General features: G+C 41.5%; 5 protein-coding genes across 6 annotated transcripts; all 5 read right to left on the reverse strand.

Moving 5' to 3' along the window:
• Positions 1-4,370: 4,370 nt before the first annotated feature.
• masp2 (MBL associated serine protease 2) lies at positions 4,371-10,633 on the reverse strand. Its single transcript, XM_015967627.3, has 6 exons — positions 10,502-10,633; positions 10,209-10,431; positions 9,957-10,134; positions 6,591-6,722; positions 5,310-5,506; positions 4,371-5,127 (listed from the first exon to the last, which is right to left on the reverse strand). The coding sequence occupies exons 1-6, from the start codon at positions 10,507-10,509 to the stop codon at positions 4,960-4,962; spliced, it is 906 nt and encodes a 301-aa protein (XP_015823113.3). The 5' UTR covers positions 10,510-10,633; the 3' UTR covers positions 4,371-4,959.
• A 26,766-nt stretch (positions 10,634-37,399) lies between these two features.
• Positions 37,400-38,204, reverse strand: sst7 (somatostatin family member 7). The gene is made up of 2 exons (XM_015967626.3): positions 37,957-38,204; positions 37,400-37,767 (listed from the first exon to the last, which is right to left on the reverse strand). The coding sequence occupies exons 1-2, from the start codon at positions 38,059-38,061 to the stop codon at positions 37,540-37,542; spliced, it is 333 nt and encodes a 110-aa protein (XP_015823112.1). The 5' UTR covers positions 38,062-38,204; the 3' UTR covers positions 37,400-37,539.
• Positions 38,205-42,137: 3,933 nt separating this feature from the next.
• On the reverse strand, positions 42,138-44,295 carry srm (spermidine synthase). The gene is made up of 8 exons (XM_015967625.3): positions 44,084-44,295; positions 43,739-43,859; positions 43,566-43,658; positions 43,147-43,300; positions 42,957-43,040; positions 42,664-42,809; positions 42,433-42,555; positions 42,138-42,325 (listed from the first exon to the last, which is right to left on the reverse strand). Exons 1-8 carry the CDS (start codon positions 44,212-44,214, stop codon positions 42,308-42,310), a joined length of 870 nt encoding a protein of 289 aa, XP_015823111.1. The 5' UTR covers positions 44,215-44,295; the 3' UTR covers positions 42,138-42,307.
• Positions 44,296-45,159: 864 nt separating this feature from the next.
• On the reverse strand, positions 45,160-56,117 carry exosc10 (exosome component 10). The gene is made up of 25 exons (XM_015967624.3): positions 55,912-56,117; positions 55,050-55,186; positions 54,738-54,861; positions 54,548-54,652; positions 54,263-54,422; positions 54,066-54,174; positions 53,908-53,983; positions 53,722-53,832; positions 53,464-53,607; positions 52,907-53,097; positions 52,638-52,794; positions 51,778-51,926; positions 51,592-51,642; positions 51,391-51,502; positions 51,264-51,311; positions 51,102-51,177; positions 50,431-50,522; positions 50,254-50,346; positions 50,104-50,172; positions 49,916-50,021; positions 49,775-49,848; positions 45,828-46,008; positions 45,681-45,745; positions 45,508-45,584; positions 45,160-45,412 (listed from the first exon to the last, which is right to left on the reverse strand). The coding sequence occupies exons 1-25, from the start codon at positions 56,035-56,037 to the stop codon at positions 45,382-45,384; spliced, it is 2,664 nt and encodes an 887-aa protein (XP_015823110.3). The 5' UTR covers positions 56,038-56,117; the 3' UTR covers positions 45,160-45,381.
• Positions 56,118-57,729: 1,612 nt separating this feature from the next.
• cntn3a.2 (contactin 3a, tandem duplicate 2) lies at positions 57,730-118,757 on the reverse strand. Of its 2 annotated transcripts, none has more exons than XM_015967622.3 (23): positions 118,283-118,757; positions 115,861-115,993; positions 115,128-115,263; positions 104,870-105,045; positions 102,633-102,728; positions 102,349-102,552; positions 101,427-101,529; positions 100,935-101,119; positions 98,508-98,644; positions 90,977-91,106; positions 90,328-90,478; positions 89,054-89,181; positions 87,754-87,923; positions 85,235-85,355; positions 78,813-78,971; positions 76,769-76,918; positions 76,632-76,702; positions 75,875-76,109; positions 75,261-75,370; positions 73,919-74,105; positions 71,913-72,025; positions 71,625-71,793; positions 57,730-63,570 (listed from the first exon to the last, which is right to left on the reverse strand). In XM_015967622.3, exons 2-23 carry the CDS (start codon positions 115,913-115,915, stop codon positions 63,473-63,475), a joined length of 3,084 nt encoding a protein of 1,027 aa, XP_015823108.3. In that variant the 5' UTR covers positions 115,916-115,993; positions 118,283-118,757; the 3' UTR covers positions 57,730-63,472. The 2 variants fall into 2 exon arrangements, with proteins under 2 accessions (XP_015823108.3, XP_015823109.3); XM_015967623.3 differs by having other exon boundaries at positions 85,235-85,352; positions 118,283-118,756.
• Positions 118,758-131,451: the final 12,694 nt, after the last annotated feature.

Here is a 131,451-nt window from a genome sequence, read left to right on the forward strand (position 1 = left end):
TTTTAAGTATACATTCAAGAAGAAAAGTATACTCAATTGTATGAAAAGTAAACTTATATTGTTACTTTAAGTATACTTTCAAGGACAAAAGTATACTTAATTATATCAGAAGTACACTCCAAGTACACTTGTGATGTTACTTTAAGTATACTTTCAAAGAGAAAAGTGTGCTCAATTATATCAGAAGTACACTACAAATAAACTTAAATTATTACTTTGAAGTATACTTCAAGTATACTTTTAGTGGCCCAATTTAGACCCAAGGAGTATAATTCTAAGTAAACTTTAAGAACAAGTATGCAAATAAACTTATGTACACTTAAGTATACTTGAAATTAGATACTTAAAGTATACTTCTTTTTCGTAAGGGTTTCAGAAACTAAAGTTTTTGCAATGTTATACTAATGTTACTGCAAAGTAATATTAACCTTAAGATAACGTTTCAGAAACATTAATCTTCTGTTCCATTATTGTTTTGCTAACCTTAAGATAACGTTCCAGAATCATTATGCTGATGTTCAAGCGTTGTTTTGCTAACCTTAAGATAACGTTCCAGATACATTATACTTGTCATGTTCTGTGTCCCTTTGTTCCCCAGCCCCTCCAATTCCCACTCCAGGTTCTCCTTTTGTGTTTCATATCGCCCTCATATGTCCTTTGCATCTCATTTATGTGTCTCCTGTGTTCCTTTAGTCTTCTCCAGTCATCCCTCTGCAGTGTTTATAGTTTCAGCTTTTCATTTTTATTAGTCTCTTTAATATGTTTTGTCCCACCGGTTTTTGTAGTTCTCCTTCCCTTTAGAATTTTAGTTATATGGTTGCTTTTGTGTTTTTAGGTTCACTCTTAGGTCATGTTAGTTTCTTCCCTGATTAGTCATTGCTTTCACCTGGTCCTCCCCCCACACTCCACACACCTGCAGCTCATCTGCCTCCCATTATGCCCCAGTGTATTTAAGCCCTGTCTTGTCTCTGTGTCTTGTCGGTCCATTGTTGTTTGTTGTAATTCTGTCAAGTTCTTCTCGTGCCTCTAGTGCTTGGATCTAGTCTTCTCGTGCCTCTTGTATTTTTGGATCTCCAGATCTCTATCTGGATTTTTGGACTGTTGGCTCCCAGCCTTTTGGATTACTTTTGTTTTTTGGTTACTCCTAAAATAAAGGATTTCACTTTACATCTTCCCCAGCCTCGTGTCATCCTGGGTTTCAGCATATTTGGGTCCTAAACATCCCCAGATCGTGACAATACTGATGTTCCAGCGTTGTTTTGCTAACCTTAAGATAATGTTCCAGATACATTATGCCGATGTTCCAGCAATGTTTTGCTAACCTTAAGATAACGTTCCAGATACATTATGCCGATGTTCCAGCAATGTTTTGCTAACCTTAAGATAACGTTCCAGAAACATTATGCTGATGTTCCAGCAATGTTTTGCTAACCTTAAGATAACGTTCCAGATACATTATGCTGATGTTCCAGCAATGTTTTGCTAACCCTAACCCTAACATTCCAGAAACATTATGCCAATGTTCCAGCAATGTTATGCTAACCTTAAGATAACGTTCCAGAAACATTATGCTGATATTCCAGCAATGTTTTGCTAACCTTAAGATAACGTTGCAGAAACATTTTTCTAGCCTTTAGATAACGTTCTGGTAATGTCAGGCTAACGTTTTAGCAATGTTTTGCTAATGCTGCAACAATGTTTTTCCAAACATTAACAAAATGTTCCGGTAACATTGTAGCAGTATTGCAGCCATGTTATGAAAATATTCCGGGAACGTTATGCTAATAATCAAATAACGTTTCAGTAACCGTTCCAGTAATGTTATGCTAATGTTCTGTTAACATCACGCTAACCGTAAAATAACATTCTAACAACTTTAAGCAAACATTCCAGCAATGTTTTTGTATCGTTAACACACCATTCCAGTAACGTTAAAAAAACTGGACATTTCTATGTTTTTACAACATTCAAAGTAAACATTCCCATAACGTTCTGTTAACATCATGCTAACCGTAAAATAACATCCAAACAACTTTAAGCAAACATTCCAGCAATGTTTTTGTAACGTTAACACACCATTCCAGTAACATTAAAAAAACTGGACATTTCTACGTTTTTACAACATTCAAAGTAAACATTCCCATAACGTTCTGTTAACATCATGCTAACCGTAAAATAACGTTCAAACAACTTTAAGCAAACATTCCAGCAATGTTTTTGTAACGTTAACACACCATTCCAGTAACGTTAAAAAAACTGGACATTTCTACGTTTTTAAAACATTCAAAGTAAACATTCCCATAACGTTCTGTTAACGTCATGCTAACCGTAAAATAACATTCAAACAACTTTAAGCAAACATTCCAGCAATGTTTTTGTAACGTTAACACACCTTCCAGTAACGTTAAAAAAACTGGACATTTCTACGTTTTTAAAACATTCAAAGTAAACATTCCCATAACGTTCTGTTAACGTCATGCTAACCGTAAAATAACATTCAAACAACTTTAAGCAAACATTCCAGCAATGTTTTTGTAACGTTAACACACCATTCCAGTAACGTTAAAAAAACTGGACATTTCTACGTTTTTACAACATTCAAAGTAAACGTTCTGTTAATGTCATGCTAACCGTAAAATAACATTCAAACAACTTTAAGCAAACATTCCAGCAATGTTTTTGTAACGTTAACACACCATTCCAGTAACGTTAAAAAAACTGGACATTTCTACGTTTTTACAACATTTAAAGTAAACATTCCCATAACGTTCTGTTAATGTCATGCTAACCGTAAAATAACATTCAAACAACTTTAAGCAAACATTCCAGCAATGTTTTTGTAACGTTAACACACCGTTCCAGTAACATTAAAAAAACTGGACATTTCTACGTTTTTACAACATTCAAAATAAACATTCCCATAACGTTCTGTTAACGTCATGCTAACCGTAAAATAACATTCAAACAACTTTAAGCAAACATTCCAGCAATGTTTTTGTAACGTTAACACACCATTCCAGTAACGTTAAAAAAACTGGACATTTCTACGTTTTTACAACATTTAAAGTAAACATTCCCATAACGTTCTGTTAATGTCATGCTAACCGTAAAATAACATTCAAACAACTTTAAGCAAACATTCCAGCAATGTTTTTGTAACGTTAACACAACCGTTCCAGTAACATTAAAAAAACTGGACATTTCTACGTTTTTACAACATTCAAAATAAACATTCCCATAACGTTCTTACAACAAATTTTTGTTAGCTGGGTTGCCCCAAAACCGCAGATACGTCACTCCATGCGTTATCTTTCTTGACATTGTCTTTATAAAAACTGTGACTGGGATCAAACAGGATTGGGTACTTCTGCACTTCAGTAATCAACCTTTTGTCGTCCATTATGGACAAACAAAGGAGGCCACTAGCTAGGTGATAACTTTTTTTTAAAGTAAAGCAACCGGAAGGCAGTACGTTTCTTTATTCTGAAAATCTCGGGAAGCTTCGCTCTGTTTCCGTGTCCGATTTCCTTTGTTTCCTTCCCCCAAAATGTCGAACTTGACCCATTTCAGAGGCGTAGCGCGTAGAAAATAGAACCGTCGCGTAAGGGCCGCGACATGCTGCTCCTGAGACGCGGCCGACTCGCGCTGCTGACGGCTCTGGTGGAAAAGGTTCTGTTAGCCACAGCGGTTCCTATCAGCAGCTATGACGTGCTTCTGCAGTAATGTGCTGCTGACGGCTCCAGTGGAAAGGAGGGGTTAGTACCCCATCTGGGCAGGTGACTTAATCCACTTTATTGTTCTGTTCTGCTCAGCGGCAAACTCCATATGGGTCAGGACTTGCTTTTTTTGTGAATTTTAGACAACAGAAAAGCATTCTACGTTTTAAAAAGTCAGATTTACAGAGAAAATTGGCTGAAAACAGCAAAAAAATTATAAGGGAAAGTGCCGACTCAGCTGCATTTTAAAGTGACGACGTGTATTTTCCATGGTGATGGGGGCAGTGCATACCTATATCATTGCAAGCAAGTGGTATTTTTGTGTTTGAGCAAGACCTCACAGACTATTTAGGTCAAAAATCCCTGGAAGTGCAATTTTCGAACAAGTACTTCATCAGATCGTGCAACTTCCAGGAAAATTACAAGCATATCAGACTCTCTTTCATCACTGGCAACAAGTGAAGACGTAAATGTGTAAAACAATTTTTATGAATGGTGAAAGTTTAGTGACGTTTGTCAGTAAATGCGTTTTGTCCTCACAGGCTCCCGTGGAAGGAAACATGGCATATGATATGGCGTCGCTCAGAGACTTAGACCCGCTCCCATGTATTTTAGATCTGATATGTTTGGTTATGTGTTACAAAGCCACCAATAATCATTGGGCATCATTTAATTCTTATTTTCAACAACATTTTGATGGACTTTTACAGAGATTAATGGTAAAAACTACACACTGTCACTTTAAACAGATAAAAAATGTCCAGTGAGATTATTTTAAAGAAATATTCATACTTTTCTTCCCCATTTCCTAACAGGACATAGAAAGAATGCTCAACCACAGATTTGAAAAAAAGAAAAGTAAATTTAATTTCTGCAGCCTGGAAAGTGACAAAAAGGTCATAACATGAAGGTTAAATCCCTTTTGTGTGATAAACCAGGCTGACTGACTTTCAAAATAATCTACTTTGGCTTATAAATTAGCCTTCAGCAAAAATACAGCAGAACAACTGGTCGGATTCAGTTTTTTGAACATTTTAAGACAAACAATATTTTTCATAATAGATGTGTTTTAATTGTACTTTAGTGTCACGGAAGACAAATAATTTTTTATTCATTTAATTGTGATGTTATTTAAAACGGTATTTGCTAGGGACAAATAAAATGTAAAATGCAAATTAAAGCAATTTTAACAAGTAGTTCATGTCAGAGTTTCAACACAGAAATCTGACACACCTGAGTAGTCTTAAGATAAAGAAAGGGACTTTGTGCTTGTGTACTTGATCTTCCATCCTTTGTTTTTCCCACTCCAGTCCGATCTGAACGAGACGTGCACCTGGTAACTTCCTGTATCGATGCGACTTGGCGGCGTTGCACCGCAGAAGGGTCCGTACTCTTGTCCAGCTGTGGAAATCTTGCGAAATATACAAAAGAAGTGGATTTATTACCAGTCTGACATGTGTTAAACCTAAATATGCAGGAAACAGAGCATTAAATCACAGTGGGAGTGGAAGCCAGAGACAGATTATCTGCACAGGCATGAGGACGAATACATTGTTTATTCATGTTGTGTGAGTTTAGACTCTCAGGACTGACCTTCAACATATCATACGGACAGGGGACACCTGGGTGTCCCTCAATGTCAAACGGAACCAGGAAGTCCAGAACTATTCTGGATCCTTCTGGCAGGGTGATGGTGTGGTCACACATGCTCATGGGTGGGTATGGGTTTGGATAGCCTGGACTGGTCAGAACTCCAGATGCAGACCTAAACTCCTGGTTTTGGCACGGCACTGAAAGGAAAACACCAAATAAATACCCAACTGTGGTCGTGTTGGGACATGGATGGATGACATTTGTAGGGACGAGGAATAATGGAGTGGATAAATAATGAGCTGGAAGATATAAACTGAATGTAAATTATTCGTATAGCTTTATTCCTGAAGGGTTAGGTTGAACCTCTGATGGGTTAAATGTTTAGTCCAGTCTTAAAGTCTTAAAGGTACTGATGCATCTGCATCACTTGAAGCTGATGGGTTATAAAGTGGTTGGTTTTTCTAATGAAAGAAAAGGTACCTCATTTGAACCGTAATCCTTCCCGGCATCGTAAAAGAGTGGAATCATTTAGACTTGCATTATTGCTCTTTCTGGCAAGTGTGCAGATGTTGTTATGAGCAAAAACAAACGAGCTTTGCAAAGAGGCAGAGATGCTGTAATTCATATAATTAGTACAATCTGTGGGCAGATAATCATTTTGGTCTATTCATTGCATGATTTGTTGTGCCACCCTCTTTCCTCTGGCAAAGTATTATAATTTAAGATGCATCTGCTGTTAATTGTGATTAATTGCCTTGTGCCATTGCACTATTAGCGCTGTACACAGGTATCAATTTTATAGCCATTTTGAAGTTGCTTGTCCCTCAGGAGTCCGCAGTGATTAACCTCCCCTCACACCAGCTGGCAGAGATCAACAACTTCATGCATCAGTTTTCCTTTTCAGACTGAAAGTTAGAACAAACCTGTTAAGATGGAAAAATGACCAGGAGCTAACATCAACAGGATGGCTTTTGTGAAATTATGCGAAATTAGCTTTGATGACTTCTGCAAAGGAAAAACTTGCAGTTTTTAAGTTTGTCTTTGGATTAAATTGTCTAAAAAGATCATAAACAAACAATCCCCTTTTTTATATTTCACCTGTTGTATTTAAACATACAATACTCTAACTTGGAAGTTAATTTAGCTCAAGAGACCTCACACACCTGTTTACAGAGATCCGTGAGATAAAGCAGCATGTTAAGCTCACAGTGCAGCTTTTCACTTCCTCTGACTGCACCCTGGGCAACATGCCTCTTGAGCTTTGGCTCATTTCCCTCTTACCCGTGCAGGATCTTTTGTTGTCATGGAGAATGTATCCTTGCTTGCATGTGCAGTAATAACCCCCGATGTAGTTGTGGCAAAAATGATCGCACACTTTCTCCCCGTCTGCCGTGGACAAACACTCGTTGATGTCTGTGAGGGAAACGCAGGAGAGAGGAAAAGTCTACACAAGATATAAAACCTAAATATAAATATTAATATAATATAAATATAAAACCATTTTCATCCACATGCATGAGACCTGAAGGGCTCTATATATTAGTTTTAGTTTCTTGTTGCATTAATTGTAATTAAATGTCTGCATCAAATACAATTTTTTAGTCTAGTTCTTAGAAGAGAAGTTATTTAATTATCGTATGATTTATCTGACTGGAAAGCAGCTGGTAGAATGGCAATTGCTACAATTCATTTATGAAAACAGAAAATGTTTACCCTCAATACATCCAAACTTGAATCACAAAACAGGACATTAATTAGGAATCTAATAGAAATTTGTCTTTGAAAATGTTCAAATGAATCTAAATTTTTAATCTTTGTATGTATTTTCTCCAAAGTTTCCTCCAAAAACCACATTCCTGCTGGGATTAATTGCTGTTATCTTGCACATTATTTATTTCTCATATTAAATGCATCTGGCCCGATGTGCAGAATAAATTGCGGTGGGATTATGTGTTGATAATTAGAATTCCTGAACTGTCCATCTCTCCTCAAGCTAAAAGCAAGGATCGGATTTCCAACTATCCTTAAAGCAAGTCCCCCCCCCCCCCCCCCCCCCCAACATTATCATGACATGCTTGCTTCATCAGATCATAATGATGCAAGCTCTGATGCTGGAATGAGCGTAGTTATGGCTGCTTGGGAAAAATGACTCAAGAGTTGACAAACAAACTCCAGAAAAATCATTTTGAGACCATATTTACAGCATCAGACAACAAGGATATGCTTTCATGAGCAACGGAACAGCTCATTGATTGGTAGTGGGTTTTGGAAGTCAAGGAAAGCTCAGCCTGCCAAAACTTTCAAAAAGCAATTTAAAAAATATTAACGGACACATGCTGGAGTTTTGCAGCTTTCAAGAGAAAGTGATGTGAAAAAAACTCATCACTTCTAACTTAATATACTGTATATATAATTTTAAGTGAACCTACACTTGTTTCAACAAAGCTGCTGCGGCCTTTAGTGTGAACAAATGCCTTTTGAGTCTTTTTGTGGAAAAAAAGCTCTGGTGCACCTGCATCAGAAAGTAGAAGTCAGTCAGAGGTGTGGGGGGTGGAAAACGGCAGGATATTCATCATATGTGAACATCTCGCCTCTAATTGGCAAACCATGTGACTCTTCCGCTGCCTCCATTCGTTCTTTTTGTGTAAAAAATGCAACATTGATGTGTTATCTCCACAAATCACAGAAGCTTGAACATGTTCTTCCTTGCTGTGGAGTGGATGGCTTCAAGTTAAAGTCCCATTAGTTGTCTCCACATTTGACACATCCCCTCGGGGAGTGAGCTGCAGATGCAGCCGCGCTCGGGAACCATTTGGTGGTTTAATCAAATGGTGGTGTCAAGCGGGGAGGCACTGGGTCCCATTTTAAAGTCTTTGACCTGACCGTGGAATTGAACCCACGATCTCCCAGTCTCAGGATGGAAACTCATACCACTAGTCCACTGAGCTGAGCTTCTATAGCTGAGATAAGCCTTGCACTTAAAATTCTTACATCCTTTGGTGGTCGCAAGTGTAGCATCCACAAATGGTCAGTTTTTCATCTATATATTGGCCTTTTCAGTGACAGGCCATCTTCAGACACTAATGTGCATCTTCTAATCTTCCGAGCTGCAAGAAAGATTCTACAGTGCTGTTGACACTTAGACTGTCAACATCATGTTACTTCCTCAAGGACTCTCTGCCGAGCTTCACAGAACAAAAGATGAACTTTTAGAACTAAATCATATAATGAAATGAAATCAGATGATACGTGTCAAATGAAATGTTTGGATTAATCTGTGCTTAGATTAATAAGGATGAAATGAATGTGTTCTTGCAATGAACCATATATTTAATCAGTGTACGTGACTGGACGAGCACACACACACACCATATCTCCATGACGCAAAGTTAAAGTAATTGCATGCACACAGATTTTCTTATCCACAAAATCAGAGCGTCTTTTATCTGAGGAAGGTGTGGTTTCTGAGGTTTGTTGGCAAAACCTCCTTAACATGTCAAATTCTGATTTGTCAGTAAATCATAACAGAGGATTTAATAAAACTTGAATCACTTCCCGAGTTGATTCAGTTTGAGCAGAACTTCGGACTGGCCAACACGGAGTAAAACTCGCTGAACCACCGCATCTTTTGACAAGGTGTCAAAACCTGTTGCACGCTGCAGCTGACACAGCAAACGGCTCCTTCAGAGCATAGCTGACACCGCTTCGACTCTTTAAGAGTCTTTCCTTAAAAGTAAACAACTACCTGTTGTGACCTGGAGACAACTCAAGACCGCTCTAGTGGTGCTGCGGTTTCTCCAACGGACTTCTGTGCCTTGGGGTCCACGGACTTCCTGACATTCCGGATCTACAACGGGGGTCTCCGATAAAGGGTACGTAGGCGCGACAGATTGCGTCTAATGCCATTTTATAAACCATCACTTCTAGTTTATAGCAGACCAAATTCAATCACACTCAGAACTCAGTTTCTTCCAGATACGAGGGTTCTGATAAACATCACATTCTATTATCACACAGCACCCTACAACACACACTCCAACACACACCATTCTCTCATGGTTGTCATGTTTTATAATTTGTTTAGAAAATAAATTTCTTACTTTTTATAAACTTGACTTTGTCTGAATTACTACGAAGTGTACTTACGGTCCTTGAATAAACAAAGAATCTTAACTCTTCTAGTTAAATATTCATGGATCAATCAGGTTGATATTCTATAGTTATATGGAATCATCAAATCTTATTGATCATAATTAAAACCCCAAAATACATACGCAGGCTAACCCTACACAAGCCAAGAGGCCACGAATGCTAATTTTATAGGGTGACATGGAGCTGCGTGGCTTTTCTGACCCGGGTATTTCCCATTCATCTTCTTTTGGCATTCAATGCTGGAAATTAAAGCTAAAGATTACTTTTATGCTCTGCATAACTCAGTGACTGACCAGATTTCAGAAAGTATTACACGGTACCTTAGGGAACCTCACCTTTAATCCAATACTTGATTCTAAACGTTAAAACTTCAAAACATTTGATGGCATAACCCCGTTTTCATTATCCTTACCAGACCCGCCCTGAACTCAGGTTATTTATAGCTTCCAAAATGACATCTGCCTTCTGGTTAAAAATGTTCCTACTCTGCATCACCTTCTGAGGTGTAAAACGCTTGGAAGCCGGTGAATCGGCCCTCGTTAGAGTAGTCACTCCTAAAGACCACTGACATGAAGTTCCCAGCTGACATGATGATGGTGTTCCTGGGGCTGCTTTCATAGTCTTTCTCTTCCTCTCCACAGAACCGCAAGGTGTCATTCCCTTCAGCCAAAACCTGCTCGGACAAGGTCAGAGGCCTTTCAGTGACGCAGACAATCAGAGTTTTTTTCTTTGTTTGCTCGCATGTACCTGAATATAGTCATATTCACACTGGTTAGAGGGCTCCACGCTGAAGTGGGTGAAGTAGAGTTTAATCCGATGGCCGTGTGGGACGCTTACGTTCCACTCAACGTGCTGGCTGTCTGGGTATGGCTGGGGGAATCCAGGGGAGGTGAAACTGCCGTATGGCCCTGTCATTTCCACACTCCGCGACGCACGAAGGAGGGAAAGCAGGACACACACACAGAAACCACTGGGTAGAATTAGACAAGATCAAAGCAGGTTTCAGGATTATTCTGGACAAATGAATATCTAAAGCTCACCTGGTCATGCTTCTTCCACAGTTTTCTGATTAGTTTGGAGCAGTTCAGTCAGACTAGAGGAAGGGTAAATGAACTCAGCTGTTTCAGGCTGACATTTAGGTAAACAGAGTGAGACAAGCACACGATCAGTGTGTCGCTGTCCCTCCACCTCCTTCAGGCACAGGAATCTATCAGACAGATGTGCGTCAGAACTATTCATGTTCATTTTTGGCTTGTATCTGTCATCACATCCATGTCTAGAGTCAAAATATCAATTCAGGTGATAAATACGTTTCTTAAAAACATGAAACAATCAACACATTTCTGTCATTTTGCTAACTATTTAAGTCTAGTGGATTGATATTGTGTCAAAGTTTTCAAGTCATATTTAATTATTTAACTAAAATGGAAACCATCAATCATCGTTATTATACTTTGGTAAACTGGGAATTCAGACAGTGATGTTGATGAAACCGGACTTGTGGCCAATAACTAATTACGGTCGAGCATGCTTCTGTGATTGCAGAGCTAGGAAGCTGCAAAGTAACAGCCTCACAAAAATAAATACCACAACAATTTCCAGCTTTTTGTTTGCACCTAATTACTATTTATAGAATAGAATTGTCAGCAGTGCATAAACAACCATTTCTAAATAAGTCAACCCTTTTTCTTCTTATGTATCTGCATTTGCTCTTTGCAAAATGCTGTAGGGTCAGACCTTAGTGCAAAAGCTATTATATTAAGGGGATTGCAGAGTGTTTGTGCTGTCTGTTTTAATGGAATACGGATATTGTTGTTAGTTAGAAGCAACTGGAGCCTTTCAGCCTGCAACAGTTGTGTGATAAGTAGCTCGCAATAACCAAACCCCCGTTTTCCCTAACACAGACGCTCTAATGGCTGGTATTTGACGTGAATTACAATAATTATCCGCATGAATATCAATGTTAATTTCCATTATCAAAGGACCTTTTTGATGATGCTCCTTCTCAGGCATAACCTTTTATTTGCTCTTATTGTGAGCTAGAGGGATGTTAAGATGGTGCGGAGCAAACATATGGCAGGTGTTTACCCGTGTGGACGTCATCCAGCGTTTTTGGGCTTTTCTGATCCAGCATGATGCATCGACGCAAATGATAAGTTCATTAATAACAAATTAGACCTTCCTTAATAACTTGGTAACAAATATATTACTTCATTAATAGAACGTGATTATTGTACCATTAAAGAGCAAGTCACCCCCTACCAGATTCTTACTCAACTCCCACTTCCTGTTTGAAAAATGCAACAAATGCTGTTGTCTAGCAGACCGAGAGGGTGGAGCCGCTAACAAATACACACACAGACAGGCTCACAATGATATTGTGACATCATATGGTACCAGCTGATGTTCTAGGGTACCTCTTAGCCAATAGTGATGGCAGGTTTTTAATTCAAATGCAGTGCAGAGTTTTTACCTGACAACGGCAGAACACTGACAGTTTTAGGCATAAAATTAAAATTTTAACTAAAATCCACCAAAGTGCTAAACTATTGACTAAACGTGCCTGCAGCAAGATTAGACACTTATTTATATAGTTTATCAGAAAAAAAGTTGATTTGGGGGTGACTTGCTCTTTAATGTAAATGTATGTGTTCAAGAAAATAAAGGGAACACCAAGTCAATCACACTTCTGTGAAATCCAACTGTCCACTTAGGAAGCAACGGATTGACCATCAGTTTCACCTGCTATTGTGCAAATAGAATAAACAAAAGGTGGAAATTATAGGCAGTTAGCAAGACATCTACAATGAAGGAGTGGTGCTGCAGGTGGTGACCACAGACTATTGGTCCTATGCTTTCTGGCTGGTGTTTTGGTCTCTTTTGAATGCCGGCGGTGCTTTCATTCTAGTGGTAGCACGAGACAGCTTATAAAACCCACACAAGTGGCTCAGGTAGTGCAACTCATCCGGGATGGCACATCAATGCGAGCTGTAGCAAGAAGGTTTGCTGTGTCTGTCAGCGTAGTGTCCAGAGCGTGGAGGAGCTACCAGGAGACAGGACAGTACATCTGAAGATGTGGAGGAAGCCATAGGTGGGCAACGACCCAGCAGTAGGGCCGCTGCCTCTACCTTTGTGCAAGTGGAACAGGAGGAGTACTGCCAGAGCCCTGCAAAATGACCTCCAGCTGGCCACAAATGTGCATGAGTCTGCTTAAACACACAAAGCCATGAGATCTTTTGTAGATAGATTCAAAACAAAGCTTTATGGAGATAACCTAACAGTTACAATACCACAAACACACTTCCCATTATTACTTCACCTATTGTTTCCAGTTTTGCCTTTGCTGAGTCTCGGACCAGGTTATAAATGCCATTTGTGTTTGTGTCTGAAATGTCAAATTAGAAGTAGGAAGGCAGTCAATCATTCTTAATGAACTGCTTGTTTGTTTTATTGACAGACCTTTTGATTGAACCAAACCTATTGTCTGCAGTTTTCATAGATTTGTACTAAAAAGTAACCTCATCCTTCTAAAAACGTCTATGGGCGGTGACAGCAGCAGCTTCCTCCTGTGCAGTCTCCGTGTGTGGTCACACACACAGACCACACATCGCTTTGAAAACCTTTCTGTAGTCTGCAAACATGCAGATGAAATGAAAGAATTGCTGAATTATATTTGAAAGCATTTCATTCAATAGCAACCAATGTATGGGGTAATTCACCTGCAGAAAAGGCATAAAGAGACTAATATGCAGAGGTGTCAAGGGAGGTTTCACCACTAGCCTGCACCTCCACTGGCAAAGCTAAGAGATGGTTCAAAATCATACAGTCCAGATATTTTGGATCAGCTGAAAATCTTCAGTTTTCAGGTCAAATGAATTAAATGAACTATTTGCATCGCTCAGAGAGTGGTGACTTGACATCAACTGCAGCCCTGAGATCTGGAAGGAAGGAAGGAGCTCTGTGTCAAACGTTTTCAAATGAAGAAATCAGCTCATGTCTAAATGTTTTATCTCTAAAGTTTGCTTTGTGTATGTTCCTGTTGTTCTTTCCTACTGGCCTTAAAATGAAATAGTGGTTTAACTAAAAAACAAGACAAATATGCTAAATTGAATTCCCCTGACACCTTCAGTCAAAAAATTCTGAATTATTTCCTCAAACTCTAAACAAGTTGAAAGTAAATTTGGTTTATTTTTCCCAATATTAAACCTGGATGTTCCAAGTCCAAATGACACTAAAATGTAATGCACATAAATCCTGACTATAGCTCTGTGTGCCACCAGGATTAAATTTGTGCTTAAATTACTTTTGTGCGTCATGAAAAATGCTCATTTGCACCAATCACACTCTGTGCTGGTTTTGTGCGAAACACGTGGATAATATACCAAAAGACACGGAGATGAATACGCACTACACACACACACACACACACACACACACACACACACACACACACACACACACACACACACACACACACACACACACACACACACACACACACACACACACACACAAACACTGTGCTCAGGTTGTTAAGATTTCAGGATGATCAAACCCAAAATCTTCATATGCGTAACACAGACACTGTGCTAGCAGCGCCTGTTTGCTGCACTGTGCAGTAATGAAGTGCTTCCTTATAGAAAGCCAGTCATTAAACACAGAACAGTCTGGCTGAGATCAGTAGAGTGTAACAAAAGCAATGTGGCTAGCACGGGAGAGTCAACAGAAGGTGGAGACGGTGATGTAGGAATGGGAAAGTTTCTTGTTCTTGTTTCACTCCAATTTTGTGTCATTTGCACATTTCTGCTGGTCCCTCAGCGACCTTGATGAGCTGTTTCCTCAGTTTGAATGAGGTTCCCTCGGGGCATCTTGTGCTATTGCCACAAGGTAGCACACTTGAGAGTATATACCTTCATTTTAACATCCCTCTGCAATCTTTGTCCTTTTTTCCTTTCCAATGGATGCAAGCTGTGCATTAGCAACTTCCCTGTGCCTGTAAATTGTAATCAAGGACCTGAATAAGTGGGAATGTGACAGTTGAACTGAACCTCAATGAACAATGCTGACTTAATCCACTGTAATTTGTTCATCTGCTACTGTTATGCAGCTTTCAGGCATCTACAACATACCTGCTGCAAAAAGAAAGAAAATATCTTCTAGCGTTTGTTTTTAATTTGTCTTAGCTTGATTTAGCAAAATTGTACCAGTTTTTCATGGTATAGTTTCATGGTTTTTCTTCCGGCTCTTGGAGAGTACAGACGCTTTTTTCCTCCTCTCCTCCCTATCTTATCCCAAGGCTCTTTGTCTGTCTTTGGGTGTACGGTGCTGCTGCATTTTTTCTGGAAACTGGAAATGATTAAAAATGGATCTGGTCAGTTGGTCTCTCAACGCGACTGACAAAATTTTTTCAACAATGAGAACGGGAGAAGGGGCTCCCGGTTGCCGCTCTGGGACAGAGCCAGTTGGGTATATCATGGACTCCTAGAAACAGTGGAACTTGGTCTGCCTCTCCCAACTGTCTGTAGAGGATTCTGAAGACGTCTGGATATTCGTGGTGTTGGTGTCAGGTTTACTGCTTTTTGGCCTGGGCGGTTACCTGGCTTACCGGAAAATTAATGAGCTTTCGAGGAATATTGGCTCTATCCCGGAGCTCAGGGATGGATTACACCACGCCGTGAATGCACAGACTCATAATTGTCGAGATGAGTCGTAAGCTTGGAACTTTGGCTGAGATTCAGACTCTGGCACAGAAGGTGGATTCGATCAAAGAGAAAGTTGACGGATCAGCATGGATTGGGATTGATTAAGTACACCATTATTGGATTGAGAGGGGTTGAGGACCAATGGAACTTTAAGACAGAGAGGAAATTATCTCTGTCTGGCCCCAAAACCAGTTCTTTTCTGAATCTGGTGCCCTTGAGCCTGTGAGGCTGAAGTGATAACTCCTCCCTCAGAAAAAATGTGGAATGCTGCTGTCGCCATGGCAACTCTATCCCAGCCAGGGCGGGACTGCGACCGGTGAAGGCCGCTGAATCGTTCCAGGAGTCACTGTGCTCTCTAACCCAAATACCTCCTTCCCTTGTCCAAACGAAGGTGACGAGCGCTGCTTATCGCGGCTGCATGCACCAAGGGCGTCAGTTTGTTTTCAGAATTGCTGGGGACAATAACCATACACTTGAGTGGGGTTTAAAAATTGCTGGGGACAATAAAGTAGGCTAGCACAGGGGTCGGCAGTCCGCGGCTCTGGAGCCGCATGCGGCTCTTCCATCCATCTGATGCGGCTCTCTGTGCTTATAAAATAATGAATGGATATTTAAATAAAATGCTTTATATTTTACTGCATTAATTTTACATCTGTATGCCAATTCTAAATGTAAAGATTGTCTGCGTAAACCTGAACAGGTCCAACCCGGTCTGCGGTGGTTGACCGGTCACGCTTGTACGTAATCATATCAGCACTTTATGAGCTGAAGAGGATGTGAGATTCTGGGACTCTCCTCAGACGGCTCCTGGATGTGTCGCCACATTGGAGACAGGAACAAGCGCTATTCAGCCAAAGTTGTATAATCAGGGAACATTTTCTAAGTGACAAGTCTCTCTGAGAGACAGGGTTTGGAAAACACTCGCTTCAGTGGGAGGAATCTTCCCGCATGCGCTCTAGTTCTCTGGGTGGCTCTGGGGTTAATCAAGTTTAATTGTTTCTCTTTGCAACAATCTTCACAGGAAGGCAAAACAGTTAAACGGCAGGTTACATATATTTCCATTTGACTGTTTATTTTGACAGATGAACTCAAGGATGTTGCTTGGTTTGAAAGAATTACCCCCACGCATACTGACGCACATGGATGAGCTGACATTTTAATCGTTAACGCACACGCGGAGGTAAAATATTCCCATCAGAACATCAGAGCTTTATACTGGACACTGTGTTCAGCGTGGCTCGGAGCGCCCACAGTGGACAGTGAGCTGAAGATCTGGGGTTCCAGCGCAGTGCAGAACCACGCGCATGCGATAAGATTTCCTCCCACTGAAACAGTCTGGAAACCCAGTCTCTCTGAGGGATGTGTCACTTGGAAAAATGTTCTTTTTATGAAATTATGAAACTTTGGCTGAACAGTGCTTGTTCCCGTCTCTAATATGGAGACGCGTGACGCGTAGAGACATTTGATCACGCACAAAGTTTATGTGGAGCAGAAGCGGTCGGGCCACGGCAGGTGAAACGTTCCTAGCCTACATGAAGTGAAACTGTTTAATTGTAGCATTAATGTGTTACTGGACACGCTGGTCTGGTTGGTTAGACCAGTGTTTGAAGCGGAAAACACACACACACACACACACACACACACACGCACGCACGCACGCACACACACACACACCAATTAAAATAATGCTGATAGCGTGGACTAGAAGACAGGTGATGGTTTACGTATTTAAATGATGATCAGGCTGCTGTAAAATGTAATCTCCATCCACATCCAGACACAATGATCCTCTATTATTTCTCTAGTTGCTCTGCTCTTGTCTGGGCTGACGTAGCTGATGGTGCGCGCGGCGCGCCTAACTAGCGGCTGATGCACATTTTACGCATTTGGAGAGGTGGACTGGATGCTTTGCGTTTACTGGAAGATAGTCCACTTAACGCACGGGTGTAGACTAAATATTAATGACAAATGAATGAAAATTAAATTGTGAGTTTTTACTTCATATTTTAGAAATAAAAAGGATGGGGGAACACATTTATGACGTCTTTTTAAACGAAATTTTCTAGCGCGACCTGCCTACTTCACTTAAGTCACTGCTTATTAAGGTCCGTCCAAAATTACCGTGGGAAACGGGTAATAATGGCTCTTTGACGGGAACAGGTTGCCGACCCCTGGAGCTGGTAAAACAAAAATCTTCATCAGCAGGCGTTTTTGAAAGTGGAGGGGACACAGCTGCCAATCACAAATTTTGCCGGGGACATGTCCCCGGCGTCCCCGGTTAAAATGACGCCTATGGCATGCACTGATGTGTGGAGAGTCCCCAACCCTACCTCCCCACCTAGTGGACACTTACGTTGTGTAATGTCTGAAGTCTGTTGCATTTCTGTCTGAGGTGTTTTTTGCATAGCAAAGCTGCCCTCCCTGTGGAGGGTAAATCTGAAGTGCCTTTTTTCCTCCACCTGACCCAATCCTCATGTAACCCCTCTGATCTCTATTAAGGTAGCACGACTCGGGTTGCAAATGACCACAGTCACCAATTCTTGTCATGTGTCTATGTATGTATGTATGTCTGATCTCAGAATTGTGTGTACTGAAACTCTAATTTCCCTCTGGGATTAATAAAGTATCTTTGAATTTGAATTATATTGACTTAAGATGTAAAATAATGCATGAATTAACATTTGAGTGTCATTGATTGTCGCTGCAAGAGTCTTGTTCTATTTACACAAACCAAACTACCACTACGACTTGAGCCTGGAGGCCAAATGTTCAGCAGCTAAGGAAATAGAGTTTTATTGAATGTCATCTGTATGTATTTACATTTTCCTTTGTTCTGAGGAAACCAGCAGCTCGTTTTAATGTTTCCATAATTGCTGCCATTCTTCTTGCTTATTGTGTGTGAGAGCACAAAGAATGCAGCAAATGTAAAGAGAAAGGACACCTGGAAAAACCTCGCAGGCATTTCACACAAAAAAGCTTTCAGAATGTTTTTCATCACCAACCGCTTTATTAGGAGCTCTGTTTCAAAAAGGCACACAATAAAAAGGGAGTTGGTTATGGAGGAGTTTAAAAACCTGAGTTTGTCAAAGCTTTGATAAATAAAACATATGTGGTTTGTCCACACTTAACTAGTGGAGTATTTTCTTAAAGAACTAATTAAAATCTCTTCGGTAGCTTAGAGAGGACATTTTTTACTCTTTGTGTAATTTTCACCCCCTTTGTTGTTCCATGAACTATACCAAAGTAAAGTGCCCTTGATGTGATTGTTGACGATGGCTCAAGTTTGTTAAAGCTGCTTTATTGTTTGTTTGAAATAAAGTCTGCTTTTCTGTAAGCACGTTTCCTTTTAGACTGATGTTTTTTCTCTTTTTCATTTAGTCAAAACAATAAAAAGCAAGTGTGTAACACTGCGTGGCAAACATGGAAACAGAAAGTTTGGCAAAAGCCAGAGCTAGAAACACACACACACACACACACACACACACACACACACACACACACACACACACACACACACACACACACACACACAACACGCACTAGTCAACATATATATTTGTCTTGTACCACATAATTTTTAATCTGAAGCTATATATTAAGCATATTCAGGGCAGAGTATTGTTCCTGTTAGTGTTTAGTGTGAGATGATAGTAAATATTCCCTTTCTTTCTCCAACCACTTTACCTGATAGGAAGCTAACTTTAGGCAAACCAGCAGCACAACAAATATTTTCAAATAAGACTCACAAACCTGAGTCAACACCAATCTCATCAAAGCTGGGGTTCTGTCGTGGTACTTTTTGTCTAAAAGACGTCCTTATGTCCATCTTCACATGTGTTACAGGCAGAGACTGTAGAAGAAGCCAACTGCTGAAGGGCTTCTTCTTCAGTGGTGGAGGCTCAGGCAGGCTGTATACAAACTACTGCCAGCTGCTCCCTCTCTGTTGGACTTTGGTACTGCATGTTACTTCCACGTTTTAGATCTGGGGCTTTTCATAAAACATTTGGAGCTTGAGCCCAAGTAGCCGGGCCTAACCCCGCCTCTGGTAAATGGTCTGTATTTGATCTAGCACCTTCTAGAGTCCTGGAACCCCCCAAGGCGCTTGAGAAGACAATCAGTCATTAACCCATTGACACACATTCACACTCTGGTGGTAATGAATAGGCCCTTTCCGACTGTAGAAACCTTTTGTAGTTCCCAGAACCTTTTCGGGAACCAGCCCCCTTTTGCACGCATTAGGACAGATAGGAATTAGGAACCTTTTCCCGTAGTTCCTAGAACCTTTTTAGCTCCTACTCTCAGGCTGGGACATTCTGTGGTTCCTATGGAACTAACGTGACGTTGGCGCTTGGTGAGCTACGCCCCTGTTCCGAATCGTGTTTCTTTATTTATAAACAGACTGAACTGCATCCCGGATACTCCTGCTACTGCCAGCACACCTCGCCAAAGCCAAACAGGTAAAGAAAACAGTCTTAATGCATTTATAAATGTTTCGTCTTGTCTCTTGATATAACAAAAGGAAATTATCCATGGGATTAAATCTCGGAGCGAAAGTCGCCGATAGCGAGCATATGCTTGTACCAAATTAATATATAGTAATTTGGCTTTCTTTTCAGTAAATTTCTACCTTTTTATTGATGTCCACACACGTGAACCACGTGCGTGAACACAAACAATGCAAACACACACGCAGTTAAATATATTGTAGCCACAGCTGCCCTGGGGCACACTGACAGAGACGAGTCTGCTGTACACAGGTACCACTGGTCCCTCCAACCACCACCAGCAGGCAAGGTGGGTTAAGTGTCTTGCCCAAGGGCACAGCGACAGCGACAGACTGAGCGGGGCTTAAATTTGCAACCTTCCAATTATGGGGCAAGCACTTAACTCCTGTGTCACCATCGTCGTTTAAATTAATGGAGCCTTGCTGTTGAAACACGGACGACATCACCAAAATGTAACATTCACAACGGAAACAGTATTGGACCAAGACAGCTTCCCTGAGTGACTCCATGTCAGATGACAAGTAGAAAGAACCTAAACAAAATAATACAGAACACACTGATGTTCAAATCTTAAACTCAAAAATGAAAATTCTTTGCAACTGTAAAAAGACTAAAGTAGAAACTCTGGCAATAAAACTCCAGCATTGTGCCATGAGGGTTGTCCCTTTTCCACATCTGTTACTAAACATCCCAAATACCTAAGACACATGCTGCTTGTGGGATTTGTTTATCACCTTGGTTCCCAGCATCCCCAGATGCTAATCTGTACCAACATCTCTTGATAAATTGATGTTGAGCTTTTTGTGCCAGAATTCACTTCTGCCATCAGGCCCATTACTCTTTCAATTTGGCTCAGCGTGGCTCTTTTTCCACAGATAACAAATATGGTCATTTCCTTGCTAATTCAAACTGGCTCCTCTTTTAGTAATTCAGTGGACTGCCATAAGGCAGTAAAACAGTCGGTGACACTGGTGAGAGAAAACAATGATGAGAAATGGCACGCAGGTGCATCTTTGGCTTTTCCCTCATTATGTGACCTCACTGCTGCTGTGTTTTCACCATCGTTTTGTCTCAAACACGTCTTCTTCTTCCCTTTTACAAACAAACCCATTAAATTAAAGTTTCACAGCAAGATGAGACTTTTAACTTTAATGAAAAAGCCCTTTCTTCCCCAATTTTACTGTTCCGAAAAGATTGATTAAAGAATGAGAAAAAAAGAACAATGACTGAAGTGTCTTGTAATTTAACAAGTGATGAGCAGTGAGTTTTAACCTAATTTATAGAAACACTGTGGACATTTAATCATCTCTGTCAGATTATAGTGCCAGCAGACTATATTGCAAGAATGTAACTAATGATATTAATGGGGTTGTTTCTTGTATAATTGATTAAACATTTTCGGGTCTGTTAAGCTTGAAAAAAAGTGACAGCCAGCGGGAGCATCACACATGGATTTCCAATTGGAGTAATGGTGTGACTGTCATAAGCAGCACCCAGGATATCACATGCCATTAATAACCTAAACCCATCACTGTCACCCCTAAAGCTGCAGTGGCATTTAACTCCTCAGAGGCTCACATTCTTGGCTTTATCCTCTTTGAGTCAGAATTAGCAATGGACATAAAGGGATTTTTGGTTGATGGAGCAACACAGTCAGGTATGTTGCTGCCCCACAAGGGCCCAATTGTCCTGAAAATAGGCAAAAGCTACATTGCGGGACAAAATAACATGACATGAGTGGCTCTTTATGCTCTAGCAACAAATGTCTTCCAGCTGCAAAGCCAAACAAGGACAATTGAAACTAATCACTGAAATTTTACCTTTGCTGTTAGAAACATGCAGAATTATGCACACACTTTAATGTTTACAGATGGTTCTCAGGCTGTTGTTATATTACTGTAAAGATATTATCAGCAAGACTTTCTTGGTTGAGTTCTAAGTCTCCTGCAACACCCAACGCCAGCCACCCCCAAATGATGTCAAAGTAGCGCAATAAAATCACCTAATTTAGAAACAGAAGTTTTTACAAACAAATTAGTTTTAAAGTCAGTTTGAAAAATATCCATTTAGGTGACTTGTGCTATGCACCAAAGGTTTCTCGTTGCTCCAAGCAATGCCTGCCTGCAATACAGAGTAGCTCAGAGCAGACTGAAAACTACCTATATAGCTCCACAGTGGAAAATACCGGTGAACGTGATGAAGCTTTCTTGTCATCCAAAAATTGAGAAAATGTAGAGTGAGAGACAAGGGTTCTAATAATTTTTTTGCATTAGTCTGAAGGGACCCTTGGACTAAAGCCCTGCAATGGGATTGGGATTGTGCGGATTTTGCGGGAACCAGTGCAAATTTTGCGGGAGTGGGTGGTTTTGAGGATGTTTGTGATAGTGGGTGGCTAGGGAATGAAATAGCTAGAAGATGGAGAGTGCAAGTGAGTAAAGTGCCTTGGAAAAGTAAATTAATTGAGTTTCTGTGATGGTCTAACACAAGGCAGGACATTGTTGGTAACACTGTTTTAACATTTTATGGAAATAAAAATCTGAAGTGTGACAAACATTTGTATTCAGCCCCCCTGTACCCTGGTACTACTAAAAACTCCAGCGCAATCAATTGGCTTGTGAAGTCACCTAATTAGATAATAGAGTTCACATGTGTCTGATGTTCTGCTAAGGCCTTTGTAGTTGGTTAGAGAACATTAAAGAAAATACAGTGTCCCAAAGACCAAGAAACTAACCAGGCAGGGCAGGAATAAAGTTGTAGACAGGTTTATAGTAGGGTTAGGGTATAAAAAATATATACCATTAATCAATCAAAAATTTATTTGTATATAGCCCCTTCCACGACCTTATTCGGGCACCCAGGGTGCTAGAACAATCTGGAACACATACAATCTTAAAAAGAGAAGTTAACACACCAGACATAATACATAGGGCTAAAAGTGAGAGCTAAAACAGTAAGTCAAAAAAAAAAAAAAAACAGATAAACATAACCTAACCCTAACCCGCTTCAAGTATGTTCTGGAAATGCTAAGCAGAAAAAAAATTAGTTTTCTATCAACTCTCGAAAACAGAGGTAGACTGGTTCCACAGCTGGGACGTAATTTTGGGGGGGGGGCGGGTGGGACATGTCCCCCCCACTTTTTCAAAAGGCAGTTTTGGTCCCCTGCACTTTTTTCCGTCCAAAAACAATGTTACGCTCCATTAAATGGATTTGGTTGAGCACTAGGACCGAAACGGAAACCGGTTTACTATTAGACCCGCCCAAAAGCTAATCTATTGGCTCTGCTGATACTTGCTAACGTATTATTGGCTGTTGCTGCTGTCACTCAAGTTGTAAACAGTCAGAACGTGCTCACGTTGTTTTGCTAGTTTGGAGCCGCTAGGGAACACCGGTACTGAGTCACATCGTCAACTAGACGCTGTGTAATATCAGAGCTCAGCTCAGCTTCCATTACATAACATTTGAATAAGTGTTCATTTGTGAGTCTTTGGTAGTTAGGCACAGCCAGGAGGCAGCATATCAAGAAAACGAAAAGTGGATATAAGAGACTTCTTTCAAAGTCAAAACGTAAGTTGGACATGTGACACCCCTGCATTAAGCTCAGACTCACCTCCTCCTTCACACACAAACTCAAAACTAACTTTTACAAACTCATCTCCTCCACATAACTGACTCCTCAGACACAATTTGTTCGTATTATTATAATAATTATTTTTTTATTATTACTATTATCATCATAATTATTATTACTAGTAGTAGTAGAAGTGTAACTTCAAAACTTTTATCATTTAACTTTATTGTAAACTTATCTATTGCAATGTATATTTTCACATTAAAAAGCTCTGAAAAATGAACAGTATCATCATCGTCAACAGATTTTTTTAAGCTTAATGTCAAATATGTACACTTTTCATTAGATTTATCTTATTTTTTCCATTTATTTTTTGTGTGTTGAAATGCAACAACTGCTTAAACACTTTTAAGGGAAAAAACATATTTAATATGTTTTTATACACTCAAATGTTAGGGTGATGATCATGTGTAAAACATTAGTTCAGCATGTCATCTAACACAGCAAATGAACAAACGGCCAGATCTCAGGAGGGACCGTTTATGTATAAATAATTTTTATACTTTTGACTAGGCCTGGGAATGTAACAAATTTTGCTGGACGATATTTTGTCCAACAAATTGTTGATGATAAACGATATTGTCAACATTATCTAGACCAAAATAACCACTAATATAATGTTAATATATCATAATAATGCAAGTACACCCTTTAAAATGCAACAAATAAACCTTAATTTAACATTGAAATGTCCAGAACCAGAACTTCTAAATGAATAAAAATAACAAACAAAAATTGAATAAAAAAGGAATCTCACTCCCTGTTAGAAAATGTTGCACCAAAAACAATAAAAAAGACCCAAAACAATAAATACAATGGCCTATCCATTGTCAACAGCCAAAACTGCACTTCAATAATGATAATAAATAAAAATAATAATAGAGTTGTACATTTTTTAACTTTGATATATATATATATATATATATATATATATATAGAGAGAGAGAGAGAGAGAGAGAGGATGGAAAAATTATTGAGATGGGCACGTGACGTGTCAAGGGGTCTTTACATAACACCCCCCACCCCAAATCCGCACAAGCCTGCTGTGTCCCCCCCACTTCTGAAATCAAAATTTCGTCCCTGTTCCACAGTGATGGAGCAAGAACCAAGAAAGCTCAATCCACACGCATTCAATACTTAGACCAGACCGAGGGGCATAAAGGAGGCTCTGATCTAGAGCCCTGCACGGGCCTAAAATCTGAGCCCGTGTCCGGCCCGGCACGAGGGGGTGGAATCCCAGCCCGACCCGGTCCGAAAAGGTTTTCCGGATTCTCTGGCCCGACCCGAGCCCGACTTTTTTTTCAACCTTTCATAATGTTTTAGCGTGATAGAATGCTCAGCATTCTAATTATCTGTGAGAAGCGTTCTGCAGTAAAAAAAAAAAAAAAAAAAAGAAAGAAAAGAAAGAAAAACAGCATTTAATGCAGCTTTTTTTTCTAAAAGAGCATATTTTTCGAGCGGCAGATGAAATTTACGAACACTATATTAATTGGATGCCTTTGTAAATTTAATCTGCTCTGAAAATGCTCTCTTGTGCAATTAGAAAAAAAAGCAGCATTGTAATTTTCTAACTGCAGAGCGCATTTTCAGAGCGGCAGATTAAAGAAACGCCCCCAATTAATATAGCGTTTGAAAATTTAATCTGCCGCTCTGAAAATGCGCTCTCCAGTTAAAAAAAAAACCCAGGAATGAATGCTGTATTTTTTTTAACTGCAGAGCGAATTTATTCACAGAAAAATAGAATGCTGCCGTTTTCATGAGAATAAACGAATGGTTTCTGACATCAAAGTGGACATAAAATGGCATATTAGAATAGGGGCACATGTTTCAATCAGCAGTTTGAGAATTTGTTTATATAGGCGCATTTATAAACCACACAGACCTTAACTGAGCTAACGGTGCGTGAGAAGCAGGCAGGTGCTGCTGCGTTTAAGTGTTTCAGTTTTTTTTATGAATTTGATTAAAAATAAAGGCGCCCGGCCCGTGTCTGAGGTAATTACACAGTCGTTGGCCCGAAGCCCGGCTCTCGGGCCGACCTGCGGGCCTAGGGCTTCAGTGCAGGGTCTACTCTGATCAAAAGAGTGCAGAGGGCGAATATATCTTTAGGAGCGCCGCTAGATAAGGGGGGGGCATATCCCTGAAAGAAGTTAAAAAAATCCCCCAAAAAACAATAATTTAAAACACGTCCGATAAAAAATAGGAAGCCAGTGAAGGGAGGGCAGCACAGGAGTGATATGATCCCACTTACGGACCCCTGTTAGAAACCTGGCAGAGCAGTTCTGAGCAAACTGAAGACGACACAATGATGACTGACCAAGGCCAGCATAGAGAGAGTTGATGTAATCTAATTTAGAGACTTGAAATGCATGGAGTACCTGCTCAGGGTGGGATCTCAACAACATAGTCTTGATTTTTGATTGATACGGTTGAAGCGAACATTTTGACGCTAACAGGGAATACGAGAGACGCATCTGAGAGAAGTTCAAAATGTTTTCCACAGCCTACGTTGGACTGTGAACACGAGGCTTGTTCTGGACCAATTATTTTATTGAAATAGTGTTACTGGATTCCTAGATGTAAAAAAAAACCCTGCTTGTTGAAGATGTTCTGTCAATGATGTGAGGCTTTGAATGGTAGATGTTATTTTCCAAGTGATTTACAAAAGCGTTTACTAGGGCTGCAACAACGAATCGATAAATTCGATGAAAATCGATTACTAAAAGCGTTGGCAACGAATTGCGTCATCGATTCGTTGTGTTGCACAACTCTTCCAAAAGCCTCCTCCCCTCCTGCCCGCCGTTGCACGCAGACCGGTGGAGAGCCGGCAGGTGTTTGTAAGAGGAACATGGCAGAAGCAGCGAGACCCCAAAAAAGTAAAAACTTCTAAAGTTTGGGAGCATTTTCAGTTAAATCAGGCGAAGACATGCAACGTTTGTAGGTCAGACTTAGCATGGCACGGGGATACTACGGTGATGATGCAGCGTCTTAAACGCAAGCATGTCAGAATCATCAGCGAGGAAGGAGAGAGCTCGGTGTCCAGGTAAGTTAAAATCTTTTCAAAAGTGATTCACCCAAGCCCCGGATTATTACACAGGCTAGACATGCCCTAAGCTCGTTAAAAAAAGTCTATAAAATTGTAAGCGCGACGCTATTAGATAGGCGGGGGGGGGGGGGGGGGGGGGGGGGGGGGTACTCGCGCCGCTGCGAACCGATTCCGCCGTCACATTCCCGCAGAAACTGGTTGATCACACCGGGGCCAGACTAACATGTGGCTTTACAACCACAATGTCCTCAGAAGCGAAAACGCTTTTAAAAGGGAGGGAGGAGTCCTAACTGTTGCTGCAGGCGTGTTGTGAGAGTGCAGTTATATACTGGTTAATATATTTTTGGGTTCAGTTGCTTTCATGTGGCCTAATGTGAGTCTATTTGGGATCATTGGGATGATCAGCAGCATTTCTTGATGTGACTTTATGGCAGTTGCCCAGGGCATCATCGCAAGGAGGATGGCATTCATTTACTTTTGTTTTATTTGGTATTTTTCAGTCATTTTTGGAAATAGTGATTAATTTTGATTAATTCACAGCCTATGTTTAATTACATTTAAAAATTAGTTGTTTGACATGCCCAATTATAATAAATGTCTACAGATGAGATCAAACAAAACAGATGAGAATTGCCCTTAAAGAGCAAGTCACCCCCAAATAAACTTTTTTTGCTGATAAACTAAATAAACGAGTGTCTAATCATGCTGCAGACACGTGTCGTCAATAATTTGGTACTTCAGTGCATCTTAGTTAAAATTTAAATATTCTGCCTAAAACTGGCAGTGTTGTGCCGTTGTCAGGTAAAAACTCTGCACTGTATTTTAATTTAAATCTGCCACCACTATTGGCTAAGAAGTATGCTATGATGTAAACTGGTACATTATGATGTCACAATGCTGTCGTGAGCCTGAGTGTGTGTGTATTTGTTAGCGGCTCCGCCCTCTCGGTCTGCCAGGCAACAGCATGTGTTGCATTTTTCAAACATGAAGCGGGAGTGGAGGTAGACTCTGGTAGGGGTTGACTTGCTCTTTAAGCTGTTTAACTTGGACCAAGCATTTTAGGTCACAGATAGGTGTAGCTTAGGGTCTCTGTCTATACACCTTATAAGACAATTTAGGTGATGGCATGTTGTTTTTCTGCTATTGAACTGTTTTCTAATAATGTTGTGTTTAATAAAGTGAAGGAAGGAGAAAAATAATGTTTCCCTAGCAGTTTTAAGAAATGTCCCTATGTAATCCGATTAATCGTGTCGAGACCCCATCCGATTAATCGATTATCCAAATAATCGTTTGTTGCAGCCCTAGCGTTTACTCTGTTTACGGTTGAATCCTTCATTACAACATATCATTGGAATCACAAGAAACAGCATTCACATAACATCTAATGTGCATATGTACACTGAACAATTGTTGTAAAAAAATTAATCAACCAGATTTGAAAATGAAGTTTGCAGTGTCCCATCTGCAAGACTACCTGCCCCTTCCTACGGATTGGTGGACTTCAGCCTGGCGAGGTCATCAGCTGGAGGAGTCAATGTGCTCTTCGCTACTCCCAAGATCTCCCTCCCACCTGTGACTGTACAGTAGATGAGCACCTTAGATGGCTGCTCTCGCTGGGGGAAACAGGATCCCAGCCCCCCCTGCCTTCTTATTGGAGTCTCATGTTGTGAACTGTTGATGTTCGTGCACATATGTTTGAGGTGTTTTTTTGCATAGCAAAGCTACGCCCTGTCGGGAGTAACTCTGGAATGTCTTTTTTTTTTCCTCCCTCAAATTTATCCTCATGTAATCCCCTTACTGTCTAAATGAAATGAGCGCCATTCATGGCTGCTCTCGTGGTCTGTATCTGTTTTGTCTACATGTGTGTGTGTGTGTGTGTGTGTGTGTGTGTGTGTGTGTGTGTGTGTGTGTGTGTGTGTGTGTGTGTGTGTGTGTGTGTGTGTGTGTGTGTGTGTGTGTGTGTGTGTAACCTTGGTCAGGCTGTGCTGCGGAGTCAAATTCCTATGCTTCGGGATGCTGGAGCACTGGCAATAAAGCTTTTCTGATTCTGATTCTAAAAAGAATTGGCTACTGGCTGAATATTTAGTTTAATCGCCCAACCTTAGTATGAAGTCTTTTACAAGGTACTGTAACAAAATTGAAGCTAGAAAATGTGAAACTAAAGGAAAGAATAAAAAAATTAGAGCTATGGAAACAAAAAAAGGTTTGCCATGTTCAGTCAGACTTGAGCAGTGTGTATAAACATTATTGTAGTTGGCAGGAGTGAATGGTAATGGTTATAAATTCAAAGAGCTGGATTTAACAAAGTTGTCCCTTGCTGGGCCATACCTGACCCATCAAGTCCAAAGAACACATCAAATATGGTATCTGATGAAAAACTCAGGTTGGGTTGGCCTCTACAGGTTTGTTCATTTGAGTTTGATTAATTTGTGTTAACAATAAAATAGGGTCATGGGAATTTTCAGATTTGTAGAGGCCTTAAAAAAATTTCCATCCATCCATGAATACGTCTACTCTTGTTTGCTGCTTCTCACACCGAGTCCAACCGCTCTCCAGAAGATCGGTTCCAGAACCCATGTAGTGGGTTGAAGTGAGCCTAACCACAGAACTCACTGCACAAACTTAAACTCCTTCTCAAAAGTAACATTTGATTTTCCAAAAGCAAGCTTGTCACAACCTTATTTTACGACAATCCCAAAGTGTCCTCATGGCTTCATCTGCAGGTTGTCTGGTGTTGCTCGTGTGAGCACTGCCCAACTGAGGGCGAAGATCCATAGACAAGTCAGGTTGTTGCCCATATACCTTGTCTGGGTGAGGTATCTTGTGCACCACCAGACCAGTTTTCTAAACTGGTGGTGTCCCAAACAAACCCGAGCACTACAATACCCAGCATGCTGCATCGCTTCATCCAGCTTGTGACAGCTCATTTTCAGAGCCATGGCTTTAGCACCAAAAGAGCAGAGGGCTCTGTAATGATCAGCTTTTAGCGTTGGCACTCAGTGGCTGAATAAGCCATCAGGCATCATTAGGCCCTGCTGGGGAAAACAATCTCTTCGTTTTCCATTGGCGCTTCCAACCGGGAAACACTAGGAGAGAGCTAGATCAGAGACACTTGAGGGTGTGTGTTGTGTGTGTGTCAGAACATTTTGCTCAGTCACTTTCAGAACAAGCCCCATTTTTCTGATCATACTTGGTTTTGGAACTAGCTTTAGTAGATAGATTTGGTTGCCACTTTATCTGAACATCTCAAATATTGATTTGAAATTTGAGAAATTGAGAGCGATGTCTAATCAATAGCAGAAATGTAAAATTATGGAAATTTCCTTTGAAAAGCCTTCTCAAAGCATCACTAATGAGCTCTTGAAGGCATGATTCAAACCTACAGCAAACACTAAGACTGCAGTATTATTTTCAGGAGGCATGACTTGTCCATACTTTGAAAATGGTAATATATATATATATATATATATCCTCTGATGCATGAATTATGAAATCTTCAACCATGATTTTTTAAACAACTTTTTTCATTCATCTTTAGGTGTGAATGAAACAAATTTCAACAAATATTTTTGTACCATTTTGTTAATTTACAAATACTTTATTACATGTCCATCTCAGTGGACAACGTGCATTCTGAACATGAAATATGGTGGCTTGACTTACTGAAGTCCAAATGGAGGGGCTCACATGCAATAAAGTCTTCAACAGCTGTGTTTAATAGCAAAAATAAAGAAATAACAATTTTGAGTACCTGTCCACTGTAGTGACCATTATGCATCAAAGGGTTAAATATATATATATATATATATATATATATATATATATATATATATATATATATATATATATATCCCTCTGATGCATGAATTATGAAATCTTCAACCATGATTTTTTAAACAACTTTTTTCATTCATCTTTAGGTGTGAATGAAACAAATTTCAACAAATATTTTTGTACCATTTTGTTAATTTACAAATACTTTATTACATGTCCATCTCAGTGGACAACGTGCATTCTGAACATGAAATATGGTGGCTTGACTTACTGAAGTCCAAATGGAGGGGCTCACATGCAATAAAGTCTTCAACAGCTGTGTTTAATAGCAAAAATAAAGAAATAACAATTTTGAGTACCTGTCCACTGTAGTGACCATTATGCATCAAAGGGTTAAATATATATATATATATATATATATATATATATATATATATATATATATATATATATATATATATATATATATATATATATATATATATATATATATATATATATAAATGCTGCACCCAACCTAAACCTAAACCGTCACATCTAATCAAAGTGAGCCTGGCTGACTCAAAGATGAATGAGCTGCTGCAGGCATGACATCCACAGACAATGGGTTAACGAAGTCTGCTTAAATGCATATGTACTATCAATAACTTTCATTTAGTTTGATGACAAAGCATTTACAATTCCATAGATTGTGGTACTTAATCTGGTTGTGCTGTTTTCATTATACTAATTCCTCTTAAACACACTAAATTAGTCAAAGGTTTCAACACATAAAGCATCATCATTATCATCATCTTTATTTATATAAGCACCTCACAGACATATGTTATGCCACCAAGGTGCTGAAAAGGGACTAAAATAAGAAAATAAAAACAAGAAATACATATAAAACCAAAATAAAAGTCACAAAATACAAGAAGATTAAAATAACAGCAACTAACACAGAGAGTTAAAAGCCAGATTATCAAAAATGGGTCTTCAGCGCATTCTTAAAAACCTCTACTGACGTGGAGAGCCACACTGATAATGGAAGATCATTCCATAATTTTAGGCCCTATCTCCTCTAGTTTTAAACCTAGTCGCTAGTCAATGCTTTTAATAACTCATAAAAGAATTCTAAAAGCGACCGGTAACCAATGCAGAGCTTCCAGAATTGGTGTCACATGATCATATTTCCTCTTTCCTTCTAGGAATCTTGCTGCAGCATTTTGCACAAGCAGTAACCAAGCTACTGTACTCTGTCTCACCCCAATCAAAACAGAGTTACAGTAGTCCAACCCCTAGGAAATAAATGCATGCACAATGGTCTTGAGGTCTTTTCTAGTTAAAAATGACTTCACTTTGGCCAAACGCCTCAAGTGATAAAAAGAGGATGATACAACCTTGAAGGCGTTATCTGATGTCACACCTAAGTTGACCGCTGAACAATGTAAGTAGGCATTCATGTCCTTGCAATCCACTTTGGATAGTTCTAAATGACTATTAGACCCAAATGACACTGCCTCAGTCTTGCTTTCATTCAGACATGAAAAATTGTCCATCAGCCAGGACTTGACTTCGGCCAGACTGTGCATTAAGTTCATAAAAAGACCGTCTCTGCTATAATCCAAGGGTAAATAAAGTTGACAATAATCAGCGTACATATGAATTTGAATTCCATACTTCCTCATGATGTCCCCCAGTGACAAAATGTGAATAAAAAACAACAGCGGTCCTAACATTGAACCCTGTGGGACGCCCCACCACTGGTGTGTCCTGAAGAGAACCCACCCATCTTCACACTTACTGTCCTATCCACCAAATACAATCTGAACCAGCCTAAGGCCAGACCAGAGATTCCCACGTAATGTAAGCGATGGAGTAAGACTTTGTGGTCCACAGTGTCGAACACCGACGTAAGATCCAATAAAGCAAGTAGCACCGGATTTCCCCTGTCAGTTTCCAACCAGTCTACAGAGCTCCGGACCCCACGTGACACTCAGTTAGTGGACGCCATTTTGGCATGCAAAAAAGGTAAACAAACACGGATGTAACCATGAACATGAACGGGATCCGCTTGGATTTTACTTCGTCGGAGTTTACTTCACACTTTAAAACAGAAGAAATAGTTTTATATAGTCAGAAATTAAATAGACTAAACATCTCCGACCCTTACCGTGCCCCTGGGATACTTTTTAAAAACGCCAGAAGCTGTCGGAGCGGACTTCTTACCGGCACAACACCGGACCTGACCGGGGAACCCCTTGGGATTTACCCGGAGGAGCTGGCTCCGGCGGCTGGGGAGAGGGAAGTCACGCTACTGCCCCCGCAACCCGACTCCGGATACGCGGATGAAAATGGATGGATGGACGGACAAATAACAGATTTACACGTAAGTAGTCTCGGTGAGACAGATAATAGCAATCCAAAGTGCTTTTTATGTGTGATCTGACAATTGATCAACCATTGCTTAAAAATTAAATACAGCTTAGCCAGTTAATTGCTGTCATCATAAGACATGGAAACGGCAGCACGCAGAACTCACGAGTAAACGTTTTACGTGATGTTTACTTGTTGCTATGAGTAATATGACAGAAAAAGCCACGCCAAAATAAGTTTAGGAAGCCCACTAAGAATCATAATAAAAGCATTTAAAATAAATACCATACACAGTTGAAGAAACGTTGGTTTAAGTACCTGATATGAAGTGGTCGCTGCATAAGCAAAAACCTTTACTCTCGGGATCCCTCAGTTTCATTTTAGCCCGGTCACTAGCGCGTTTTATTACAATGATCCAACGTTTGCGGCGCTCCGGATCTTTGGGAATCCTGTAGATGGCTCATTCCTTATGTCGTCCGCGTCTGTTCTGCATCCTGGGGCACAACAGGAATCTACCATATTTCCCGTTTGATTGAGTTTTCTGACAATAACAAATAGTCCAGCTGCCGGCTTCTGCCTGCCAAATGGCGCCGTTTCGATTTGAACTGTTGCATGCCGGGAGAAGTGACGTCAACTCCCGGAGCTCTCTACATGTGTTTTGTGGATTTGGAGAAGGCATTTGACTGCGTCCCTCGGGGGCCCTATGGGGGTACTCCGGGAGTATGGGGTACCAGGCCCTCTGATACAGGCTGTTAGGTCCCTGTATGACCTGTGTCAGAGCTTGGTTCGCATTGCCAGCAGTAAGTCGGGCTCGTTTCCAGTGAGAGTTGGACTCCGCCAAGGGTGAATTTTGTCACCGATTCTGTTCATAACCTTTATGGACAGGCTTTCTAGGTGCAGCCAAGGTGTGGAGGGCATCCGTTTTGGTGGCCTGAGGATCAGGTCTCTGCTTTTTGCAGATGATGTGGTCCTGTTAGCTTCACCAGAACGTGATCTTCAGCTTTTGCTGGAGCAGTTCGCAGCCGAGTGTGAAGCAGCTGGGATGAGATTCAGCTCCTCTAAATCTGAGACCATGGTCTTGATTCGGAAAAGGGTAGAATGCCTTCTCCGGATCAGAGATGAGGTCCTGCCCCAAGTGGATGAGTTTAAGTATCTCGAGGTCTTGTTCACGAGTGAGGGAAAACTGGAGCCTGAGATCGATAGGTGGATTGGTGCTGCATCTGCAGTGATGCGGGCGTTGTACCGATCTGTCGTGGTGAAGAGAGAGCTGAGTCAGAAGGGGAAGCTCTCGATTTACCGGTCGATCTACGTTCCTACCCTCACCTATGGTCATGAGCTTTGGGTAGTGACCGAAAGAACGAGATTGCGGAAACAAGCGGCCAAAATTATTTTTCTCCTAAGAGTGGCTGGGCTGTTCCTTAGAGATAGGGTGAGAAGCTCGGTCATCCGGGAGGGGCTCGGAGTAGACCTGCTGCTCCTCCACATTGAGAGGTGCCAGTTGAGGTGGCTCGGGCATCTGGTCAGGATGCCTCCTGGATGCCTCCCTGGTGAGGTTTTCCGGGCACGTCCAACCGGGAGGAGACCTAAAGGTAGACCCAGGACACGGTGGATGGACTATGTCTCTCACCTGGGCAAGGAACACCTTGGGATTCCCCCAGAAGAGCCAGCCCAAGTGGCTGGGGAGAGGGAAGTCTGGGCCTCTCGACTTAGGCTACTGCCCCCACGACCCGACTCCGGATAAGCCGATGAAAATGGATGGATGGGTTGTTGTAACTATTATGAATATGTTAAAACAGCAGATTTTCATCCAATCACATTAAACCTGTTGATATATTTATTGTGTGCAGGAGAGGAGACGGCTTTGCTTTCTGGGGAATTGCCTCACAACCTACCTGTTCACACCTTTCCTCAGAAGCATTAAGCCAAGCAGTGAGTGTTAATTTGGCCTGTCTCGTCTGACGGAGGCTGGAATAGTGGATGTGAACTGTTACTAAATGCACACCGGGGAGGATGAAAATGAGACCTGACACACCTGTTAAATCAGAACCGCTCTCAGGGGGAAACACACAGCTGGGATTTTGGTTAATCTCTCAAAGGAAATTAGTTGGAAAAAAAATTAAATTTGAAAAATATTTCTTTAAACGAAAAACATACATGTTGAATGTAATTTCAGAAGTACAGTAGCTCTAGGCAAGGCAAATCAAAGTTCAAGGGCCATTCAACATTTGGAAGCTGGACTCCTCAAGAAGCTTCAAAAAGTTTAACAGGAGATTCTGTCAATGAGGGCAATGGATCATGTTTATCGACCCATCCATCCATCTTCTGAACCCGCTTGTCCACGCAGGGTTGCAGGGGTGGGGTGGGGGGGGGGGGGGGTGGGGGGGGGCTGGTGCCTATAAAGTTAAAGTTAAAGTTAAAGTCCCATTAGTTGTCACACACTGGTGTGTGTGCGAAATTTGTTCTCCGCATTTGACCCATCCCCTGGGGGAGCGGTGAGCTGCAGACACAGCCGCGCTCGGGAACCATTTGGTGGTTCCCGAGCGGCTATCTCCAGCGGCCAACGGGCAATCAGGTGGGGTACACCCTGGACAGGTTGCCAGTCCATCGCAGGGCAACACAGAGACACACAGAACAAACAATCATGCACACACACACACACATACCAAGGGACAATTTAGACAGACCAATCAACCTAACAGTCATGTTTTTTTTTTTTGGACTGTGGGAGGAAGCCGGAGTACCCGGAGAGAACCCACGCATGCACAGGGAGAACATGCAGTGAATAAAAATGATATAATAATTTAATATGTAAGATAATGCAGGAGCATGCATCACATGACACAGATAAACACTTTATTCCACATTTGACTTTAAGTTGTAAACCATACAAGATCCTATAGGATGGTCAGAGAAGATCAGTATTTAGAACATGCTTTTCATTTAGCAGTTACACATACACACACACACACACATTCCCTCTGACCGATTTTGTCCTCTTTGTCGGTAACTATGGGTGGTGGCTCACTTTGAAGTTCTTTTTCCTTCGTTGAGGAGGAGCATCGGCACCGTGGTCTTTGTTATTTTTAAACACCGGCACATATGAGGTCACATTTAAATTTGAATTACACAGTTATGCCCTGAGTACTGCCTCTTCCTCCTCCTCATTCAGATCAAAAGAGAACCCAATGACATGCTTTGCTCGCAGCCATCAGCTTTGATGTTGTACCTCCACATGCTCATTTAGGCTCAAAGGCATAAAGTCAGGAGTGGACCGCTTCAGTACCGACTTCAGATTGTTTACAGTTTTGACTCGATATTTGGTGTCGAGGACAAAAAAAAACCTGGATTATTTGTCATTTTAATTTTTTCCTTAAACTATTTCTACTTTGATATAACACAGGGTTCTTTGTCTCTTACTTGCTCTGAAATCTATCATTTTGCTTTTTTCTTGTACATTTTTTATAAAGCCGTACACATGAATAAACGGAGCTTCGTGATGACCTGTAATTAGGCAGGCCCACAAGGGCCTTTGTCTGCTCAGCATCATTAAAAGAGCACCAGCTCCAAGTGGATGTGAGAACCATGTAATTATTATGGCCTTCAGTTTCACCGTACTATCACTTACCATCAAGTGGGATTTTTCAGAAGATGGTGTAAAAACACAAAGATTAGACCAATGACAAGGTGTTCTCATCAGCCTTTTTAGACACGAGCAACAACAACAATAGATGGAGATGTCATAAACATGAACTTTATAACAAAACCTGTAATTGAATCAGAGCCGTGCTCTCCAGAGCGTCACGACTGTGAATCATTAGCAGCTATTCTTCAGTACGGAGAGAAGAGGAGACTGGAATCAGGCTGAGAAGAGTTCTGTTTCCTCCGACTGTCTGGGGGTCTTTGTGAAGCTTGGAGACTCGTTCATGTTGGTTATTTGAGAATTAAATATTTCATGTATTTTACCATTAGATTGCAATAAATAAATAAAAGATTAATCTGAAAATGTTGCATTTATTGTTTTAATAAATTCTGCAAGGGCTCATTTTATATTGCCGTTAGTCTGCACACGACAACAAAAAATGACATTTCTATATATCTTTAAAAAGACTAAAGTGTTCTATTATCTAATTGATGCTTTTGGCTCACCTGCACAGTTAAAGCAAGAGGAACCTTTCATCAGACCACTCACTGACATGGATTTGGAGTGCAGGTTGGAAATCAGAGTTTAATTGTGCTCATGATAATGTCCTCCCACACTAAGAAATTAAAACACACACACACCAGAGTGGTGTGCGAGTGTGGTGGTATTTGCAGCAGGACTGGTTACGATCGAAGCAGCTATAGTAGCTAACTTATTTCTACCAACTTGGTCTTTTGTTCTTAAAATGTATTTATTTTTCTATTTTTAACCTAAATAATTTAAAGTCTACTCATGCCGTCACACATGCAGAGTTTAAAAAGACGATTTATTTAGACAGATATATTTCCACTCCTTCAGGAATGTGTAGTAAATCAGTGAAGTGTCTCCTTTTTTCTGTGACTTTGCATTAATAAGAATCACGTACAGGTAACTAACAAATCAGATGTGCATTTTATTTAAATTGTCATTGCTCATAATGTATTATAATGAAATATTAGGTATAAACTATATGAAAGATTTAAAAAATTCGATTAAATTAAAATGTTGGCATACGTTTTGAATCACCGTGATAATGTGGCACAAGAAACTCCTAAAAGTTTTCACAAATTTATTAAATCTAAGTAAAAAAATCCATAAAGCCATAGTTTTTGCATTTGATTTGTATTTATGTCGCAGAAGCAGGTGAAAAATGTGACTTTCTGTGTATCTGCAAAAGCAACCATGTTACATACCATAGCCGTGCTTTATTATAGTAGATCCTGAAAATAACTACAGGTACAATAAATACATAGATTTTTACATAAGTAGGTAATATTCAAAACCGTCTTAGTGAAATCCATCAATGCTGCACAGGTGAAGATGATTTGTACAGCTGAGATGTACTACAGTTCATGTGGAGCTGGACCGGAGCAGGGGAGGTGGGCGCTGTTAGCAGGAGGTGAAAGTTTTCCAGAAGAAGTTTTTACACGGGGCTTTGCGGTCACGCTGAGGTAACGCTAGCCTGTTGTAGACAGCCCTCTCCTCCAGACGAGACTCCAGAGGCTCCTCCAAGTCCACGCGTGCCTCTTCACCGGGCAGCATGTTGGTGTCCAGAGCTCCATCTAACAAGCCTGACACCAGCTTCAGGATCAGCTCTTTACGCTCTTTGCTCAGCTCCTGGAAAAATGATACGAGATGCATATAGCTGAACATTGCTGTCAAAAATAAACAAAAGTTGCACCTGACAATTTATTTGGTAAAGCCAAATTTACACAAATTTAATAAAAAATCTGAAGCTTAAACAAAATTTTAAATCAAAAACAGACACTATAAAGAAACGTGTATCTGTGAATCGAATATGCTCACCCTGCTTAAATGGATGGAGCTCCTGTCCTCCACAGGAAGCACGGCGGCTGCTCTCACACTGAACAGAACCCCCATGAGAGCTGCTAAACCCACCAGGAGCTGCATGCTGTGGCAGGAGTGAAGGACCAGATCAACGGGAGCAGAGCAAGGAGGTTCTCAAGGCTGAGTGTGTGTATGTGTATGTGTGTGAGTCCAGAGTAGTTGGTGGCAGCTGCTCATCAGATCTGCAAAGCAGATGTTTCTTCTGCTCTACCTCCAAAGTCCCTCACTCTTTTATACACCTCTCCCCATCTCTTTCTCTCTCTCTCACACACACACACACACACACACACACACACACACACACACACACACACACACACACACACACACACACACACACACACACACACACACACACACACACACACATTCACACACCGCCTGTCACTGACGTAGAGGGTGGTGGGTGTATAACAGAGGGGATGTGTGCATGCTGTTTGGGTAAGCATAAATGAGAAGGGGAGGCGAAGGGGTCAGGAGCTGCTTTTAAAAGTTAACCTTTTTGATGAAATGTGAGGTGGTTGCATGATTCATCAGAAGGAAACAACGTCACTGAGATGTAACCAGCTGTTAACGTCAACCTGTGAACTACTAGTTATGATAAATACACTTTAGAAACAGGTGCATGGCAGACATTTGTAAAGATCCAGATATACATTACGAACCTCCCCGATGAAGCGATACAGAAAAGTCTTGAAGAAACACACAAAGCGATCTTATGATTGACACTTAACATTTGATTCCTGCCAAAGGAACTTTAAGGTCCCCTTTGACACCTTGGGATTACAATTGAACTGTCTGACACCCCCTGAAGACCCGAGGACACGTCTTCAGTGCTCCTCAGAAACGGTGATCAGTCTGAAAACCACATCTGCATTAAACTATGTAAAAAAATTTCAGTTATTAATTTTATTTATATTGCATTTTAGTAAAAATAGATTTACACACAACTGTACTTTAATTGAAACATAAATGTAGGCATTTATGGATCATTTGTTATGCCCTTGCTCCAGCCAAGCCCCGTTTCCCTAGCAACCACTACCAGCTCACCATCATCCTCATCCAAACCACCTGTCTCACATTAACTCCTCATCAGCTCCACCTGCAACGCTCTCTATAAAACACCTGGACCAACACCAAGCCATCACCAGATTATTGAACGCCTAAAACCTTCCACCTTGCTTCACTCCTGTTTGGGTCCTGTTTGGGTCCTGTTTGGGTCCTGTTTGGGTCCTGTTTGGGTCCTGTTGCTCTGATTACAAGCCTGCCTGGTGTACAGACCTTGGATCTGCTTCTTGACATCGCCTCCTGTCTGCTCCCTGTCTGTGACTCTGCCTCTTAGTCTACCTGGTTTACTGAACGCTGACCTGTCTCTCGATTTTGCCTCTCGCCTTTCCCCTTGGATTTATTACGGATCTCTCTGGCTCTGACCCATGCCTCCTCACCACCCTGCCTCAGCCCCATCAGTCTCTGGTAACGCTACATCTCTGTAAATAAAAGACTTGAAGCGCTTACTGTATCTGGTTGTCCTCATGGGTCTCCAAGTCTGATAATGACATCATTAGGTTGCTTTGATTCAGTGTAAAATGCATCTTCATATGGAATTATATTTTTTCTGCTTAAATGGATAAAATATTGAAGAATGACAGAACACCTGGTTTTAGACTAGTCTCTCAGTAATAACATCCAAGTCACATTTGATATTTCTAGAAATAAACGTATTTAGAACAACTCATGCAAATATCACAGCTTGTCAAGTTAATTTCTTAAAATCTATTTTTCTTTGTCTTCATAATTAGTTGGAATCTAATCTTTAAGTTCTAATTAAGTGCATAGTCCAGACATTTTAAAGGTCTTGAAGAAATATGTTGCAAAATATTAGCCTGAAAGTCAAGTTCTAATAGAATGTTTTGCAGAAAAATACACTCGTCAAAGATTTTGCTCAAATGTGTCCAAATTTCACATCTTACCATGACTGATTCAGCTTTTATAGCATTTTTAAGATAAATCGAGTGTATCTGCAGAATTTTACTAGAAGAAAGTCATTTAAATGTTTGAATTGAGTAACCCTAATCTGATTATAGAAAATGTATTACAGCATAAAAGTGTAAAACAGATTGAGAATGTTCAACATAATTATTGCTGGAGTTATTTACAGGTTAGTGTTGACGTGTTCAGGTGTGTTTACAGCAGCTTTCTGCTGATGTGAAGATCGCCCAGAGCTCAACCCAGAGATTAGTCGACCGTTGAAATGGTTAGTTTTGGTAATTCAGTGGTTCTGATAAGTCACCGACTTGCTGCCGTAAGGATGAGACTTCAAACGGAGCCAGACGTCAGAAAGGTGACCGCCTCAGATGAATCTCTGTTTTATGCATGAACTGTCAGTCAGCAACAGAGAAGGGGCGGATGCATCCTTCAGTTAGGCTCCACTGAAGACATCTAAACTTGGAATTTTCTTAAATTAAAGCAGAATAAAGAAATCAACATCACATGAGAAAATAGTGAAAATCAGCAGAGAAACGTGAATTCCTGATTTCTTTTGAGCACCTGAGAGCTGGAGTATGGAAACCCGTTTAAGGCAGCGTGTTAATAAGAGGTTGGTCACATTTTAAGAGACAACCATTGAAGGATGGTGTGTTCCACTACAGTGATTGGAGTTGATGCAACTGAGCAGCAACAGTCGCCTCACACTGGAATAAAAACACAGACGGAACTATTTAATGCCGCCTGCAGGCTTTTTCAATTCTAGAATAAAAATGAATCTAAAAGAAGACTACTACAGCTACTGCAGATGGGTTTGACCAGAACAGTCAAGCATGCCACCTTGTGGTGGATGATTGTTCATGTCACCTCAGCCGACTACACAAAAATGTAGAAATGATCAGACGTTCTTTCCCCAAAATAAAATGTGCAAAAAGCACTAGAACCTAGAACGAAGGTAAATCATTAGGTGTTACAGAAAGGCTGTAAAGTTAAACTCTAGCATGGTACCTATAATAATTATTGACTTGTACTTTTATGCTGGAACAAAAAATATAAACACATTTGAGAAAATTTAAACTTACGTAATTAGCGTTATTTCTATTTTTAATACCACCATATAAGCTGCACCATAAATTACAATAAAAAAAAACATTGAGGCCAGTTTGAAGTCCTGAGTTTTTGTCCTCTATATCAACATTTAAGCTTTCATCCAATCAAAACATTTTATTTTTAATTTTAACTCAGGAAAATCAGACCAATCTGATTCCTTTCATAACAGACTGCCTTTTAAGGAGTTTAAATCTTGTATTTGCAGAGGCAGGAGCTGCAGATTATGGACACCAATACATCAGTCATTTAACACTCCCATAAAAAAAGAGAGCAAAAAACAAACAAATGCATTAAGTTTGTTACCAATTTTATTATAATTCATAGTTCTTATAAAAACAAGTTCATTGCTCAGGTATGACACCACAACTCCACAGAGACTGACTTAATGATTATGCAGTAAATGATTTTTTACATTGTCTCAACAACTGAAGCTATGCATTAAGATTTCCACCAGGAGAAACGATCAGCATTCTGCAGTGTGTTTGTTTACTAGTGCAGCTGTACTACCAGAAGCTAACTCTGCAGGCTAAAGTTGCATAAAGAATTCATCTTTAAAAGCCTTTCTTGCATTTCTAGTTGATTTACCCTCCAACAATAAAACAGCTTGTTTAGAATTGGTCACTGATAAACATCAGCTTTATGTTTCTTCCAAGTTAGTGACATTTTCTTAGCTCTTGAGATGCATGCAGGACTTGACCTGTTTGGTACATTAGAACAAAGCCAGAATATTTCAGCTCCATTTGAAACACAGTACTGAGATCAGGCACTAAGGGGATCGGATTTTACTGAACAAGAAGTAACCTGAATAACCAGTAATGAAGGATGGACACTGCATATTCTCAAAATGAACTAAAACATCAGAAATAGGCAGCAAAGCTTCACATGAACAGGATATTTATACATGTGGTGTAGATGCAGTTAATCAGAGAAAAGAACAATGTTTCAAAGTGAGGTCACGTTTTGTGGCAATGGTCTTGTCCCGGCCCATCATACCCACTGCTCCTCCCAGAATGTTGATCAGACTAGGCAAAAAGTACAAGTGAAAAAACACCAAGAAGACGTAAGACTGAAAGAAGGAAACACCGGCACAAGCTAATAACTCAGAAAGTTCCCATCAGCTGATTTCTTTTGGAGGATGCAGACTTTTGTCGAGAAGTACGTTTACATCTGTGGTGTTGACGAGCCGGGCAGAAGAGGTTACGTCGGTTTTAACTGGTCATGCTTCACTGAGCACCTGTTGATAATCAAAATGACAAGAAGGGGGGGGGGGGGGGGGAATCAAATAAAATTCTGAAGTGCATTCCAGTCAGTGATGCACAAAAACAGACGATTCCGACTTACTTTTCTCGCAAACTCTGGGAGGACGAACGATGCTTTGTGAATTTCTGGGTTGTAATACTTAAGGTTCATACTCTCCATCTCTTCCTTTGACAGAGCTTTCACTGGTTCCCTGAAGTTTGTCTCCTGACACAATAAAATTCAATGGAAATTGTAGGAGTTTTGTACATCTGTGGACTCCAACAGTGCTTAAATGTTAGCCAGGTGGTGACTGGATATGACGAGCACACTTACAGGATTTTTACTGCACAGCATAAATCCAATTTGGCCGCTGGGATAAGTAGGGATGGTGGTGTAAGCGTAGTCCACCACAGGGAACAGGGTTTTACAGAAGGTCTGCATCTCCTTTATCAGCTCCAGATGAAGCCACTGACACTCTCCTTTACAAGAGACACAAAACCAGATTTAAGACAATACACAGGAACTAAATATTACATTTTTGTGCTTTTATAAGTTGTGTAAACAGACTTCTGGCTTTGCCAGCCTCTTAAACTTGAATTCAAAACTCCTACTAAACATAAACCTACCCTGAGAGCAAAGAATGCCACCACTTCTCAATGCTGCCTTCATTAGCTTATAGTAAGACTCCTTAAACAGACTTTCAGCAGGTCCTGGAACAAAAAAAAAAAAAACAACAAAAAACGAGTTTAAACTGGTTAAGACTCTAAAACATGGAACAGGAAGGTAAAACCAATTCTAAAAGTGGCACTTACTCACCCACTGGGTCAGAGGAATCAGTTATAATGATGTCAAAAGCATCCTGGTTCTCCTTCATGAACTCAAAGCCATCACCAATATGGAGGGTGAGCTTGGGACTGAAAAATCCTTTGGCCATTTCCGGGAGATACTTCTTTGATGCATTTATGACATCCTAGACATAACACAGTGCCACTCACACACATTATGCAATTGCAGGACCATAATTATCTGTGACAAGAGACATTTTAATGATCAAATGGTTGTTTACAGTTAGTAATATTCTTTTCTGCTATGGATTTCTTGCACAAAAAGGTTTTATTTTCTAATCGCTGAATTATGAAGTAACTTCATGAATATGGTCCACCTGTATTGTGGTATGAGGTCAAAGAGAACCAGGCCAGGGTATTTTATTTTTTTGCTGATATAAATGATTTTACCTCATCGATCTCGCAGAGAACAACGGATTCCACCAGTGGATGCTTCACGACTTCCCTCAGCACACCACCATCTCCACCGCCAATAACCAGAACCTGTAAGAGGGGCAAACTGCATTTGTTATCCGCCCCACCGTGAAACACCCAGAATGAACCAACAATAAATGCAGACTCACCTTCTTGGGACAAGGATGACTGCACAGAGGAAGGCTGGCAATCATTTCCTGATAGGCGAACTCATCCCTTTCAGTGCACTGGATCACACCGTCCAGAACCAAGACGTTTCCATACGTTTTACTGGAGACAGTAATCACAACGTAAAAGACATCGCGACGTTTTGTGAACTCGAACGTTACTGTCAGAAGTATTTCATGCGTATACTTTAGAAATAACGTCCCATATAGGTCACTAGTCTCTGAATCTACACGCACCTTACTGGTTGAGGAAACGAGCTACACTCAGCAGCTGACTACTGCTAACAGCTAGCAATATTAGCCAGGTTACGAGGCTAAACCCCTCACCTCTTGAAAACCATTACATCTTGAAATTTGGATTTCTTTTGGTAGAGAACCTCTTCCACTTGGAGGCTCATCGCCTGCCCCGGCCACAACGCGCACGACTCGGTAAACCACCCATCTTTAATCTGGTCCATGACAGAGGACAGCAGACACAGCTAAAACAAACGTGCTCCCAGAGAGAAGCCGTTCTCTGAAAGCTAAACTTGCTGCCTCAGACCGCAGCCAATGAGACAGGCGTTTCCTTGCAAGAACCAATGAAAAATGACTTTACCGGATCGTTTATAGTTTGCTTGACGTCGCATTTGGCTCCGCCCCAATACTGCCCAGTGTGGCCCGCCACGTGAAGCTAACTGCCTTGTAATTGCGCATGTGCAGGAAATATTCCGCTTTCTAATTCAGGTTTTTGGTGTATAAATACTGTTTTGACTGTGTTTTTAACAAAATAAGAGACAGACTATTAGTGCAAGTTCCCAATGCTGCCAAAATGCCAGTTTTATTTGGAAAGAAAACAGGAAGTGCTTCTGCAAAGTGATTGAAACATACAAACATTACTTCTATAAGTGTTACTGCTCAAATTTTGTCTTGAATAACCATTTCATTCTCCTTTTCTCTCAAATTGTTTACTTGCCACTTGTTTCCTAAAAAAAACTACCTTTTTAACTTATTTTATTACCATTTAGTATTCTTTATACTCTATATAATTTTTCTACAAATTGAAACACCCATTTGAAACAATCTCAGACAGCATTCTAACAAATAATGATGGTATTCACAATAAACTGTTAAAACTTAGCCTAGAAATCTAAACAGTAGCCGAAGCAAAATGATTTTGTTCAGCATGTATATTCACATACAGGCCATTTACATGCATAGGATGGCTCACCAGGATAGTTGAAAGATTATAAGAAACAGCAGGAATAATTTAGCATTACAACGACCTCCTTGGGGCCCTCACTCCTCCTTTTGCTTTGACAGAATTTCTTTCCAACTCTTATCCAACATTGTTCAGTCTGACAATCCACAACACATGCTACAGATTCACCTGACACATCAGATCAGAAAATACTTACGGAGACGAGCTGAAATATTAAAACTATATTGTGAATGGAAACTAAAGAAATCCAAAAATTTTTTCCAAACGACTTTAATACGAGTTTATGCTTTCACATATTTACAGGGAAGTACAACAGGTGGAAAAAATACACTTACTCCCATTAAACCCTGAAATACTGGAATTCCCCTGCAAGATGGTTAAAAAAAAGTGGATTATTAAAAAGAAAAAAAAAGTAGCATTACAGGATTTATCTCTTGGGCCAGTTATGGCGAAATCCTCTGTAGGGAAGAAAAAACAAAATAATTAAAGTAAAACTACATCTGAATGTGCAGAAGAAAAAACAAAAAACAAAACCTGATCTGAATTTATTTACCTTTCTGATTTTCCAGCCAGGTATGATACACTTTTGTTTCCAGCTCCAGAGTTTTTCTTTTGTCCCTGATGAATTTTCTGTTTGGGAAGAATTTTTTTTAAATACATCAAACTTTTCTATTTGATTCTACAATTTTGTGCATTAAAACAAACAAACAAACCCCAAACCAGCACCTTTTTCTTAAAGTCTCTGGGCTGTCGGTTTGGATCAAACTGCGTGTTGTCCTTTGCTTTGGCACCTGTGAAAACATGAATCAACAGAACATAAATGAAAGGGAGGACATAGTTTGACCTTCAGAATAAAGGATCATGAATTCACACCATCAAAAACTTTAAGGTCCGACTGGCTGTAGTCAAAGGGCTTGAAGCTATCTTGGGAAGGTGCTTCCTTCTTCTGGGGCTTCTCTGCTGATTTCATCTGCTTCTTACTTGGATTGGGAGTTTCCTCTCCAGACTCTCGAGCAACTCTCACTCTTTTCTGTTCTCCATCCTTTACAGATTCCTGAGAAAAGAAAAAATAATGTCAAAAATGGCCAAATTCACAAGTTCATCAATGTAGACATTTTGTTACACCACCGACTGACTGGGTTTGCTAAAATAAATGTTCTATTTGAGCAGATGAGGAGGTGTTGGGAGGGAGAGAGAGGGCCGAAACAGGGGGTGTTTCTCAATGCCAAGGAACCTCGCCTTGATGTCTTGGCCCCGCCCCGGTTGCCCAGGAGATACGTCATCAGGAACCCCCAAGACGTGTTCCGATGTTCACGTTCTACTGAGGCGTCTGTTCTCTGTTAGCCGTTTAGCTAGCTGAGCAAGGATACATGGGAGGTGTCTCGTAGTCTAGCCTTGGTCAAAGATTTCCCAGAACACACCACGGTATTGTCTTATTTTTTTTAATACTTTTTATTTTAAGTTTGACATTGTACAACTTGGTTTAACAACCCTGACGTTGAGCAGGACAATCACAAAAACAAAAAAGAAACAAATAAATAAATTAGTTTAAAATAAATAAATAAATAAAATAAATACCACGGTATTTTCAAAAGGATGGCGGATCAGAAGCCAGCAGCTACTTCAGGGCAAATCTCAAGTTTAAATGTAAGTCAACTAATTGTAGCTATTGGGCCGATATTTGAAATGTTTTTTTTAAATCCAAAGAAGTTATCTACTAGGGTTGGGGGTAAACGATTATTTTTAAAACGATTATTCTGACGATTATTTTATCGAATAGTTGACTATTCTAATGACTATTTATACAATTAATCTAATGATTATTTTTCTATTGCACAGTTAATAAAAACCAAAAAATCTCTAATAAATTCCTCCAAAAAATTGATTAATTGTTACTGTAAGAGAATAAACACTACAGGCCTCCCATTTTGTATAACACTGCTTTTATTGTGTTGGTTGGTTATGTTCTGGTGACATGAAGAACTTGGGAGTGCAGGCTGCTGCCTGAGAGGTGGTTGGAGACGGAGTGTCTCCATGCTGCTTCGTCTTGGTCACTTATGTGTGTGAGGCGAGTGGTGTTACGACTCTTCCTGGGGAGTTTGGCTCGTGTGCAAAAAGGAAGGGACAATAATGTGGGATTTAAAAGTTAAAATGATGATCGGGTTTATTTACAACTACAAAAAAACAAATCTTTCCATCCACAGGTTGGGAGTAATAAAACTAATTCTGCCTGTGGGGAATTAAAACAAAAGTACAGATAACTAGGGATGTCCCGCTGGGCAAAGATTACAGGGTTTTGGACCAAAATAAGAATCTCCAAAGTTCCAAACTCTAAACTGGGTGGTTAAACCAACCTCAAGGTGATATTTTAAACCAAACCGAAAACCCAAAACACTCTAAATGTAATAAAAGGGAGATTTTATTACATTTAGACATTTATTAATTTGTACCACAAATTATTATTTTTTATATGTGTTCAACATGTTTAAATATCGCTTGTTTAATTAACCAACATTTCTAGTGTACAGCGCCTTGTTTGGTTGTAATGCCTTGTGAATGTGCTTTATAAATAAAATTGGATTGGATTGGATTGAAAAAAGATCAACTCTAAACCAAAACGTAACAGCTTATCCAAACGCAAGAAGCTGTTAGCGAAAATGCTAACAGTAGCTTTACCAACGTTAAGTTCAAGTTGCCAAGTTTAAATAAACCAAAAACACCCAGCAGCAAACAGACCAGCTCGGAGGAGAGACTGCTACCACCAAAACAGCTCTCCTAATGTCTGAAAGAAGCTCCTTTATGAAGGGAGAAACGCTCCCGGTGATTTTCTGCATCTGCTATAGAGACGGAGCAGCGCATTTGACCCCGGAAGTTGTTGTCCGTTGTCGGGAAACGAAGGCGGGCAAAACAGGAAAGGAACCTAGTAGCGGACGGACGTTGTTCCGGGTCTTCGGTATTTGGCTGAGATGTTAGTGAAGGCGGAGAAGAGGGCGAACTAGAGGAAAAACAGGCAGATTCCACCTCTATTTACAAACTCCTGGGGATGCAACAAGTGGGCGCGGTGCGTCGACTACCGGATCTGACGTCGACGAATTTTTAGAATCGAGCCGTCGACGTCATCGAAGCTTCGCTACAGCCCTATTATCTACGGTTGGTTAGTTGTTCAGTAGTTGCAGCTTCGGTGGCTAGCGGGTAGTAACTCGCTTCTGTGTTTAATTTAATAAACATATACACAATTTAAAAAGTAAAAGCTCGTTATATATTAATATTGAAACTGATACGTATAAAATATAACGTTATCTCCTGTGTTACGTGACGTTACGTGGAAGCCGCGGTCACGTGATGCAAGTCTGTTCCATTTAACCGTTTTCTTTGACCAAGGAAGGACAGTGTCGCCTTGACATTGAGAAACACCCAGGGAGTATGAGAGGACTCGTCAGCTCTCTGGGGGCCCCTGGTGCCCCCAAGCAATTGCTTGCCCAGCCAATCCGTGAGTGGCACCTCTGGCTGTTTGATATTGTTTAGTCTTCAATATTCAATGTACATTTTTAAAATGTTGTTGTGGTCGTTTGAGGGCAGCAGGTACGTCTCCACTATTAGAACAGTACATACGTCTCCACTTCAGCAACCTGACCAGAAGGACCATTTTCAGGAACCAATGGAGTACCTGAGCTGGGGCGGGTACTCAAAATAACCCCTCAGAATCACTGAGCGGGGCATTTGGTTAACTCACGCTGATTAGTTGTGACTGACATCAGCAGATCTTGGAATAATTATGTCTGCTTATTTTCTACATTTTATGCACCTTCTGAAAACACAACTTTCTTTAGCTTGAGTTTTAATAATTTGTTTAAAAAAACTTGAAATGTATGTATATATTTGATTCAAAACATAATAGGATATCAGTTTAAATTGATCTGATGTAATAATTCCCAATCATGCTAAATGCAGATGAACACAGGTGCTGGCACCTGATTGCAGCACCGCAAACCTTTTATCATATGGGTGTAATACGAGCTCCAGAAAAACTAACAGAATATTTATTTTAAACGTATAATTAGACACGAAACCTCGCTGCCAGAGGGCCGGCTGAAAGTGACAGTTGCTAATATCACAGCCAATAATTCTCTACACTTGTTACTTTCAAGTGTTTCTGCCAACATTTCTGACTGAGATGCATGCAGCCAGAGTGCCAAGTGCCAGGATGCTCTAAAGCAATCACCACACATGGAGTTGCACCGGTGCATGCCTCTGCTGCAAGCAGGAGGGTAAAACAGTAAAGTCAGTCAGAGGGCAGAGATCTTCCTTCTCACTCACCTTCTAGAAATCACCATGAATATAAACAATATGGAGGCGAGGGAGTCTATGAGTAGCCCAGCAGGTGCCAAGTATCACCTCCAGAGAAACTGATTAAACAGCAAGAGATCTTTGGAGGAGAGAGCAGCTTCTATTGTTTCTCCTCATCATGAAAGAAAAGTGTCTGATGAGAAGAGGACACGTCTCCAACGCCTCAGCCCCACGCTGTGCAGCCTTCTCCCCCAGGCACAAAATGTGGTAGATATGAATATTAAACATTGTTACGACAGCGCCGGAGCAGTGGCTGTATTTATGTGCAGCAACAGCAGCAGAGCCTTCGTAAAGCAGAGGGCGTCGCACAAGTTTAAACTATTAAACCGACGTCTTTATGACGCTGCAGCCGGCGCCGCGGCCACTTCCACACGGGCTGAATTTCTAAACAAATTTCTACTTCACCAGAAAGGACACGACTTTCATATCAAGTAAAAACAAACAGGAAATGAATGGGAGAGTAAATAACTCACTGCTGCTTGCTGCCGCACAGTTGGGACCTTCTGGAGGGACTCCTGGTAGCTCCGTTTAGCTTTAGCTCGCTGCTCTGTGGAAACAACAACAAATGATGTGACTCTGCTTTAAAAATTTAAAGGATAATTGAACCAAATTACCTGATGCTTTCTTTGCTTGTTGTTTTGCTTCCTCTCTGATTTTCTTCTTGGCCTCCAGCTCTTTCTGCTGCTGCTCAACACTCTGAAGTTTCCATCTCTTGCTAATCTGTTAAAATAAGAAAGAACATCCATGAACATCCAAACAGGAAAAAAAACCTAAGCACTAATCAACAGAGGGCTTCGATCACCTCAAATATTTTTGAGGATGGGTCAAACTTGGCGTTCTTGTTGACGTGGACATCAGCTGAAGGCAAATACTGGGATAGCAAGAGGAAGATACACGATTATTCAGTTAGTTAAATAAAAATGTGAATTAGGTTAAATGTTCCACCTCTAACCATTCTGAAAGGGTTTTCAAAAGACTCAATGATGCGTCTCGCTTTCATCTGAGCGACAGACATGGATCTTTGGTCATTAGGAGCTTCTGGTTCCTTCAGGAAGAAAAAAAAAACGCATTGTTATAAAAAACAAATAAACAAAAGCTGAATAAAATGCAGTAAAATAGGTAGAGCTACCTGGAACAGCGTTATTTTAGGTGGTGCCGACAGACGGATTGTTTCCTCATCAACATCCTCTGAGAACAGGACCCCCTTTTTAACAGATGATTCTGAAAAAAAAAAAACAAATAAATAAATAAATCTTTCCTGAAACACTTTTTCCAGGGTATCTGCAGGTTTAAGGGAGCCAAATTTAAGACTTTTTAAGACATTTTTAAGGCCACTTTGACCAAATTTAAGCTGTTTTTGAAATTAAATTTAAGCTATGATTTCCAGCTATTGCCTGGAACGTCGCGAACGTGGGATTAGCCATCCAGTTACCATTAAACTTGCACTTTCCCATGGCGCAGGCTCCCACTAGCTTAACCAGCTAATGTGCTCATCTAAAAATAGTCCCCTTTCACTGAATGTGTACGGTTCCGCTTATGCCAACATCGTACACAAAAAATGCTGAACACTAACTAGAAATTCACGAATTTTTTTTAGAAATAAAAGAATCTTGTTTATTGGGTCTTTGGTAATTTAAGACCTTTGTAAACTGTATTTAAGGATTATTTGTCATTTTTAAGGACTTTTAAGGCCTTAAATTTGGAAAAGCAAATTTAAGACTTTTTACGACTTTTTAAGGACCCGCGGATACCCTGTTTTTCACTGAAACTTAGAAAAAGCACAGTAACTGTCAAGCTCACCGTCAGCTGTAACTTGTGGCACTTCACCCTCAGAAACCTTGGACACATCATGTGGACCAAACAAAGAGACCTCTGGCTGCAACATAAAAAACAAAACATGAATTTTCCCCAAATGGTGGCTGTCTGTAGCTGCTGGTGTCGCCCATTCAGCCTTCAGCTAACCTTCCTAACGGGCGTGAGTCCTTTCTTCTTCTGAGCTGCAATCTCAGCCTGTGTGAAAAGTGACAAACGCATCAAACCATGACAGATTCAGGCACAGTGACAGCGCAGAGCATCGGTGGTTCCTCACCTTCAGCAGGGGCATTTCTCTGGCTTGTTGCACCAATGAATGCAGCTCGTTGACCTGCTGCCTCACCAGCGGTGGCACGGGGATACAGCAGGCGATGATGCCCTGAGGCTCTCTGAGGAGGCCCGACAAATAAAAACACAAAAGTTATTTATAATAAATTACCTTCTGCAGTGATTTTAACGTAAAATCTACTGGACTTACTTGGGTAATTCCTCTGATATTTTGATCATCATGTGGGTGGGCAAAACGTATCTGAACACAAATAAAATCACATTTAAACACCTTGGAGCAGAAGGAGCATTAATATTTGGTTCTTTGCCGACTGTGCACACACACTCCTAATATAAATAAGCCGCTATGATAGAACATCACTTCACAAAGCCTTACCCGGTGCTTTCATCTTCCTGCCTGGCCAGCTTGTCCCTCCAGGCAAACAGGAGTCTGAAGGCAGTGAGCTGCTGAGTGTTAAAGGACTTTTTCTGCTTCCTCTGCAGCTCTAAATAAGACTCCTCGGTGTAGATGGGCTTCAAATATTTCTGTTTAAAAAGGAGAGAGTCGGGTCACACAGGGGAAGGAGACACGTGACATGAGGTAAAAGAGAAAACTGTGGGCAGGTGATAAAAACGAGAACAACTTTGTGCAACAACCAGGACTAGAAAGAGACACCAGGGCGAGTTTTACATGCTACGTTTAGACAGACTGGTGTCGTATCTGTATCATCACAATCCCTGCTGCTGAATTTATGGGACATCCTTCCTGACACTCAAAACATTTATAACACACCAATCTGTGAAATCATGTTTAATATCATTTTAATGTAAACAGCCTGTAGCTGTAAAATACCAAACCCATTTAGAATTTAAAATCCCAGAATGCACTGGAACAAGCTTCCTTCTGCTGCTGCAGTCATAAACTAACAAAAAAAAAAAACAACTATGCTTGCCTTAGCATCTAAGTTATATTAATAAATAAAGCGATGCATATTTTCTTTATGAAGATTTTGACATAAAACATCTAGAAAATCGGGGGAATTCCTTTGCAAAAAAAGCAAAATTTGACCCTCGGCTTGGACAAAGTTCTTAGATTTAAAACACAACAAAATGTCACTCCACCCCTAGAGATAATGTCAATTAGAAAAATAATAAAAGCACACCAGAACAAACAGAAATGATGCAAAACAACATGGACTTTAGACAGAAGTCTCCAGACCGCTTGTGCATGTGAGAGTAAGAGACGTTTGAGCAAACCTTTAATGAAATGTCTCGGCTCTTGTTCCACACACACTGCAACAGTCCCGGCTGCCCGTGGTTGCTGTCTAAAAGCTGCGCTCTCACACAGTCGTAGATGTAAAGGAGGTAGTGGGTGTCTGACCGAGCGTACTGAATCATCTCCTCTGGCAAGGGGCTGCAAGGACAATTAATACAAATTTCTTTTTGAGTTTCAGCTTTCAAAAGATATTATTATAAACATTTTCTTGTTGATTAATGATTAAAAATGTGTCCAGTTAACAACACACCGGATCCTCCAGTCGGCCAGCTGGTAACGTTTGTCCGAGTCCACGTCGCAGAAGTGTTTCAGCAGGTGGTCGAGGGAGTGTCGGGCCAGGTTGAGAGCTCGACTCGCCTGATGTGTGTCAAACAGGTTGACGACGTACAAACCAAAGTCCCTCTGGAGCCACTCGATGTCTGAATCAGCGCCGTGGAACACCTGCAGAACAGAAAACCAACCCACACACGCTTTTATTAAAGCATCTCTGAACTAAAAAAGACAAATTAACTGGACACATATGCAACACTTTAATTTGAATAATTTAACAAATCTTTCAGCTGTTCCAAGCCCACACATCATATTTGTTCAGAGGTGTCCTGCAGAGTGTGAGTCACGCTGGTTCCCACGCACAAGACACCTGCCAACCTTATCAAACATGTTAATGAGACGGAAATCTGGCTTTTATCTTAACTGCTGAGGGAGAACTGCTCCCTAGGATGATGGAGACACGCTCTCCCTTCACAAGTCAGACTCAGCTCATCTCTTCAACATTAAATTAACTCATTTATAGAACAGTTTCATTACTTTGACGATACTCGGGTCGGTAAACGCCTCGTTCAGAATGTACAATTCACTGCGGAGCTCCAAAGTATCAATGATGAAGTCCTCCTCTCTGGTGGAGACCTGCATCAGACAGGTGAGGCCGAGGAAACTCCTGTAGGAATGATGCTGTCACAGAAAAAAAAGAAAATGTTTAACAGAAAAACAGCCTCCAAAGAGTTTAATGACTTCCTAAAGCTACTTTTATTTTAATTAGAACAGAAAGACACGAGACTTTAGTACCTCAAGATCCACAGCAAATTCAGACGACTTGCACAGCTTCTCATTGAGAGTCACTAGATCCTCCAGCGAGTCGACGAAGGTTAGGTTTGTCTCAGCCAACGGTTTGTACATCTAGAAGGAACAGAAACAGATGAGACACACACCGGCACAAGATGATTTTGTTGGGTTACTACAGGTTAATATTACTTGAGGCTCTGGCTTGGACAGCAAGCTTTCTGGTACTATGAGATGGTCCAGTTCATACTGGTACGGGTGTGCAAACCTACATAAAATAAAAAATAAACTCTACTTAGAGAAATGAAAACATGAAACACGGTGTTGACACAACCAGGGACAAGTCTCACATGTCTTCAACATGTTCCTGCGTCCTCTGCTGGTGGATAAAGTCAGCCAGGGCAGCTGGGACGTCAAGGTCCTCCGGCCTCTCTTTACGAATTTGTTTGTTGGTAAAATCTACAGTTTGAGAAAAGAAAATAAATAACTCAGATACGCTGACGAGTTGAAATGGCAAATCAAAACATGTGCCAAAGGTGCTTCTTACAGGAGGGAAGAGCCTTTAATGAATTGGGCTTGATGAAGATCTTTGGAACAAAAGGTGTGTTGCTGTTGTCGACCTTTTCTTTGAATTTCAGCTGAGGCCTTGCAATGTTCTTGGCATGGAGCAGTCGGAATGTCTCAGAACGACTGCCAGAGCTGGAACCCTGTAAAAAAAAAAACACACGCACACACACTCTGCTTATTATGATATAAGAATTTATAGATAAGCAAGAAGGTAGTTCAAAACAGAAAAACTGTGATAACAGGAAGAACTGTTTATTTCACCTACCTTACGATTCCAACTAGAAACAACAATTTTCGGAGGCTGAAACCCAACAGGCATGACAGGCTTCTGGCTCCGATTAACCCCATCAGCTTCATCAAGAAGAATGCCCTAAAAACCAGACAGCAGAACCTGGTTGGTCTGCAAAGGTCTTTGCATTCATTAAGTAATTTAGAGCCAAAGGTGCAGGTCATACCGCTCTTTCAAGGATAACATCATTCGAGTCCACAACCAAGTCAAACCTCTCCTCTATTCCTGTGAGTTTGTCCCGGTCTTTTATGTGAGATCTGCAGCCATGGTTCTGCATTATCTGGCTCATGCTAAAAGACAGTTAAACAGATTAAAACCTTGTTTTACTCCCTCAGAACTCAGAATACTCAGTTCAGGTTTAAACTTGAGCTTGCTTCTGAAAAACTGGTCAGTGACAAAAAGAATAAAATAATTGTTAATTATGTGTTGGTTACATGCTGATTGATCATTGACATGTGCCAATAGAAACTACACTTACCAGTGCAAAAGCTTATCTCCTTGACTTTCACAGAACTCCTGGAATCCCGGGAAGCTCCGATAGAAATCATACTCATCTCCAGACTGAGGTAAGCCAGCTGAAGCTTTGGTGGCCGATAACACTGCACCCAAACCATACTGTAAAGAGACCAGGTTCAGTTGTTACTATTACTAAAGGATAATAACAATGCAATAATATTTAAAATCTCATTGGTTTGATTTAAATGTGATGTTGATTTGCCTAAAAGCTTGGCTGTTGGAAAATGCAGCTTTTCATTCTTTCTGATGGGGCCAAATGTAACTTTGACCAAACAGAAAAAATATATGAAGAACTAATCTAAACAGAAAAAAATCTAAACATTTGTCTTAATTTAATGGTGATTTTTGTGTGCCCCAACTCTAGCAACTTTTAAATCAAAATTAAATATTTCATGCGCTCCTTATTTATTTAAATGCCTCGTTGTATGAAATGCATTACACAAATAAAGCTGCCATGCCTTCATAGTTTATTTTACTAAATTATATTTGACAATAAAAAGGTTATTTAAGCTTAAATACTGCAGACCCCGAATCTAGTGGAATAAAAGCTTGTAGCAACATATTTTGCTCTAATCATCAGCTTATATCTACTGCTGATTTGGATCCCTAAATGAAAAAGCTGTCAAAAGCTAGTTGGCAAAAAGCTTCGTTACACACAACCACACCGTTGCACCTTTAATTTATGAATAGTGTTAAGTCATTGTCTCTGCTTTGCTTGACTTCAACTCCCAATGATGATCCTGCTAACTGGCCAACCAGCTCACCCACGTTGGACTGTTAGCATAAGCTAAAAACTGGCTAGCTAGCTAGTTTTGTTTACTTACTTTAACGAAGGTGTCCGCGTCTTTGAAACCAGGACATAACTCATCTTTCACTTCTTCAGTAGTGTCCAAATTACCTCCCTGACAGCTGCTGTCCGTGGCATCATTACTCTTTGAAGAATTCATCATCTAAATTTGAGTTGTGTACATGAGTGCCTGACGGAAACAGCGCCACCTTTACCTTCAGTGTTAATGGTAGAGCAGTAGGGTCACAGCGCCCCCTTTCGGCATGGAGTGGACAGTGTCAACATTACACAGGAGTGAATACTCATAAAATATTTTAAAATTGATTTAGTTGCTCTCTGATTTGAAACTACACTCAAAAATGTAAACATAATAAACGAAACACATAAATAATGTACAATAGTGTACAAAATACTGTTGAAAAGCTTGAAGTTATTAAATATAGCAACATTTTTACAAGTGTTTGTACATATAAATTAATTTTCTACATGATAAAGAAAAGACAAAAACTGAATCTGAATCAACAAATAGATAAAATAATTGTTGGTTTAAATGATATAAATCTGGAATATTTGCTGTGTATTGTTGTAATGCTGGCTACTCTCACTACAAATCTGAAAGGATGTTGGTCACAAATCCCGCAGGACTGTGCTCTGGTCAGCAGAGCATCCATCCAATGCAGTGAGACTGCAGACGCTGCAAGATTTCTTCTCTTATCGCCCCATTTGATCCAGTTTAGACAGAAAGATGCACCAGGACTCTGGTACCATGAGGGGGCAGTGTTTACATTTGTAAAGTGTGCAAACCACTCCTCAGCATCTGCAGCACATGAAAAAGGAAAATGCACCAGTCATGTCTCCACCAATATTTGTTTAAGAGACGTCTATATTATATTTGAATCGAAAGCTTATTATTTTTGCAGAGTTTGACCAAGGATGAAGGTATCCTAACTGTAAATGTATTCATTCCCCTCAGTGTTTGTTGCCAAAACAAATTAGAAAAACCGGGTGTTGCTGTGATCCAGTGGTCAATACATGAGAAGAGCCAAAGTATTGACACGCCAGCTCATTATAAATGATCTGTGGTGTGTGGGGAGAAACCTCTCTTTTCTTCACTTCCCATTCAAATCGATTTCTTCACGAGGCCCTCTCCTTCTTATTATCTTAAAAGCATCTCCGCAACACTGACTGGATCAATATTTCACAGCATCTTTCCATGTCATTCTGTTGTTTCAGCGGAGAGTAACCAAACTTCGGCACACACGTGCACTAATAATTCAAAGAAATGAATCAGCATCTGTTGGAAAGTCGCTGCACAAAACCAGCAACTTGATGTGTTCGTTTCTAAAGATATTGAGTGTTATATTACTTTGAAACCATTGAGTTATCACTGATAACAGTCTTTATAATGACGTATTAATCCAGATTTAATAAACTTTGTCATATTATTAATCTATGTTATTGTTGCATTTCACCCCAATTTATGTGCTTTAAAAATATGATGCATTTTCTAGCTTTGATAGCGCTCCAAGGCTCTACTCCAGTGGGGTGTCCAGATCTTTTAAAATGGGGTGGCCCAGGTGAGGCACAATTTTGCGCATGGGTAGCACCAATGGTTATGCTTTTTTTGTTTTACCCCCAAGCCTTTTGTGGACAATGAAAAGCCTATTTAAAGGTAAATTAGTGTGGTGGCACCTGGGGTGGCCAATCAGATTCCAAGGGTGGCATGTGCTACCCCAGGCCACTCCCTGGACACGCCCCTGCTCTACTCAAGTCTCTCCCCGTGCAGTACAGACACTAAAACTGCTGATGCTGAAGGTGACAGCAAAATAAATAAATAAATAAATCCAGGAGAAAATTCTCAGTGAACTGTTTTTATTAACTCCTTCATTTAAAAAACACCAAAATGCACCAAACAATGTCATACATGCACATCTTCAGCATTTCAAGATCAGCTGATGACTTTTCAATGTGAAAACATTAATGACACGATCTCATAGAGATCACCTGGACACTGAAATACTGAGGAGTCACAATAGAAAGGTCAAGCGTTGTCACCCAAAACACAAACTAGTACATTTTTCTTTCAATTTAATTTAATTACAAATTTAGCACGAAATGCTGCCATCTCTGAAAATGGTAAAGCTGTATAAAAAGACAAAGGTAGAGAGAGCTATTGTGCATCGGTTATTTCACCAAACCGGTGTGTGTGTGTGTGTGTGTGTGTGTGTGTGTGTGTGTGTGTGTGTGTGTGTGTGTGTGGTAGCAGCTGTTAGCAAAAGAGTCTGTAGTCATTTATTTTTCAAAGTTTGACTATTACAATTGGAAATAGGGGTTTAGCGTAATACATACAGTATGTATTATATACTGTATGAAGGCAAGAGAGATTTCAAGACTGGCTTTAGCAGTAGCAAAAAGTGGCTTTAATCACTACTTTTAAACAACACTTGACCTTTGTGCAGAATATTTTTCAGTAAAAAAACAAAAAAAAAAAAAAAACAAATAACAGGTAAGATCCATATCAAACATTAAAAAATGTTAAATCAAATGATCTCCACAGTACTGGTACATTACAAAACAGAGAGGCTGACAATGTTTCAATGCAACCAAAGATACAAATGCAACCTTTTTTCAGTTCGTTTGATTCTAAACAACAGCTGCAAAAGATGGAGTTTTCTGTTTAAGAAAGACAAAACATACGTAAACTGTCCACATATAAAAGAAAAAAAGTAACACTTTATAATAATGATCCCTTTATTAACGTTACTTAGTGCATTATTAAGCATTAATAAACAAAGGATCCCTTTATTAAAATTTCAGATACTGTTAACTATTAAATGTCTTTAAGGTTAGTACAAAGGGCCGGGTGGGGAGGTGTCTACTTACTAAAGCATTACTTAATATTAACATTAAGTAGTTGCTAATACTTTATTTAGTAGTTTATTAAAGTTTAAAGTGACAATGTGTATTTTTATGATTCATCTCTGGAAACATCCATCGAAATCCTGTTGAAAATGAACAAAATGATGCCCAGTCGTTGAAAACTATTGGTGGCTTTGTAAAATTTAACCATAAAAATCAGGTCTGATGTACATGGGGCGCGGGTCTAGCATCTTTGGGGGACAACACATTAGACGTCATGTTTCCTTCTGGCCAGCTCAGGATCCTGCGCCTGTTGATGACATCACACTAGATGATTGGCTGGACCCTGCAAACAGTTAACGTCGCATGGACGTGCAGATCATGTCTATACTGAGTCTGTCGGTCCAGACCCCGTCTGTAGGACGTCCAAACTAGGTCTTTGCACAGTGGGGATGTATGATTTACTGTCATTTCTTCACCACGTTCGAAAACGAATCATGTAATTTATTAACAAAACTGCTAAACTCTTTCCAAAATTTATGTGAAAGAACAGAATCAAAAGAGAGTTGCAATAGATCTTGGCCGAGTGATATTGCCGTAGTAAGATGATGTCATCGGCAGGCGCAGGACTCCGAGCAGATCTGGAAACTACAACCCCAGAAAACTAGCATCAGCATTGCATCCGTTCGAGGGAATTAACTGAAGGACCACCAAAGTGAGAGGAGTCATGCCGAGGTTGCATGCTTTCTGCTCCACAGGTAACAACATTTACCGTAATGTTTTTATAAACTAGCAACAGTCACAGCGATATGTAAAACTACCCTGAAATGTATGTACTGCCCCCTAATGGCAGGGAACTACACACTGCTACTTTAATAATTCACCAAGTAACGTTAATAAAGGGACCCATCAAAAAAATAAATGGCAGGTTTCAGGTTAAAACGCTCATCAGATGTAGAGAAAACTTTTGCTTTTCATCTTTACACTTTAGACAAGTTATTTTCCAGCAAGACGAACCTGATGCAGCCTTGAATTCAGCAGATTTTCCCCTCAGTTTTCCCTTCTGCTCTGGCAGCCTAAGATTATTTAACAGAAAAATAGACACTCTGAGTCCTGACTAGGTCAAAGTCATTTTTCCTACCTCCGACGCTGACCTTGCATTATTCTACTTGAATGTCCGCAATGCTTCAGTTATTCAGGGCAGACAACGATGGTTAAGAGCAAAGAAAACGAGTTTAAACCATTTTTCTTTCAGTAGCAGAACGGTCCTCTTGAAATCACTTGCCCATGACACTAGGCTAAAAGTAATAACCATACACAGCCCTGCTCACACACACACACACACACACACACACACACACACACACACACACACACACACACACACACACACACACACACTGAAGCCATCTTGACAAAAATGTTCTGATTTAGTCTTCCCTAAATCCTGATATATTAGTCTTGTGCGGGTGTCATTAGTACCATTACTCGCGTGCCCTTCCCCTCCGAACCCCCCTCAGGCCTGCTCTAATTTATTAAGATGTTTGAATGTCTGCTATATCGTGGTCCACATCAGGCTTTCCATTCATCACGTCAGACCATTAAATAGCCCATTGTGTTCTGTGCTAATACCTCTCTGATCTATTAACTCCTGTCACGTTGGAGCCGCTGAACGATGGAGTGAAGCACGTCTGAATACCTGAGCAACGGCGTTTCACTCAAACACATAAACAAAGGCAACACACACCACACACGTTAAAAAAAGGGCCGAAAAACACAAACGACAACAAAGGACATATTCACAAAGTATTAAAACACAGCTAGAGTTAGCCAAACGATGTCAAAGCTGGTGGCTAGATTTCGGTTAACAGACTGGCACAATTGGCAGCACTTGAAAAATGCCCGTCCTGACTACAATGGCTGATGAGGCATATCGACTGGCACTGACTGAGCCTCGCCCAGATGGATGAGGAAAAGGATTGAAACTAATACTTCCCCCCCACTATTGATAATCAAGTCCTATAAATCACACAGGCTGTAAAATCTCATAGTTTTTCCAAGAACTCAAGGTGATATTTTTCTGATTGCTTTGTGTTTTTGGTCCGATCAATATAACAGCAGCCTTCAATGATTCAACATTTTATCACATGGAGGCAGAACATTCGGGACTCTAACATGTCATCAGGTGTCCCTTCGTTTCAGATTTTTTTTTTCGAAGGACTAAAGCAAAGGTTTTAGCTTTTACCTCTAAACCTGTAGCTGGGAATGACGCCGCCACAAAGTAGAGGTGTATAATCGACATTTATGCACAAGTAATTTAAACATCAGCAAGGAATAAACTGTAATAATTCTTCCGATATGACAATAACAGAACATTTCTTTCACAAAAGGCATTTGCAAGGTCGTGCTTAGCTGCAAATGCAAGGATGTGTTACAAAACAAATGAGATGGAGGTCCAAACCCAGCTTACTTTCTCACCTCCTCATGCCTGGCGTGTGGTGCGAAGTGAGTGTGAAGTGGATGTGAGGTGAACGCCGGATTATCGGTTTCGGTGAGAGCGATCATTAGACTACACAAAAAGAGAGATGAGCTGCTGGGTCTGAAAAGTCACACTAGTGTGGAAGTGCAACTGTTAAAGCACTTTTTAGGCTTCCAATTGGAATATATCATCAGTTCCAAAATAGTAATGATTATGTATCCAAACCTCCAATTAAGCTGAATTAAAACTGAATTAGAGGGTATGTAACAGTGTAGACGTTAAAACTCTCCAGAGCGGGAACGTCAAAGCTGCTGAAACAGAAATAAAGCATCACAAACGCAACATCCACTTCATTCCTACTATGTGGCCACTTTAGTCTGGTTTACCCTTGCTTGAAAATGTAACTCGTGAAATTTTTATGGTAAGTAAAAACACTGTGAAGGGAGCTAAGAGGAGGAATGTTTTAACGAGCAGAAGAAGTGACGGTTAGGTGATGGTGGCGCACCCCAAAAATCGAAAAACACCTTTCCCTCCAGTTTACTTTAACTTGTTTCTGAGTCACAGTATAGTTTGTTTTTTAATTAACTGAGTTAAGCGACCTTTTTGGAGGCCTCGCACACCTAGCCAACTAGATCTTTGTGAACTCTCATCCATTCTTTGTGAAAAGGGTCATATTTGCACCTCAGGAACCTGTTCTGAGGCTGCTCAGCGTGTATCCGCTACAAGAACGGAGCTAAAGCACATTACCCGGGTAAAAATTAACCCCGAATAGGGAGGTAGCACTTTAGAAATCCTCTTAAAATTTCAGGACGGTGGTGAAGCACTCCCCTTTCGTTAGATACGGGCATGCTCACTGGATGGCAACACAAAACCGCAGTTTGTCGCATATATTACACTTTATATATGACAAGCTTTCATGGGGCAATTGAGGTAACTCCAAATAAAATTAATGTCGCAGCGGTGAACATGTTCTTGTTGCAATTAAGCCACAAAGTGCTTAAAATTTGAGTTTCTTATTTCAATTTAAGCCTTCTTTAATCATCCTGGTGTACATTTTTATCCACACTTTTATTTTGAAAAATTAGCATCATTCCCAAAATATGAAGCTATCATGAAAGCCTTTCTAAAGCCCTTCTTTCTTGCTCTTAGATGTAAGCTTTCGAAGGCTTCCTTGTTAAATGTCATTCTTGCTGCTCACCTGCTGCTTCGCACCGAAAGCTGCAGGAGTTTCAACATAAAGAAGCTATTGAACGTTTTGTGATATGACGTCTAACAGAAAATAAAGCATCCAAGTCACTCAGTGCCCTTCTGGTTGTTATTTTAAGGGTTTAGATAAGTTAGTTTTAGAATTTGATGGACACAAACATTTTGACGCCCACCTTGGAGGGAGAATTAAATTCTCACATGTAGAATCAGTTTAAAGTTTATAAATATCTTCTTGTTTTTTGGCATTCTTCAGGTGGCGAATATTTTTGTGCAAGTGTTAGAACAAGAAAAACACGTTGGCACTTGTACGCCTCAGCCTCTAAGCTCCGAGTTGTTTGCTTGCAAAAGCAGAGTCCAGTCTGTCAAACATCTGGCCACTAAAATAACTAATTGGTGGTGTGAAAACATCTGGGAGACTTCGTTTAAACACCCAGCTTTCCAAAAGCAAACCGTATCATGGAAATCATTGATGCTCTGAGGTGTTTTAGGACTTGATGGAGAAAATAAAGATGAAATGGCTGCAGGTTGATCCGTGACATTGTCAATTGCCAGCGTCTATAAGTGAGGCCGTTACAAGAATCTCCAAAGGCACGGGCATGGGTGATCAGACAAGTTAAAACTTTCTGATTCAGGTATGAAAACAGTTGAATATTTAAAAACAAATCATCTGTGAGGTGCACAGAGTCCTTAAATTGCAGTAAAATGATGGTGAAGAAGAAAAGTATGTTGCTATCTTTGATAGAACAAGAAGGCTGAAACTACTTTGGCACATGAATGGAAGTAAGGCATCTGTATCATTCTAGAGGGATAAAAAGGAGCTGAAATGGACTTTTTTCTTCCTCATCTGGCAAAAAATGTCAGACCCACATTTAAAAAAATAAAATGCAAACACCTAATGTTAAGCAACGGCACGCTCTACTCCTGCGCTGCCTCGCACTTTTTAATTAACTTTCATCTCAAGAAAAAAAAAAGAAAAGAAACATGGCCATTTTCATAAACTATATATTAAAAATATACCAGTAAATTTCAGAAAACAGGAGAGAGTAAAGTCGTGTCACAACGTTGACCTGAATGTTGATATTGCAATGGTGAGGAGCAAGGAGAGTGGTGAAACGTCCACACTCCAGGCTTTGGAGCCACGGGCACTCATACCTGAAACGCAAAAAAAAAACAAGGTTAAGAAGAAAATGATGGCTTTATTTGCACTTCTCTTGAAGAAAAATAACAACACAATATTGCCCCTTTACACTAGCATATGAAGCATGGGATTATCAGTCATGTAAAAATAAAAAATCCATAGAATGGGCACAGCCATTTTGAAATGTCACCTATATACACCACTTCAGGGATAGAAATATTGATGTTCATACTTTCAGCATCAGTGTGCTTTTTAAATGCTTTGATTTCCTTGTGGTCCTCGATGATAAATGTCCACCCGTTAATAACAGAAAAGGTCCCTATCAGCACCTAAAAGGGATATCTGCCAAAAATAAAGCAAATTGTGCTGCATAACAGATTTATAAATGTTAGATGCTGCTGTGATTAGAGCACAGCTGCTCCCAGTTTGATACCATATCCTACCATACCAACTTTATTTCTATAGCACAATTTAAGACACAGTGTGAGAGCTGACCAAAGTGCTGAACAGGCAAGATCAATTAAAACAAAAGTAAAAACAATAAGAAGATAAAACACAACAATAAAAACTATAAAATCATAATACGATAACACAAATCACTGTCTAAAAGCCAAGTCACAAAAGTAGGTTTTTAAACGAGATTTAAAAACAGGCAGAGAAGATGCCAGCCTAACTGTAATGGGCAATGAGTTCCAGAGCATGGACAAACGCACGTTCACCTTGTGATTTGTAGGACATCCGGGGAGTGCAAAGCAGTAGACGGCCAGCTGACCTCAACATACGAGTAGGTACATAGTGTCATGAACTCCTCCTCTTAACCTCCTCTGCGGGCCGGGCTGGCGCTGCACTCCAGTTCCCAGCATGCCTGTCACCGACGCTTCCCGGTGACGTCATCCCGCTGAGCCTATTTAAGGACCTGTCACAGCGGAGCCGGCACTCAGTCATCATCTAACGATAGACGCCAAGCCATTCTAAGACCTAAGACACTAACTCTACAAACCATACGGGAAGAGAACTTCCCACGCTGCCACATATCAGTCTCCATCCACCATTCTCTCCGCGCCTGGGTCTCATAACCACTCCAGCTCAGCCCACCGAACCTGACAGGATGACTGAGTCCCGAGTAGACCCAGCGAAGACCGCACAGCTGCGAGCTGAGGTAGCGCAGCTGCTCAGCCGAGTAGAACGCCAGGAGGCGGACAACGCCCAACTCCGTGTGGAGAACAATCAGCTGCGTGCTGTTACTGATCGCCTCGCATCCAAACTCGATTCCGTCACCGAACTGGTAGTCCAACTCTCCTCAGCCCTCCAACGACAGTCATCTGCCACTCCTAACGTGGTGGAGCCGTATCTAAGTCTCCCAGAGAAATGGGATGGGATTAAAGGATCCCCGGAGAGCATGTTGGCCGTTCTGTCAATGACTTTTGAGTGTCAGCCGGCACGCTACCCGACTTCCTGCTCTCGCGTGGCTCTATTAACCTCCCTGCTGACTGGGCGAGCCGGTGAATGGGCGGCTGCTCTGTACCATCAGAAGTCCCCAGTCTGCAACGACTATGAAGCCTTCGTGAAAGAACTGAAGAAGGCATTCGTTCATCCCAGCAGCGAGGTCGCAGATGAGACACGCCTGCTCCAGCTTCGACAAGGCTCTCAGACCGTGGCCGAATTCACCTCACGCTTCCGGACCACCGCTGCCCGTCTAACCTGGGGTGATGCCGCGGTGAAGGCTGTGTACTTGGAGGGATTGTCACCCCGCATCCGTGAGGGCATGATTGGTCACGAGGCTCCAACCACCCTGGACCAGGCGGTGGACCTGGCTCTCCAGCTGGACCGCTGCCTCCTCACCAGACCAGGAGTGAGGGCGGTTCCCGTACAATCCCGAACTTTCCCCCGCCGTCAGGAGAACCAACCCATGGAGGAACCCATGCAACTGGGTCATTTGCCCCCCGAGGAACGGGTGCGCCGTTTTCAGGAGGGACGATGCGCCTATTGTGGGGCTCTGGGTCATCCCCGTGCAACATGCCCCATACGGCCGGGAAACGGTCCCTCCGGGTCGGTGTAGGAGCTGCCTCACTCGGAGTTTCCACTCATGCAGCTCCTCATCACACCACCCTCTCGGTCTCCTTCCAGCTGAGCCAAGGACCGGTCCCCCTGGTGGCCCTCCTCGACACCGGAGCTGCAGAAAGCTTTATCGATCAGGGGTTGGTCAACCGGCTCAAGATTCCACTCACCCTCCTCGATCATCCCGTTCCCGTCACCTCAGTGGACGGGCGCCCTCTCATGCCATATCCGATCACGCACCGAACCCAGAACCTCCGGATGACCATCGGAGAACACGTAGAGACCCTTCATTTCTTGGTCATTCACGCCCCTACGACTCCTCTCATTCTGGGTCATTCCTAGTTCCGCCTCCACAACCCTCACATCTCCTGGTCCACCAGTAAAGTCATGGCATGGGGTGTTAACTGTCGCCTTCATCATCCGTCTCCAGGATCACAGCCTAGGGAGACACCACCCAAGGATGTGGATTTAACACTCCTTCCAGGATCACAGCCTAGGGAGACACCACCCAAGGACGTGGATTTAACACTCCTTCCACCCCAATACCACGATCTGGCTCGGGTCTTTGCAAAGGAGCCTACCACCAAGCTGCCTCCTCATCACCCCTACAATCTGGAGATCAGGCTTCAGCCCGGAACCACCCCGCCTCGGGGTCGGCTGTTCTCGCTCTCCCCGGCAGAGACCCAGGCGATGGACGCTTACATCAATGAGGCTCTCCAGAAGGGGTTTATCCGACATTCCACGTCTCCTGGGGCGGCAGGGTTCTTCTTTGTGAAGAAGAAGGAAGGTGACCTCCGGCCCTGTATAGACTATCGTGGATTGAATAAAATCACCATCAGGGACCGCCATCCTCTTCCCTTAATGAGCACGGCTCTGGACGCCACTGCCCAAGCCACACTGTTTACCAAGCTGGACCTCCGCAGTGCATACAACCTCATCCGCATAAAGGAAGGAGAGGAGTGGAAAACCGCTTTCATTACACCCACTGGACATTATGAGTACCTGGTCATGCCCTTCGGCCTCTGCAACAGCCCTGCCGTTTTCCAGCGTTTCATCACTGATGTCCTCCGTGACATGCTGGGTCGTTGGGTTTTTGTTTATTTGGACGACATCCTCATCTACTCCCGCACGGCCGAGGAACACACCCAGCATGTTCGAGCCGTTCTGTCACGCCTCCTGGAGCACGACTTATTCTGTAAACTGGAGAAGTGTGCTTTTCACCAGGAGTCCACCTCGTTTCTGGGATTCATCATCTCCTCCCAGGGCCTGCGCATGGACCCACAGAAGGTTCAGGCGGTCGCGCAGTGGCCACTACCCAAGACCCTGAAGCAGTTGCAGAGTTTCCTGGGGTTCTGCAACTTCTACCGCCGGTTTATCCGCAACTTCAGCGCCCTGGCGTCACCATTAACTTCCCTGACGAAAACAACCAATCAGCCTCGCCCTTTCCGCCTCTCCCCGGAGGCTGTTGCTGCCTTCCATGAGCTGGTCCGCCGCTTTGTAAGCGAGCCCATCCTCCTCCACCCGGACCTAACCCGGCCTTTCGTTGTGGAGGTGGACGCCTCTGAGACGGGCGCGGGAGCCGTACTGTCACAACGTGGCCAGGACTCCAAACTCCATCTCTGCGCATTCTTTTCCCGGAAGTTCTCTCCTACCCAGCAGAACTATGGGGTCGGGGACCGGGAATTGTTGGTGATAAAGTGGGCCCTGGAGGAGTGGCGACAGTGGCTCCTGGGTACCCCCACTCCTTTTCTAATCTGGACTGATCATCAGAACCTCATCCATATTCAGACCGCTCGCCAACTCAACCCTCGTCAGGCCCGGTGGGCCCTCTTTTTCGAACCTTATAACTTTCACATCGCCTACCGCCCCGGCTCAAAGAACCTCAAGGCGGACGCCCTGTCCCGTCAACACACCCAGGATCCAAGGCCTCCTGAACCGAGGTCCATCCTCCCGACCGAACGGTTCTTGGCCGCCCTGCAATGGCCCCTGGAAGCCTCCATCCGGGCGGCTCTCCCGGCGGACCCGGCGCCCCCCGAGACGCCTCCTAACCTCCTTTACGTTCCGGCCATGTGTCGACAGGAGGCCTTGAGGTGGGGGCATAGTTCACGGCTCGCGGGACACCAAGGCCAGGCTCGTACCTTCCAGTTCCTCCGCCGGGCCCTGTGGTGGCCCTCTATGAGAAAGGACGTGCGTGAATACACCGCTGCATGTGACACTTGCGCCCGGTCTAAGTCCACCACCCAACCTGGAGCCGGGGAATTGCAACCGCTCCCTGTGCCTAAAAGGCCGTGGTCGCACATAGGTGTGGACTTTGTCACGGGGCTTCCCGTTGCCGACCACCTGGACACCATCCTCACCATCACCGACCGCTTTTCGAAGGCTGTGCATTTAGTGGCTATGGCAGGGCTCCCCATGGCTAAGAAGACGGCGGAGCTCCTCCTCGATCATGTGGTGAGGCTCCACGGATTCCCCCAGGACGTGGTGTCTGACAGAGGGCCTCAGTTCATCTCACGTTTCTGGAAGGCTTTCTGTCGGTTGGTGGGCGCTTCCGCCAGTCTGTCGTCAGGCTATCATCCCCAGACTAATGGTCAGACGGAGAGAGCAAACCAGCAGCTTGGGCGTTACTTACGCTGCTTCGCCTCGTCTCAACCGTCCACCTGGCCTCGTTACCTCCTATGGGCGGAGCTCTCTCACAACCTCCAGACGTCCTCCGCCACGGGTCTATCGCTCTTCGAGACCTGCTACGGATACCAGCCCCCTCTTTTTGACCATCAGGTGCCGGAGGTGGAGGTTCCGGCGGCTCAGGATATGGTCCGCCGCTGCCATCTCGCTTGGATCAGGGCTCGCGCCGCCATCACCCGGGCTAATACGGAGTACTCCCGACAACACCGCCGCCGCCACCGGCCCGGCCCTGTGTTCCAGCCTGGTGACCGGGTTTGGCTCTCTACCGCAAACCTCTGGTTTCCGGCTGGTTCCAGGAAGCTGTCGCCTCGCTTTTTGGGGCCCTTCCCAGTCCGAGATGTCCTCGGTCCGGTCGCTTACCGGCCGCGCCTCCCTTCCACTCTTAAGGTGCACCCGGTATTCCACGTCTCACAGCTCAAGCCGGTGGTGTCTTCTCCTCTCCATCCGCCTCCGGCCCGGGTGCCGACGCCCCGAGATGTCGATGGGGACCCCGTCTACACCGTCCGCAAGATTCTGGACGCCCGCCGCCGGGGCCGTGGATGGCAGTATTTGGTGGACTGGCAGGGTTACGGTCCGGAGGAATGTAGCTGGGAGCCTGCCCGCTCGTTTCTGGATCCTTCCCTGTTGGCTGATTTCTGGTCTCGTCGCCCTGGGCCTTCTGGAGCCGTCCCTCGCGGGGGGGGGGGGGGGGGGGGGTCCTGTCATGAACTCCTCCTCTTAACCTCCTCTGCGGGCCGGGCTGGTGCTGCACTCCAGTTCCCAGCATGCCTGTCACCGACGCTTCCCGGTGACGTCATCCCGCTGAGCCTATTTAAGGACCTGTCACAGCGGAGCCGGCACTCAGTCATCATCTAACGATAGACGCCAAGCCATTCTAAGACCTAAGACACTAACTCTACAAACCATACGGGAAGAGAACTTCCCACGCTGCCACATATCAGTCTCCATCCACCATTCTCTCCGCGCCTGGGTCTCATAACCACTCCAGCTCAGCCCACCGAACCTGACACATAGGGAGTCAGCAGGTCGGACAGATAAGGAGGAGCTAGGTTGTGTAGGGCTTTAAAAACAAACATCAATATCTTAAAACACACGAAATGTGATGGGGAGCCAGTGAAGATGTTTCAGGACTAGTGGAATATGGCTATGTCGACCTGTGTTTGTTGAAAACCTCGCAGCGGCATTTTGGACAATGATGAACTTTGTTCCAAATTTTTTTTGCAGAAATGTTGCACGGATGCTTGTGCACGTTCTGCATGACAGGAGTATATTTAACCATAAATGCACATCACAAATATGCTGCTATGCCGGTGAAGGCCGTGGAACCGTATCTTGGAGTCAATGTACCCTCTAACCCATTATCTCCCTCCCCTGTTCAAACAGAGGTGACGAGCGCTGCGCCATGCGGCTGCACGCACTGAAGTGATGAGAGTCCAAACCCTACCTCCCCACCTAGTGGACACTTATGTTGTGTAATGTCTGAAGTCTGTCTGCATTTCTGTCCGAGGTGATTTTTTGCATAGCAAAGCTGCCCTCTCTGTTGAGGGAAACGCTGAAGTGCCTTTTTTTCCCCTCCTCCTGACTCTATCCTCATATAAACCCTCTTGATCTATAACGGTAGCGCGACTTGGATTGCGAATGACCACAGTCACCAATTCTCGTCATGTGTCTGTATGTATGTCTGATCTCAGAATTGTGTGTACTGAAACTTTAATTTCCCTCTGGGATTAATAAAGTATTTTTGAATTGAATTGAACTGAATAAACACCGCATAGACAAAAGCAGAAAGAAGACTGCAAAAGCTCATCCATCAGCCACATATTTGCAACAAAATGCTTAAAAAAAGGAAATGTGCATCATATACATCAGTGTTTCCCAACCTTTTTGAACCACATCTCTGGATAACGTGAACTCTTTAACTTCGTGGCAATTTTTATTTATATATTTATTTGTTCTTTAAACCCTCATTTTCAAGGAATTCCTGGCCAAGAGGCAGCAAAAGTTACAGGTACAAAATTTTTCTGTTACACAGACACGTTATGTACACAATCACAGAAGGCAGTTACAACACAGGGAATCCATCTCTTCATCCTAATGCGGAGACAAAAACAAAAATAGACTCCATGCATAAACTTTCTGCAGCTCTGCATCTGCCCAACGGCCAGTTTAACGGATCTGGTTGGACTTGATGAATTTTGATCTTTGCGAAAGTGGCCTGCGTCCATCGTGCACTCGGTCTGAACGAGGCTTCACATAAAAGCGGAGTTCATTATTCATTTAGGAGGAACGTGCGTCCAGAGTTGACGCAGCTTGACAGCATCTCTGCCTACATTTATATCATATCAACTACATACTATAATTTACTGTATTCCTACATTTAGGTATCCGTTAAGTATAATTGATCCCAGACCGTTGTTTTTAACCAGACCACAGCAAATGCTTATGGTGCCCATCAACTGAGAAATTAAATATTAACGTTTCCACGTACCCATAAGGGTACAAGTACCCCCTGTTTGGAATCACTGATATAAGTGATAAGCTTAAAAATTTATAGTCAATTTCTTTACGTTTCGATCTACGCAAAAGGATTTTCGAACGTGTCTGACTTGGGGCAACAGTGTAAGTTAGACACACTGGTGCATCAGTGGTATTTATCATCATAAACAGAACAAAAGTTAGAAAATATTCCAACGGGCCATAATAAACCAGCAGATTTTATTCTAGCAGTAAAATGACATCCACCAAGTCTCTTACCAGGATTCATAAATATACATGACACCCCAGAAGGATTCTGAACCACTTTAAAGATGCCGCTTTCTGTTAACACCACCCTATATTTTGCCTGCTGATGCATTTTGTCATCATCTTTCACTTTGTGTCCGAAAAAACTCAGAGAAATAAAACTTTTTTTTAATAAAAAAAAAATCCAGCATGCTGCTGTTTTCAGAGCATCAATGCAGAACTTCAACTATGCAAAGCAGCATTTAAAGCCAAAAAAGAGCCCCACAGGACAGGAACAGCATCTAGTACAAAGGGAGTCTGCGACAGAGATGGATTGTGTTGCACTTTTCAGCAAAACGTCAACCCAAACGAGCCCAATGAGGGTGGCAAGGGACATTAGTAATGTCGAGTCAACGGAGGACAAACTATTCCTGTCAGAATTAAAAAGAGTCGAGCGGTTTCATTTCTAGAAGTCAGTAAAAAGCTAAAAGCACACAAAGGCAGCAGAGGCTATGAGAAATGGGGGTTCATGTCAGGCTCTCCCATTCTGCTACGGTCTCCTGCAGCACTTCCTCACCAACTTCAACTCGATGAAATCCAAACTTACTGAGCTTGTGGATTTGAATGGGATCCGAGGCTGGACCCAGTCCTCCCTCGCTCAGTGTCTGAATACGAATGATGTAGTCATCGTCGTTCTCGGCGAGGCTGAGCTCCGCTGTTGAGTTGGCTGTTGTGAATGTGTTTACCTCTTTGTGTCTCTGTCTCCAGTATGAAAGCTGAATGAGGATGAGAAGCAAGTGAGGCGACAACAATGTAAATATGTATTCTTACAGCCCGAGCTCTGCCTCGGCCCACTGCAGAACATTAATAAACATGCTACCGTGGAGAAACTCACTTGATAGCCTGTGACTTCTGACTCCGATTCCATTGCCACCACAGGCTCCCAGTAAAGAGACAGCTGAGAGCCAATTAGGGTCCACTCAACATTCAGCGGTGGCTGGGCAGGCGCTGCACGACACAAAAACTGTTTATTTCTACGTGTCAGCATCAAAACAAATTACTGTCCACTTTGGAATTAGGACATCTGATTACTTCCAAGAATGATAAAAGAAGACAGCTTCAAGTTTACAATCTGACTTTTCTGTTAGCATCCCTCTGCATGTCTATGTGGTCTCTTGAACATCCAATAATAAAAAAAATAATTTCATTCAAAGCACTCACATTTTTCTCTCGACTATCAATTAAAGGGATATTTCAGCAATATTTAAAATGTGTTTATGTGGATACTTTGCAACTTTTTCATATTTTTAAATAATTTCTTGAGGCAGTATGTGCTAAAACGACCCTACGGGTCAATGAAAGGCCACCCAGCCCTTGTCGCCTCCTGTGGCCAGAATATTTCATTGGCAACTTTAGACTCGCGGGCCACTCTTTTGGGAAATTGAGTTCAGATACCTGGCGCCACAGTCTCCTTCCAGCACGTTTCCTGTATGTTTTAGATCATGAACACAGCTGGTTTGTTTAATTTAGTGATGAATCACTCTTGTAGAGACTAAGAAAGGCTGGGCAGACATTTTAGCTGTTAGATTAAGGTGTTAAAAGATGAAAACACAGCAAGAAGATAGGTTTTGTTTTCGATTCTACAAACGGAAAATAGGGGGTGCTAAAAGCAAGCCCAATCTGCCTAGTTCCCCTTGAAATATGTTTGCTGAAATGACAGAATAATGTGAACATTTTGGCAGCTGAAAGGTTTATAAAATCATTTTACAAGAACAACTGTAAAATTAGGGAGAACGGAAATAATTTATTTTGGCTGTGCCATGCCTAGCTGTTGGCATGTCAATTAGAGCCCTGCACGGGCCTAAAATCTGAGCCCGTGTCCGGCCTGGCCCGAGGGGGTGGAGCCCCGGCCCGACCCGGTCCGAAAAGGTTTTCAGGATTCTCTGGCCCGACCCGAGCCCGACTTTTTTTTTAACCTTACATAATGTTTTAGCGTGATAGAATGCTCAGCATTCTAATTATCTGTGAGAAGCGTTCTGCAGTAAAAAAAAAAAAAAAAAAGAAAGAAAAGAAAGAAAAACAGCATTCAATGCAGCTTTTTTTTCTAACAGAGCATATTTTTCAAGCGGCAGATTAAATTTATGAACACTATATTAATTGGATGCGTTTGTAAATTTAATCTGCTCTAAAAATGCTCTCTTGTGCAATTAGAAAAAAAAGCAGCGTTCAAATTTTCTAACTGCAGAGCGCATTTTCAGAGCGGCAGATTAAATAAACGCCCCCAATTAATATAGCGTTTGTAAATTTAATGTGCCGCTCTAAAAACGTGCTCTCCAGTTAGAAAAAACCCAGCATTGAATGCAGTATTTTTTTTTAACTGCAGAGCGAATTTATTCACAGAAAAATAGAATGCTGCCGTTTTCGTGAGAATAAACGAATGCTTTCTGACATATCAAAGTGGACATAAAATGGCATATTAGAACAGGGGCACATGTTTCAATCGGCAGTTTGAGAATTCCTTCATATAGGCGCATTTATAAACCACACACACCTTCACTGAGCTAACAGTGCGTGAGAAGCAGGCAGGTGCTGCTGCGTTTAAGTGTTTCAGATTTTTTAATGAATTTCATTAAAAATAATGGTGCCCGGCCCGGCCCGTGTCTGAGGTAATTACACAGTCGTTGGCTCGAAGCCCGGCCCTTGGGCGCGTTGGGCCGGGCCGGCCCCCGGGCCTGGGGCTCTAGTGCAGGGCTCTAATGTCAATCCTCAAGTATCTAAACTCTATTTCTTCTAACAGAGGCTGTTCAGGGAGCTATCTAACCAAATTATTTAGAACCTTTACACAGAAACGTTTTAAAATGACCAAAATATCCCTTTGATGTGAAGAAAATTCCATCTCACGTGGTTTTTTGGTGGTGACGTTGATTGCCGGGAGGAAGGGACCGGTTCCCGCCGTGTTGAAGGCGCTGACTGTTAGAAAATACTGCGTGTTTCCTGCCAAGCTGTGTACCGTGACGGAGGTGTGGTTCCAATGCACTCTAACCTTCCCCATGGTCTCTGGCTTGGTGTCGTCCTCCCAGTAAACCACCTTTTTGAGACAGAGAGCGTGTCACTTAGCATATAAATGAAACAGCTGTCTGAGATTGGAGCAGAATGTGTTTATGAGCATAGCGTTTGAAACTCTTCCTGACGGCGTGAAAGAAATGTGCTGCTTTTGAATTATTCTGCCAAAGGTCAGTGTTCTTGAGCTGATATTAGCTTTTGCACTTTGAAGCCCCAGAAATGAGTTATATTAAAACGACAGCAAAATAAAAGGTTTTTAATTCATATTACAAATAAATAATCATTTTGAAATGAATTCATCATATCATAAAACGTCAAAAATAATGAATATAGCTCGATGTTGATGTGATCATTATTCTTGTTTGATTTTACTTTTCCGACAACACTTAAAAGCAGAAATTCAGCAAATCCCCGAAGGAGAGAAGCAGGGACCGGTAAATCATTTCTGCTCAACGAACAAAACAAATGAGCAATTACAGAAATGAACAATAAAGCTTTTTTCTTTCCTGTCACTCAACGCATGGATTTATTGTCTCACTGTTCAACTCCAGAATACATCCGTATTATGCAAATTGGTATGAAATATTAATCATTCTGCTAATTGAAATCTGACTGATTAAAATATGTTTTTGAATAGTTTATTACGGATCAAATGCCAACCAAAGTTATAAATTTAAGTAATAAATGTTACCTAAGCCTGAATATAAACGATCTTAGGCGACACTCATCCTGAACTTATTTACTTTTCAATCCTCTTTATTCCATATACTTTGACATGAACATGACAGAAATGATCACACTGGTTCCTGAGGCACTAATGTGAGTTATTGGGGTTTTTACAGTTTCCGCGGAGCTTTGACGGCACTCCTTAGTATTCTAACACACAGCTTGCAACCGTAAAGCTCCGTGTTTTCCATAAATGACACAGACACCAGAACAGCTTCTGCGCAGGCAATTTTCCTTTCTCTTCTCAAAGAAAAAAAAAATCTGACATGTTTTCCTGTCATGTTGATACAAAGAAGTGTGTAATTCCGAATAGAACAGTCGCCCAAATGAGGCGGCCATTTCCATGGCGACACAGTTTAGAAGCGACAGCTTTGAGGTGCGACAGAGGTGACGACGAGCGTTCTGAATTGTGTTGCGTGTGATATCTGTTTCCATTTATGTGAGTAAAAAGTACCTCATAGCCCAGAACCCTTTCAGGAGTGATGGGGAGAGCCTGCCAATTCACTTCGATCTCAGAGGCGGAGACACTTCTGGCCCAGACTCCCGCCGGCATCCCGCTTGGCTCTGAAAAACAGACGACAACGAGGCTGAACGCTTCCGCCGTAGAGCGGCAGCGCAGAGACAAGCAGAGCAAATTTCTTACATTTTTTTACATTTATAAATGTTGATCTCTGCTGAGATTAATCATCACAAAAAAGGTGCAGCTGGTGAAAAGACAAACACTACACTACACACTCAGCACGCTGAGAGGAAGCAGAGATCTAAATGCCAACTGGTTTTTACTTTGGTGCAGCCATTCAAGAGAGAGAGAGAGAGAGAGAGAGAGAGAGAGAGAGAGAGAGAGAGAGAGAGAGAGAGAGAGTGCTGATATTTAGAGACAAACTGCCTACTCTTACATAAAATGTCTTGCAATTGTGTCCCACGTTTTCTACCCTTTTCTACCTTTAAAACAGATTTCTACAGCCTATTGCAACAAACGCACTAAAACCACTCTGGTAATCTTTGTCCTTTTCAAAAACGAGAAATGGCTTTAGAGCTCTGTCAAGTTGCCCCGTCTCGCATCCTCACCTGTCTCCGCTGAGTAGATGGTCACCACAGGGCTGAAGGGACCCTGCCCTTTGCTGTTGTAAGTGCCAACCTTGACATGAAATGGAGAGAAGGGCGCGATGCTTTCGTTGCGGTACACGTACCGAGATGCGCCGGGGGCAGAGGTGGCCACATGAGTCCAGCTGACTTCTCCGAACGCGCGGAAAGCTATGATGTAACCAAAGCTTTCACCGTTCTGCAGTTCTTCAGGAACAGGCTGAGAGTGAAACACAAAACTATAGTGATATTAAAATACATACAGACCACTCACATTCACTCCAGCGCTGGGCTCACAACCACCACAGACACCACTTACAATGTCACCTTTCTGACCCACCTGATAGTAATGAACAATTTTACCAATATCTGCACTTGCTACTGAACATTTGCTTTAAAAAAAAATATTATTCTGCATTTAGTTAAATGAGAAATAATTGAGATAAATCCCACATTTAATGACTTGGATGCAATCGTACAGGTTGAGTATTCCTGACAGCCTGGCAGACCTGACTGAGCTGCAGTAATTCGACAGTGATCCCAGCTTCATAAATGAAATTAACTATCAGGTTGTAGACTTTTTAAAAGAAATTAAAACGACTGCAGCAACGGCCTTAAAATGGCTCCAAATTTATGACGCCCAGAAGTCCAGCAGAACAAGCGTTTGGCAGAAATAGGAAGCACATTACTCAAGGATACAAAGAAAAGAAAAAAAGAGATTAGAGCATGACTGATGATTTACCTCCCATGTTATGACCAGTTCTGATCGGCTTCCCCCTCCTCCACCCACATCACCCGGCGCTGCATCTGGAACTACAGAACAAACGCTTGGTTTCATGAGTAAAATGAAATTCTAGGAGGAGATGAACTTCACTTTACCTGCATCTTCTGTCCTCGTCTTAACAGACACAGGGCTGGGTTCTCCAACTCCAACGCTGTTTTTGGCCAAGACCCGGAACTCGTATTCGACCCAGGCGTTGAGGTCTACGACGGTGGCTGTCAGTGTGCTCCCATCAATGACCTCTGGAACTAGAAAAAATAATGAATTAGCAAAGAGCTCATTAGAGTTCAGGAAAACACAATTCTGATTTAACCAATATTATATTATAATCTGCAATTATAAATGCAAACTATTAAAGGGATACTATGCAACCTTTTCATGTTTTAAAATCATTTTCTTCAGCCAGTATGTGCTAAAATGAACTTTTATAGGGTTAATGAAATGTCACTCAGACTCCCACCGCCCTCTGTGGCCAGAATATCCCTCTTGCAACTTCAGAGTGGTGGTCTGGTTCTTGCTGGCGGGGGGAGCTGTAGAGTAGAGTGGAGCTGACATGGTGGAGCTGGAGTCTGCTTCCAGCACGTTTCTGCATGTTTTAGATCATGATCACAGCTGATCTGTTTGATTTAGTGATGAACAGCTCCTGTAGGCACTAATGAAGGCTGATCAGACATTTCAGCTGTTAGATTAAGGTTTTAAAAAGACAAACGCACAGCAAGGAGATAAGTTTCATTTTTGGTTTACATACAGTGATTTAATAACGGACACTAGGGGGTGCTAAATGCAAGCAAAACTGCCTAGTTTCCCTTTAAAGTGACAGTATATATTTTCCCAGGCAATAGGGGGCGGTACTTGCCTAAATGTCTGCAAGCAAGCATTCCTTCTGTGTTTGAGTAAGACCTTGCAGCTGGCCATTAGGGTCAAAATCCCTGGGAGCCCAACTTCCAGCAAAATAACAAGAACATCAGATTCTCTTTCATCGCTGGCAACCAGTGAATAGGTTAATGTGTAAAACAACAATGTTTATTAATGGTGAAAGTTTTGTAACCATTTGTGACAAATCAGTAAATGTGTTTTGTCCTCACGGCCTTCCGCAGAGGGAAACATGGCATCCAATATGGTGTCGCCCAGACACTTCATGTATTTTAGAACACATTTTTAGGGTTATTTGTCTTAAAACCGCCAATATTTTTCAACAGCTAAGCATCTTTTAATTCATTTGCAACATCATTTTGATGGATAGTTCCAGAGATTAATGGTATAAACTACACATTGTCACTTTAATATTTTTGATGCCTTTTTGTATTTTCCTTTGAGAAATAGATCAAATTTGATCTTTTAATCAGGGGGACAAGTAGAAGTCCAGTTCGCAAAACTTGGTAAAATGCGTGAGTTTAATTATGAAAGATAATACTTTACAAAAAAATTATCTGATTTGACAGCAAAATTACTGCAATTTTTTTAATGATTATTTAAGACATACCGTCTAGTGAGGTGAACCTAACAACTGCAGTTATGAAATCAAAATATTCCCTAAATTCATCAGCTGCTAAGCAGTCTGGGGCCTCGTTTATTTTTTGTTTCATCATTCATCGCATGAATAATTTTTACTGCAGTCCCGATCTTTCTTTATGCAGGGTGTGTCCTGCAGAAATAATCAAGATCATTATCTTGGTGGCTCCATATGTTGCTACAAAACCTGTTTACTCAGCACTAATTGTGCCTTCAGAACCGTAAAAGGTGCCCAAACTACTGCTCACACACTGAGCACCTCGTTTTAGTAGTGAAAGTGTGAAATAGCTTCATTAGGAGTGTTTTTGTTTTAAAATAAGTTTTCCTTTTCTAAAACAGTGAATAAAATCATTCAGATTTGAGGAGAGTGAACACATGCATGAAAATGGTTGTTAAATGTTTTAAATTAATGAAATAAAACAAAAGAACCAGCAATAACCTGTTTTCCTCATGAGGTAGACTCTGAACAAAATCATCTTTTAAGTTAGTGCTCTGCAGCTGACCCCACCGACCTGCTCAGCCAGCCTGGGAGTGAGAGAGCCAGACTTCTCCAGCTGGGATATTTGAATCATCTGAATAAAATGACCTGTGTTCGGAGAGGGAAATGAAGTAACTTCAAGCACCAAGTACCTGCGTTAACCCTCTGCCAGCCCACAGTGAAAAGAGTCCGTGTCTGGATGAGGTAGTTGGAGATGGGGCTTCCGTTGTCTCTGCCGGGGCTCCACGCCAGCTGGGCTGTGCTGTCTGTCACCTCCTCCACCGTCACTGAGTCTGGAGGGCTGGGGGGGCCTGGCTCAATAACAGGAACAAACACTGTGAGGTATTTGCACATGCAGAGACACAGAGGATGCTCGCGAAAACTGGAAGGAAAAAAAAAACGCAAGTCGCACACAGTAAATCACAAAACACCCAAAAGTACGCAGCATTTTCCTGCTTTGGCAGGAAAAACATTTAAACAACAGCAACATTTGAAGCCCACCCTTCACAAGGAATTAAAAGTTAATTCAGGATTTATCTGCCAGTTTTCACCCAACGTGTAATCCCTGCTTTCATGCTCCTTGCTGTAACGGATCGATCGAACAGCAGACTTGCACCGAGTCAAATTAAAAGGTAAAAGACGACGAAGCACCTCGAAGCCCCGAGGAGACAAAGTTTTATCATTTATTTGAATTATCCCACCAAGTAGGCAGTGTGATGTTTTACTTTGGCTTCTTGTTTTAATGAAGGTGTTGAGCTCATCAGAAACAACAGACCACTGGAGAACGATGAGACAGACTGCAGCATAACAACAGCCCTTAGCTCTGCTCGCAGGAATAGTTTCCAGTTTGAAAGTAAATACTCTGACGATTAAACGGCACCTCTAATAAACAATCAATGCTCCGGAGTAACAACAATGTCAGTGTTTATAGTTCACGTTTCATGTGCTATAAGTTTTAGGAGTTTGGAGAAGTCTTGAACTTACTGCCTTCATATGTTTGCCCTTAAAGCACCGGCTTTAGTGATATTGATCGCTTTAAAACTCATTAGTGACTCTTGATAAGAAAAACCTTTAATACACTGGCCTCATTAATACACATTAATGGGGGACACAATCAAGGATCAATTTCTTATCCTCTTAATTATGTTTCATTGGCTAAAGCCAGGACGCCAGGAGCTGCAGTTGTTTCAAATAATCTCCCGCTAACGCAGACAGATGTGTGACCATCACTTTGATTTGCAGCTTGGCTCAGACCAACAGGAATAATTTAGCTCTCAGCTGAATTTATATCAAGTTGTCAGCAGCAAAATAAGAACTAAAACAGGACTACTGTGTTGTTGTTTGTTGGAATAATGATCATGATTGCTCAACAAGTGGATTGGATTTTATTGACCGCGATGTCTTTACCATGTGACCTTCTGAATAACCACAATCACTGTCTAGAGGAGTGTTGGCGAGGTCCCCCATGGAGAGGCAACAAAAGCATTAACTGCTGCAAATTGTTAAAAACAAAGACCACACTGATCATCACGAGTGTCTCTGTGTCAAAAGCAATCATCAATGACCTTCGGTGTGGTGAGAGGTCAAGACCAAAACGGGACAGAAAATCACTTTATTATATCAAATTAATATAACATTTAAAAGGAGTGCAAGTTTCCAGTTTATTTTTGGAAAATAAATCCAATAAATTATTTAATGCTTATTCTATTAGCAAAAGGAATCTAGAGAAATCCACACCAGGAGTAAAATCATTTTAGGTGTAATTTTTTAATCAGAAAAATGCTGCATATGTTTAATAACTTGGCAAGCCATCCAACATATGTGAATATATAATTTGGTCATAATGATAAAGAAAGAAAACAATCTTTTTATAGAGCTCAGTCATGGGGTGGATTGTACGGTTGTCATTCAAATTTAGCATTATGGATGTCGGCAATGAGGCAATTTGCATTAAATGGTAGAAGAAGCTGCAAATACATCCTTTTTCTAAATAAAGGGCTTAAAGAGCAAGTCACCCCAATTATTGACAAGTGTAGTCAATTATTCAGCACTTTAGTGCAGCTAGTTCAAATTTAAATATTCTGTCTAAAACTGTCAGTGTTGCGCCCTCTTCAGGTAAAAACTCTACACTGCATTTGAATTTAAATCTGCCATCGCTATAGGCTAAGAGGTACACTATGATGTTACATTATGATGTCACAATGTCGTTGTGAGCCTGTGTGTGTGTGTGTGTGTGTGTGTGTGTGTGTGTGTGTGTGTGTGTGTGTGTGTGTTAGCGGCTATGCCCTCTCGGTCTGCCAGGCAACAGCATTTGCTTCATTTTTCAAACAGGAAGTGGGAGTAGAGTAAGACTCTTGTAGGGGGTGACTTGCTCTTTGAGTACCTCTATCTGCTCTTGACTGAAGAAAAGCACAAGCCTAAATGGTCTAAAGTTGATGTAAAAGCCATTTCAAACAAGCTGTCACCATCTTCCGCTCTGTCGCATCATCCTGCCCATAAAACCTATACAGCGCTGTGATTGGCCCACAAAACTGATAAGAGCGCTTGACATAACACAATACTGCGCAGGTCAATGATAGATCTGTTGAGGCTCCAGTGAAGCGTGTCTGTAGACAGACATGTTGAGCAAAATCATTTTGCTTCAGTAACTGATGGCATCAATTTATTGACTAAATGTTTACATGAAAAGTGCAGGAATTAAAACTCATACTGCTGCCGGCCACTAGAGTGTGCTTGGTTTATTACGGCTTCGTCTTAAACCCGGTTAACATGGCAGGATTTTTAAATAGTTGGCTATGATGACAACCAGTTCTGGTAATACAGCGTGTGGCGTGCAGCGACTCGGCCAATGCTACATACTACACTGCATTCACTTACGGATATTTCCCGCTAAGATGGGAAACCTCGTGAGATAAAACGTAACTTTTTAGTAAACAAACATGGCGGAGGAGGATTGTGTTGCATGCTTGGCCACCTCCCTTTCTGATTGGCTAAACATCACATTCACCAGGCAGCAAGTCCTTTTGTCCTCAAAATCAGACCGAGAAATTTATGTTTGGAGTGATTCCGATGTCCTTCCAAGTGGACCAGATGATTCGTAACACACCACAAAAGGTACAATTATCTGATAAAATTATCTTTAGAGCTGACAAGGTAATCATGCGCAACCTCAAGGTTGTCCGAAGGGGCGGGGCTAGTTGAAAATCTGTATGATTATCCTGCCATGTGAACCGGGCTTAATGCGTTCCATTCCTATGTCTGGTTAAAGCTTATGTCCATGGGTCAGATGGAAAAACATAAAAATGATTCTCACTGATGAGCAAAATGTAATTTTTCTGCAGATCATCCGCGTTCCTTTAAGCGAGTATTTTCAGTGTGTCTTAAAACTCATCCCTGAGCTTTTTCATTGATCTTCTGTACCTTGGTGGAATCGTTTCTATTGATTTTATGAAATAACAGAGAAAGCATTTAATGCTTGACGATCACAGCATCCATCCATCCCTGTCACATAGTTGCATTTCACCCTCTAGCCAGCCCTGATACAAAAACAATAAAGTCTTATTTTAAACATCCTGATTGAATCAGGCTACTAAACTCTACTTGAACCATACAGCGTCATCTCTAAAGCAACCTTATGACGTGGCCCTGTGTGACTTCCAAAGTCACTGTCATGTTTAAAACTGATGTGACATTCAGTTGATCCAAGTTCCCCCCCCCCCCCCGTGATATAGCAAAGGTAGGAAGACTCAACCCAAAATAACACAACCTGAGGGTAGTTTAGACCGTTAATTAATAATTAATGGCTACAATGAATCTCAACCATCAACTTATGCATACTATATATGGCAACTTATGTATGTATGATTATGTAAATATGTTTCATAATCATCATCAACTTTATTCATAAATCACTTTTCATCAGCCAGGAGGCGGACCAAATTCATGCAAAGGCCCACTAAATATACATTAAGACAATTAAAAACAGGAGATATTAGAACATTGGAACTCATTAAAACAAGCTAATTATCTAAAAAATAAGCCAATTCACATGCTGAGGGAACACCAAAAGTGAGTCTTCATCTGACGTGTCTGACCTCAAGTGGAAGGTTTGACTGAGCCATTAACAGTGAAATGCATTTATTACAATTTTTATGCCTTTTTTAGGTCAGTCTCCTAAATTAAAACTCAAAATTGGTGCTTTGCGTTGAACATGCTTTAACATTACTCTTCTGTGGCTGCAAGGAAAGTCAAATTCAGAAAGTCTGTAAGTCTTAAAAGTTAGATTATTTTCAAGATTCAATGGATATTTTATTTTTTCCAAGTCATGATTTATTTGGTGTATAACCCAAATGTTTTCCCAAATACATGGATTTGGAGAGGATTAAAATGTAAAAAACTGAAACAAGGTTGAGAAGATGTGTACCTTTTTACAAATCTCTAGAATGAATGATTTAAAAACCCTCACACTGTTGGTGACTCCAAAAAGTTCCTCACTGTAAGTTTAATTAAATAATTTAATTAATAAATAATAATTAATTAAATTAATAATTAAATTCTTAATTAGCATTACGATTTATGTGAAGAATAACTTTAGTAACTGGCTATGGCCCAGAATGAGGACATGGGGCCACGAAAACACATACATGCCATACATATGCATGCAACTTCTGGCATTTTGTTAAAGGGAGAATAGGCAGTTTTTGCTCATTTTAGCGCCCCCTAGTGTCCATTTAGTAGAACCAAAAGCACATCTTTTCTCCTCGTTGTTTAACACTTTACTCTAACAGCTGAAATGTCTCCCCTCCCTTCATTAGTGTCTATAAGAGCGATTCATATCTAATTAAACAAATCAGCTGTGCTCATGATCTAAAACATGCAGGAAACATGCTGGAAGCAGACTGTAGCGCGAGGTATGTCAGCTCCATACCTGGAGCAGACCGAACCGGCAGCTCTGAAGTTGCAAGTGGACTATTCTGGCTGTAGGGGGCGATGGGGGCTGTGTGGCCTTTCATTAACTCATTAACTGCCATTGATGACTAAAATCGTCATTTGCATTTTTTTTTTACTGTGTGGGCGTCGGAACGAGCCCCCGCACCGTGAGAACAAACATGCAGCTCTAAAGCCGATCTTCATCGGCGTACGTCACATGTCACGTGATCAGGAAGCACAAAATCCATGTGTTAGGAGATCGTTTTGGGCCGCTGCTGTAAAAAAAGTGAGGCAACGAATCGTGAAAGCTTCTGCCGATCACAATGTGGCAACAGATTATGAAAGAACGGATAACGCTCGAAACGGGCAGATTCTTCCTGATGCAAGAGGTGAGTCTCCACTTTGTTTTGGTCGATTTGGTGTTGACATCATCCTAGAGTGCAACGTTCTGTGACTCTTAAAAAACAGTGAAAACACTGTAAAACGCTGACATCAAAGGGCTTTTCTGATCAGGAAACAGCTGGCAGTTAACAAGTTAGCCCTGTAAAGGGTCCATTTAGTACATACTGGCTCAAGAAAATGATAAAAAAATATAAAAAAGTTGCATAGTGTCTCTTTAAAAGGTCTGCAGTGATCACAAAAATAAGTTTTTGTCTCCACGGCTGTTTCTCTATCCAGCCTCATGGTTTTTTTAAACCATTCGATCCAAACTATGAGACATCCGTGACAGCTGCCGTGAGCAGGAAGAGTAAATAATGCACAGTCTGAGTCACAGTCAAGTTTGTCTCCAGTCAGTTCTAGGCCAATCCATTTTCCCTGCCATGTTATTGCTACTTGAAAACCAACACAGCATTATTTCCTATCAGCCCTCTGAGCTCATTACAGCAATTTGCTTAGACTATCTTGAACACGCCACGCAGAATCACTGGTGGGTATCCATACGAGATAAAGATATGGATCCAACCTTTTCAAATCTCCACGCAGAAATCATCCCTCAGCTCATCTGACATTTAGCATATTTGCGTAGTGTCAATTTGCTGGGCTGTTTGGCGTATTGATCTAAGCCACAAGCAGCCCTCCTCTGAAACGTCGCTGCTGCCCCTCGGAGGACGTAACAAAACTTATTTTGTTCTGCCAACAACTGGGCCACTCCGGAGCAATGCATGCTGCATGAGCACACTGACAAGCGTCGACACGTTCCGCTGTCAAGTACATAGGAAGATATTGAAAATTGGTCATTAAAAGAAAACAGAGAAAAAATAACCCCCTCCTGAAAAATTCATGCTTACTACTGCTAGAATTTTAACATGGTTTGTCAAGATCTGACTCCCACAAACATCCTCTAATGAAATATGAAAGAAACAGAAGCAGTCCCCGTCAGATGTAATGAAACCAACGTTACTGGAATTAAACAGGTGCTAAAATAAGCAGATCCCAATGATTTCCAGAACAGTTTTGTGTTTGGTGGTCCTTAAAGGCAACAAATATCTCTTCTACTCAAGCAGCATCTATCACCCACTTTGCAGTAAAGACAAGACTTTTATTTTCTCCTTTTTTAAAAAAGAACCAATTTTAAAACCCCGGCTGCAAGCCTTGTTTTAATTAGTGAGTGCCAAGCGGGGGGTGGGGGTGGGGGGGTTCTTACCTTTTACAATCAATACAGCCACGGCTGACAGGCTCTCCACGTCAGTGTCCACCACGCAGATATATTTGCCGGCATGGTAAAGCTGAATGTTCCTGATCATCAGATCTCCTGCTGTTCTCTGCTAAGAAGGAGAGATGGTTTTATGTAGCATGAAAGATAACAGACCCTGTGACAGCTTATTAAAGAACGCACTGAAGCATACATAAGGTGCAGTAAATAGCGGTTCCAAGACCGTTTGCACATTCTGAGGTTATTTTGAACAAAGTATATGAATAATTCAGGTCAAAAGCAGCGGCTCAACAAGTGCAGGAAGAAAAAGGGAACATTGCTTGCTGCTGTTTCTTTGTTTTTGTTTCTAAAAAGCTTTTCCACCTGTTTTTTGAAGAGGTCATCTCTTGACCTTTAAGACATGTAGCAAAGACCTACATAAAAAAGGCAATTCAGGCAGTTTTTATTTAGTTGTAGAGAGAAAAAGAGGCCCTCTGCATTCTCTTCTGAACAGACACCCATAAGCACAGGATGGTAAATTAGTGGTGAAATCGTTCTACTGGCATTGGCAGGAAAATGCAGCAGAAGAGCCTATGTGGTTTAATTATGGAAATTAAAGTCCCTGTAGGAGCAAAGTTAAGTTGATAATCTCTTTGGACCGGAGACATTCCAGTATTTCCGGGTACGAAGTCTCTTTTCAGATAAGAACGTTGTCAGAAAAAGAGACACACAAGAAGAATAGCTAATCTGAAGGGTGCGAGGAAGTGTTTTGTCATTTGGGCATTTGCCATGCTTTGATTCCTTTAGAAGACACATCTAATAATGTGTATCCACTTTCTGCTGTGTGAGGCTGTGCAGCAGGCCGTGTCACAGCAGAATTCACAGTGAGCCAAAGCATTAAAAAAGGCAGATGAGCTGAGCTGAGCTGGAACAGAAGAAGAGTACTCACAAAGATTTCAACCTGTCACCGTGCCCGAGCAACTAGTGCGTTACCTACATAATGATTTTTATGTGGGAAGTGCATTTTAAGTTGGGAACTGTCTTGTTTCCATTCACAAAAATACAATTGGAGGCACAAAGGCCTTCATTGATCCATTTGCACTTCCTTCCACAGATTCCAACTTTACCATGATGGAGCTTTTTTAATGCCTCAAAGGAAGCTACAAAATAGAGAGAATCACAGCAGCTGCAGTGAATCCATCAAGACACTGACGTCGGACCATAAGCTGTCCGTTTTTGCTAATGGCAGGAATGGACTAAAGCAAGCTGGAAGGTGCCAACTGTCCACTCGTGTTTAAAAAAAAAGACTGACTAAGATTGAGGGTTGACTAATTGATGGGTCGGTTGATTTAATAGCCTGATTTCTGTTTTGTTTTAATGGCCAGCCACGCTAAGGCATGTTTGATCAACTTAAAACGTTGCTCCTTTTGTACCCTCCTTACAATCTTTACTAAATCAAAATCTAATATAAGCATTTTTCAAGCACTTTCTTGGTGATTTTTCAGGAATTTCCACCATCTTACATCAATGATGATTTAAACATGCATATTCCATTCCATAAAAGTAAACAATATTGTGCTATGAGTATTTTCACTTGTGGTTTCAAGCCCTACTAAAGGAAAATGAATGCAGTTTCAAACCTTGAAAATGCTACATTAAAAAATAACATAAAAATCATAAACTGATCAGTTTTCCCCATTTTTGGGTGCGTTTGTTTCATCTAACTCAGCCAAACCCTTGACATTTGTTCTCGTCACAGCGGAACTGTAGTTGTTTGCTGAAATGGATAATTACTGATAAGAAGTTGTGAGTATTTTTTAATACAAGTTTTTAAAGGATTTTGTGATGCTTCTGAGGCTCCTTCTACATGTAATTAATGTGGATAATCTCACAATGCAGTGGGATGATGAGGACATTTCTGCATTTTTGGTTTGTTTGAATAATGTAAGTGAGAGACTTTCATAAAAGCAAAAAAAGTATTTGCTAAAATATCTGAGGTAACGCCTAGATCAACAAATGTGTGACCCGGGGGCCTCCTGGGTGATTTTGTGTGTTCTCCAGTTCAATGGATGATTAATTTTGTCTCATTTTATGTTCAAATGATTCTTAAAATGTCTGTTTTAGACCTATTTTGAGGAGTAGAAATGGGGAAAAAAACACCACAACATACCTTTTGCCTTTTTCAAAGGAAACTAAAGAAGAAAAATTACATTCCTGTTGCAGGAAAAGACACCCCTGTTCCAGATCAGGACCTTGTTTGTTGTCTGAAATGTTTAGATGACTCTGCTAAACACAGTGTTGGCCATCATGCTATCCTAGGCCAAATTCCACAATAACTTTTCTTTGTTTAAAAACTATGTACATTACATGTTTGAATAATGTTTGATTTTCTTACTGAGGGAAAAAAAAAACTTGATAATTAAACTTTTCAGAATGCGGTGCAAAATTTGGTGTTCAGATGAAGCTGCTGTATTTCTATGTCTCTCTGAAAAAGCCTGAGCCATTGCCCTCTAGACAAAGGCGACACTCACCCCGCCCACCAGCTCAAAGTGACCGTCTCCATTGGTGATCAGATGTCCATTGAAGGCCCAAGAAAAAGAAACATCAAGGACGGGGTCACTGGAGACCTGGCAGGGTAACACAATACTCTCGCCTACGATGATCTCCATGTCCACTGGGCCCTGGATGATTCTGGTTGGATCTGTCACAAGAAAAAAAAATCTCTTACATTTAACAAACGGAGACATCGTTTCATTGTTGATTTAGCTGGAATTGGAGCAGTAAGACAACACTTACTGGAACACGAGAACAAGCTCTGTAAAACAGTGGCTGTTGTCTTCATAAAGGAAACGTCTCATGAAAGCCTCCATCAAATTTTGTGTGATTACATGCAGCCTGCCATCACTAAGAGGAGTAATAGGATGACACAGCTCGTATAATCTTCTGAAATCCTGATAGGAATTGCGATGCACTGCTGATCAGATAAAACCTCACATAATAGGCTCCTCAGTGGATGTGGTACCAAAATGAGAAGCACAGCTTTGAAGTCTACTAAAGCAATCATTTAGAGAAGCCCCTCTGTGCTTCAAAAGTCAAGATAATGAATCTGCAGGAATCGAATAGAGAAGAAACACAACGGTATAAGACTTATTTCACCTTACTATGAATGTCAAGAGGTAAGAAGGGGAAAACACCCGGTTCTTAAGCTACTGAGAATTAATGTCTCGGTTGGGGCTGTGTGTCATTGACTGCTTTATTGCTGTGGAGAATTCTAGAGTAATTTAAAAAAAATAACTGGCCATGGCAATCAAAACAGGAAACAATATTACTCAGCACATTAACAAAACCAATAAGAAGCTCAGAGGACACTCAGCTGCCACTCCAGCAGGGAAAAAATCTCACGCTCAACAATAACAGCATCTGTGACACCACCTCTTTAATGTTTTCATTGCTTCCACTCAAGGCACTTTCATTTGCTGCAGTAAATTGGTTGTTTCAGCTGCTGTGAGGAAAACAGTGTTCAAGTACTTTGTCAACCACGTTTCGAGCAGATTATTGCAGCAGCTGCAAAAATGAAGCTGGACAAAACAATTGAAAGACCAGAGCTTTTTTCTTTTCTTTTTCTTTCAAGTTGCAAAAAGTGTGATCCTTATTTTAACACAAACACAGTGTTTGTACTTTAATTGTGCAGAAAGTACTTTTCAGAATGAATTCTACAAAACCTGTCATTTATTGACCCAAACGCAGCAGCTCTGTCTCCTGTTGATCCACGCTGAGCGGTAGATTCTGCTTACTAAGTAGAGAGCAAAGAACGGTAATTGCAGCGCTCACCTGTAACCAGGAGCCGTCCAGTTGTACTTGACATTCCAAATCTATTCCTAGCAAAGCATGTGTAGCTGCCTGCATCCGATTTGCTCAAATTTGCAAGCCTCAGAGTTCCATCTGGGGAAAGTGTGATCCTGTAGGAGCGGCCAAACAGAAACAGCAACGAGAAAGACTCTTTTAATCAAACCCGTATTTCATTTTTTTTTATTAAAGTTTTGTGTTGCTATAGACACCATTTAGATGAGAAGTTAGGGTAACACTTTACAATAAGGGTCCATTTATTAACATTACTTAGTGAATTATTAAACATTAATAAACAAAGGGTCCCTTTATTAACATTACTTAGGACATTAAGCATAAATAAATATAGGGACCCTTTATTACTGTTACTTAGTGCATTATTAAATATTAATAAACAAAGGGGTTCCTTTATGAATGTTATTTAGTGAATTGTTAAGTGTTAATGAACAAAGGGTCCCTTTATTAACATTACTTAGGACATTAAGCATAAATAAATATAGGGACCCTTTATTACTGTTACTTAGTGCATTATTAAATATTAATAAACAAAGGGGTTCCTTTATGAATGTTATTTAGTGAATTGTTAAGTGTTAATAAACAAAGGGTCCCTTTATTAACATTACTTAGTACATTATTAAGAATTAATAAACAAAGGGTCATTTTATTAACATTATTTAGTGCATTATTAAGCATTAATAAACAAAAGGTCCCTTTATTAACATTACCTAGTGCATTATTAAGCACAAATAAACAAATGGTCCCTTAATTAAATTATATAGTGTATCATTAAGCAATAATAAACAAAGGGTCCCTTTTCAAACATTAAGCATTAATAAGCAAAGGGTCCCCTTAATAACATTACTTAGTGAATTATTAATCATTAAAACACATTAATGAACAAATGACACCTTTATTAACATTAATTAATTCATTATTAAGCATTAAAACACATTAATAAACTAAGGGTCCCTTTACTAACAACACTTGGTGCATTATTGGGCATTGATGAACAAAGAGTCCCGGTAATAGTGTGACCTTTATTGTTAACTATAGTGTCCTTAAGGTTTAATAGTTTATTGATGTTTAATTATGCACTAAGTAATGTTAATAAAGTGACCCTTATTGTAAAGTGCTACCAAAGTTTATGTATGTGTGAAGTTGATATTGATTAGACCAAAGCTACAGAAGAGGAAGAGAAAATTTTAGTTTTGTTTGAATTAGAGTCACACTGGAGAATGCCACGCTGTTTGTGTGATTACCTGTCGTTGGTGTGAATAGGCAGGTTTCCTTTCTTCCATAAAATACTGGCTGTGGGATAAGCTTTAGGTTTACAGTCCAAAGTGACTGTAGTTCCTGCCTTGGCTTTGAGTAAAGCTCTGAGGACGTTTCCTGTGAAGTCTGGAGGAGAAGCTGATGGGAAACAGTAAACTGTCTTTAGTACAAGACTGCAGCAATTCTCACAAGGCATTTGCAGTAAGCTGTAATTCAATCTGTAAAAATCATTCAACGGTAAAGTGACTGAGACAAGATGTTTTGGAAAAAACACAATGGGACTTATAGGAAAACAAAGTAAGAGATGTTTTTTTCTAAACTTCATTTATTTTTAGATGTAAGCTCATTTGAGTAAAAGCTTCTTATAATGAATAAAAAAAATCCAGTCTGAAAATAAAACTAGCTTCTAAACAAGTCAGCTGAAAAAATACTAAAGATCCAGCTGTGTATTTATCACATGAAAGTAGCGAATGACGCAAACAGAAAGATTAATTCAAATGTGTTTGACCCGACCAAATCCTTTTCACTGACCCCTTTATCTGTTAATCCCGGCAACCTTTAAGAAAGACAGTATGATGACCTTTAGAATCTTTGGTAACAATGATTTGGGGATTTAAGAGATAAATGCCATCCTACCTAAAACCATTAGTTCAGCAGCAAAATATATGATGCCGTGTTTATTCTCAGCCACACACTGGTACATGCCAGCATCAGATAGTGTCAGCACCGACACGGACAAGACTCCGTCCTCCACGTGGATCCGGCCCTGTGAAGAAAAGGATGAGAGGAAGACATCAGGCAGCTTTTGCAAAGCACAGATTATTCTGAAGACACCAGAGGGTGAAAATCCAATCATCCAGTGTAAAATCGCGTGTGTTTCTCTTAAATACAAATACATACATTATAATTCCTCCCATGCAAAGTGACAGAAACATCTTTTTTGCAACCACTTTCACCACTTTTCTGATGTTTAAATCCAATTTTAACATTTTTCTCTGCATAATGCTAACCTTTTAGTTAAATTATGTTAAAACCTGATATTCAATCCCTTTTTCATGGATTTACAGCTTTGCTTTGGTGGATTCTACATCTATCACTTGTCCTTTAAAACAAGGGTCATCAACATTTTTTCTGAATAGGCAGCGCATGGACTGGCCTTTCACTGACCTTCTATTTCTCTTTTTTAAAATCTATTTATTCATTTTTTTAATTTTATGCTGCCTTGCAAACACCGGTAATTAAAATCCTCTCATTTTTTAAAACTGTACACAAATGCCATATTTCTCTTTTTGATCCAGCTCTTTATTACCTTTGCTTTGAAATAAATAGTTAGTAAATATGGAGAAATTTGTTAGAAATGATAATAAATACTAAACAAATTGAGTCATTTAATAAAAATAGCTTACATTAGAATTTCTGTTAGACATTAATGCCTGAAGGTAAAGCAACAAAAGCATCAGAACGTAAAAAAAAACTAGGTTTGATTTATTTGAACCTGACAGCTTCATGAAGTGAAGCCAATCAGGCAAACCCTCTGGAGTGCAGTCATGTCAAAAACTTAACATTTTATTTAGACAAAACAATCCGACATGTAAGTATGCCTTGCATGGGTGTCAAACACGTGCCTCCAGCATGTTACCAAACATCTATTTATCTTAAAACTTGGAACTTGGATGTGGGTTAGGCCACATGCATCCTAAACATGCTCCAGTTCCAATTAAGAAAAAAAAACTGTATAATTTGTTAAATACTGGACTCAGTATTTAATTAGCAATACAAGCCTACAACTGTCTCAACATTCTCTGCATCAAACACCTAAGAACCATCTTTCCCACCAGAGGTAGTGCGAGGTAGTGCAATGCAACACAAGTAACTGATTTTACGAGATAAAAATAGGCAAATAAGAAAATAAATTGTTTATTACTGTAGTTGTCATCATTTTGCATGTGTGAGGCAAACATCTTGAACTTTGAGGTCTATGATGGTAAAGAGCGTCCAGTATTTGAGGACATTTAACTTGTTTTTACCCAATTTGGAAAGTAGAAATTCGAATATCGGTGAATACTGAACACAGAGCTGTTGAGATAACCAGTCTTATGGCGTTCATGTTTTGAGTTGCAGCATCTTGGTCACACCTCACTTCTATTTCTTTGGTTTCGTAAACCATCTCATCCGAGGAGCTTAGGCCTCGGGAGAGTCAAATTTTTGAATAGTTTGTTGCTTAACATGCTGAAACTACCTACGAATACCCCTCTTCCATACCCCTGAGGAGTTGTGTTAGAATGGTTGTTTTGATGAGATGCAGGAGGGTGTGACCTAGACTGAAGGTCATGGTTTGTTTATGCCATTCGCCATTAAACCAAAAAAAGAAGTCTGATGTCATAAATGATGTTGTTCCTCTCTACTGCCAAGATTAAAGCTACGAAAAACACATCGCTACACTTCTGGAACGTTGCTGGGACTAAATAAGCCATTAGATCACATGTATTGACATAATGTATGAAGATGTGAAATTGCATCGCTGCAATAGTCTTGTATTTAGAAAATCACCGGGGGTTTACACTGATACCGTACGTGATTTCTTGTCTATTCCCATGTTAACTGCTGACAGTAACGTGTCCCAGAAGCGGCATGCGGCAAAAATAGAACCCAATCTCATCTTCAGCTACGCGGCATGCCGCTTCAGGGAAGTACCTGAACATTTCTGCATCCTGTCTGATTTGAATCACCCCATAGACTATAATGGATTCTATATGAAGCAGTGACGTTCTGCTGACGTTCCACACTGCTGATTCTTCCAGTGTGAAGCAGGGGTTAGTAGGGGCACTATAGGTGCTGGAAAGGGGAATCCTGAGGCCTTCATTTGAACCCTTTACATTACCAAGACCTGGATGACTGAGAATCTTCACCAGCACTGTGTAGGACAGTTGACATTCATTGCTTTAGAGGTTTGTACAAATGGACTGAAATACACCAGTACCTAGAATCATTGATCAAAATTAAGAGGGCACAGTCCTGGTTCTCTAAAGTCTAATTGGATAAGTCAAAAGTGAACTGTGAGGCCAAGAAAACACTTGTGAGCCAAGATAGTGTCAGTGAGGAAGAGAGTGAAAACATGTCTGAAGCCATACAGTGTAATACTGAGCCAATAAAGACCTGGATCACACAGATAATCATCAAGCTAGTGATCAGTAAGAATGAAACCCAAAGTTGTTTCCTAGACTCTACACTCCATCTGTAAGGGCTTTATAGCACAGTGACAGACAGAAGTCATTACTCACTGAAAAACATAAGGCAGACCACAGACTCTCAGACCAGAAGAAGCAAAATCCCAGATTTGATGAACCACAGATTGAACCTTTTGGCATCAGTTCCTCTGCTTGCTTTATTCCACGCTCGGGGTAAGGCAGACACTGAGTCTTGCGTCATCATCGCCACGTCTACATTCAAACATGGTGATGACAGCAACATTTCCTGGGCAAACTATTCTGAACATACTAGGAGGCAGAATAAATGGTGTGACAGATGGAAAAATGGGCACAAAACTGTGAGTTTAACCCTCCCACTGTCCTCATGGATATGACCCCGTGAGGAAAGTTGACCAGTGAGCAGGGTTGATGGTTTATCCCTTGGGTCTATGTGGCAGGGGTGAGGAGTGAGCACCACCTCACCCCTGCCACATGGACCTCAAGGGATAAACCATCAACCCTGCTCAATGGTCAACTTTCCTCGCGGGGTCACCCACAAAGACAGTGGGAGGGTTAAACCTTTTTCAGAGCAGCCAAGATGTTAGACTTGAGGCGCAAGATCATGAGCATCCAGGAAGAAAATCCTGTAGTGACCAAGTGAGATTTTGGGTCTGAACCAAGAAAATGAGAGCCCTGAACATGGATGTGCACCAGTTTGGTAGAGCTCAAACATTTCTGCCAAACAGAATAATAGCGGCTTCCAAAGGAAATGAGTACCAAGTTTACAAGAATCTCTTCCAAAAGGCTTGAGGGTGCACTGCTGCAAAAGGTCCTTAAGCCAAGTGCTACAACAACTTCTCTGTTTACTAATTTCAGTGAGATTTTAGTCTTTCTTTTTGAATAAAGTCAAAATAGTACATGATCCTATTTAATTTGTGGTGAATCTGTATTTGTGTAAAACGTGTTTCTTGACAAGAGTCGTAATAAAGAGTGATCAAATTTTAATCGCAGGCCAAATTGGCGCATTCACTGACACAGCTCACCAGCCATGTGTCTTTAATAAGCTCTGTGACTTATGTATATGTATCATATAAATATTTTATTTCAATTTCAGATTTCACAAACATTTTATTGTGTTTCAGTCAAATGCTAGAGAAACTGAGTAAGAAAATGTTTTAGTCATAAATTCATTAATATACACCTAGAAATGTAAAGCGTGAAGGGACAGCTTAAAGGCGAGGAGCCTCACCGCCTCAGGGAAGAAGCTGTTCCTCATCTTTGTTGTTCGGGCTTTAAGGCTGCTCAATATTTTGCTTGAGGGAAGGATCCTTGCAGTAAATCAAATTTGTATTTCAGTTTCAATTTTAGATCCTATGATCACAAAAATGTAGTTGATGAGAACAAATATTTACATTTATTTGCAGCATTATGTTTTGTAAGCATGCTGTGCCATGCCTTCTTGCACTTTTAAAATCTCATGCATCTTGACAAAGCATGATCAAGGGCACACCAATGGCTTGTGGAATGAAATATGGCTCCAGTATTTTCAATTAGGATACCCAAACACCACAGCACCATAGGAATCAAGACATTTCTCTGTATGCTTTTATTTATGTTGTCAATGTCCCCCACTTAGAACACATTTGGTCCATAGTTTCCACGTTTACCACTAAATACTTCATCTCTGCTGTTTTATATAATCACAAAACTTCCGCTCTAAAAACTCAGCGCTTTAAAAAAAGTCATTTGGTAATCAAAATATAAATTTATGAAGCTATTCAATATTGAGTGATGTACAAAAAAATGGTCATGTGAACAAAAGTCATGATTAACAATCTAGTACTCAAGGCACAACTCGATTCCTTTTATTTTGAAAAGCCACATTTTAGCATAGTGTGTTTTGTCTGAAGATATAATTTTTTAAAAATGTTTCAATGAATTATCGTGTTAAATAATCATAATAATCAAAAGGAGGGTGTTTATGAGCATCATCACTAAGGTGTAAATATTGCTTGAAAATGAGGGATGCTGCTGATCACCAATACCGATCACCGAAATGATCACAGATACCGACCACATGGATTGGACATACATTTTCTGTCATCATAATTAGTGCAACATACTACATGATCTGGGGAAAAAGGAACAATAGCATAACTTGTGGCCTGTATTCATTTAGACAAAAACATGTTTTAACTTTTTCAAGAGATAAAAATAAGATTTTCAGCACAGTGTGTTTGTTTCTGACCAAAACTCCTAAGCCTCCAACTAACAACCCAAGGTTTAGGAACAAAGGAGCCTCTTGGATGAGAGGTAAGACGTCTTCATGCAAACTAGAAAAGCCCACCAGTTTTCTATTGTTATGACCTCTGTGTCCCTGGGCTCCATTTTAACCACCGAACCAAGGACAGCTCCTTGCTCCGGCCCCGCTGGTGACAGGATCAGCACCATGGAGAGAGGCACGCCGAGACGCACCCTTCCTGCCGGCCCGCTGCCACCAGCTGGAAACAATCCGCGCTCATCAGGGCTTCTTATAAAGGAAGACGAGGCGGAAAGAAAGAGAGGGGAGCGGCTAAAGAGAAGGGGGCGGTTGAGAAGGTGAATGGAGTTGAGAAGGAGGGTGGTGAAAGGTCGTAGAGGAGTTTCCAGTGAGAGTTCGATGAGAAGTTGGTGAGAGGTTACTGACAGCGCGCTTGTGGAGAAAGGATGGAGTTTGGAGCTGCCTGAAAGAAAGGAAGTTTGAGAGAGATGTGAAGGAGCGCTTGACAGAGTCGTGTAAAGGAAGAGGATTCCAATCACCGAGTACGGGAGTTTCGAGCTGCTGAAGGAGTGCCGAGCTGAGCTGCGAAGGAAAGCAGTGTAAAGAAACGGAGAGTTGCAGCCGGAGATCGTGGAGACGAGTGAACTAAAGACTACAGATGACACGAGGATCTTTTCTGGAGGAAACCCATCCCCTGAGAGAGAGACTGAGAGAACGGGAGAGCGTGAGACGCCAGCCACGTTAGGAGCAGCACAGGACTAAACGGAGGACCAGTACACAAAACAGGAGGGTATTATCCGAGCTTAAGGGGGGCTTTTGCCCCTTGTCTTCAGTTATTATAGACAATATTATTTCCAGAGACTTTATTTACACCCGCCTGGGACAATTTTAGTTAATAAACTCCTTTTGAACTTTTTATCGTCTTCGTGTTTGCTCCCACCACACTTGTGTTGCCCCTCCTGGTACTCCTAGGCCGGGAGGGGTGTAACATCTATTAAGACTCTCAAAATGATCATGTCCAGGATGAATATGTTTCTACAGCAACGTGCTGCACGGAGCATCAATGATTCAGTCAAAATGAAAACAGAAACACAAATCTCACAACTTTGTGTGTGGTAAGATTGATTTGATTTATTATTACTGTAACAGTTTGAAGAAATAATGATATGAGAGTATTGTTATGTTCCGTAGTTTTATTTTGAAGGGGAGCTCAGCGGGCAGAAATGGTGCTGCTCTGTTATGAATGGTTCTGCGGATAATTGGAGAAGTTGTAAGGCGTGGGTTATGGCCGACAGTGGCCAGAATAAAAGACCCCTAAACGGGTAGCCTGAGAGAGCCAGAGTTATGTTATTATTCAAATCATTTATTTATGAATTTCTAAAAACCTGGATTTTCTGTTTCTGACTGAAGTTTGGCAGCAAACATCTGATTATTCTGGTCTGATTGAACTATGCCCAAGTGGTTATTCTTTTCTTAGCCAGCCCCGGGGTTCTGGTCGTGGTGGAGGCCTAGCTGTTGTTTCCAGAGACCATCTTCCATGTAGCTCTACAACCTCTGGTCACTTTGCTTCCTTTGAACTGCAGCTGATTAAAGTCGGGTGTAAGGACCCGTTCTACTGTGCTGTGGTCTATCGTCCACCTGGTCCAAACAGTTCTTTCCTTCAGGAGTTTAGTGACTTTCTATCCTCCACTGTGAAGCTGTCCAGACTGGTGATTGTGGGTGACTTTAACATCCACGTTGATGGTCCCTCTGATCACTTTGCCATGAATTTCTCCAGCCTTATGGACACCTTTACTTTACTCCTTTTTGCCACACATCGGGTCTCTGCCGGCCATGAGTATGAGCGACAGGCGATCAGCTCTGATAGGCGTTGAGCGGAATTTGCCGATCACGTGTTTTTCACGGAAATAATCCGATTTTGACCGGCGGCTGATCAATCGGAACATCCCTATTGAGAATGTTAAAATCCTAGAAATTTTCCTTTCAACATTACTTTACTTCAAATGTTCAACTCAGTGAGTCTGCCTCATTGCTTCTGCTTGGGATGTAGAAAGTGTAATTATATACCTTCTAATACTGTGTAATGTACATTTTTTCTGTAATCATTCAGTCACATTTTGTTGCATACTCTTGCACATGAAACAAAAGATGGAGTCTATTATTTTAATAGTCATTTTAAAAATGATAGCATTGGTAATATTTGTAGTCTGTTTTTGAAAATATATTGCCCCAAGCGGTATTAACTATTGTTAAGCACATACATTTCAGCATGCAGTTCAAAATCAGCCAAGATGAAAGCTACTGATCTTAAAATATGCAAGACTCTGTGCATTCCTCTTGTGGATTGCGGAAAGGTGTGCAGCTCTGTATAGTATATTTCACAGAAGATTAAGCCCATTGTCCCTAAATCTCAAGAAGCTGAAACATGCACCATGAATAATGAAAAACAACCCTCGACTCCGTTCAAATGAAATGGAGCACGCTCTTGGGAGCCAGACTGATCCACTATGACTGTGTAATCTCTGCTAAGGTGAAGCAGAACCAGCAACAGTTAAATCACATCTCATCATCTGGCAAAACCTCTGCAAAATGTTTACACTCTCCTCTCAGCTAAATTATTCTTGTGAAAGCAGTGACGTGCTTATGTCTCCTTCTTTTTTTAATGAAATGAAGAGCTGAAACTGAAGATTAATGCTTTAGGATGAAGCATGTAATTTACCTCAGAGAGGAGCTGTTGGCCATTCTTCAGCCAAATGTAGGAGGGTTTGGGCTTGCCATTGGCTCGACACTCCCAGTACAGTCTCTCCTCTATGGCCAGGGCAGTGTCCTTCATGGTCTGGATCCACTGGGGCTTGGCTGAGGACACAGAAATATCCTCTCGTGAAATATTTCAAAAGCACCCAGAGGACAGATTTCAAGGAAGCAACGTTGTGCCATTAAACAGGCTCCATCTTAAATAGTTCAAAGGAACCACAGATTGGCAGCTCGAGCAGAATGCGTTTGTCTTTAAGGGGTTCGGGGAGAGAAGATTGAATATTTCATCACTTAAATGTGTCACAAGCCTGTGGCAACACAAGACTACCATTAAACAGTGAATCACAAAGCGGAAAGCCTTACTGGTTGAAAAAAAAAATCATCACCGCCCTCCCCAACCTCACCTGTCACCTCAATTGTGCGTATAAAAAAATCTTCGCCTCTGCACATAACTTCCTGCATCGCATATTCCCAACTTTTCAGGGTAGTTCATGGAGAAGGAAATGCAGCACCCATAATAAGTGTAGCTTCTTTGCAGGGACTGTTTATTCTGCCAGTTCCAATGTCACGGGTGTCATTACCCCCTCTTTCACAATATTCACAGGAAAACAGCAGATCCAGTGAGCCAAGGGTCCAATAAAAACATCCTTTCTGAGATGACGTTAAGGACTATCTTTGTTACAGATTCACATCACTTACATTATTTTATATCTACTTGTTTTTTTCTCCAATATCCCAATTTAGTTTAACTCTTAATTTGTGACACTGATGTGAACCGATACCCCCACATAAAAAGATAAACTAAATCATTTTAGGTAACAAATATTTATTTTCATGCACACTTTAAAATTTAAACATTGATGTTGCAACATATGACAACTATAAGTTAACCCAGTCGTGCCAAACAGAAATATCTCCAGAACGATACCTCGGCTCTGTCATGTTTTGGTATCCTGAGCGAGCGGAGAGGTAGCTGAAAACTTTGATGGATAAGTAAAAGTTGTGTCATTAAAATTGTAAAACGGATTTTATGTTTGGATGTTAATATTGGCCGATACAAATTGCTGACTACTGATATCGAACATCCTTACAATCATATATATATTTTTTTATTTCATATTATATAAATGTGTGTGAACATTTTCATAGTTTCTGTTTGCTATTTAAAGAGCAAGTCGCCCCCTACAAGAAACTTACTCCACTCCCACTTCATGTTTCAAAAATGCAACAAATGCTGTTGCCTGGCAGACCGAGAGGGCGCGGAGCCGTTAACAAATACACACACACAGGCTCATAACAACATTGTGACATCATAATGTACCAGCTAATGTCATAGTGTACCCCTTAGCCAATTGCGGTGGCAGATGCAGTGCAGAGTTTTTACCTGACAATGGCACAACACTGACAGTTTTAATATTTAAATTTTAACTAAAATGCACTAAATTGACAAATTATTGACTACATGTCATGTGTCTACAACATGATTAGAGGCTAATTTGTATAGTTTATCAGCAAAAAACTTGGTTTTGGGGTGACTTGCTCTTTAAGAAAAATAAATGATACAGTATATGCTGAATTTGGCTCTTTTATAAGAAAAGTATTTTAAATGTTCTTCAAATAGGACGACTTTAAAGGTTCTGGGTAACTGGTTCTTCCTTTGTAAACAGCTACGTACATGTGGTTCCAGGAGAAAAAAAGTCAAAACACAAACAGGCATAAGTCAGCTGTCATTAAAAAATACATTCTGCAATCTTGACAATTTTATCAACAATAAATTTAGCTGGATGACTTCACGTAGTAGAGGTGAGACACAGGTACTGTCTAACAGCAATGTAACAATCAATGAAAACACCCTAAAGAAAATGTGTGTTTGAGCCAAATGTTTGCAGAAAATAATCATTGGGTCATTTGGTAATAATCCGTTAATAAAACATAGGTTTTGTGAAGATACTGATTGTTGGGTTACCAAGAAGCTGCAATTGTCTAGAAAACAGAAAATCGAAGGGCAAACAGAAAACAGAAGAGCGAAGACTTACAAAGGCCAAAAATAAGGAAAACTCAAACACATTCGACCAATAATATTCATGAAAATCTTCCTGAAGCTTCATTATTAAACATGCAAATCCAGCATTATTTTACTTTAAAATGTGAACATCTGGGATATAAACTGCAATAAACGAAACACCTAAATGTATCATAAAAATAAAGAATCTTGAAGATATACTGATGTGCATAAAACTTTTTTCCTCACGAGTCTGAGACTTTTAGTGTTTGCATGCATTAAAGTGAAATAAATGTGCATAATTGGTGTAATTTTGTACACACATACATGTAGTTTCATTGCTAGTTACAGTTTTGCTTTCCAAATAAGGTCAAGTTAAAAAGACAGTACCATAAAAAGCTATTCGACCGGCAGCCGTGTTCTTGCCCATCTTGTTCTCGGCCACACACTCGTACCCCCCTGTGTCGTCCTGCTGGAAGCTGGGGATCTCCAGCACAGCGTTCGAATACTTCATCTTGACTTTGCTGGGGAACGGGACTCCATTTGCCCTCCTCCAGGTGATTTCTGGGACCGGGCTGCAAGAGACGGAGGAAGTAAATCTTAGCATGTCGCTTTGGCTGCAGGTGTCTGTAACAATCCTGCAGTAGAGAAGGGCTTGATGAAGCATAACGGTCTACTTTGTGTATTTTTGTGGTTGAATGGTTTAGACTAAGCCCAATTCAACCACAACATTAGGAAAAAAGGCTTTTTCGCGTGACTTTTTTCCACACACTGAGAAATATAATTGCCAGAGCGACTTTGCTATGAAGAAATCTGAAGGTTTCTTGCCTGGAATAATAGACTAAAGAAAATTGAAAGCATTCTTAGAGGAATTCAGCTTACTTCCCAAGGGCGAAACACTCCAGAGTAACTGTTGATCCTTTTGCAGCAGGTACATTGTCAGGAAAATTAACTTCTATTTTCGGCTCATATTCACCCATCACTCCTACGAAGAGCAAACACAGGAACCTGCTCAGTCTTCCATTATTTATGACTCACACGCAATATGGAACTGTGAACCAAACAATGGCTCCGTACAACAGACGGAGCAGAAATAAAAGACACATGAACAAACATTCTGTCGTGGGCAAACTCCGAGCAGAGCCTCACTAAAGTCTACTATGGCCAGGATGTTGTGAAGTAGAAATGAGGAGTTATTTAAATTTCTGCAGGGGAGGGAGGGCAGGCAGTAGAATTAATGTCTTGTTTCTTTCCAGTCGGTGGCTTTTTATCTATTATTTCAAAGCTTGAGTGGGCAGTTTTATTGTTTGTATCAGTATTCAAAGAAGGCAGCAGAGATCAGGATCAGACAGTGATGCAATGGGATTTAAATTTATGCAGCTACATGTACAGTACACTGAGTGGAAACTAACTGGTTGAGCCACCAGAACACTCAATGTAATGGTCCAGTGACGTATGACTCATGTTTAATTCATTTGAGGCAATCTTTATTCACTCCTTCTATGAAACCATAACGGAGAACACAACAAGACCACGGAGAACAGGCCTGAGAATTCAAGTGAAAGCCGAAGAAAAGCTTTTAAAGGAGAATGCAGATTATAAGAAAGCAAAGTCAGCAACTGGGAGATGTGGCTGCTTTGTTTGCTCTCCATTAGCACTCAGTGACTTAAATTCAGCGAGGCACAACGGGCCGAAGAGCGCTCATGCTAATCTGATGGCAACAGCGACCTTAAAAAGAAGAAGTCTCATAAAACATGGCTAAAAAGCACCTTTTGTCACATCTTAGAGACAAGCTGCGACTTACCATCTGTCCTGAGGATCAGAGACGTAGGTGAGCTGTGAACCTTGCCCTTGGTGATGCTGTTCATCACCACACAAGTGTAGTTACCCACATCAGAGGGCTCCACCTTGGCAATGTAAAGGTTCCCCGTCTGCTGGGAAACAAAGCGACGGCTGTCTTGCTGGACAAAGTACGGATACTCGTTGAAGACCCACGCATAGGTAAGATCTGAAAACAAATGAATCTTTAAAAAAAAGCAAGATTTGGTTTGAATTATTTAGCTCTCAGCTGACACCCGTCGGTTTTACCTCCAGAGGAAGTTGGAGTCCCACACAGTAGCACCACTCCTTGCCCCTCTCGGACTGACACAGCACTTCTGGTGTGAACTTTGAAATGATCCAAGTCTGAGGGAGAAAGAAAAATGAAAGAAAAGGAAAAGATTACCCCTGGATCTCACGTACAAAGGAGGTGCAGGACTGCTGTGTGTCAGAAAAACCCTGACACAAGGCTGGAAGAAGACTGTAATGAGAAATGCACTCCTGCAGCTCCAGGAAGGAGTAAATTGACCCAAAACCTAAATGGACTATTGGATATCATTTCCACAGAGCACGTATAAAAATCAGACACACCACATTCATCTGGACTGAATTATTTTCCAACAAATGGTCTCAGGCAATCTAAAATATCATTAGGACTTAAATCTGAATGCTCAACGCTATTAGATGACAAAGATTTCAAACACGTGTACTCTCAATTTAGTTTGTGCTTTATTTTATTTTCTTCATTTACTCTCTAGCTCTAATCTGAGAAGAACAAAACATGAATTAATCACACCACTGGAAATGTAATGAGTGAGTTTGTTTTAATGTTTTGAAACCAGAGACAGTAGTTCTGTTCTACATGAAGGAAATTGGTTCATTGAATGCTGCAGACATTCTGTTGCATCCTCTGGGAGGAAGAAAGTCTTGATATATATTTATATATTTTCTAGGAGCTGGCAGCTGGTTTTGGAGATGACTTTCAGTCAATCTTCAAAGCGAAAAGGTGTAAGGAGCTCATCCATCAGGACAACAACCCATACCAGTAACCTTCTTTCACCCTGCTGGTGCTTGTTACCGATCCAGAAAGTCCATCTGCTCTGACCAGATTAATTCCCACTTCATCTGTCCTAAAAGCTCAACAAAAAAAACATTTACAGGTATTTCTTGGTCACAAATTAAAACCTTGAACTTTCAGTGTTGTTACCTTACCTCTTTTACACCTCTTGTCGCAGCATATGGTAACATGAATGTGTGGCTTCATGTTGGATTTTTTTTACACATGACTTAAGTTCATTTGCACCTTGTTTTACAAAATGTACAAGTGGGAAGAATGGTGTTCAGACTGCTCTGTTGTTCAGTGAAACACGAAATGAAAACTGGGAACGAGCCCAGACTCTGATCATTAACAGATTAATGGAGGCTGTGAAAAATTTAAGACTGCGAGAGCTTAAATATGTAGGGGCTGCAATAAAGGTTTCAGCATATAGAATGCTCCTGGTTTTGTTCGGCATTGTTTTAGTAAAGTGCAAAATTATGCTCAAGTTTTGTTGTTCTTCACAGTTAAACCTTAGTTGGTCTACAGTTCAATAGAGAACCTTTTGGTTCATACACCTTTTTGCAGCATGCATTGGATCTAACAAAAAATAGAAATGTTTTTAAAGAGGACATCTTGACTAATAGAAGCTAACCGTTAGCATTAGCAACACCACCACAGAGGACATCTTGACTAATAGAAGCTAACCGTTAGCATTAGCAACACCACCACAGAGGACATCTTGAATAATAGAAGCTAACCGTTAGCATTAGCAACACCACCACAGAGGACATCTTGAATAATAGAAGCTAACCGCGTTAGCATTAGCAACACCACCACAGAGGACATCTTGAATAATAGAAGCTAAGGTTAGCATTAGCAATACCACCACACAGAAAAACTCCTCCAGGCTTGTGTGATTTGCGCAGATAAAACATCAACGTTGTAAGTCAGTGGTAGCATTGCGTTGCTGTTCACCAATTCGAGGCGAGATATCCAAATTTAAAAGAATCAGACTCCAAATCCTGCAGTGCTGCGTCACTCTCTGTTGCAGACGTCTGTGCTGATCAAAGTAATTCTGGGCCTTTTTTGCCTTAGTTCAGCTTGCAAGGCATTCACTCCTACCAGAGACCACTGCAAATGCATTGATTAAAGTTTCCCACACCTTTAATATTTCAATAATTTTACAATATTGTCTTCCATTGCAACAGTATTATAAGGGACAAATAGAGGAACGTACGGTAGATCTGTTTCTTAATATTCTGTATATTTTAACTCATATTGCCCCAAATGAATAAAAATGCATGCATTTATAGGGGTAATGTCAACTTGCATCAATAATGCATGCGGCACTGATAAATGTTACCAATAATGTTCCTCTAGTTTGTTGCATGTTACCATCATTTACAGTTCCACACAATAATACGGCTGCTTCTTTTCTGAAAATGAACCAATCTTTTGTGAAACTTACAGGCGAACTGCAGACTCGCTCTCCTGCTGAGGATAGCTCCTACAGTGTTGTAGGCCATACACTGGTACATCCCCACATCCTGGTAGCGGTCCAGATTGCTTATAATGAGGTTGCCCCCAGACAGACGCCGCCGCCGATCCAGTCCCAGATTTATGAGAGTCCCGTTTAGTGACCATCTGTGAGGGCAAAGACATCATCAGTTGCTGGCAAATCGTTCTGTCCATCTCACTCTATCAAGCAAGGTGGTTTGACAGAACTTGAATGGAGAACATGTCTCACTGTGTTGGCTCGCTCCATGGAGGAAAACATAGTGTGTGCACCATTAGTTATGCTAGTTGCATTCAAATAAATGCCGTGCATCTTGAAATAAGGGCGCTAGATTTGTAGTTGTTGTATTTCCATGATTTTTTTTCTTTCCTGCAAATGTATCAACATGAGTATCTTCTAAAGCCAAACAATATATTATCCAAAAGATGTCTGATAAAGAAGCAAATCTACTTCTCTCACATGAATCTGTTTCCTGACACATGATGAATCTCAGGTAAATCTCAAAAATGCACAACAAAGAACGAGCACCATATATAATAAGTGAAATTCAACCAGCCAAAAAAAGTAAAGCACATCCCGCTGAGTCAGTCTGAGTAGCTGCTGCTTTGAGTGGCATCATTACTCTATCCGCCGGTACCTCGGCTGACTAGTTTGAACTTTCATGTTTTGGCTCAAACAGATCGATACGAGCTAAGCAAGAGCCTTTCTCTAGAATTTGTTGCTCAAATTCTCCTAGTTTATGGTTGTCATTTATGCAGCACCTTAGATGTTTTTTTCTTGTGCACTGAATGCATCAAAAGTCTGCGACAGAATCAGTGGATTTGAGTGAATTAAAAAGAAGTTTGTGTGGCGATGGCAACTATTCTTCCTGGAAGAGAAATAAAACATTTATGACTAAAAGCCCTGAAAGCTCTTTTCAACACTGTTGTGTTTTAATGCATTATTGCCCGCTGCTTTCTACAGCAAAGGTTTTCAGGTAATCAAGTGTCATGGCAACGGGACACTGCAAGAAAAACTAACGCAGGGGAACTAACTTGGCTTAGGGGAAGAGTTGTTGGTTGCCAACCAAAGGGTTTGATCCACAAACCCTCCTAAAAAAGAGATCACAATGAAACCTTCCTATTAAAAAGAGAAAAAAAGGGCTAAAAAAGGACAAAAACAATCTAGAATCTGTTCACACATGGTGTCCTCAGCCACTGGGTTAATTCTATATACAGACATGGATGAAAATATTGCCATCCATCTGTTAAAGAAAGAAAAACAGTCTCTGAAATAACCTGAAACTGGCAATGAGACTCCTGCACCTGTCAACAGGTATTTTTGTCCACTCCTCATGATCTAACTGCTTTAACTGCCTGAAGTATTCCTTCTCCAGGTGGTGTGTTTCAGCTCTTTCCACCGATGTCCAATAGGATTTAGATCAGGGCTCACAGAAGGCTGGATTAGTCTAAAGTTTTTTTCTGAGATAATGTTTCAGTCATTATCCTGTTGGAGGACCAATGACCTGCAGCTGAGACCAGGCTTACTGACACTGGACAGCACATTTCACACCACAATGTCTTTGTAGTCTTGAGATTTAATCACACAGATTCATGTTTTCCTAGTCCAGATGCAGAAGAAAAGCTCCAAAACAGAACAAAGCCTCACCAGTGCTTCACATTAAAAGTGCTCTTTTCTATGCATGCTACATTTTAGTGTCTGTGAGCTGATATGAGATGCAAAATGGCTCCAGGTTATTCTGCTCTGTTCAAAAGACAGTCTCGAACAAGGTTTGTGGCTGGTCACTATGCATTTTGACAAGTTCCAGTTTAATTTAGTTATGACATGCTTTCATCAGAGGTGTCCACCTGAGTCATCTTCTATTAAATTCACATTGCCTAAAAACAGCAATGGATGGTATTATGTGACATTGATGTACCTTGACCTTGGAGTTCACCTCTAATCCCTTTGGAACTTGTTCTTGGCCACTTTGTTGCCATTCATTTAATTTATCTTTGAATTGTCATCAATCCTCCTCAAACGGCCACATCCACACTCACTAAAATCCCATAAACATCATAATAGCGTGCAAATGTGATCACAAGAGCATCAAGCTGCTTAGAGATGGTCTCCCACCTCTAATCTTAAACGTCTTTCTAATCTAAGACAACTTTCTCCTCAGCTTTCTGTGGCCCATGTTCAGTGTGGTACACACCCTGATGCCGAACAGCACTGTGACTACCTTTCACCCTGGACACAAGACCGGAGACACCTGTGACGCTAATTACACCAACATATTTTTATCTTTAAATTTCTAGTCATATTGAAAGCAATGAAAACTATGTAAAATCAGCCTTTAAAAGGGTATACATACAAATGTGAAGCCATGAATCAGTAAGCATATTCACATCATTGTCATGTTGTATTTGCATTCTGCTTTGTGTAAATCTTTTACATCTGTGTGCGTGTCTGCCATTCTTTGTATTCAATTCTGTCACAACAAAGCTGCTCTCATATGTCTCTGTTTCTGCCATCAGACAGGTCTGTAACTGACTGAAAAGCAGCCCAATATTACACCATGTTCAACAGAGATTACCTTCAAGGCGCTGACGCTCTGCTGTAACAACATCATGTTTTTAAGCATGATGCCATTAGGAAAAAAAGCATTAACTTAATTTTAAAAATAGCTCTCTGCAGTGATTGTGGTGATTAGTACATGTGCAATAATCAGTCAGAGAGATAGTTAGAAGTGGCAGAATTCCTGAAGCGTTATCTCTAAGTGTGCGGCTCTGCTTCTTTCTCTCTGTCGTGCTTTTGCCTGCACACTGAGCGCTGCATGAACCCTGTGGGAGGGTGCTTTAACACAGTAAATAATATAAACCAATGGGCCGCGCTCCCTGGTCGACTAGCCGCCTGTCTTTGCAAACCCATCGTTTCTGTCCCAAAAGCGCTTTGGCTCACTGGGAAAACATCCAATATGCCATATTACAGCTCCGATCCTGAATTTCTCCAAACAACAGGAAGTGCTCTCTGCTTTCTAAATGTCACCGATATAAACTAACTATGGAAAGCACCCATACGTTTGTTTAAAGGTGTGGAACACTTGTTTAATCAATACATTTGCAGTGGTGTCTTGGGGGGGGGGGGGGGCGAGAACAACAACAATTTCCAGGAACTGGAAGTGAGCTACATCACAGCTGAGATTCAGATAACTGGTTTTCTTATTTCCTGATATTTGGACATGGCACCTCAGACACCAGCAACACAGCTATGCACTGATTTGCAACTTTGATGTTTGATCATAACAAATAACGTGATGAAGAGAGAGCTGAGCCAGGAGGCAAATCTCTCAATTTAACTGTTGATCTACATTCCTACCCTCACCCATGGTCACGAGCTTTGGGTAGTGACCGAAAGAATGAGATTACGAATACCAGCAGCCAAAATTACTGTTCTCCGCAGGGCGTCTGGGCTCTCCCTTAGAGATAAGGTCAGAAGCTCAGTCATCCGGGAAGGGCTCAGAATAGACCCGCTGCTCCTCCATATCGAGAGGAGCCAGCTGAGGTGGCTCGGGCACCTGGTCAGGATGCCTCCTGGACGCTTCTCTGGTGAGGTTTTCCAACTGGGAGAAAACCTGAGGGAATACCCAGGACATGCTGGAGGGACTATGTCTATATGGAGGCTGGCCCAAGTGGTTGGGGAGAGGGAAGTCTGGGCATATCGACTTACACCTACTGCACACTGGAAGCAAAAGCAGCATGGAACAGCAGTGGAACGGTTTACTCGCTACAATCACAGAACTCAAGTGCACACCAAGAGAGTCTCAGCAGCGAAGCAGCTTTTCTGCTGTGTTCCTCACTCAACTTGCAAGATCACAAAATCGGGGCGATGGAGGCACAGGAGTTAAGTGCTTGTCCTGTAATTGGAAGGTTGCAGGTTCGATCCCCGCTCAGTTTGTCACTGTCTTTGTGTCCATTTGCAAGACACTCAACCCACCTATCCTGCTGGTGGTGGTCGGAGGGACCGGTGGCGCCAGTGCTTGGCAGCCTCGCCTCTGTCAGTGCGCCCCAGGGCAGCTGTGGCTACATAGTGGCTCATCCCCACCAGCGTGTGAATGTGTGTGTGAATGGGTGAATGACTGATTGTGTGGTAAAGCACCTTTGGGGGGGGGGGGGGGGGGGGGACTCTAGAAGGCGCTATATCAAATACAGGCCATTTACCATTTACCATTACAAAATCCCTCGAGACATTCACAAACCTCCTTAAGAGACTCCTCGAGATTTCAAAGGTTACGGTTGTTTATGCAATCTGCCATTAAACCAAAAAGAAGGAAATCACGTTTGATATTGCTGTTTGATGTCATGCATGCTGTTGTTCCTCTCCACCACCAGGATGAAAGCCATGAAAACTTCATGCTGTACTTCTGGAACGATGGTGTGAGTAAATAAGCCGTTAGGCCACACGTAACCTTCACATATGAAATTGCATTGCTGCAATACTTTTATTTTGAAAATTACACTTGAATTTACACTGAAACTGTGGGATTTCCTGTCTAGTCCTGTGTTAACTGTGGTAATTGATGCATACCAGAAGCGGCTCGCGGAAAAAAATAGAACCCGATCCTATCTTTGGCCGTTCCGTGCCGCTTTTGCTTCCAATGTGCAGTAGGTTTAGGCTGCAACCCCCACGACCTAACTCTGGATCAGCGGCTGGAAATAGATGGATATTTTCAATCAGAAGCTAATGCAGGAGACAAGTGTAGGAGACTGTTTTCATGCTCAGCCTGCATGAAAAAGTCTGAGTGATCAATCATAATCAGAAATAATATTTTAAAAATGGTTTGTCAGTGATCCACACCTTTAACACGTTGAGAACGTTGATAAAATTTGAACATTTAAATATTTTCTACTGTAAAATCCCAACTGATCTGATTAGATTTCAACACATAAGTCAATTTTTGACAGCTGGCTCTTCGTTATGTATAAAAAACAGATCTGTTTTTTTCATTCGGTTTTCCTTATTTAGCTCTGACACTACTTACTGCTGCAGCTATCCCATTCTCCCCACTGGGATCATTAAATTTTAATCTTACAGTATCACACACAAAGCTGCTCTCTGCTATTTAAGGCCAGGAGAAGATAGCAGTTTTAGGAGCTATCATCAGTCTGACTGCAATCACCTCTTCTCTGTCACATTATATTAACATAATGTGACATTATTCCACCTTTGGCTTTTCATTAGGGCCAAACATTAGCACTTGGCAAGAGGTAACAGCGAGCTGATGTAACAAAGAAGGCTTCTGCACCCTCTGTTACATCCTCCCCACAATTTGCAGTCATGGGAATTTGGAACAAAAATATTTGCACAGCAGATTTGCACAATCAAATAAATGAGGTGCCTGAATGAACTCTCAAAGGCACGGGGTTAACTCATTGATTAAAACGAGTCTCATTATTTAATGAGGAAATGCTTTTTTTCTTAATTCTCCGCCACCGCCAGACGAGGCATCTCCCTTTTTAAATTCAACTTAAAACTGTGTGAATATGGATTCAAGGACAGAGCCCTTTTAGAGAATGCTCCATCCTTTTTCTCTAAGAACCAGCCCCATTCTTCTCTTTTCTTATAAACCTAAGGAATTAAAGAGGCATAATGGAAGAATTTCTAAAATGTCTCAAGTTCAACCTCCAAAATAACTACTACTAAATCTGTATACAGTATTTCTGAATATACGTTATGTCTGTAAAGCAAACACTAACAGAAATTGATGGATCAGTGAAGCAAGCCAGTGAGTAGGTGTCTTTAACTCACGTGCATCAAGCTTTTTAACCCTCAGACGTGACTTTCACCTCCTCTCGACCTGCTCTGAAGAGCCTCTGCTGCTCTGTGCTGCCATGATTGATTGGCAACAAAACAAAATGAATCACTCTGCTTTGAACATAAAAATGTCTTGTCAGAACATCTGACTACAGAGAAAAGGCCTTTTTGCATTTTGAAACATGTCTGTGAGTAAAAGACGATAAAACTGCCATCTTACTCAGTTTAGACAGAAATGTGATATAGCTGTTAGGGTACTGTACCGGTGAAATTCTGGCAATATGATACGATATATCACGATATGTTGGGATACATTCAACCAGACGAAATTAGCAAATTTTTTAGACTGAATGTATTGTGGGAAAATTCAATAAACAGTCCAAACTGATGCGTAACACGCTTAACATGAGGTATCTGAACCATAATAGAGGGATTTACATTTTAATGGTCGAAATAAAACCCCGTTGCACACTGCTGCTAACTAGCGGTCGGCATTTGAATTACACCAAAAGAAAAGAAAATACACAAATGTTTGCATGTAAATTCTTCCAAAAATTGGATACATGACTTTGAATACCGATCTAATATCACAGGAAAAAATACTGCGACATATTGCCATATCGATATTTTCTTACATCCCTAAGAGCTGTTATCTAAAGGAAATGTAAACATTGTTTTGAATGTGTCCATTTATTTGTGAACTATTTTCTTTATCTTTTATTTTCTATGAACTGTGTTTAATGCTGCCAGTATGAGTATGTTGCTACAACCTTCTGCAAATCTAATAAATAATTGTTCCCATTTGGGACCATAAAGGCATTGTAGCATCAAGTAATACATTTCACAATTCGACCTTTTTAAAACACACATGTTAATTTACATCATAACTATATGCTATGGTACGGCCATGGAGGAAACGGTCCTGAATGGCTTCTGTTTGGAACAAAAGTTTACTTCCACTGGGATTGACAAGCTAACAGCTAGTCCAACATTTTAAAATACAGCTCTGGTTTTGACAATGCTTAGATTAGCCCCACTAGCCCATCAGTTCTTAAGGACATAAAATCGATTTTTAATTGAATGCAGACCATTTGGAAAGATATCCACATGCATGGAAAAACACTTCAAAATGGCTGGAGGTGTGGTTCACTGAAAAACCATTTTTTAATGATTATTTCTGATTATAATCAGTCACTGGAATTTTCATGCAGGTTGAACATGAAAATAGTCTCCTACACCTCTCTCCTGCATTAGCTTCTGAGAGAAAATAGACGATAAAATTCTAGGACATTCATGAACTCATCCAGGAATCAGCAGACAGCGTCCTGACTAGTGAAAGCTAACTGTTAGCAATAGCAACACCACCACACAGAAAAACTCCTCCAGGATTGTTGTATTTGTGGAGATAAAATATCCACGTTGTAAGTCGGTGGTAGAGTCACGTTGCTGTGTACAACCTGAGGCCAGATGTCCAAATAATAGTAAACAAGACTCCAAGTCCTGCTGTCTACTGCCACTGTCTGCGGCAGAAGACTTGTCTGTGCTAATCCAAGCAATTCTGGGCTTTTTTAGCCCCAAGTACCACTTGCAAAGCAATCATTCCTAACAGAGACCACTGAAAATGTATCGATTAACTGAGTTTCCACACCTTTAAAAGTAATCTTTTACAGTTGAGTGATCTTTGGGTAGAAGCCATAGATTTAAAATCTTTTTGTCATTACAAAGGTACAACAGAAGTGATTGTTTGTTTCCTTTTGTTTAGGTTAGTTAATGAAACTCAGACTGCTTTGAAGCTTCTTGAGAAGATGCTTTTCCCCACAAAGAAAAAAAAAAGAGATGATCTTTTTTCTATGAAATTTTATGCTGCTGCTGCTACTATGTGCATAGTATAACAGCCTGATATTTATGTGAGTGACAGAAGTGGCAGGAGGAAGAAAAAAAAAGGACGAGAGAGGATGGGCTGAGGGAGCAACGTGAGCCCATTTACACTTCAAGAGCAAAGCCAGAGAGGTGGGTAGGTGCATGCAGATCCTTGAGAAGCCAGCCTGACGAGACACCACGTCAAACACGCTCATCTCACCTTTAATCAGTGCATGGAAATACCTGGTCTTAGGTGGAGAGCATACAAAGCCTTGAAATAATGAGTGAAAGCACTCCGCAGCTCTACCATGCAGCTCACATGTCCCAGTCGCGCTGCAGTAAATGCAGCACTGAACGCCAGAGGTGATTGTAATCAGAGCCCGTTAGTGCCGACTGGTGTCTAGCAACCTGCATTGTTCTCGTGGTGTTTTCTAAAAGGAGACCGTCATTAAGATGCTGCATGTGTGTCTCTAAGAGGCTCTCTGGTGAGAGGAGAGGCAGATTGGTGCTGCGTTAGTCAATATGAGTTAGTAAAGCCATAATGGCACCACAGCTCCCAGTGTCCATGTGCATTTCAATCTAATTAGGATGAATGAATAGAGGAGAAAGCACATTTCTTTTCCAAGAAAAACTAAACTCTTGCAATTAACAAGCTTTATTTCTGCTGCTGAATGTCTGAAATTGACTTTGCTTGATTGAGTAGCTGCAAACGGACTAAATTATTCTCTCTTTTTTAAGTAGGGGTATAATTTTAAATAAGTTTATCACTTGGATGCAAGGTAGAGTCTGTTGTTCAGCTTTCGGGGATTTGAGGCTATTTTGTGTCCTAAATGTCTCTGCTTTCAGATTACTGGAAAGAAAATATCCAAAATAACCATGTAGGTGTTTGTTCTCTGATGTATTTACATCAGTCTGCATCAGATATGCATGTACATGATACAGTATATATAAACTTGTGTAATTAAAAAAGTTAACAGGAGCTGAGTAAACAGTCAGTGATATATTTCAGTTAATTTTATGCCAATTAGGTTTAAAGGTGTGGTTTACTCATTTATTTAATACATTTGCAGTGTTCTCCAGTGTAAATCAATGCCTTATGAGTCGTTAAAAAAGCCATAATGCTCTTGTTCTGAGAAGCAGAAGTTTGCTGGTGCAGAGGAAAGCTGAAAACAGCAAGATTGCTCATTATTAATATTGATGTGCACACACCTTGCTTCTGATTGGCTAACAGAGCACATTCAGCCATGTTGCAAAGCCACTATCAGCAACACACTCTCCGCTCTCTCTCCCCGCTGCAATTTTAAAAAAAAGTCTTTCCTGGGGGCAGGCGCGAGCCAAGATGGGTGAGGCCATGAATGCATTTTTTCAATGTGACATCACAATGTGAGGATTTTCAAATCCTAGGATTTCACCATCTATTTTCTATCAGAAGTTAACACAAGAGAAAGGTGTAGGTGACTGTTTTCAACCTGAGTGACTGATTAGAATGAGAAATAATCATTAAACGGGTTTTCAGTCAACCACACCTTTAAAAGGTCAGTGACTTGATGCAATTTGCTGGGTTCCTCATATAGGAAACATTTTTTTTTCTGATTGGCTTAATGAACTGACCTGAATTGGAATGTTTATTGTGTGAAGTGCCTTGAGACGACTCTTGTTGTGATTTGGCACTAAATAAATAACATTGAATTGAATAAAAGAAGTTTCCTAAGAAATATGTTTTCACCGTAAAGATCAGCTTCATTAGAACACCATTACATGTTTTAGAGATCCCTGATAGAAGAGTTTGCCTGGCAACGTTTACGCTCGTTTGCATCACTTTTTGTCATCTGATATATGACTGCACATTTTAGGGCATGGACTCATTTTTACATGTAGAAGAATAAAATCTCAGACAACTAACAGTGCAAACATTGTTGTTTTACCCAAAATCTGATACCTCTATGAATAATGGACCTTCGGAATAGCATTTCCACCGGATGCGTAAGTGGCACGTGACGTAATAGACAAACCTCAGGAGAGCAGAGCGTTTCAGACGCAAACAGGCAGCTTGTCCCAGTCTCATTTATTGCAAGGTCATGCACGATTTTACCAATTCAGGTGATAACAAGCAAGGAGAAATACAGCAGCACATATCCAAAAGGTCTTTAGTTTCTTTTCTGTTCTTTTTACCTCGGCCACGAAGGTGACACATGTCATGAAGTATGTTTTTCATTAGTGAAACAACAGAAAATCTGGCTGTGTCTTTTATTTTGAAAGTGGCCATTTGTTCTACACTGCTCTGGTGTTCCACTTCCTGTCTGGCCTGATCTGAACTGCTTAGACTGATGATTTCTGGAAGCGTAGAGCGTAAAAAATAAACCTGAAGTGCAAAATAACACTACGCTTCTGCGACGCGTCTGGCACGTGCCTGGTGGAAACACACCCATTATCCAGAATTCCAGCTGCATATCACGCCTGCATGTCCGGTAGAAAGCCGGGGTAATATTTACTCCACCACTGAGCTTCAATCATGCGACATTTGGGCATTAGGACCTTTGTGTGAACACGCTCCTACCTGTACTGAGGAGGAGGCGATCCCTTCGCGTCACAAGTCAAGGTGGCTTCTTCTTCAATGGAGTCAACAGGGATAAACAAGTCACCTGGCTCCATTCTCCAGCGAGGTCCATGGTATGATCCACTGTCCATACAATCTGCCAGACAAACAAGTAAATCAAACAGAATGAAACGTTGTTTTGACCATTATTATTCCCTGTGCATTTATGGAAAAAGGAGTTAAAAGCTCATGAGAACCACTGAAGGTAATTTCTTTATCTTTAAAACCTTTATTCTAAATGCACAACATGCATTTACACAAAAATATCAGAGGATATGCATCTCTGCGAGTAAAAAGAAAGGTTGTGCATGCCAACATACAAAAAAAATCTGAATTCAGTCATCACAAACATGTTGTGCTTTATGTTCCATATTTATTGTTTTTGTTCCTGCTGAATGAAAACGTCGTGAATCCTATTAACAGAAAGCATTACTATGATGGAGGGGAATGCTTTTGCCAAGGAAAAGATTACAGAATAAAAGCATCGTATCTCATCATCAGGTTATAATCTCAGCGGAGTGAGGAAGAAGATTGAGAGCATTGTGTCTGCGCTGTGAACGGACGTCAATAGTGAGGAGTGCTCCTTTAAGCCGCGTCCTCCTATCATCGCTGACATCTCTTCACCTGCCGTCCCAACACTGTGAATGTCCGAACGTGAAAAAAAAATCGTTACTCATCTAAAAAGGTGCTTTACCTGTCAGACGGTCGATGATTGATAGCAATAGAAGCAGTTTCCATGGCAGCGTCATCTTTGGCAGCCAGGGGTAAATGAGACTTTCATCCAATAAGCTTTGAAATGGCACTTCTCAGAGTGAAAGGAGGGTGACCTGTTGAAACGAGGATTTTGAAGTTAAATACCCAATATCCCTCAGCTTTTATTTATTAGGTCTTTAAAAAGCCTTTGCGGAAAGAAATGGAAGCATGTACATGATTCCTATAGCTGTGGAAAGATTACAGAAAACTTTGTTGGCCTCGTTGTGCCCCAAACTTTGGCCAACCTGCCCTCGAAGATGTCTGAGAGTGATACCAGAGGCATATGAGAGGAAATTCGTGCCAATCTATTAGCGAAGCAACCAACGCCTAGGCTCATCCTTCACTTGGACGGATCCACTCTCTGGCTGCCGGAGGAGACTTGGACCTGGGAATTGGGTGCCATCCAATCAATTAGATTCACCCACAGCAGCATGTGTCTCCCCACATGCTGGGGTGAATCAAGACAGTCTGATGAGGAACCCATTCCACTCAGGTCCATAATCAAGGGCAAGAGTTTGTCTGCTCGAAGCATGTGTTGCAAATTGCGATGCACTGAGCAAGTAATGATGCAATTATGAAATGTCAAACATACACACAATGGCGAACAGGCAATAACACAGCAGTTAAGAGAGCAGTGCAGCACGGGAGAGGAGAGTGTATGTAGATTCGAGTACATCAGTTTGCACCTGCATGGCGCCGCCGGCATGAAAAGGCTTGTCTGTGCACAAAATTTCCTTAAGAGCTGTTCAAGGTAGGCCAGGGGCTGATAATAGTATCCATCTGCTGAATGTCACACAACCCACATACACCTACACACTAAACTTGTTTTCTAACCATACACTATTACGGGTGGCCTACACACACACACACACACACACACACACACACACACACACACACACACACACACACACACACACACACACACACACACACACACACTAATGTACACTCCCTTACCATTTCGGAGACATAAGCCATGATGCGCGGCTCATTTGTGGCCTAATCCTGAGGCGAGCCTGGTTCCTGGTTCAGAGGACTACTTATGGAAAACCTAATTGTTTGTCAGCTGCCTGGATGTCAAATCAGACATGTGGGGTCTCAGCCAGGATTTTCTTCTTTACCTTTCATGTTGGCCCAGTCCATGCTTCTTCACCCCCCTTCTAAAGTCTTCCAAATTGGATTGGTACGCTTGCTCTCCAGAAGAGTCCTGCATGCCTTACCTCAGCGATAGGCTCACAGCGTGCAAACTGCTGGCACCTCAAGACTGAGGATCGGTGTGATGAGGGTGCAGTCTAAACTCCTGTCGACTTTGCATGTTATGGTTTGGATTTGGAATGCTTCTTATCCAGGAATCGAGCCAAAATAACAAATACTGTTGTGTTTTCTTTCTTTTTTTGGTTTAAATGCAGATCTAATCAGTCATTTACAAATGCTGTGTTCAGTTTTAGCTACACACTTTGAAATAGGCACACAGGTGCCTATCCACCCACACTCACACACACAAACACACACATTTTTAGCTCCTGGGTAATGGTGGAAGGTGGAGGGGAAGGAAGCTCAACGGGGGTGAATCACTCACTTCTCAATCAAGGAGCGCCAATCGTGAACCGATACCAGGGTTAAGTGACAGAACATAATAATACATAAACACATCTATAACCCCACATCAAAGTAAGGTACTGCTTGAACAAACAGCCCAGCTGGAAGAGTGGGAGTGCACTTTGTTTGAAGGCCTGAGCTGCATTCATCACAGCTATTCAAGCTGACAATGTGGCACACAAGCATGCAATTACCTGGAGAATGTTACAAGGTAGAAGTGCTGCGTATAAATGTGTGTCAGCACCTTTACTCCCTCCACTACCAGTACTTTATCTCTGGTACTTCAAGGCTCTCTAAAAGTGGTTTTGCCTTTAAATATTTCGGAACGAACATCACTCAACTGAATTGATTTCTTGCTCACAGGAGACTGTGGATTCAGACCCACCTGAGGCTCATCTTCAACAATCCAATGGCTGATGTCCTGTGGGTTAATATAATTCACAGCGATGTGCAGCCTGGCTGCAGCAGTGTGTGGCAGCACACCAGGAGCAAGTCAGAGGCTAAAACACCAGCATGTGGCTTTGACTGCATCCCTACATCTCTCTGACAAAGAAACGGCTGACACACAAACAGTTTTGATGTTGTGAAGGAATAAAAAGGTTGCAGAGGCAGCAATTTGGAGGGCATTTTTGAAATTACAGGGCATTTCAGAAAAGGGGCTCTTTAGACACGTGAACTGGTTAAATTGAGAAAATGTGCACAAAAAAGAAAATGTAATGCATGCTCTTTTTTTCTTTTCTGGTTCCTCTTGTTTTTCTTACCTCCTATCCTGAGGTGTCTTGAGACCAGCGGGAGTAAAAACCAGCCCTCAGACCAAAAAAGAAGACGCACTGATCCTCCATGGAAACCTCGTTAGGAAAATTTCGGTCACAATTGCAAGGTCGTTCATACAGGTGAGCGTGAGTCCAGCCGCAGACGGAGCGGAACGCAGGAGGCTGAAAGCCACGAGTTTCATATCGCTGCTCTGCCTCCTCCACTCCCTACAGAGAAATAACGAGAGCACACACACACACACACACACACACACACACACACACACACACACACACACCCACGTTGTTTGCAGTACTGAGTCACATTTAAAACATCCCCTCTGTTACGAGGCTCGCCACTGTTTACGCTCCAAAATCCAACAAGCGTCCTTCTGAAACTGGGCTTGGAGAGGGATCTTGCAGAGATGATTTATTATGCGCATCAAGTCGGTTCTGCCTGTGAGAAAGAAGCAGCAGGAGGAGGAGGAGGAGAAGAAGGAGGAGGAGTGGGCTTCAGCAGCCAGAAGAAGCAGCAGCAGCGCTGAGATGTGAAGGTGCGGGAGGGGGACAGACGCACCTGTCGGGGAACTGCGCCGCTCTGCGTCAGAGCGCAGTACTGCTGCGGGACTCTGGTGAGAATTGATCGTTTTTTATTAACCCTCCAAAAACAAATGAGTGTTCTGCTATTTTGACGTATTTTTTAGATAATTTATCTAAAATTATTAATTAAGCCACCTGACACATGTAGTTTTCTAAATTTGTAACAGTGTTTAGGTTGATAGGCTAACGGCTTGACATAGCACAGCAGCTCCATCTCCAATCTTTCACAGCCATTCATGCAACATTGTTCACTTAATCTTTATCTGTATGAAAGTGTGTGAAAAATAACAAATAAATCATTTAAGTTTTACCAGAGAACAACATTAATAAACAGTTTTTTTCACAGACATTAGATGTTTTGGGTACTTGTGTACATTTTATTATGAAGGATCAAAAGTCCTTTAAACTCTGTTGTGGATGCTGCAGCAAAAGTAGCCAATAGGATCTCCAGGGGATAGGGGGCAGTGCATACCTAAAAACAAGCAAGCAAGCAGTATTTTTGTGTTCGAGTAAGACCTTACCAACGGATAGGGTCAAAAATTCCTCCAACAAAATGACAAACACGTCAGACTCCCTTTCATCACTGGCAACAACTGAAGAGGTAAATGAGTAAAACATTTATGAGTGCTGAAAGTTTTGTAATCATTTGTTACAAATCAGTAAATGCATTTTGTCCTCATGGGCTCCCATAGAAGGAAACCTGGCATGGCGTCGCCCGTTTATTTTAGACCTAATTTGTATTGTTAAATGTTACAAGCTGCCAATATTTTAAACTTTTTTTTACTTTATTTTGAAACAGAAGGCTGACTTTCTTTTAAAAAAATGTTAACTTATCAGGTAACACTATCTCACTTTTTCTCAACAATTTTATTAAAGCAATTCCTCATAAAGGGGCTCACAGGCGGAGCCGGACGCCTCCAGCAGGCGACGGCGGTTGGGCGTTATTAGTTTTTAATTATATCTGAAGCTTTGACTTGTGTTTGTTAATAAACTTCATTTTTATCTACCATAGAGTTTTATTTTTTTTCTTGTTTATGTGAGCCTTCTGATACTTCTGGTATGTATAAAAATTCCCGTTTCACCCTCCGCGGGTGGTCTCCTCCTTCCAAGCTTGGGTCCGCTACCAGAGGCCTGGGAGCTTGAGGGTTCAGCACAATATCTTAGCTGTTCCTAGAACTGCACTTTTCTGGACTGAGATGTCTGATGTTTTTCCTGGGATCTGCTTTGGCCACTCCTCCAGAATGGGGGTTGCTGCCCTGATGACCACAACTGATATCTTCACTCTCCAGGCTTTCTCAAGTTCTTCTTGGAGGCCCTGGTACTTCTCTAACTTCTCGTGTTCCTTCTTCCTGATGATGCATCACTTGGTATTTCCGCATCAACCACAACAGCTGTCCTCTATTCTTTGTCCACCACCACAATGTCTTGTTGGTTCACCATCACCTGGATCCGGAAGACCTGCAGGAGCTTGGCTTGCTCGTTTCCACTTTGACCTTGGGGCCTCTAGTCCATACATGTAAATGTGTGTGTGTGTGTGTGTGAGTGAGCGCGTGTGTTTTACTGGACATTTTGGACCAGTCAGCCATCTCTTCTTACTCAAGAATCACACTCTCCATAGTTTAATAGTTCTTTGTTTCTCATTGGAGTTTTCAGCTGTTCCTGTTAGCCTGCGGTGTTTGGTTTGGTTTTTTTGCTTTTATGTGAGCTAATTTTTCTTTAGGTTTCGTTCATATCAGTACATCTGTCACTGAGTCTGCATTTGGGTTCTTCTAACACATCCCCATGACATAACATTGAGCCCTCTTTGAAAACATAGTCCTGGTTGGTCCAAGTCAGTCTTACGATTCATAAGAACTCATGCACAAAATGAAAACCAAAACATCTGGTTTGTATATATGTTTAATTCCATTAGGCATAACATATTTTAACGCAAGATTCTCTAAAGCAATCTGGAACAATTTTCAGATGACTTCAGAAGCAAATATCTTATTAGCTCCTTCATCAATGTTAGACTGGCACGGTTTGGATTAGCTGAATCATCATCAGCACTAAATATGCTCAGCTGCATGGAATATATCAGCTTCTTTAATTAAAAATGTACAGATCTGTGTTGCTGCATGTATTATAGGAGGTCAAGCAGTCTGCCACTGAGCTTGAAGGAAGCTAATGAGATTTATGGGAATCACTTTTATTTTTAACTCAAAGCAGCAGCTGAGGTTTGTGTGTCTGGTGGTCAGGAGTGACATTAAAAATGGAATTTCTTTGCTCTTAAGCTCAATTAAAAAGGACTATTGCATAATTGCGATTTTCGTAAAATTTAACATCAAACTGTTGAAAAGGAATCCAAGTTTTTAACACAGCAGTGATGTTTCATGTCTCAAATATCTACATGAGGTGTGACGTAAAATCTTTTCACTCATTTCAAGGGCACACACAACAGTAAGAGGTCATAGCTCTTTAATGTGTGCATAAGACCTGATTTAGCAGTAAACACTGGAAGCATATTATGTGCTTTTTAGGCCCTTATATTTAATTTTATCCTGTGTTTAATTTAAAACCACAATAAAAACACATTTAATGAATGTTTACAACAAATTTAAGCACAGAGAAAGGTCCGTCCTTGGCTAACTAATTATGGGAAAGTTCTTAACTGCAGCTTGTTGTTTTGGCTCAGCGATGAAGGCGGCACACGGCAAACAAGCGTCAGATTTATTAGTTTTGCATGGAAGTCATCCCTCACGGTTGTCTGAAAGCTGAAAAAAGTAAGAAAAGAAAGTTCATGGAAAGTTATATGGTTAGGGAAATGGTTTTTTAACTGAAAGATAGATGAGAAGATGGGTTCTACTACATATCCACCAATTAAATATGAATCTACTTACAGGAGCTCACTGGAGTCTTGTTGTCGCTGGAAGTCATGCAGAAACAACTTTTTTACACTTTGCTTTCCGTGCAGATTTAACACAGGAGATACTAAAGTGTTAATTAGTGAGCTTTGAAGATTTCAGTTTAGTTGTTGTACTAAAGGAAACTAAAATGTGTGTGGGTGCTTGCAGGGCCAGATTAACACTTTGTTGTACCCTGGGCAACTGTCGCGATGTGTGGCTGGAGATGGTGGACCATGTGTGGTGGTGGGTTCTGGAGGCAGAAGAGCAGGCACGGAGAACGTAAAAACGAATTTAATTACTGAACGGGAACGGCAGGAACACACACAACGGTGACAACAAACAACAATGATCTGACGAAGGAACAGAAGCAAAACATGTGGTATAAATACACGAGGCTGATTGGGAACACATGGGCAGGTTAACGAGGGACAGGTGAAAACAATCTGGACTAATCGGGGCAGGAGAGAGACACAGTCAAGAGGGAAGGAGCAGATCGTGACAGTACCCCCCCCCCCCCCCCCCCCCCCTTCAAGGGGCGGATACCAGACGCCCACAAGGCCACACAACACTCGGGACTCGAAGACTAGACGGGGGACTCGAAGACTTGACTGGGGACTCGAAGACTTGACTGGGGACTCGAATACTTGACTGGGGACTCGAATACACTCGGACTCGGGACACTTGGACTCGGAGGACCCGGGGAACTGGGACACGTGGAATCGGGACACAGGAACACTTGACTTGGGACTGACTGGAACACGGGGCACAGGAACACTTGTCTCGGGGCTGACTGAAACATGGGGCACAGGAACACTTGACTCGGGACACGTAGACTCAGGAACTCGGACACTCGGATACTGGAAACTCGAGCACTGGGTCGGCAGAGCAGGGGCCTCTGAATTAGGCGGCACAACTCTGGTCCTTGTGAGTTCATGAGCTCTGGTTTGGGCTGCAGTAGCAGGATGCAGAAAAGGCTGCAGCCAGAAGGACCTGCAGGCGTAGGCCCCGCAGGCGTGGACCAGGCAGTGGGTGGGACTGCAGGAGCGACGTGAGGAAGCCCAGCTCGGCGGCAGGTACTCGACATCTGGTCGGAGCAGGTGCACTTCCCGATTTGCTGGGTCATCGGCGGAGGCTCGGGTGAAGGGAAGCAGGAAAGGAGCAGGAAGACCAGCCCTACCACTCCGAAGAACGCTGGCGTGCGCAGGGGTGTTTGTCTCACCAAAACTCCAGGATCCGCAGCTTCCGTGGGAAAAAACAGGACGGGGCGAAACAGCTGGAGAGGAGAAATGATTCCGACCACCCCGAAACAGCTAGGATGCGCCAGAATCACCCAGAGGGCTCGACCACCCCGAGAACAGGTAGGATGCGCCGAGATACACAACTCCAGGCCGGAATCTCCCTCCGCTGAAAAAAAAGAAAAAAGAAATAATAATCCTCCAAAAAACAGATGGTAGCTCACCACAGGTCCAGGTTGGTCAGATCTTTCTGTCGCGATGTGTGGCTGGAGATGGTGGACCATGTGTGGTGGTGGGTTCCGGAGGCAGAAGAGCAGGCACGGAGAACGTAAAAACGAATTTAATTACTGAACGGGAACGGCAGGAACAAACACAACGGTGACAACAAACAACAATGATCTGACGAAGGAACAGGAGCAAAACATGTGGTATAAATACACGAGGCTGATTGGGAACACATGGGCAGGTTAACGAGGGACAGGTGAAAACAATCTGGACTAATCGGGGCAGGAGAGAGACACAGTCAAGAGGGAAGGGGCAGATCGTGACAGCAACAATATTCAAGGGCCCCATCATTACGACCCAAGGATCACTATAATATGGTCACATACAGAATATTTTACTGTATTATGCAGTAAATATACTCAACACTTGAATGCCTGACATCACGTAACCCGCTCAGGGTAACCTTTGACCCACCTTGTGTGGACTGACCAATGAGGAGAGGGTCTTAACTTGAGGCCCTCTCTTCATTGGTCAGTCTGCATGAGACTGACTCTCAACTGACGTTCAAAGTCACAGGCAGCGAAGCGTCTCTGTGCAGCGCAAAAGCCCGGGTGGACAGTTTGTTTAATATAGGGTGATCATATTTCCATTTCCAAACAAGAGGACAGGGGATCTGTGCCTATGACATCACACAATGGCAACGCCACACACACAAACCACGTTGGGACCCATTTTTTTGGGTTCTGCCAATGAAAGGGCTCTAAAACAATTCATATGTAAATATTTAGCATGTTAATTGCAAAATCTCATTTTTCTGCTTTAGTGATGCAACAAGGTTTTATAAATAAGAAATTATACCTTTTGTTTTACTACAGCATTGTAAGCTTCCTGTGCACAGATTATTAAGGATGCTTGTTTCAGCTGTGAGATTAGACGATAGGATCAATGAAAAAATAAGTTGTCACACACTCCATGGAAACTTTCAGAGAATCCACAAATACTGTCTGTTTTGCCTTGGCCCCCAAAATGTCTTGAAACGGCCCTGGGTGTGTGACTGAGTTTTGGAGGTGATCTGAATTGTATCAAATGTATAAATATTGCATGTGTATAACTTATTGCTTTATAAAAATGTGTAGTGGAGATAAATCCACCTACATTTTACTTTTCAACACTTTGTTTTGTTTTCTTGTTTTTATTTAACTATTTTCCTGTCCTGTCTGTCTCTCATCTTCCTGCAGCTCCTCTAAACTCTCCAGAAAATCTGCTGCCTGGATTCTTACTTTTTCACCTCATCAATTACTTTTGAGCAGATCAAAGGGATCTCCTGACCTCAAAGCGGAGTGCGCGTTTCGTATGGCGTTTAAAGCGTGCCACAACCCGTGCACGCGCATTGGGTCCACAGCGCGCGTGTGAAAGGGACTCGCGAGCGCAAATATACATGGCAGCGCGCGTGTGAACGGGACTCGCGAGCGGAAATATACATGGCGAGAGGTCATTTGTGCACTGAGAGGGAGCAAACTGTGTCTGTGAGCGCACAAGGATGTGCACAAGTGACAAACCTGCGTGCGCGCGTTGTCAACGAGCACACGGCGGAGGAAAACGTGCGCGCGCGGCAGCCTCTGTGCGCGCTCGGCAGCCTCTCTGCGCGCTCGGTTTCTGACTCCTGCTCGCTCGGCTGTAAGGGCTTTTGGCACTCTGGAGGCGTGGCCTGTGGCAGATCTTCTCTGTCCTCTGATTGGTTAGTTTACCCCGCACTGTATCCTCTATCTATATAAAAAAGTCTTACATTCAGTAGTTGTTGGCATAGCTCAGCTGGGAAAGCGGGTGACTCTCGCCCCAGAGGATCCAGGTTCGAGTCCGGGCAAGGAAAATGCAGTAGATGTCATGTTAATTTTTCTTAATTTCAGGTATTTTACAGTTGTGACCGTTCAACTGTCATTAAACGTCCGAATGTTTGCTGGGCAGTGTTTTAAAAAGTGCACATAAGCTAGATGGTTTTAACCATATAAAATTACATTTTTTGTGATACTGGAAAAATACATACTGAAATAAAACTACTGATTGAAAACTTTATGACTGTGGTTGTACAATATATGACTCACTAATACACTGCAAACTCCCTTAGAGTGGGGCTTCGATCGAGAGAGAGAGAGAGAGAGAGAGAGAGAGAGAGAGAGAGAGAGAGAGAGAGAGAAAAGTTCTTGCCTCATTAATGAATTGTTTATTTTTTTCAGTATTTAATTGACAAATTATCCTTTCAAATAATTAATTGATGAGTTACACAATTGTCCATTTAGAATTGTTGAATGGACTGAGTCAAGTTTGGTGCACTTTACATATTTCAAAACATGTTTTTTTATTTTAATGATGCATATAAATAATTTAAATGTTAATTTAATGAAATATTTCTATTTTTTCATTACCTCACCCTTGTTTTGACAAAAACGGGACCTTGCTGGATAATATCATGGAGAAACTATTTGTTCACAGTACATGGCTCAGTGAGGATCTGTGTACCAAAGGAGGAGGAGATACTCAGAGGTCTCTCCTGTGTGGTGGAGAGTCCTCACTGGCCATTTTCTGTTCACTAACTTGCTTTAGTAAATCCTTACTTTTGTTAAATAAATCAGTTGTTGAACCCCCACTCCTCTGTTTGGTCTCCTTTCTTATTACAGCCCACCACTTCCAGTCTGGGTTGTAACAATCTGCAGAAAGATTTCTGAGTATCTCCTCCTCCTTTGGTACACAGATCCTCACTGAGCCATGTACTGTGAACAAATAGTTTCTCCATGATATTATCCAGCAAGGTCCCGTTTTTGTCAAAACAAGGGTGAGGTAATGAAAAAATAGAAATATTTCATTAAATTAACATTTAAATTATTTATATGCATCATTAAAATAAAAAAAAAACATGTTTTGAAATATATAAAGTGCACCAAACTTGACTCAGTCCATTCAACAATTCTAAATGGACAATTATGTAACTCATCAATTAATTATTTGAAAGGATCATTTGTCAATTAAATACTGAAAAAAATAAACAATTCATTAATGAGGCAAGAACGTTTCTCTCTCTCTCTCTCTCTCTCTCTCTCTCTCTCTCTCTCTCTCTCTCTGGAAGCCCCACTCTAAGGGAGTTTGCAGTGTATTAGTGAGTCATATATTGTACAACCACAGTCATAAAGTTTTCAACCAGTAGTTTTTTTTCAGTATGTATTTTTCCAGTATCACAAAAAATGTAATTTTATATGGTTAAAACCATCTAGCTTATGTGCACTTTTTAAAACACTGCCCAGCAAACATTCGGACGTTTAATGACAGTTGAACGGTCACAACTGTAAAATACCTGAAATTAAGAAAAATTAACATGACATCTACTGCATTTTCCTTGCCCGGACTCGAACCTGGATCCTCCGGGGCAAGAGTCACCCACTTTCCCAGCTGAGCTAAGCCAGCAACTACTGAATGTCGGACTTTTTTATATAGATAGAGGATACAGTGCGGGGTAAACTAACCAATCAGAGGACAGAGAAGATCTGCCACAGGCCACGCCTCCAGAGTGCCAAAAGCCCTTACAGCCGAGCGAGCAGGAGTCAGAAACCGAGCGCGCAGAGAGGCTGCCGAGCGTGCACAGAGGCTGCCGCGCGCGCACGTTTTCCTCCGCCGTGTGCTCGTTGACAACGCGCGCACGCAAGTTTGTCACTTGTGCACATCCTTGTGCGCTCACAGACACAGTTTGCTCCCTCTAAGTGCACAAGTGACCTCTCGCCATGTATATTTGCGCTCGCGAGTCCCGTTCACACGCGCGCTGTGGACCCAATGCGCGTGCACGGGTTGTGGCACGCTTTAAACGCCATAGTTTCGATGCTGCGTCAGTGAGGTGAAATCACCGCAGCATAGTAGCAGTAGCAGAGCGCTTCAGGCACAAATAAGACAGAAAATAGAGAACATGTGCGGACATGAATGATCGTGTGTTACTTATAGTTTTTTGGTTGCACCACTTTGAGAATGGACCGTGTGCTGGATGCAGCAGCCTGGATCGCTGCGCAACAATGATCATCGCTCTGCCGCTCTCTGCTCAAAAGAGTCCATGAATGATGTAATAAAGGTAGAAAACTTTTTCCGGCTCCCCTGATGTGTAGGATATCCAGCTCCCCCATAATTCGATCTCTGCTCCTGGATGAAAAACCGGACATTTTCATCAATACAAGAACCCCCCCGACACCCCGGACAGAGAGTGAAAAGTGGACACGTACGGGGAAAAGAGGACGTACGGTCACCCTAGTTTAATATAAAGTTGGAGATTACAGATACATTATTTTGCTCGTGCCCTTGCTGCCCTGGGCCCTTTAGAGTTCGTGGACCCCTGGGCAATTGCCCAGTTGCTCATATGGTTAATCCGGCCTTGGGTGCTTGAAATTTGGACATTTTCTTTTCTCTTCCATTTTAATTCTGCAAAGAAATGACCCAGAAAGTCTTTTGCCAGTGTTTACTTTGACATCCTTGTGCAGCAATGACTGCTTAGTTGTGGTAACTCTTGGGAACTCTGCTTGGCCATACAATCCATCATTCACCCCTTGAATAACAGTATAACTCAGAACCCAACAACAAGTGATAACAGAATCTCCCTCAGGAAAATACTCAAAGTGTGTTTTGCAGATGGGAAATGTTTTATATGCTGGAATGAAGTGATTTCCTTGCTCCAGGAAAAAGGTCTTAAATGTTTTGGTTGTGATCTGAGTGCAGCAAGTCTGACCTGCAGATTTATTTAGGCGGACCACAGAATCTCCTTGCAGATTGTAACATTTTCAGATTCCATGAATTTCACCTATTTTTGTTTTTTCACTAAAGTAAAGATGAAAATAAGTTTTGTTGTAGTTCACCCACACAATATCCCAGAATGAAACACTTTAGGAGCTGATTAATCATTGCAACAAAGGAAACTCAGTGGATTCCCAAAATGTTTAACTGTTTTGCACAGAAAGCATCAGAAAGCTGTTGGTCTTCTCAAGTGACTTTTAGCAACAAAAGACAGATTAAACAAACCATTTGACAGTAACCTGTTGAGCAGAACAGTTTTCTTTCTCAGTTGCACTGACAAGAGATGAAAGCCTTTTTCATCCAGACATTTGGCAACATTGCATCTGGAAGAGCACAGGTGTAGTTAAGAATAAATTGGCTGAATTGGATATTTTGCATGACGGCTCACTGGAGTGATTTATTGCATGAACAGCCGTTAATGTTATTAGTTCCACCTGTGCGTGCGCTGTCATTTGATTGAATGTGTTAATCTAAAGTAATGATTAATGCATCTCAGCATAAGCTCAGAGGAAGGAAAAAGAGCTCAGACAGAGCGAAAATAAAGTGTGACTTCTGCTTTGTTTGTACACTCAACCTTACAGGTTTTTTTAATTACAGGAGGAGGATTACTGCTTTGTTGGATGACTCAAGGTTAATTTTGACACAAATGAATGCTTTACAGATAGAAAAAGATTGAGTTAAAGTCATACGCGGCAGATATAAGATGCAAAGATACATTAATATGAGTGGTGTTATTTGTTTTTTCTGCTACATTTATCTCATTAGCCAAGCTATCTGAAAGCCAGCAGGCACTGTCCATGGTGCTGAAGAACAAAATATTTCTAAATAAAGGTGTCACGGTTTGCCTCCACCTACTGGTGGATTTTTCTGTTTTGTTTTGTGTTGCAGGTAGGCGCGGCAGACGGCACACCTGTTTGGTGTTTGACTAATTGAGGGAGAGAGGATTTAAGGAGCGGTGCGACTCAACTCCAGTGCCGGTTGATACTCTCACATGGGTATTTCTCTAGCCTCTGAACCTGCCTGCTTGTTTTGTGATTCCATGATTATAACCTTGAACTCCGTTCCAGTATCCTGTTCGTGCATCACCTACCTTGCCTGGAGTTGTTCCCACGTCTCGCCGCTCAACGATCCTCTGGACTCCTCTCTCCACGTCTGCCCGCCTGCCTCACGCTCTGAACTCCTCATCTGGTCGAACCTTCCTCAGTTCACCTCCGCTCTGGTTCCGATTCCTGACCGTAAGAACTCTCTCAGTCACAGACTCTTGTCCCCTGGTTCTCTGGTTCTGGTCTCGCTGACCTTCTGCTTATTTCCCCGTAGATTCCGGTCTCCTCCTGATCCTGATCTGAAGCAGCGCCTTTAGTTTAGTTTTGCCTATTCTGTTATTATTTTCTCATTGTAAATAAACCACCATATTTTTACTCACCGCCCCTCTGATGTGATTCTTCATGTCCTGGGTGAAAGCTCTTACCCACAGCATGACAGAATCAACCGGCCAGATAAACACCCCCCATTGAAGAATCACTTCCCGCAGCCTTAGCAAACACATTAACTCAGCATGAAGGATCCATTCGTTCCGCCCTCGATCAGTTGTCACTTATTAACCAGCGTTTATTCCAGCTCGATTCCGCACTCCACCAGGTAAACGAGAGACTCACACCATCCTCTGCGGCTGTCTCTGTAGCTCCTCTCCCGGCTCCACTTCCTGTTCCGCATCACGGGGTCGGTTTCCGAGTTGCGCAATCCCCGCAACCAGAGACATTCGCCGGTGAACCTGAAAGATGCTGTGGTTTTTTATTACTTTGTGAATTAGCTTTCAACAGATCGCCTGAGACGTTTGTTAATGATGCAATTAAGATTTCTTATATTGTCAGTCTGTTACGTGGTAAAGCTCTACAGTGGGCCGAGGCCAGGAGTTGGCAACCAACCTTTCTGCAAGGTCCATTTGCAGCCTTCTTAGCTGAATTCAAACAGGTTTTTGATAAATCAGAATCCCCAGCCGAAATCGCCAAGCAAATCTGGAGTCTCCAGCAGGGCCGACAATCTGTAGTAGATTTTGCCATTGACTTCCGTACTCTTGCCTCCCTGTCCTCACTAGATGAACCGTCACTTAGAGCTGCATTTTCTCACGCGCTTAATGATCGGATTAATGCTCAATTAGCGTTTTGCCAGGAACCAGAGAACCTAGAGTCCCTAGTCCAGTTAGCGGCCAACATCGAGAGACGTTTAAAGGAGAGACTCAGGACACAGAACCTCAGACCAATCCCTGACCATGCTCCACCACGATCACATCACCCTCATCCCTCTCCGGCTCATCCCGAGGAACCGATGCAGATAGGTCAAGCGAATCTAACCCCTGAGGAGAAGGAGAGACGTCGCTCTTTGGGTCTCTGCATTTACTGTGGGCAGCCGGGGCACATGCTGCATTATTGTCCGGTTCGACCAAAAGCCAGGGCCCATCAGTAGAATCTGGGTTACTGATGGGTGGCCTTCCTGGAAATCAGAAATCCCGGTTCAGCTTAACATGTTCTGTTTCCTATAACCAACAGACTTTCTCAACCCAGGCGTTGGAGGACTCTGGATGTGAGAGGAGTGTTCTGGACATAACAGTGGCTCGACAGCTCAACATTCCCACCATTCCTCTCTCTACCCCCATCCGTGTTTCCTCATTGGATGGCTGTTCTCTCACAACCATAACTCATCGCACTGTTCCAGTTACTATGCAGATTTCGGGTAACCATCACGAGACTTTGAGCTTCTATATTTTTTCTTCACCTCAATCGCCAGTGGTTTTGGGTCATGAATGGTTAATTTTACACAACCCACAGATATACTGGAAAACAGGGTTGGTTTCTGTATGGAGTTCCTTCTGCCTGTCTCAGTGTCTCCTTTCAGCTCCTCTTCCAGCCCAGATCACCAATAACACTCCTCCGGAACCACCTGACCTTACTGGGGTGCCCGCCGAATATCACAACCTACAACAAGTCTTCAGTAAGGATCGAGCCTCCTCTCTACCTCCTCATCGCCCGTATGATTGCAGTATTGACCTCATCCCGGATGCCATCTTACCTACCAGTAAGCTATACAGCCTGTCTAAACCCGAACAAGCCTGCATGTCTGATTACATTTCAGAATCCCTAACGTCCGGAATCATACGACCATCCACTTCTCCCCTGGGTGCTGGATTCTTTTTCGTTTCCAAGAAGGATGGCTCGCTCCGCTCCTGCATTGACTACCGTGGTTTGAATCTGATTACCGTTAAGAATAAGTATCCACTACCTCTCCTATCTTCCACGTTCGAACCCGTAAATGATGCTTCAATTTTTACAAAATTAGATCTGCGCAACGCCTACCATCTGGTCAGAATTCGTGAGGGTGACGAATGGAAGACGGCATTTAAGACACCGTTAGGTCA

The sequence above is a fragment of the Nothobranchius furzeri genome, chromosome 15, assembly GCF_043380555.1.
Source record: "Nothobranchius furzeri strain GRZ-AD chromosome 15, NfurGRZ-RIMD1, whole genome shotgun sequence".
Taxonomy (NCBI): Eukaryota; Metazoa; Chordata; class Actinopteri; order Cyprinodontiformes; family Nothobranchiidae; genus Nothobranchius; species Nothobranchius furzeri.

Bases quoted from the DNA above. Each gene is read 5' to 3' on its own strand.
- masp2 (XM_015967627.3), bottom strand. The intron at 6,723-9,956 runs GTGATGCAGAGT...TTTCCCTCACAG, and splicing joins AGCGTTTTACACCTCAGAAG to ACATCAACGAGTGTTTGTCC. The intron at 5,128-5,309 runs GTCAGTCCTGAG...ATATTTCGCAAG, and splicing joins GTCCGTATGATATGTTGAAG to ATTTCCACAGCTGGACAAGA.
- sst7 (XM_015967626.3), bottom strand. From the start codon at position 38,061: ATGCAGCTCCTGGTGGGTTTAGCAGCTCTCATGGGGGTTCTGTTCAGT. The intron at 37,768-37,956 runs GTGAGCATATTC...TCATTTTTCCAG, and splicing joins GCTCCATCCATTTAAGCAGG to GAGCTGAGCAAAGAGCGTAA.
- srm (XM_015967625.3), bottom strand. From the start codon at position 44,214: ATGGACCAGATTAAAGATGGGTGGTTTACCGAGTCGTGCGCGTTGTGG. The intron at 43,659-43,738 runs GTGAGTCTGCAT...CCCCTCTTACAG, and splicing joins GTCATCCTTGTCCCAAGAAG to GTTCTGGTTATTGGCGGTGG. The intron at 43,301-43,565 runs GTAAAATCATTT...TGTTATGTCTAG, and splicing joins TTCTCTGCGAGATCGATGAG to GATGTCATAAATGCATCAAA.
- exosc10 (XM_015967624.3), bottom strand. From the start codon at position 56,037: ATGATGAATTCTTCAAAGAGTAATGATGCCACGGACAGCAGCTGTCAG. The intron at 51,503-51,591 runs GTAAGTCCAGTA...GGGCCTCCTCAG, and splicing joins ATATCAGAGGAATTACCCAA to AGAGCCTCAGGGCATCATCG. The intron at 49,849-49,915 runs GTAATTTGGTTC...TTGTTTCCACAG, and splicing joins ACAAGCAAAGAAAGCATCAG to AGCAGCGAGCTAAAGCTAAA.
- cntn3a.2 (XM_015967622.3), bottom strand. From the start codon at position 115,915: ATGACGCTGCCATGGAAACTGCTTCTATTGCTATCAATCATCGACCGT. The intron at 101,530-102,348 runs GTAAGTCGCAGC...TGCTCTTCGTAG, and splicing joins TCTGATCCTCAGGACAGATG to GAGTGATGGGTGAATATGAG. The intron at 78,972-85,234 runs GTAAGAACCCCC...TTATTGAGCCAG, and splicing joins GGCTGTATTGATTGTAAAAG to GCCCCCCCAGCCCTCCAGAC.